Genomic DNA, 109,455 nt, shown 5'->3' with positions numbered 1-109,455 from the left:
TGCAAAATCCATCCTTTCTGAAATAATCTACAGTGTAAATCGTCATTGTACTTAAAGTACCCCACTGCTGAAGCTCACTAACACGGAGCCATCTTCATTCATTCACCGGAGTAAAACTGCGCCCTGTGGAACTGCCTGTCAGGCGCTTCCAGTGAAGAACGAGAGGACAGCCCTTTCTTCTGGAAAAGGTTTCTAAAAAGAGTCCACGTCTTCAGGGCAGAGAGTGCCTGGGCTGCTTCGGGAGCAGAGCTTTTAATTCTGCCCCCAGGCAACAGTGGCAGTGTCTGGAGACATTTTTGGTAGTCCCAGCTGGGAGGGAGGGGTGGAATCTGATACTGACACCTGAACACCCCCCACCACAAGGAGTTACCCAGTCCCAGCGTCAGCAGGGTTCAGGTTGAAGACTTGAACTAAAGTGACTTCTTCCTCTGAGTCTAAAGAGTTTGGTGTAGTGGGACCTCCAAGTCCATCTATGGTGGATACTTTCAGCTTTCTTTGGTCTTCCTTTACACACACACAAGCCACTTCTACTTGCCCGTCCTATGAAGGAGAGAGCATGCCGAGGTCACTCTTTGGGGAAGGGCTTTAAATAAAGCTCTACTTTTATTTAAAGTACTACTTATTTTAGCATTTTGAAAAGTACTATCAGCATTATACTGCATTTGTACCCTACCAACAGGCTGAAACACATTTTAGGCAAAACTTTTTCAAAGGACCAGACTGGTTCCCGGGAATTTTTGCAAACCTTTGTAAAAAATGCCTGTTGTCCAGTTTGAGAAATCTATTAAATTGTCCTCGGTTAGTCGTGTCATTTCTCAGGAGTTTTCAGCTTAGTAAATGCAACTACACGCTCGCAGCAAAAGGAAAGGAAAAAGGGTGGGGCTGCCCCAAGGATTCTGCCAAACTGATTGTAGGATTTTTTACATGCCTATTTCCAGACAAAAGCTAGCCATATTTGATGTTTAACTGAAGATTGAGTCTTTGAGGATAGTTTTACATCACAGCCAATTTTCATTTTTTCCTGAGACTCACTCTCTGCATTAAAGCTGCTATCGCCTCCTCTTCATTAACCTAATTCAGATTTGCTTCAAGAATGTCTTGATTTATGTCTAAAAAATACCCGTGTGACCTGAAGCTAATATAATATTGAATGTCAAGTGTATTTGAAAAGTTTGAAAAAGAGAGGAATAACCAGGTGTTCTAGTAAAACACGTTTGCTTAAGTGAATTTGAGCTCAAACAACAGCACACTGATTTTCTCCTCCAGAGTGCTGTGAGTCCCTGAGGAGCAGGCAAAAAACCACCACTGCCAATAGGCGCAGCCAGCGGACAGATCCTGGAAGCTGGAAGGAAGAACTCCGTGCAGAGGGTTTGTGCTAACTTTCTGCCCTTTGGGGCACAAGCAATAAGCAGGCTATTAATGCCACTTTTTAAAGAACTACCATTTGTTGATGGTTTACTGTGCTCCAGACACTAAGTGCTTTTCATTTACAGGAAGTCCTTTAAACCTGAAAACAACCCTAGGAAACTGAGGCCCAGAGAGGCCCACGGAGGCTGTGTGACTGGGTCACAGAGCTGAGACTTGGCCTCAGGCTCTGCCTTCAGAAGACCCCAGCTAGTCTGGTGGAAGGGGTGTGGAAACTGGGGGGGCGGCGGGGCATCCAGCAGGAGTGCTGGCCTGAGGAGCTTATGTTCCAGGGCTATTCGTTCAGTGGAACTGCTTAGGGCGTTGCAAACACCTGAGTTAGAAACAGTATTTACCAGATCCCTTACACTAGCCTTTGGAGGGTCATACCTTGGACCTTTTCATGATTATTTAGAAGCAGAGGAAGGAGCTGGCTACCAGAGAGAATGTAAGAGTGAACAGATGATGACGTTGGGCCAGTAAGCCCTTGTTTTCTCCTGGCCCTAGTTTTACTTCTTTCCCATCAATTCATGAACTGCCTTCACCTTTCCATTTTACTGAACAACTGAAAATTTGCCAATTTCGGACTTTTTTTAGAGTTCACACTTACTCCTGCCTGAGGGCTTTTGCCCCTCGATATTCCCCTGCCCGGAATGCTCTCTCCCTAGACTGTCCCACGGCTGGTTTCTCCTCCAGGCGTCAAGCCAAGCACGAACCCCTCAGCTGCCTTCTTTGTGCCTACTCAGAGCCCACGCCAGCTGCAGTGGGCTGTCTGAGGTCTGTCGCCCCCACTAGAACATAAGCGCACAAAGGCAGGGAACATAGCTGGTGTGTGTGCGACAATCTCACCGGCTGGAGCACAGTACCAGGCACCTAGGGAGTACCAGAAATTCTAGGATGATCACAGGACAGTGCATGCATTCAAGGGAATTAGGCCATTTCCTGTGCTTTCTTGGACTCCTGGCACTTCCACTCTCCATTTGCCACACTCAGCATGAAGACGAGGCTGCTGCCTAAAGGCCCACTTCCCCTCCATACCTGCCCTAGGCACTTACTTCCCTCAGAGAGTTCTGGAAGGTGCCCAGCCCTTGATTCCAAAGGCTGCAAGTGTCCGAAGGGCTCTAGGTTGAAGCTCTACATTCCCTGGACTTTTCTGGTCTAACTTCCCTCTATCCCTCCCCCAGAGGAGGAGAGAGGGAACTTCATTCATGCTAGGCTTCCCTGTTGATCGTTTGATATGCTCTTGCCCTGTCAACCATTGTTCAGCACTTTTTTTTTCATTTCTGTGATAGCACTGGCAGCAGAATAAATAGTAGTAATACCATGTATCGGTTTCTTAGTGTGCCAGGCATCTGCTCTGCACACATCTTTCCTTCAGTTCTCCCAACCACATCATAAGGTTAGGTACTATCATCATCACACCCCTTTTTTTTTTATAGAGCATACCTGGGGCTCAGAGAGGTCAGTGAACTTGCCTAAGGCCACACAACTAGATTCAAAGCCTGCATTCTGGCTCCAGAACATACCTCTTAAACACTGGCCACACCACCTCTCAGTGCTTGGGAGCCATTAGCGCCTGACCCATCTCCTTCATTGTATCCCTGATGCTCCCTTCCTAAGTCCCTCCCTAAGGAGGGACCTCCCACAAAGGATCTACAGACAGAGGGAGATCTGCTAGGGCAGGGCCCGGCACAGTACTGCCATCTGCCGGCTCTGGAGCAGCTAAAAATGTGGGTTCATGTGCAGTTAAGTCTAAATATTTCAAAGTTTTATATCAATCTAATACATTTTGAGTAAAACACATTGTTGAATGGTAGGCTTTATTAAAAGGAAATGGCACAAACCTTTAAATACCTAATAACTTCAAAATAGAACCCAAAAGCCCACTGAAGTACACTTGTACAAGGATAAAGCCAGAATCCTGATGGGAGATGCATATGGGTCTGAGAGAACATCAGATAAAGAACATTTTAAAAATAAGGACATAGCCCTGGCTGGTGGGGCTCAATGGTTTGTGTGCCGGTCTACGAACCCAAGGGTTGCCAGTTAGATTCCCAGTCAGGGCACGTGCCTGGGTTGCAGGCCAGGTCCCCAGTAAGGGGGCACACAAGAGGTAACCACACATTGATGTTTCTTTCCCTCTCTCCTTCCCTTCCTGTCTCTCTAAAAATAAATAAAATCTTTACCAAAAACCCCTTATGTCCGTAACCTTTTTATTCAAGAACAACTTTTTACATTTTATCCATAGGAATTGCTTTTACACGTGACAGGGTGCTGTCAAAGATAAACACAGCCAGACATTGTTAAAGCGGGGAAAACAGATTTTCTTCAGTAACTAGACAGTAGGGGAGAAAGCTGAGCTCCATTCTGACTTCTGCAGAGCTGATTGGGCATTTTAAAGGGAAAATGAGGGAGTAGGAGAGCAAGCAGGGGCTCAGCGAAAAGTTACAAAAGGCTGATCAGTAAAAAAGTAGTTTGGCCAGCCCTGGCTGGTGTGGCTCAGTAGACTGAGCACCGGCCTGGGAACGGAAAGGTCATTGGTTCAATTCCGAATCAGGGTACATGCCTGGGTGGCGGGCCAGGTCTCTGGTTGGGGGCATGCGAGAGGCAGTCAGCTGATGTTCCTCTCTCAGATCAAAGTTTCTCTCCTCTTTCTCCCTCCCTTTCCCCTCTCTCTGAAAATAAGTATTTTTAAAAATAGTGATTATGCCAGCTGTGTCTGTTAGCTGGTATTTACCAAAGTTAGGCTTCCAGAGGATCTACCTTCCTGATTAGATTTCAAAGGAATGGCTTTCAGGTTCTTAGGAAGCACACTCCTGAATTGTAAGAGAGGCGGGGCAAAGTTTACGACTGTAAGCCCTTTCGGTAAGTGCTGTAAGAAAGGGAGGTTGGGGCCTATCCTCAGGTGTTGGCTAGAAAAACAGTCAGTTTTCCTAGCGGCATCGAGCTTCCTGTGCTTCACTCGTCCTAGGGAAATGGCCTGCTGCTGCTAGAAGCCATGTTGAAGTTGGTCGCCTTTCAGTGAAGAGGTTTGGACAGTCATTCATTACGTGTTGAGAACTCTGCAGTTCTCAGTGTCTATGTAATTTTGTTTTTATATTCATTTCCTTGAATGATGACCAAATAGTGTGACTTTCAGTCACAGGAGTAGCAAGCAATAGTTCCACGGGATGCGCTCTGAGTGGACAGATAGCTGGGCCTGTTGAAGGAGGAAAAGGAGGCCAAAACTGAGGGCTGGGATTTCCACTAGTCACCCCTGGTTCCTCCTCTCTTTCCCACATGCAGGGTATCGCAGACTCCAAGGGTTCTACCTCTAAAATATATCCTGAAGCTGTTCACTTCTCTCCATGTTCATGCTACACACCCTAGTCCAGGCTATTACAGCTTCCTGGACGCCTCCTACAGCCTTCCACTGGTCTCCCTGCTTCAAGTTCTTCCCCCCATACAGCCCTTTCACCAAGCAGCAACTGGTGGGCCTCTTAAAATATCAATTTGGTAGCCTGGCCAAGTAGCTCATTTAGTTAGAGTGTCTTGCCAATACGCTAAGGTTGCATATGCCCAGTCAGGGCACACACAAGAAGCAACCAATGAATGCATAAATAAGTGGAACAACAAATCGATGTTTCTCTCCCTCTAAAATCAATAAATAAAAAAATTAGTATATTATTTTGCTGCAGTCCAGCCGCAGCAGAGTCCAGGGGGTCCTGAAGGTGCTATGAGGCGTCGGCGCATGGAGATCAGGCAACTACACAGCTCAAAGGCATGTGAAATACTGACTCGTTTATTGCAAGTACAAATGGATTTTTATGTTTTCCTTTTTGGCATAGATTAACATTTGCAAGTGTATAGCATGATCAGTTAAGCAGAAAAATCAATACAAAGGTAACCAGGAAAAGTACGAAAGTTTCCATGGATTTAATTATATTAAACAAGTACTGTTTTGACCAAAGTTTCCATAGATTCAGTTATAGTGAACAAAGACTATTTTAACTAGGAGAGTCATAAATCAGACAATTAGACATTTTCAGAAATTGTTCATAGGGCAAAAATATACGATAGATTGAGCAGAGGCAATAAGGCCTTTGTGATATCTAACTTAGCTATCTATTCTGTCTAAAATGTTTCTCTGTGTACTATAAACTTTAACTTCATAGTAACTGTTTCTATATCTTAATAGCTAACCAGCTTTTCTTATTTCTATGGCTGTCTAATTGATATATATTCTTATTTAAGGTAAAGGAGGGGCTGTTACTATAATGACTTTTAGACATTCAGGGACTTGTTGACTAGAGACACATTGGTCTGATTATATCCTGTTTGTGTCAGCTGCTGGTCAATTCTAAGAGTGGTGATCATTTCTAGGAGGTTCCAGATGATTAAGGCAGTAAAAATACAGATTCCAAGAAAGAGAAAGAACAAAATCACACACAGATCCCAAGTAATGCCACGTCCTCCAGGCCAGGATACGCTTCCTTGAAGACATATCCTCATGTCTGGACCTTGTCAAACAACATGGTTGACCATACTGGAACTGGACGTGGCATTATTTCACTTACACGTGGAATATGATGAATAAAATAAACTAACCAAGTGGAGACAGACTCATGGATACAGAGAACATACTGACACCTGCCAGAAGGGAGAGAATTGGTGGGATGGGTGAGAAGAGTGAAGGGATTAAGCAAAGAAAAAGACTCAATTCGGCGGCGGTCACTGAGCAGATCGGACTCTTCTCTGGTTCGTGCGCCTCCCTCAGCTTCCTCAGCAACCATGTCTGATAAACCCAATATGGCCGAGAATGAGAAATTCGGTAAGTTGAAATTGAGGGAGACAGAAATGCAACAGAAACACCCACTGCCTTCCAAAGAAACGACTGAACAGGAGAAGCAAGCAGGAGAATCATAATGAGGCCCACACCGCCAATATGCACTGTAATTCCACAAGCATTGCCTTCATATTTTACTTCTTTTAGCTGTGTAACTTTGTAAGCTGCAAAGAGGTTGGATCAGTTTAAATGACTGTGCTGCCCCTTTTCACAGCAGAACTACTGACAACGAAGGCCACACCTGCCTCTCCCATCTGCCTCTCTGGCTGGCAGGGCAGGGAAAGAACTTGCACGTTGATGAAGGAAGAAGCTGGGTGGGAAGACAGTGAAATCTAGAGTAAAAACCAAGCTGGTCCACGGTGTCCTGCAGGCTGTAAAATGCAGTTTAGTCAGAGTGCCTTTTTTTTGTTAAAATGATTTCAATTATTGGAATGCACAATTTTTTAAATATGCAAATACAAAGTTTTAAGACCTGAAAACAAGATTCATGGACGTAGACTACAGCATGGTGATTGCCAGAGGGAAGGGGGCGACAGAAGAGGTAAAAAGAGGGATGAACGGTTCTGGAAGGACACTTGACGTGGGGTGGTAAACACACAGTACAATATACAGATGATGTGTCGTAGAATGGTACATCTGAAACCTACATCATTTTATTAACCAATGCCACCCAAATAAATTCAATAAAAATAAGTAAATAAAAGAAAGAAAAATATACATAAATTTTTGGTGGTCACATACTTAAAGACATAGCTCAAACACTGGCTTCTGAAGCCTACATCATCTGGTCTGGGCTGGCCTAACATCACCTCCCCACAGCTCCACTTCGTTAAGGCCCAGCCTAGCTCTTTCCTGACTCGGAGCCTTCGCACTGGCATCCCCTCCTCCTGAAATGCTCTCCAGGCTGAGATGCACGCAGCTGTCTGCTGGTTACAATGCAGGTCAATTTTCGCCTGTTCAGATGGCTCCTCTGACTATCCCGTTGACCTTCCAAGTCACTGCCTGCCATTTCATCCTGCTTTTAATTTTCTTTTCATAGCACTTACCAAAATGTGAAATTATCTTACTTGTTCATTCCGTTTCTCCCTCTAAAACATAAGCTCCATGAGGGGCAAGAAGTTCTCCTCTGCCGGAGACGCTAGGGACAGGGCTTTGGGCAGTGCGTTCAAAAGTTATATAAGACCGACTACGCTCCTTCTATCAATCCCTGACATCAAAATAGCTCACAATCCAGCAGCCACTCACTCAATCTGTTCGTTTCAGGAAAACGGTGATTGTGATGCCCGTTAGAACTGTCTGAACCAAAGAGCATTGTGGCTTGTGACGTCAGCGCAAACACAGAGCAGGGTCACGCAAGCCAGAGACGGGTCATTCGAAAACTTGAGTGGTGCCTGAGCACCCTTGGCCCCGCCCCCTGCCTCTGCCCTGCTCACGCATGCGCCCCTACCGCAGCCTCGCCGCCGCGCCATTTTGCCGGGGTTTGAATGTGAGGTGGAGCGGCGGCTGGAGTGGGTAGTGGCAGGTACAGTTCGCGGCTGAGATTTTCTTCTCCATTCCCGTACTTCCACGAGGTATGGCCGGGGAGTGCACAGCTTGGCGGGGTGGCCTCTGAGAACCCCGCTGGGAGAGGGATGAGGCGCTCCCTGCATTTCCGAGCGCTGGGGAGCAAGGACCGCGCCTCCGGGCGAAAGCGGAATGTGGGCCTATGTGTCTGGCAGAGTCCTCGGGCGAAGTCTTTGCCTTCGGCCGCCGCCTTCGCCTCATCTCGCAGCGTCTCAACGATCAGCCCAGACCGGGCGGCCCCCGGGCCTGTGGGAGGCTGGAGCAGCCTCGGCGCGGCCTAATGCGGCCCATGTCCCGCCCCTTCCCCTCCAACGCCGCTCTGATTGGTGGTGCCGCAGCTACGTCCCTCGGGAAGGCCGCCTCTCATTGGTCACGGCCGCGCGTCCGTTCTCTAGGCTCCCGGCCTTCCGCAACGTGAGCGGAGGGCAGCGTCGACGCCTGTCGGGCTGCAGGGCGGAGGATGCGGGTCGTCCACTGACCGCCCGTTCCCTGGACTCCCCGTGTTAAGGAGGAAAGGGAGCGTAACCTCACTGTGCTTCAGCCTCCCCGATTGTAAAATGGGCACCATGATCTCACTTTGCTGAGTTGTTTGTGAGGCTTAAATTCCACGCTATGCGCCTGCCTATTAATACGGGGTGCTCCTCTTGGGGGAAACATGGCTTGGTACAACTACCAAGCATGGGCTTTGGCGTTAGAACGCCTGGGTTCGTTCCAGATTTAGTCTCTCCCTAGCAGTATTCACCGCACCTGTCCCAGGCTCCATTTCCTTATCTGCAAAACGGGGTTGAAAACACAGTCTGCCTGTGAAAGTGGCTGTGAGGATGCGCTGAGTTATTACCGTGGTTTACCTGCGCCACCGCCGGTGACCATTTTCCGCCTCCCCACCCGTCTCTCCTCTTTAGCCACAGAAGCCACCCTGGCCGACCTGCCCACCGTGAAGCGTTTGCATGTGCCTCACGTGTTTTTGGAAGTTACCAGTGCTAGATCTTTGCAAGGCTGGCTCCCTTCCTTCAGGTTTTATTCAGCTTAGGCCTTTTTTGACCAGCCTCTTCTACTGTTCATCATATCACCCTAGTTTTATTTACTTCGTAACATTGAACGTTAGCGATAATCACTTGATAGTTTACTTGTTTATTGCCTTTCTCGACTGCCAAGAGCAAGAATCTTGCTTTTACCCGTCTTGTTTGCTGCTGTTTCCAGGCGGCCAGTTCGTGCCATGGCAGGTGCACAGGTGTTGTTACTCTTTGGAGGTCCAGAAGGAGATTTTTTTTACTCTTGGATCTCACCCGTGCTCATTTTCTTCTCTGGGCCCCCATACTCGAATTTTTGGCCCCTTTATTGTGTGTCTGTTTTTTGCATAATTCCTGGAACTCTTGAGCTAGCCTAGTCTCTTCCCTCTTAAGACTCTGTCTTTCACTTCTTCCATCAGTGTAAGGGGATTTTGTCTCGCTTTGTGGTTACTTTGATTTCTGCTCGGTGGGGGCTGGGACGGAGGGAAACCACTTTCTCTACAGGATTAAATGGGTTTGAGGACACTAGTTTCCGAGTTAATTTGTTCCTCTTTTCATTTCATGACTTTATTAAGCTGCCCGTTAATCTTTGGGAATACAGTGAAGAAACAAAAATGGACAAGCTTCCTTCCTTTGGGTAGCTCATGTTCAGTGAGGGAGAGAAACAAGAATACAGATAAATGAATTAGGTAATTTCAGACAGTGACAAGGGACAGGGTCATGTGACAGATGAAGGCTTCTCTGAGGAGGTGACATTTGAGCTGAGGCCAGTCATGGAAAGGTAGGGAACAACATTCCTGGCACAGGGAATAGAAAATATTGCTCAAGAGCTCAAGGACAGGCGCAAGCCTGGAATAATGGAATATGTGAGGAAAATCCAGCTTGCCCGAGTAGCACATGAGAAGGGAGAGGTATCCAGGGGCCAAGTCACGTAGGGCTTGGTAGGAACGTAAAGAGTTTGAGTTTGAGTGGTGTGTTACTGTGGTTCAGGAGCAGGGGATGGGGCGGGGAGGTGTTGGGATGTGTTCTTGGTGCGCGTGTGCCGGGTGGTTGTCATACGCTGGGTCTCTTTCCCTTTCCCCAGACGCAGGGCCTTGGGAATGGTTCTCTAATGTGGAGGGAATAACTGAGGAAAAGGCATGTTTCTTGGATTAGCTCATGTCACAGATGTCTGAAAGAGCATTGCAAGGCAAGCTTTTATTCCAGAAATCTTCATCTGTAACTGAGGGCCTGTGGGAAGAGGCTAGACTTAGGTCCAGCCATCTACTCAACCGGAAGAACTTAGAAATTAGATAAGTCTGTCATTGATTTATTTTGGTGCATTTTGTGTGTGTGTGTGGTTGGTAGGGATTTCCAAAGATAGCTTTGTGGAGAAAGTATCACCCCTTATTTAAAGATAAAATAATGAATATTCCATTTTTAGTTTGAGTCTTTATTTTAAAGTCAATAACACTTCCTACATTTATATATAACTAATATTTTCAAGGGTCAAAGTACCTTCACCTGTGGTCAAATAAGATATCCTAATTAGACCTTGATCTTGCTGATATATTGGGAATTCCTGTGTGGTATTCTCTAAAATTACCTATTTGTTATACTTTCCCAAATCAGGGCTAAGCTTACAATTTTGTTTTGTGACATTATCACTAGGGAGATATAAAAAGGGTTTGTTGACAGATATTTAATGTTAATATCTAACATTAAAATTCTATGTAGTATTGTAACTTTCAGAGATTGGAGCATGCATATTTATGTAACACCATCCCTCAATACACACATACACTTTTTTTTCCCTCAACATGCTTTTTGAAAAATAATCTTAAAAGTAGTTTTATCCTAGCACCTCAGCTTTGTCATTTTAGGGGTTATTCTATCATGTGGTCTTAGAATCAGTTGTCTCCATCTCTCCCTGTTCGTCACAATTGACCAGAATAAAGGGGAAGAATGATAGTGCTTTTGGTGGAAAAATTAGTCAAGGGTATGTAGCTTTTGAAAATAGTACAACCGATATGTATAGTAGGCGCCCATCATTGTGTAAAAGCTCTAGGAAGATTGCGGTGGACAAAACACTAAGTCCCTGCTCTTGGAGCTTCCAGTCTAGTGAAGGGGAAAGCACAGTGGACAAAGCAAATGTATATGCCTGATAAAATTTACTTGGAAAAATAGGGTAAGGGAATGGAGAGCAGCAGAGATGGGTGCTTTTTCAGAGAGGACAGTCCAGGAAGGCATCTCTGAAAAGAGATGACATTGTGAAAGAGACCCGAATGAAGTGGGCAGTGCGCCGTGCAGCGCTGCAGGTCCAGAGCTGTCAGCAGTTGGGACAGTGAGTGCAAAGCCCTGAGACAGAAGTAGAAGCACTGCCATATGTGAACAGCAATACAGGACAGAGTTCAGATTCACTTCTTTCTTGAAGTTCTTTTGAATGAACAGAAATTAATTATGGCAGGCAAGTTGGGCATTTGTTTATTTGACAGCTGTAACTGAGCTCCCACATTTTGTTGGGGCTGCTAATAGCTGGTTCTCAAAAAATAATGGTCTCCAGTTCAGACTAGGACTCTGTGTTGTAGTCGACTGGCTTGTCATACTCATCCATTAGTTCACGCAACAAATGCTTACTGAGTGCCTGTGTGCCAGGCAGTGCTGAAGGTCCTGAGCACACAGACAGAAACACACAAAGTTCCTGCCATAAGGAGTTTACATAAGAGACAACAAGTCAAAGATAATACAGAGGAGGATTAATGCTACTAACAGTATAACAGGGATGAGGTAGATAATAGGTGTGGAAGGCCCCTTTGAAGAGTTGATGGCAGGCAGCCGAATGATCTTACATATCAAATTAGAAGGAAGAGTAGCGTTACAGGCAGTGAGAACTGTCTTGGCTGGTTCAAGGAACAGAAAGAGAAGGCTTTTGCGGCTGGGACCTAGTGTGAAGCAAGACAAGGAAAAGGTAGGAAGTGAGGTTGGCAGGTGCCAGATTGCATGGGACTCTTTGTCAGGCAGAAAGAGTTTGGATTTCTAACACAGATAGTTATGAGGGATCTGAGAGATTTTGGTTGGGGTATGTACAGTGCTGTAGGAGCATAATGCAGATTTATCAAGGAGTGTATTTTAAAACTCAACAACAAAATAGATAATTAACCTCTGTAATCCCCCAAACACACAGTTTCTAACATGCTGCCATGTATGAATCCCCAAAAGTAGAGTAAATTTTCATGTGGGGAAGAAAGGCCAGGTGGATTATTTTTCCTCATATACGTTGATGTAAATGATTTTGCTTAGCATTGGCAAACTTTCAAGATTTCAAAGTCAGAATTTCCATATAGGAAAAGAGAATGGGAAATGAATTGATTAAATCACTGCTTTCCAAAATGTGTTCCATTATAAAGTGGCCAAGTAATGGGGGGAACTCTGGGTTAAACAATGTTGAACTGATAATTTACTGTTGGAGTTCCTGAAACCTTTAAAGTGAATCTCCAAAAAGGGGTGAATATAATGTATATCATTTTCCAAACTTTTGACATAAAAACCAGAAAGGGTAGCCTCTTTCTTGTGTGTATGGTTGAGTGGGATTTGATACTCCTGCCCATAGAGTGGTTTATCTTGGGTCAAAGGAAGTGAATAGGTGGTGATATCTATTAAATGAGTCAGAATATTGACTTCCCTTGTGATGAGAATGTTTTCTAATTAAGGGAAAGGACCGTACTAGGGAGACTACAGATAGCTTCAAATAGATTGTTCTCCTAAGGTGTGGTCTCTGGTTGTGGAGTAGTATTCTGCACAAGCACAGCATTAGCTCATAGCCCATTTCTAGCTTTTTACTTTTTTAAGTATGAGATGAGGGTTTCAGCTTTTTTTGTTGTGGAGTCAATCTTATTCAGAATCTCGGCGTCATCTTTGACTTCTTCCTCTCCCTAATTCCCATATGGCTGCTCTTTTTCACATCATCCTTTTTTATTGCTGCTCTCAGTGAGTCCCACTCTCATGCAGTCTTCTGTGATTATTTCTACCGGAGACATTAACCTTAAGTAGTAGAAAGAGCATAGACCTATAGTCAGACTCATTTGAATCTGATCTTTATTAACTGTGTGTGACTTGGGGCAAGTTAGTTACTCTGAGTCTTCTTCCTTGTGTGTTAAATGGTTATTATGTGGAGTAAGAAGCATATAAAACATCTAGCACTGGTCCACACTTCTGACCTTTGCCCCATCTTTAAAAAGTGTCCTAACAGATCTTCTCTTGTTTTCTTCCACATCTCCATTCTGCAAACCATTACCAGCCCAAACGTTCTTTTTGTTTTAAAAGTCCACTTTAAGTTTTTACCCATTTCTTTTTAAAAAAATACCTTTAGTAGCTTCCTATTTTAATTAATAAATCATGAAACTCTTAAGCTAAGTATTGAGGAGCCCATATGAACTGATCTTAGCCTCCAAGTTCAGTCTTCCCCAAAGGAGCTATGTGCTTTTCCTGTGTCTCTTACTTTTGCTCACACTATTTCCTGCATGAGATGGATCCTTGTACTTTGCCTAAGGAAATCTATATATTTCTCAAGTTCAGCTCAAGACTTGCAGCGTCTGGGAAGTCTTGGATCACTGAATGCCCAGTGACTCTCTTTTTAACCTCCTAGTAGTTAAGCTGCTGTATGTGTGATTCTTTTGATGTTTTCTACTCCAGGGAACAAACGTGTTTCAGAGTTTTTACTTTGGCTTATACAGCGCCCGCAGTGGGGCTTGGGGTAGCACCCTGCAATCAAATACATTATTTCTTTAGTGAAAAATTTACATTCTTAGTGAGATAAAAATTAGATTTATAGCCTCAGGCCGTTCAGGCCAGGTTTAGCTGCCTGAAAGGAAAGGGATTATATAGGTCTGTAGTGGGTATTTCTTCACCTCCCTCCCTCCCTCTCTTTCTTTCTTTCTTTCTTTTTTGTAGTTAGTATTTCAGTTGTGTCTTGTCTTCCAACTAGTCTGTAAGCCCCTTTGAGCACCTGAATTTGATAACTTTCTGATAGCAAACGTGATGTATATAGTCGTAGGATGTTAGAAAAATCTAGGAGAGTATGAAGAAAATAAAAATCCCTGTATCCATCATGTAGACATTAACACCCCTTATATTTGGGATGTATTTTTAGTTTTTTCAATACATTTGGGTATATGTAAAAAAATTCTTTAAATCCTCGTGCAAGGATGAGAGGAGGGAGGAAGAAGGAATGAAACACCGATGTGAGAGAGAAACATCAATCAGTTGCCTCCTGAACACACCCTGACTGGGCATTGAACCCGCAACCTTTTGCTGTACAGGACAGTGCTCCAACCAATTGAGCCACCTGGCCAAGCCTCATTTATGTATATATAAAAAAATTTTTAGCACAGTTTGAATTGTGGTATAATTGACCTTTTTTCTGCTTAGCTTTCATACATTTTACAAAAATTATTATGTACTTAATTTTATCTTTGTCATAGAGGCCCCAGAATTATTTGGTGCATGGTTGCCCTAAAAAGGCTACGTTTATCCAAGTTCCTTAGGAGCTACATGTGGCTTTGTCCCTAAAAGCTGCTTATGGGGATCTAAGCAAAATGGGGTTTTTAAAAATAGCTTTATTGAGATATAACTTACCATGAATTCATTCATTTTAAGTGTACCATTTGGTGAGTGTTATACAGTTGTGTATCTGTCACCACAGTCCAATTTTAGAACACTTCTTTCACCCCAAAAAGTTCTCGCTTAACACTTAATGTTACCTATTTACCAACAAATTGGAGACCATAAAGTCCCATTTGTAGATTCTCAAGCATTTTGGTCTCTTGGTGATGTCGAGTGCCCTTGTGCGCACACACATACTTGTCATCTATATGTGCTGTTTTGTGTGTGTGTTTCTTAGCCTTGTGTTATCAGTTATATCTACATAAACTATTTATTTAGCTTATAATTTGTAATGTGTGAGATGTGAATTTTTTGTAAGTTATGGCATGTTCTGTGCTTCATAATTAAGCTTTGTATATTTTAATAAGAAAGTTGCTTTTTATTAAGATATAATTGACATTAGTTTCAGGTGTACAACATAATGATCTGATACATGTGTATGTTGCAAAATGGTTACCACAATGAATTTAGTGTCCTTCATCACACATAATTACAGTTTTCTTGTGATCAGAACTTTTAAGATTTACTCCCTTCGCACTTTCAAATATACAGGGTCTGGCAGATTCCACATATAAATGAGATCATACTTTGTCTTTAGTGTATTGGGTTGGCCAGAAAGTCCATTTAGTTTTTTCTGTAAAAGACACATTTTTCATTTTCACCAGTAACTTTATTGATTTGGATATTTTGTTGGCTATTAGCTTCTAGTGGGTAGAGGCCAGAGATGCTGCTAAACATCTCCCAATGTATAAGACAGACCAACAACAAAGAATTATTTGGCCAAAATGTCAGTAGCACCAAGAAACTTCACAAACCACATTTGACACGTCCAGTCAGTCACAGCACCTTCTGCATACACTGCACAAATTGTTTTTTGTGCTTCAGTTGTGCTTTTACCTTTCTTGAAATAATAAAGCATAATACGCTGAAGACGTTGTATATCTTCTTCCATCTTCAACATTTAAATGGCTGCACAAAAATTCTCCAGTCTTAAGTTATTTTAAATGCATGCAGATATGACAGCAGTCACAATACAATGTAACAAAATTGTTTCAAATGAAGTTAAAGACAACTAAACACTACTAGAGCTACTGAATGGAAAAAAACAACGGAATTTTTGGCCAACCCAGTATTTCACTTAGCATAATTCCCTCATGGTCCATACATGTCAAATGGCAGGATTTCCGTGTGTGTGTGTGTGTGTGTCTGAATAATATTCCATTGTGTATATATACCACCGTTTTGGTTTTGGTCCATTTATCTGTTGATCAGTACTTAGATTGCTTTCATGTGTTGCTATTGCTAATAATGCTGCAGTGCACAAGGGGATGCAGATACCTTTTTGAGTTAAGTCTTTTCCTTTCCTTTGGATAAATACCCTGAAGTAGAACTGGATTATATGCTAGTCCTATTTTTAATTTTTCTTGTGGAACCCTCATACTGTTCTATAGTGACTGCCCCAATTTACATTCCCACCAGCAGTACACAAGGGTTCTCTTTTGTCCACAGCCTCACCTACATTTGTTATTTCTTGTCTTTTTGGTAATAGCCATTGTAACAGGAGTTAGGTGAAATCTCGTGGTTTTGATTTGCATCTCCCTGATGAGCAGTGATGTTAAGTACCTTTTTGTGCACCTGTTGGCCATCTGTGTGTCGTCTTCGGCAAATTTCTATTCAGATCCTCTGCCCCTTTTAAAATTGGGTTGTTTTTTCCCCCCTGAGTTATATGAGTTCTTTATATATGTTTTGGATATTAACCCCTTGTCACAGGGGTCCCCAAACTCCTGGGTCATGGACTGGTACCAGAAACCAGGCCGCACAGCAGGAGGTGAGCAGTGGGTAAGCTAGCCAAGCTTTGCTTGCATTACTGCCTGAGCTCTGCCTCCTGTCTCCCCTCTACCCTGCTCCCTCCTCCCATCCGTGGGGAAAATTGTCTTCCATGAAACCAGTCCCTGCTGCCAAAAAGGTTGGGGACCTCTGCCTTATCAGACATATGGTTTGCAAATACTTCCATTTGGTAGGCTGCCTTTTCATTTTGCTGATGGTTTCCTTTCCTGTGCAGAAGCTTTTTAGTTTGATGTAGTCCCATTTGTACATTTTTGTTTTGTTGCCTTTGCTTTTGGTGTAGGAAGTTACTTTTTAATAATAATCACAGTTGTCATCTTCTGAACCCTCAAATTATCTCCCCAGGTATAAATTCTCAACAGTAGTTTATTGTCGGTACTTGCGATGGAATGGTCGGTACTTGTGATATGGATTGTCATTTATTCTAATTTCCTTAATCTCAGGACACTATGGGATCCTTACTTACTGCTTAAATTTTTAATTTCTTAAGGCAGGGCTTATAAAAATTTTCTAGTGAGTCTTTTTAACCCTTTGCTCTGTTTCATAGCATTTAAATTAGATCACATTTTTGGAGACTTTGATCAGTTATTCAGCTTTGCTTCTCTGTGCCTGTCTTTTTGAAATCATATGTTTTTTCTTCTCCTTTATCTCAAAATTATCTCACCGTAGTTAAAAAAAAAAGCCCATCTTAGTTAAGAGTCAGGCCTATAGCCCAGGCCCAAATATAACAAGTGGATGACTTTGAGAGAGGAGAAGACTGATAATATAAAAGGATTTTTTAATGCGAATCACTGAGTCCCCATGTGACCGATTACCTAAACCTCATTTCTTGTTTCAGGTTTTATTGCAATGGAGCTCAGCGATGCAAATTTGCAGACGTTAACAGAATATTTAAAGAAAACGCTTGATCCTGACCCCGCCATCAGACGTCCAGGTAAAGAGAATAAATACTGTTTTGTGGTTGATGTATTCTTAAAGGACAGGTGAAGGAAACCTTTGTGCAATCTGCTGTTTGTTAATTTTAAAAAATTACACTTGGATTCTCAGACATAGTTCATTTTTCATTCTCTAGCTGTAAAGTGTGTGGGGTTATTTTTTGGTTTTGTTTTTTGAGTAAAATAGCTTTTATTTGGCCTCTTCTAGAATAAAAAGCACTAGTATGTTTAGACTGCTTTGTCCCTTCATCTTTCTGAAATTCCCTACACCTGCCAGTCTTAAGGAGATAATAATTAGGGCATAGAGATGAGAGTTAATTGCCTAAAAAATGATTAAGTGAATGAAACCAGGCAATCAGACACTGTCTCAATCTCCATGCTGGGTTTGATTTAATTAATACATTTTAAGACCTAGGGTTTCTCTTTTCTTCCCTTCCTCCTGACTATGACCAGTTTCCATTAGAAACTTAAACTTAGAACTGCAAATTCAGGTGCCCACAGGAATCACATGTGAAGGTAAATGAGTAAGGAAGGCCAGGTGAGGACTGGGAATATTCTGTGACTATTTGCCTTGGTTAAGGGGCAGATATTATTTGGAACCCCTAACTTTGGGGGAGTCAAACCAGTTTTGCAAGATCAGATTTATAGCTTTACTTGAAAAATAAGGCTGTTTATATGAAGTGTTCATATTTTTAAATGATAGCAACTAGTAATTTCAAACAATTTTGAAACACATACAAATCAAACTGATTAGTCGGTTGATGATCCTTGATGTAAGCCATATTAACCAGAAATGCTCTCAATCTGCTTCTACACAATTTACTAATGGGCATGCTCATGAAGAGGATTTTGAAAGTGCCCCGGAAAGACACAAATGAGTGTGTGTGTACGTGTCATATTGATGTTCTATATAATAAGTAGAACTGTGAACATGTTAATGCATCCATCCTATTCTAGAAAAGCCTTTGTGGTTTCTGAGAGGGGAAATTTGTGATCTTCCCCTTAGTGCTTTTATAAATATAAATATAAAGAAGTAATGTGTTCTTGGATGAAGGGAAATTAATGGCTCTAATCTTCTTAGCCTTTCCCAGAAAGCCTCTGCCAACATTGTCTATTAAAAATGATTTTTAATTGTGTCTTTTAAGATGAAGGTGCTATTGTTGTACGAATCCAGGACAGAATGTAGGAATAAACTATTTCTCAGGGATTGGGAGTAGACTGACTCGATACATTTATAAAATTATCTGGAGGTGGCAGTGTGTAATGGATCCAAACCTACAGGTACCGCTGTGCTCTGCGGGTTATTGAGATGTGACAGTGTTACAGATGAATTGGAAGAAATTTTTGAGGCTCATCGAGTGTGTAGAAATATGTAAGTGAGAATATTCTGTGAACAAGTTGAGGGAAATGAACACAGAAGGGAATAGACTTAAACTCATGAGAAAATTGCCTCCAGGATATTAACTACAATTTAGGAAAGAGACCTGGCAGTCTGTATGGGCTTTCCTCCAAATCACGGATACGGTGTGTGGCCCCGTACAAAGTGCTGACCGCTAGGAGGAGACGACAAAAGCCCAGCAGACTCATACAACACTGTGTCTGCTACTTAAAAACATGTTTCAGTTTATTTCTCATCTTTCAAGAAAGATATGGGGAACACAAAGCAGGGAGAGTTTGAGGATAGAAATTAAACTCTTGGGACTCAATTCAGAAAGGAGAAAAGTGTTAAATCATACTATTGTAGTAAATAATAGATGTTAACAGCAGAACTTTGCAGTAAGTATTGGATCCTAGGTGAGGCTTAAGATAGGAAAAATTAGAAGTGCTATAAACCTTCGCTGTGTGATCAGTAAACCTAGGAGATTTAATATTCCTAAGTGTAATATGAGTGTAAATATGTGAGTTAAAATGTGTATAAATTTATTGCTGGTATTAGAAATGTTTATTTCAAGAAGAAAACTGAAATCTAGTATGGTCAAATAAGGACTGGACTAAAACTTTTCAGTGATGAAATAATTCTAGCTGTGTGATCTTTGACAAATTACCTCTCTGAGGAGCATATTCTCCTTCAGATGGGATGGTCATCTGATCAGACTACTTTATAGGTTTGTGAGAATCAGGTGAGTTGAGTGATTTGAAAACTGAGGTATTATGTAAATTTAATATAACACCATATATAGTCCATTCAATAGGTAAAAAAATTTGAGTTCCTTAAGAAAAAAATACCTTAATCTTTTCTGTTTTTTGATGCTTCAGTCAGATACGTATAGTTTACATATACATAATGTGGAAAGATTTGGTTATAATAACAAATCTAACATGGAAATTCTTTTATAGCTGAGAAATTTCTTGAGTCCGTAGAAGGGAGTCAGAATTACCCACTGTTGCTTTTAACGCTACTGGAGAAGTCCCAGGATAATGTTATCAAAGTGTGTGCCTCAGTAACATTCAAGAACTACATTAAAAGAAACTGGAGAATTGTAAGTATTTTGCGAATACATGGTTTAATACCCTGTATATTTGCAAGATTTATATTTGCAGTGCTCTTGCAAGATTCAGACACAGATTAAAGATAAAATTAAATAGGACCCTCCTCAACAAAATATTAGCAAATCAAATCCAAAAGAGTATAAAAATATATACTGACCAAGTGGGATTTATCCCAGGTGTACAAGGCTTGTTCAGCATTCAAAACTTAATGTCTTGCCCTGACTGGTGTGGCTCAGTTGGTTGGGCGTCATTCTGCGAAGCGAGAAGTCCCTGGTTAGATTCCTGGTCAGGGCACATGTCTGGGTTGCAGGTTTGGCCCCAGTTCGGGGCGTATACAAGAGGCAACTGGACTTGGGGTGGTGAACATACAATATAATATATGTATGCTGTATTTAGAATTGTACACCTGAAACCTGTACAGTTTTATTAACCAATGTCACTTCAGTAAATTCAATAAAAAGAATAAATAAAAATTTAATTAATGTAATTCATATCAATAAATTAAATTTTTTTAAGTCAGATGATCATATCAGTAGACGCAGGAAAATTTTTTTGACCAAATTTAACATCCACTCATGATAAAAACTACTTCAGTAAAGTAGGAGTAGAGGAGGAACGATCTTGATAAAGACTATCAAAAAAACAAAAACAAACCTACAACTGACTTCATGCTTAATGGTGAGAAACTTCAAGCTTTTCCACTGAGATGAGGTACAGAGTGAGGATGTCTCTTCTCACCGCTTTTTCCCAACCTTGTTTGCGAAGTCTTTGCTAATGCAGTAAGAAGAGGAAGTAAAAGGTGGTATCCGTTGCAAAGAAGGACATAAAACTGTTCACAGATGGCGCGGTCGTCTATGCAGAAAATCTGAAAGAACTGGCAAAAGTTAAACAGGACACTTTTCCAACGTTCTTGTGTCTCATTTGAATTTGCATGGATTATCTCAGCTTTATAACCCAGGTTGCTAGAGGGTTGTAAAACTTCATTTTAGCCTGTTATGGTTGAAATTTAACTCTAGCTCATTATCTACTGAAGAGACATGTGGGAAGGCACCATCTAAATGAAGCATTGAAGCAATTTCTATTGTAGACTGGGAAAAATTATATAAAGCTGAAAATTGCATTATATATGAAAATTTGTAGACTGCAAAATAACTTTGAAGTTTTTGATAAGGGATTGTGCCCTTTGTCTTATGGGATATGGAAATATATACTAATTTTAAAATGAATTTTACTGTCCTACAAGTTTAATGACTTATATAAAATTATTATAAATTAAGAAACTAGTATTTTCCACTCCTTAGCTCAGGACAGTGTTTTTCAGTTGGGGGTGGTTTTGCCCACCAGGGGCTATTTGGTGACATTTCAGTTGTTAATTTTAAGGTGAGGGAGTGGGTGTCAGGGCATCCAGTGGATAGGGATGTTGGTAACCATCCTACAACATACAAGAAAGGTCCCTACAGTAACGATTTATCTGCCCCGAAATGTCAGGAATTCCAAAACCATGGTTTAGGATAAAGGTGGGGAAATGAGAATTGTTTTATAGTGATAGCAAGTAATGATATTTATTTAGAAAGTATTATGGGTAACAAAAAAAAGTCAACTTTAAATCTTCTAAAATTTTTATTTAGAATCTTCTTTCTTCATTGCATAAGAGTTTAAAAATAGTAAAAAAAATACTGTTTTAAGCTCATATTTTCAATAACCACATGTGAAAAAAATAACCTGGTGAATCTTAAGATGTTTAAAACTCCCTCTCTACCTCTATCTCAATTTATAAAGCCAGTGAGACTCTCAGAACCTTCTTGGGTGTAGCCCTGGATGCATTCACACTCATAATGGTCAAGCGGTGTCACTGCAAAGACCTTTGACTTAAGGTGAGACTCAAAATTGAAGCTTTTGAAGATGAATGTGGGCTAAGTAGCATATGTAAAGATTTTAACCCCATGTTCTGATTAGTTTATATATAGAACTGAGAGTCTTAATTGGCATCAGGGAGTCAATGGCTCATTATTCTGTATGTAAAGTATTTGCATTTGGGATGGAATATACAGGTTTTGTTCAAAGGGTTCATGCTCTCATGAGATCGCTAAAGGAATCTGTAACCCATTCATGTAGAGGGAACGCCTTACCTTTCTCTATGTTTTTCTTAGAAAACCAGGACATTAGAAATGGTTCTGTTTTATTCACAAACCCTTCTGGTCATGGACATGGATTTTATGTTACTGGCTCATGAATGTTTTGCTTTTAGGTCGAGGATGAACCAAACAAAATTTGTGAAGCCGACCGAGTAGCCATTAAAGCCAACATAGTTCATTTGATGCTTAGCAGCCCAGAGCAAATTCAGAAGCAGGTAATGTAAGGCCCTGCTTTTTAAGTAGACTACTTTGTAGAGCTTTCATCTAACTAATATTTTTCCTCCCCTCAGTTAAGTGATGCCATTAGCATTATTGGTAGAGAAGATTTCCCTCAGAAATGGCCTGACTTATTGACAGAAATGGTGAATCGCTTTCAGAGTGGTGATTTTCATGTTATTAATGGAGTCCTTCGCACAGCACATTCTCTTTTTAAAAGGTATTGATGTATAAATTCATACTTTTAAAACTTTTATTCAAATGTTTTTGCTTGTGTAAACAGTTACATTTTTGTAACTGTTGTCATTCCTTTGAATATGATAACCCTGGAATAAGAGCATAAGCCTCTCCATTCATTACTGTGTGTGTTTGTTCTTAAATAGGATGTTTATTCATGTTGCCCTATCACCTGTGAAACTCCTAGTCTCCTTAAACTGCTTCACTGCTTTTGAAAGAATTTCCTTTGAATTTCAGAAAGCTGCTAGCTATAGTTTTTTCTTTAATCTATCCGTGAAGAATTAGTCAGTAAACAAAAACTTGTAAATTACTTATTTTACCTTAATTTTCTAGATACCGCCATGAATTTAAGTCAAACGAATTATGGACTGAAATTAAACTTGTTCTGGATGCCTTTGCTTTGCCTTTGACTAATCTCTTTAAGGTATGGAATAATATTTTGGTGATATTTTAAATTACTTAATATTTAAAGTTGCTTAAATATTTATATAAATTTATTTAAGAGAATGCTTTGAAAGCTTATTTCCTAGGTAATATTTAGAGCAGCGTTTCTTTTGAAAAATTTCTAACCTACACAGAAATAGAGCAGGTGGTAAGTAGTAAACTCCCATGTTTCTGTTACACAAGGTAAACAGTTACTAACATTTTGGTTTTTAAAAACTTTGTTCTCTTCCCTTCATTTTGAAAGAATATTTAACAGCAGATCCCAGGCATCGTATTATTTCACTCAAGTATTTGCGTATATGTCTCTTAAAGGAATAGGTTCACATTTTGGTTTGTCTGTTTATGCAGTTTAATATTTTGTATTAAACTACACAAGGGGGCACACAAGAGGCAGCTGATCACCTCGTGAACAGGCTACTTTCCTAAACATCTTCTTCATCTTTGTGAGAACCCTATAAGGTTGAGGGAGGTATTGTTAACCTTTTTTTTCCCCCCAGATGAGGGAAGAGGGTTCAGTATCACGCAGGCCTCAAACCTCTTCGCTGACTGTCAAAAAGGTGCTCATTTCTTAGTTCTGAAAGGGAAAGTTGTGTGATGGTCACAGCTTGCTAAAGTGGAGAGTGTACATGAGATTTCTCGTGGTTAGGGTGTCTTATTGATGGTACATTTTTATTTAAAAAACAACATTGGACAAAATGTGATCAATTTTTTCTACCTATTGAATTGGCAAAGTTTTTTTATTTCTTTTTAAGATACTAAAAGTCTTAGCCAGAGTACATTGAAATGAAAATTCTGGTGTCCTGCCCATTGGGTTATAAATGGTACCAGCTTTTTGGAGTTTGACATTTCATTAAGAAAACCTTAATATTCATTTTTCCTAACTCCAGGATATAGGAAGTAACATTTTGCTGAGTGTCTGTAACAGAGTAGTCATATGCAAACACTGGGACATTTTGTATAGTTTTTCTCATTTAATTTGCATATTCTATCTATGAGGCAGGCATTATTCTCATATTACAATTGAGGAGATCTGGTCTCAGTAAAATAACTTGCTCAAAGTAATGCTTGTTGTGAGTAACAGTTTGGGTTATATTTAGGTCTCTGGCTTCCAAAATCTGTGCTCATAGCCTACCCTTCTGCTTTGGTAACACACTTCTAGAATGTCAACCTGTGAAAATCAGAGGTGTACACAAAGTTTTCTACATAAGCCTATTTGATACAGTTAGAATAATAAACAATTGGAAACAACCTAAATGCCAAATGGCAGGGAAATTATTTAATGAGAGCATATAAAGACAGTTTTGTGTAATATATTTCTGTATATGCACAGAGAAGAATGGAAGGATCGAGTCCAAAATACTAACATTGGAGGTTTTAGTAGTACCGTGATAGGCAGTTTCAAAATATGTACTTCAGGCCTTGGCTGGTGGCTCGGTTGGGCCGTCATCCCATGCACCAAAAGGCTGTGGTTCTAATCCCTGGCCAGGTGCATATGGGAGGTGGCTGATCAATGTTTCCCTCTCACTTAATGTTTCTCTTTCTCTCTCTCCCGCCCTCTCCCTCTCTAAAATCAATAAATGTTTCTCAGGTGAGGATTAAAAGTATATATATATGTACTTTAACATATTTTTCAAGCCCTGCCTGGTGTGGCTTAGTGAATTGAATGCTGGCCTGCAAAGCAAAAGGTCACCAGTTCGATTCCTATTTAGGGCACATGCCTGGGTTGCAGGCCAAGTCCCTGGTCGGGGGCACACAAGAGGCAACTGGTCAACATATCTCTTACACATGGATGTTCCTCTCCCTCTCATTCTTTCTCCCTCCCTTCTCATCTCTCTATAAATAAATAAAATCCTAAAACAATAAAATCAAATATTTTTAAAAGTCAAGTTTTGGAGAAGAGGGTAGGTCGTCTCAGCCTAGTACAGGCTGTTTCATGAAGGTTTGCCGTACACTAAAACCGTGTCCTAAATTTCTTTCCAAGGCCACCATTGAACTCTGTAATACCCATGCGAATGATGCTTCTGCCCTGAGGATTCTTTTTTCTTCCTTGATCCTGATCTCAAAACTGTTCTACAGTTTAAACTTTCAGGTAAGCTTTGTTTTTTGTTTTTTTTCTTACTTTTGATTCTTACTCTTTGTTGTCAAATGTACAGTTTTATATTTGATAAAGACTTGTTTGCCAGCATTGATTTTTCTGGAAGAAATTAGTTTTTGTCTGACTCCTCCCATTCTTTGTCTCATCAGATAGTGTTCTACTTTATGGTAGTTTTTAGAGATCACTAGTAGCTGTTTCGTGGGGGGAAGCAGCATTCTCTTGTAGACCAGAAAGGGAGGGAAACCCCACATCCTCAGTCACTGTTTGGGAGAATCATCCTCTTCTCTTGCATTGAAGATGCTGAGAGATTGCATTCTCAGGCCTACCTCTTATTCATTTAAGTGGATCTTAACACTGGGAGAGCCCTGTTTTGATTAGAGGTCTATGGCTAGCTTACACAAAAAGGCTTTGAATGGAAACGTATCTGGGAGACAGAAGGCTGAAGAACCAGGCTTTGGATAGTAGAAGAACCAGTGTCCTTTCAGAGGAAACAAAGCCACAATTTTATAGCAGAAAATGCCTGATCATCCTGTTGCATCCAGTCAGTCACTCTGTTCTTGAATCAGTACTTTAAGATTCAGGGCTCCAGGAACCAAGAGATCTCATTGGTCCAGATTACTGTACTGAACGGCAAGAGGAAGGACCTGGCCTTATTGCTCATAGCCAGAGCCAAGTACCCTGACCTGATCCTTACAGCATGACTCACAGTGGTAGGGAGAACATTGCACAAAAGGATTAGGTAGAGTAGGAGATGAACAGCCCAAAATGGCATACCCACGTCGGTGGTCAGCTGGGTTGCAGTTTGAGAAACTCTTATTTAATTAAAGGATGCCACTGTTTCTGCTTATACTTTCTTTTGAATTCTGCTTCCTAGAAGTTAGGAAGAATGAGCCATAGTCAGGGATACCCAAGGCATACTCCTACCCTTGGGGAGCTTATCAACCTCATTAAGAAGGCAGTACCATCCCATAGGAAACCATTGATTGTATAAGACAGTTAATTGGTGGTCATCTTACACTAAATGCAATAGTTCAGAAAAGAAAAGGAATATAATGGTAAGCACCAAGTTTTGTAAGGAAAGGCTTCATACAGTCTTAGCTGACCTTGAAGGAATAAGTAGCTTTAAGTTGGGACAGGAAGTCTAGATGGCATCATTTCTGGTTGAAAACATATAAACAGAGACAGAAGTCACAGTGGTTTGTTCTGCTGCCAGACCTAGTTAGAGCAGAGGATTCTTACCAAAATAGATAATGGTTGGCTCAGGCTAAGAAGTATGGACTTGGGTCTCTAGGCATGTGGAAATGTTTGATGTGTGCGTGGGAAACTTATGTAAATAGCATACTTATTTTAATTAAAAGTCTCAGGTCAGCATTTATTCTTTAGGATCTCCCTGAATTTTTTGAAGATAATATGGAAACTTGGATGAACAATTTTCATACCCTCTTGACATTAGATAATAAGCTTCTACAAACTGATGTAAGTATTGTTTAAATTTTTTCCCAAGTAGACTTTTGTTAAAGTTAAGAATTATTTGAGATAGAATGTTGTATATTAATTATATCTCAATTTTTTTAATTACATGATTTGGGTACCCTCAAAATCTTGGAAGATATTTAATTAGACTTCAGAAAATGAAATAAAGTTATTGGAGATCAGTTAGTATTCTGGCCTTAAAAACTATTTACCTTTGCATTGTTAATAGCTAAAATTCCAAGAATGCAAGTAATATTTGATTATGTGGGATGTTTCACATTTGGTTATTTCTAGTATGCAGAATCAATTACTTATTATGCTTCTGGCTTTGGTCACAGTATATAGATTAGGCTATTTAATTACATTGAAAGTAAGGCCTTAGAGTATTCACAGTGTAAACATTTATGAAATAGAAAATCATTTGTCATTGAACGTACTAAGAAAACTTAAAACTTAGATCTCTGTAATAATAGTCTCTTTTTAAAAATTCATCCACAGCATAGGAAATAGTGGACATGATGAAAGTTTAGCCCTGGCTGCTGTGGCTCAGTGGATTGAGTATCGGCCTGCAAGGCCTGTGAACCAAAGGGTCGCTGGTTCAATTCCCAGCCAGGGCACATGCCTGGGTTGCAGGTTGGGTCCCCAGTAGGAGGCGTGTGAGAGGCAACCACACATTGATGTTTCTCTCCTTTTCTCCCTCCCTTACCCCCTCTCTAAAAATAAATAAATAAAATCTTTGAAAATAATTTTTTTTAAAGTTGTGTATTTGAGTTTTCTGTTTTCTCTTATGTGAGGATGAAGAGGAAGCAGGCTTACTGGAGCTCTTAAAATCCCAGATTTGTGATAATGCTGCACTGTATGCACAAAAGTACGATGAAGAATTTCAACGGTACCTGCCTCGTTTTGTCACAGCCATCTGGAATTTACTAGTTACAACAGGTCAAGAGGTCAAATATGACCTGGTAAGGTGATGGTGGAGACAAATAATTCAGACATTCCTTTCCCTACTTCCCCAAGAAATAAATGATTCAGTTTTGCTCTTAAAAATATGCTTATTTTTGTGTTTTATTCCAGTTGGTAAGTAATGCAATTCAATTTCTGGCTTCAGTTTGTGAGAGACCTCACTATAAGAATCTGTTTGAGGACCAGAACACGCTGACAAGTATCTGTGAAAAGGTTATTGTGCCTAACATGGAATTTAGAGGTAATTATGGCGAAGTGTAAAGCTTTTTTGGGAGATCAAAAGCTTATTTTTGTTTTGTTTTGTTTTTTAAAGGAGTGTTAGTATAAATTTAGTAAGTCTTCTCCCTGTTGGCTTTTGTAACATTCTAATTTTTTTATCGCTGAATAAAACTTTTGTTGATCATATATTGCCTACTTAGTAACCCTAGACGGGAAATGTGGTACGAAAGGCACTTGTGAAATAAGTACTGCCGTGGTGAGCTTTGCTGTGTACTGTGGAGCTTTTCCATGGAAAAATTGAGTAAGACTTGCAGTCCTGTTATATTGAGAAGAGAGTAAACTGTCCAGTGTCTCCACTTATGGAAATAACTTGGTGTCATTTGATTTAGTATTTCACCACGGCAAATAGCTATTTTCCAACAGTTGACTTGAGATTAGATGTGATTAATAACTTTTAAATAGAGTGAGAGCCCACTTAGTTTGTGCTTAAGGTTAAGATACCCCTAAGAGAGTGTATTTGTTTGTGTACAGAAAGTCACTCCTTCCAGCTGGGAAGAACAAGTAGTAAACGTGGAAGGAGTTGTGTTCTGTGTCACAGCAGTCCTCAGATCAGTGGTTCTCAAATTACCTGGAACAAAATGAGGAAATAAAGGACAATATAATGTGAGGTTTTATTTCCTTTCGTGTTTCCATAAAACTACATTTAAAGGACAGATCTTTATTCTGATGTTGTCTGTCCTACTTTTTTGACGTTGAAATGATTTTTTTGTAAAACAATGGTAATTGTAGTTGTTACCTGGTTTTTTAATGTCCTTATCTGGCAAAATAAAAAGTGGCATCCCTAGATTGGTTCCCGACACTCACTTTTTTTTTAATACTTTTTTTATTGATTGGTTTTAGAGAAAGAGAGGAAGGGGGGGAGAGTGAAAGAGAAAAGGAAACAACAGTTCGTTGTCCGACTTACTTGTGCCTTCATTGAGGTCGCTTTTTGTATCGTGTGCCCTGACTGGAGATCGAACCTGCAGCTGGGGCGCGTGGGGATGACACTAACCAGCTGAGCTGCCTGGTCAGGGCGGGCCGAGACTCACTTTGGAAAGTTGGTGGTAAAGCCCAGTTATGGGGCACTGCCACGTTAGAGCATGTGAGCTGGTGTCACACTGTGTGCAGTACCTGTTTCCTAACCTTTCAGGGTAGCCTTTGCTGCTCTAAGTAATGATTCATAATATATGGAACAGTCATGTGTTGGGAAACAACGCTTTGCTGGAAAACGTGTCAGTTCTACATACTGTTCTGCATACTCACTGTAAAGTACAGTGATTGGCATGTCTTTTGAGGAGTTATCTGAAATGTCGCCTCTCTTTGTAGCTGCTGATGAAGAAGCCTTTGAAGATAATTCTGAAGAGTACATAAGAAGAGATTTGGAAGGGTCTGGTATGGGGTGTTTTTTTTTTTTTTTTTAAGGTTTTTTAAATTTATTTTTAGAGGGAGGGAGAAGGGGGGAGAAACATCAATGCGTGATTGCCTCTCACTCGCCCTACTGGGGACCCGGCTCACAACCCAGGCATGTGCCCTGACAGGCCAGCGCTCAATCCACTGAGCCACACCAGCCAGCGCTGAATTCCAGTTTTTAACTGTTAGTCTTAGCAAGCCAGTTTTAAACTTGCTCTTTTTCTCGTAAATTTGGGGACGAAGGGGAGTTAAGATTAGTGTGTTATTTCAACTAGCTTTGTTAGAGAACTGTTTGCTTTCTTTAACTTCCACACCTTAAAAAGCAGATATAGATGGGCTATATCAGGTGAATCATTTGTCTTCACTTTTTTTTAATGTACATATTCGTGTTTTCATACTATGACCTTTTTAATTTTCACTCATTTTGTGTTTCTTGTGAGAAAAATATTTTTTCATTATTTTGCTGCTGGCTGTCAGATAGTGGTTTTCTTACAAATTTGATCAGTTGTTTGGTGCTTGTTTCTCATGATATGTTCCCCTTTGGTTTTACAGATATTGATACTAGACGCAGGGCTGCTTGTGATCTAGTACGAGGATTATGCAAGTTTTTTGAGGGACCCGTGACAGGAATCTTCTCTGGTTACGTAAACTCCATGCTGCAGGAGTATGCAAAAAATCCGTCTGTCAACTGGAAACACAAGGATGCGGCCATTTATCTAGTGACGTCTTTGGCATCAAAAGCGCAAACACAGAAGGTGAGTCTTTTCAATGTAGTTTTATTTCTAAGACAGACTTGTCGGTAACCACAGAAGTCAAACCTGTCCTGCGAGATAACCTATTAGTTCTGATTAGAATTCATAGTCTGCAAAGATGACTTCATGTTGATATATTAAGCACTTAAGTTTCTTATAGACCAAAAAGTTGACAGATGCCACACTTGTTCCCTTAGACTCGGGGTTTGCTAATTTAGCCTATTAAAACAATCTTGTTTTATATTTAAGCAGTTTGTGTTTTGAAATGTTCTTCTCAATTTTTAACCTGGTTTTCTAAAGTTACCTAAATTTCCAGTGTGGTGGATATATACAGGTGTTTCATGTTATTTTGCCCTGTAACAAATTTGTTTTTCAGCATGGAATTACACAAGCAAATGAACTTGTAAACCTGACTGAGTTCTTTGTGAATCACATTCTCCCTGACTTAAAGTCAGCCAATGGTGAGTTTTGTGTGAAAGTATTTATACAACATACAACGCTGTACCTGCAATTTTTATTTGCAATGTTGTTTTAAAATAAGTAGCATTATGGTGAAAGTCATAACAAGAGCTCCACATCGCTACAGTACTCAAACCATTGGCTCTATGCTTCTTTTAGGTATTTCTCTTATTGAATAAAATCTCTACTGGTTCCTCCAAATTTTGCCCATGTGAAATTAACTTTTTATAAAGAAAATGTTGCCTTAACGTAGAAAGGAAAATAGGAACAAGTAAGACTAAATTGTAACTCAGCTTTTTGTTATCCTGGCATAGAGTCTAGGAATTATACTTTGGTTTTCTTTTCCTTCTCGTTTGAAAAAATAAGCTGTTAAAACTGAAGTAAATTTAAAGTACTTGAAACTGATGAATAGTAAGGATAATTTCCTATTTTGATGAAACGATATTGACCAGGGTACATAGGTAGTCCCCTTTTTTTAACTTGCTTATGGAAAATTACATACAAAAGGTAGGGAGAGTATTGTAATGAACTTCCATGTTAATATTGTCCAACTGCGAGAATTTTTAACAACTGGCCAATATTCTGTCCTTTTCACTGGTTTATTTTCCCAACACTAGAGCAATGTAAAGCACATCCCAGCCAGAGAGACTTGCTCTTGATTTACAGTAGCTTCAGTTTGGAGAAGATGATGATACGGTTATTAGTCATAGTCCAAATCATTTTTATTCAATTATTTAAGTAATGTTCATTTGTAATGAAACTTAAAGGGAGGGGGAAAACCAAATTATTTGTAATCTTACCAGAATTAATAGCTACATAGGAGATTATTATATCATTAACTAAGCTTCAATTACTTGACATTTCGGTTACTAAAGGCATCTTTTAAACATCTCATAATGTTGTCACCAATTTTACAGTAATAGTCCTTAGCACAAAAGTAACTATGACTTATTTTTTTTTTAATAGTGAATGAATTTCCTGTTCTTAAAGCTGATGGTATCAAATACATTATGATTTTTAGGAATCAAGTAAGTAGCTGCTCATTTATATATTATATGCCACTTAATCCTTTGGGAGGGAGGCAAGAATTTGTTGCAGTTACACCTTGTTTCGTTTTATTAGGACATGTGCGTGTCTGGTTGTCCACTTAGTGATGGTGAGAGTGATCAGTAGATTCAAGTGAAGAGGAATTTTCCATCATTGACTTACTTTTTGAGATACTCTTCACCTAATATAAAATTCGCCATTTTAATATGTGCACTTACATGGTTTTTGATATATTCATTCTTTTGTGCAGCAACCACCACAGTCTCATGGATGTTTTAATTTTTAATTATCAATTTGTTTGGAAAATGCAGGATAAATGTTTGTCGGTTTTCCCTCTTTATAAATTTTTAGAGTTAGGAGGCGATGCTTTACCAACTTCGAAAGATGACAGTGGAGGGTATTTTTGATGCCCTAGTTCATCTTTGGCCAGTGGGGGCCCCATTATGTAGATTCTTGTGCCCACTTGACATAAACTTAGTGCTAAGCCTTTAACTGCTTTTTCCACTCACTTCCTGCTCCAGACCTCGATTAGCCACCTCTTAAAGGTGGGAATGTTATTTAAAGACCATAGTCTAGGAGCTAGGGATATTGCTAATGAATTGTCATTGGTTCTAGGCTTTTTTCACAGGAGAGAATCAGGAAATAAATAACAATGCCAACATTATTACTACTAAAGTAATACTGCTGAATTCATTTTCATCTCTTTATTGTTTTTATATCCTTACAGTATTATTCTATTAAGTATGTGTAGTAAAAAAAAAAAACACCGTGTTTAAAAGCAACTTGAAATTACTTGTGCATTTTTGCCACAAATTTGATAAACAATCAGGTTCATTTCTGTGTGTGTGTGTGTGTGTGTGTGTGTGTGTGTGTGTGTGTGTGTTTGAGGGGGCGGCTGGCCATGAGAAGGGTTGCTCTCCATGCCTCCAAAGTCAGGGTGTGCTCAGTGCAGCTTCCACCCCTGTTCCCTCTTCCTAAAGGTGACTTTTTTGTAACCGCATTTTGGAAACTGTGTTTCCATTTATTTATTTTGAAAATATAACCTAATACCTATTCTATACATGTTTGTATTTCTCCTCCTTTTATGCAGAAGAGAGTGTACTAAAAATAGTTTTCCACCTTGCTTTTTTCACTTAATAGACCCTGGATGTCATTCTATATTAGTATTTATAGATTTTCCTCATTTTTTTTAAATAGCCATAGTACTCCATTGGGTGGCCTACCCATGGTTTACTCAACCAGTCCCCTCATAAATAAATAACCTGGGTGTTTTGTACCTTTTGCTATCTTAAATAATACCAGTTATTTTAAATAATACTTTTAATAGCCTTGTGTGTGTATGTCACTTAGTGCTTTTGCCTTGTAACTTTGTGATAGAGTCCCAGAAGTAGGCCTGCTAGACTAGAGGGGGAACGCGCACTGTGATTTTGCTAGATACTGCCAAGTTTGCTTCCATAGGGATTTGACTGTATCATGTTGCATTTCTTTACAAATTTACTTTCTGTGAACTACTTAGTCATACTTTTGCCCATATTTATGATTGTTGGTCTTAATTTTTAAAAGAGATGTATTTTTCTTATTTTTTTATTTTTTTAAATAAACATTTCTTTATTTCATGCAGCTCTCAAGCGTGGTAGGGTACTTTTATCATAACTGACAAAGTATTGATCTAGTTTATATTTATATATTCTTAGACATGATTAATTTTCTTTATTACATAGGACCAATAAAAGTTAAAAGTCAGTCTAACAAGTACAGAGATGCTGGGTCACCCCCTCAAGTCACTGGCTCATTGTTTTGGTTCCTGTTGAACTTTATCAGAACAGCTCCCTGCACGAGCTCAAAGTCAACAACAGAATACTCTTTTAATATTTTTCATTGATTGTATATTTTCTGAACAGTTTGGACTCTGAATAAGAATTTGTGGATCCTGAAGTATTTAGTGATACAACCATAAATCCCCTTTGTAAAACTTTATCATTCCCCATTTTAATCAGTCATGCCCGGGCCCCAACTGGTCAGTAGCACTCTGGGTCAGAGGAAGGAAAATAGTGAAAGAGAAATCCCACCACTCAAGCCTCTCAATGAGCCCACAGCCCCGGGGAGGGGAAGACTCCCATATCTGCTGTTCCCTCTGTGGGTCTCAGCTTCTCATCTCTTTTATTTTTTAATTGAAATATAATTGAGTTATATTTTATTTGTATGTGTGTGTCTGTGTGTGTAAAAACATCACGAGGGGTTTTTTTTATTGATTTTGAGAGAAATGTCTATTTGTTGTTCCACTTATTTATGCACTCATTGGTTGCTTCTTATATGTGCCCTGCCCGGGGATCAAACCTGCAACTTTGGCGTGTTGGACTACTGTCTAACCAACTGAGCTACCCAGCCAGGGCTATATTAGTTGTAGGTATACAACATAATGATTTGATGTTTGTATATGAATAAGTTGACCCTTGAACAACACTTGTCATTACTTGTCTTTTTGATAATATCTCATCGTGGTTTTGATTAGCATTTCCCTGATCAGTGACGTTGAGCACTTTTTCATGTCCCTGTTGGCCGTCTGTATATCTCATTTGGAAAAAGTCTATTCAGATCCTCCGCCCATTTTTTAATCAGATTGTTTCGTTTTGTTTTTTGTTTTTACTATTGGGTTATATGATCCTTCTGATTGTTAACACTTTATGTTGCTTTAATTTTAGTGAGACAAAAAACATAACATGCAAAGTCATCTTTCTTGTCCAACACTTCTGCCAAATTACAATTCTACCATCTGGCAAATTATTTTAAATACACAAGCAAGAGTAGAAAATAATACAGTGTGGGGCAAAGGTAGGTTTATAGTTATTCATGTGGAAAATAGTACAGTAATTAATAAACAAGAATACAAGAATAAACTGTCTTGCGTACTCACAACTTTAAACCTACTTCTGCCCGCCCTATACGATGATGACGTAACGAGCAGGACTCCATGCCATTGTGACTTAAGTGTGTGCACTCAGTGGGGGCAGCCAGGGTGCTTCCTCCCTGTCCCCTCTCCAGTCTCTTCCCCAGAGATATAATGAGTTCAGTAGGTTTCATACCCATTCTTGCAAGTGTTTGTCTGTGGTTTTACTACATATTTGTTTCCACAAAAATTCTATAGTTCCTCATAGGTTTAAATTTTGTATTTATATAGCTGATACCATGCTACAGGTACTCGTCCATACAGCTTATTTGTATGCTTAGCATTGTTTTAGAGAGTTACTCATTTAGTAGAGGTGGTAAGAGTTCATTTTCAAGAGCCATGTACTGTTCCATCATAAGAATATGCCATAGTTTACTCCCCATGGGTGATTCTTTAATCTTTTGATTTATAATTTTTTTGTGTCTTTGGCAAGTATTTACCCAAGGTTACATGCAACCTTGTGAAGTTGTTCTATTTTAATGATTAATGGATTGTCTTAAAAATTTTAAGAGAATTTTATTGGATTAGTATTCCTATTTTTGTCCTCCTCTGCCCTTTTTATAGAAGAGAAAATGAGGCACAAAGCTTGAATAACTTTTCCAAGAAATGCCTGCTAGAGAAAAGTATAGTTCTTAAAAGTAGTGAAATCTTAGTCTGCTTCTCCGTGGTATTTTTCTATGGTATGCAAGATTTTATCCTATTCATACTGTTTATGCTCAGAGAAAGAGGATTGGAAACACGAATATGAACTGAACCATCGTGTTGGATAGAAGTTTAGGTTTTTCAACCACATCATTTTCCATTTAACAGCTGAAAGAACACTTTTTAGAATCAGCAAGCCCTTTTCTTCCAGTTGTCTTTTACTCAAAGATAGCATCACTGAGTTAATAGCATGTGTGTTATTGTGTTTTTCAGGTACCGAAAGAGCAGCTCTTAGTCTCTGTTCCTCTCCTGATAAATCATCTTCAAGCTGAAAGTGTTGTGGTTCATACGTACGCAGCACATGCTCTGGAGAGGCTGTTCACCATGAGGGGGCCCAGCCACGCCACTCTGTAAGTGTTGGGTTCTCAGGAGTTGCTAGTTTTTCATCTTGGGGTGGGTGTTCTGTACTGGTCAGGGATGTCTCTGAATGTATTCATAATTCCATTAGTAGTTAGAAAAATTAATGTGTACTTTTTACTCATTTATACTGTCTCCATCTGAAAGGATTTGAGGCAGCATGCCAGAATAGACACATTATGATAATCAAGTTAAGTAGAGGAAACTGGAGCAAAGGAAAATAACTGGGGTGCGTTTCATACGATAAACAGAAATGTGTGTCAGGACCCTGTACAGTAGTTAAAGAAACTCGAATTCTGTGTGGAGTCTCCTAGCAACCAAGGCAAAGAGAAAAACTTGGTGAGTTAGAATTTTCACAATCTCCATGAGATTAAAGTCGAAACAGTTAACTCAGGAGGCACCTCCAAAGTGGGCCTTCAGGAAGGGGGTGTGTAGCAGCTCCGTTCTCCGGCCGCATGCGCAGTTACTCTCAACCGCAAGTTACCCTGGCGGTTTTGAATCAGTGCTGAGACAGGACACACTAGGGTCCAAGATCGTTGCTTTTCTGGCCTGATGCAGGCCAGACTATAGAGGAATGGATGGTCTGCATGTCTTTCAGGCCATTCTTCAACAATGTTATTTCTTGAAACTGAGCTTTGGGTAAGAGATGGAAAACAATTCTAGGTTCTCTTCATCCAGAACTTGAAGTGCAGATATTCCCAGAGGCCAATTAAGGGTTGAAAGGACATCCTTTGAGGTGAGTCAAGCCAGTATCTGTCTTCAGGACTAGAATTTATGCAAAAACCGTTCTAAATCTGCTCCACCTCCAGGAAGATTAGGTGACTGAGCCCCCTGAGAGTTTCGAGTTTTGGTCTCAATGGTGTTATGAACCAAGAATGACCTGAAACAGCTTAGTGATGTTGGGTGTGCTCAGGTTTTGGTTTGTTTAATTATGATTGGTTTCAGATGTGTCGTCTTGGGAATTTAACATGAGCTCATAGAAAAAATTATTTTCCTAAGCTGTCTGTTGATTGTCACTGGTGGGAGATGGCTCACTTTTATGCCAAGAAGTGTGATTTAGTAGTTGCCAAGGGTAATCCAAAGTGACAAGCTCAAGGGTTGGCAGTGACTGAAAGCTGTTTTTTCATCTATAGCTTTACAGCTGCAGAAATCGCACCGTTTGTTGAGATTCTGCTAACAAACCTTTTCAAAGCTCTCACACTTCCTGGCTCTTCAGAAAATGAATATATTATGAAAGGTAGGCCGTTTCCCTGGTGTACACAGACTACAAGTATCTAATCTCTGATTATAAGGGTGAACACTGAGTTGTATACTGTTACCTAAGAATTAGGTAGGATTAGGTATTTTTAAATGAAGAATATTGTTTTCTTTACTATTAATGGTGTTTTCAGGAAAAAGTTTTACCTAATTTGATAGAGATCTCTTCTTATGAAAGAAAAAGTAGCACCCTCCTTTTTTCCTTTCCTAGGATTGAATTTCTTCAGGGCAAAGGTTAGATCAGACAGCACTCCGCGATGGCAGGCCACACTAGTTCTTGGTGGGAGACCTGGGTGCACTTGATAGACCCCACATAGGTCCTGCCTGCAGAGACGTAGTGCCAGGGCCACGGGCAGCTGTAACCACCTGCCAGGTGCTACAGTAAGAGAGTGTCTTTGCGACAGCTCCCGTTTCAGGGGCAGTCACAGTCGCCTTCACTGCTGCATTCCAGGAGATGAGCGCAGTGTTGGATTCATAGGCAGTGCACTTCAAAGAAATGGATGTTTCTGTTCTGGGTCAGGACTCCTGGGGTGTGCATGCATGTGTACATGTGTTTATGTGTGTGTAAGTGTGTTTTCACACTGTACTTCTCCCAGCAGTGATGTGCAGTGACTGTGGTTTGATGTCCATTTCTGTGAGGCAGCTAACTGGTCCTCGGTCTTTGTTGCTGTTTGTAGGGTAGGCAAGAACACCCAGGATGTAAGACCTTCTCAGTAAATACCCTTACACGAGTGAATGAAAGGCTGACTGTGTGTCAGCCCAGGGGAGGGACACTGACCACCCACTAGCCTTCTTAACCGGGCCCAGGGACAGGCTTTCTCTGGGAAGCGGTGTCTAAGCTGAGGTGAGGGGCAAGAGCAGTTAGACAGTTGAAGTGTGAGGCTTTGGCTCAGAGAGAGGGAACATCATTGCAAAGGGTAGGAGACGAGAGAGGACAGCTATTCTGTGTATAGTACGTGCTCTACTTAGTAAACATCTGTTCTGTTTGTGCAAAAATGGCTGTCGTATATTTTTAGCTTAATGTATTTATTTCCCATGCTAAATGTTTGTAGGCATTTTTCAATGAGCAATATTTTTGCAATATGGGCCCTCCATAGCTTTATACGTATTTCTGGATTCTTCTTACGCTCTTAATCTCTTTTTTTTTTTCAGGGCTGGGGGGGAGGCCCATGGCCTTCTCTTTCCGTTTCCAGTAGGCTGCAGTCACGTTGCCAGTAGGCTAGGACTGAACACTTTCTGCCACTGACTTCTCAGTGAAAAAGACTCAAAATAGTGCCTTCTCTGCCTCTTTACTCACTTCATTGTTTTTTTTGGTGTCCCTTTTTTAATTCCTTAAGCTTTATGCCCTCTGGAAATAATATTCCCCAGCTAACTTTTGTTGTCAGTCCTTGGCCTAATTTTTAAAAGAAGGGAAATTTAGATTTTAAATGTAGAGAGCTACCTGGGGGTTAAGGGTCTGAAAATTTCAGTTGACGAATCAGAGAAAAAATCAGTTTTTCCCTCAATCAGTGTTTTGTTCTGAATTTTAACTAAACTGTTTGTTTTTGCTGTTTTTGTATTTTACAGCTATCATGAGGAGTTTTTCCCTCCTACAAGAAGCCATAATCCCTTACATCCCTACTCTCATCACTCAGCTTACACAGAAGCTGTTAGCTGTTAGTAAGGTAACAGAACCCTTTTGAAAGTACAGCTGCTTTTTAACTTACGCTCTAAACTGCGCGTCAGGGTTCCCTGCAGTAGGTCAGACTTAGGAAAAAGGTCTTTGAATTCTTCTTGACCCTGCAGTTCATGTACATTTCTGAAAATGTGGGGATGACATTAGATTGGAGGCATTGGTAGCACTCGCCTTTAAAAGTATAGGCTCAGAAACACGAAAACGTCATTACCCTCAGTTTCAAGTAACGTGTTCATTGAAGGAAACTGAGAAAGCGCAAGTAATAAATGATCTTAGGAAAGTAGGCTTTGTGCCAAGTGGACACAAAAGAGGCTATTCACTTCTCCTTTGATCAGAAGTTTAACACATATTTTGATTCATATTTAAATATTCTAAGTTTTAGATAATAAAAAGTCATTTTAAGGGTGACAAAATTTCTTTTTAAATTCTTACTCCTAATAACTATGAAGAGGAGATAAATTCATAGGAAGTATTAGAGGGACTTTGGAGAGCAGTGATTATTTTTCCACTGAGGTCTAGTCAGGGTCTCAGACTGTGGGCCTCGGAGACTGAGAGAGAAGAGAAGCAGGGGACCATCCCTCCCCCCACACTCACCTCCTGAGCTCATCAGTCTGATGTAGCGGCCTTCCAGGAAAACCGCTGCCCGGGGCCGTCACTCTGTCGACATGGACATGAAGCCTGTAGAAGTTAGGGTTTACCTGAGATCCCACATGAGGCCCCTGGCAGAGCCAGGGCATGCGTCCCTGCTCCTTCCACCACTGGCAGTGACCGCACAGGAGTGCGTGGGTTCGAGACTAGGCCCTCACAGCACGGGCAGCTGAGGCTCGCGCTCTCACCTCCCAAGGACTCTCAAATACATTTTTGTAGCAAACTTTTGCTCATTAAAAGAAGAAATCCAAACAAATAAGTATTAGCAAGTATTGCTTTATTTTCTGGATTTTATAATCACTGTAAAATTTCAGTGCGTAGGCTTTTTATTGTCATCGGTAATGGTAGTCTTAATACTGACTTAAAAAGAAGGCATCTTTTTTAATGTTTTAGAAGGGTTAGGTGTTTTCTTCTAAGTGACGGTGAATACAGTCTCTTGGATTATTAGAATAATACGCCTTTTTAAAAAAATTTTCAGAACCCAAGCAAACCTCACTTTAATCACTACATGTTTGAAGCAATATGTTTATCCATAAGGATAACTTGCAAAGCCAACCCTGCTGCTGTTGTAAATTTTGAAGAGGCGCTGTTTCTGGTGTTTACTGACATCTTACAGAACGATGTACAAGGTACGTTAAAGGGGGTTGTTTTTTTCCCTGATGGAATAAAATCATTAAAGTGGTTATAAAATGCAGCCTTGGTAACAGATAGGAACCTTTGGGGGCAGAGCTATTGATTCTGCAACTGACAGCTGTTTTACTTCCTCAACAGAGTTTATTCCATATGTCTTTCAAGTAATGTCTTTGCTTCTGGAAACACACAAAAATGATATCCCGTCTTCCTACATGGCCTTATTTCCTCATCTCCTTCAGCCAGTGCTTTGGGAAAGGACAGGAAATATCCCTGCACTAGTGAGGCTTCTTCAAGCATTCCTAGAACGTGGTTCAAATACAATAGCAAGCACCGCAGCGGACAAAATTGTGAGTCGGACTGACTTTGATGTAACGATGATTTTCTAAGATGGCTGATGGAAACTAAGGATGGCAGATTTTTAAAAATTCTTTATTAAAATGTAGTAAAAAGGGAAGTAATAAAGAGGAAATGCTAATGTGTATCTTATTAGAATTAGGTATCTAACCTTAGTTATCTCCCTGAGGGAAAATTAAAAAATAAGAGCCAAACAGGTTAATTTCAAGAACTTTAAGGACTCGTGGTGGAATTATTTTTCTCTACACTTCAGAAATTGCTAATTAGATTGTTACAACATCCACTCTTTTCCAAGTTACATCACCTGTTTAACTTTTGGTATAATTAATCCTTGCCTCTTTAACTGATTACTATTTGATCTGTTTTGTTGTAGCCTGGGTTATTAGGTGTTTTCCAGAAGCTCATTGCATCCAAAGCCAATGACCACCAAGGTTTTTATCTTCTGAACAGTATAATCGAGCACATGCCTCCGTGAGTACACTCGTATACCCTCGCTGTATGGTAATCAGGGGTTCTGTTAGCTACTCAGAAGAAAATGCTGAGTTTACATTGTTGATTTTATTCAATTCTTTAGTGAATCAGTTGACCAATACAGGAAGCAAATCTTCATTCTACTATTCCAAAGACTTCAGAATTCCAAAACAACAAAGTTTATCAAGAGTAAGTAAAATCATTTTGGTGTTTCTGCAGAAATAATGAAGGAAAGTAGCTAAAACCCCTAGGCATTATGGTTACATGTAGTAATAAACCTTTTATCAGTTATAAATATTATCTATAAAATACGTTAAGATGTTTGTGTTCCTTAAACACTAAATCAGTTTCAAATATATTGTGTTCCAAAGGTTAGTTTATGTTTAGATACCAAAATGTTTAAACAGAAATATTACAAAGAAATATAAGTCAGAAATTGCATGTAGACTTTTTATGCTTGTACTGTAAAGGCAGGAGTTCTGTATGTTGATTGTGTTAAAGGCAGGTACTGATGCTTGCTGAGTCCTCTGGCAGACTCCCACTAAGTCACTCGTTCAGTGCACTGAGTCCTCTGTATTGATAATCTGCATCTTCTTTCAACAGGTTTCTTAGTCTTTATTAATTTGTATTGCATAAAATACGGGGCACTGGCACTACAAGAAATTTTTGATGGTATACAACCAAAGTAAGTTTGTTTTTATTATTTATTAGATTAAAGATTTTTTAACTTTATTTTTAGAGAGAGGGGAAGGGAGGGAGAAAGGGAGAGAAACACCAATGTGTGGGTGCCTCTCATGCGCCCCACACTGGGGGCCTGGCCCGCAACCCTTTGGTTCGCAGGCTGGCACTCAGTCCACTGAGCCACACCAGCCAGCGCTATATTTTATTTTTAAAAGTGAAAAATTGGACTTTAAAAAAGCATAAACCAATGTCTATTTTATACATGATTTCATAGTTATTGGTGTAGTGATGGCATAGTATTTGTGGTTTTCAAAATATTCTTGATGTTGTCATAAAGGAGAAAATGCCTGTAAACATTCGTCTAATTCCCAAAGTGAGCCCCTCCTCTGGCGCCCTCCACAGCCAGTGTTGTGTGCAACACTAGGTGGTCGGCGTGGTCTCCAGGGGCCTGCCTTGGTGACCAGTGTGATTCTTCAAATGGGGAAAGTTTGCGTCAGTAAGGATGCTTAGTGTGCGTGCAGAGAATGTGGTTGAGTGTCACTCCCCACTTAATAGGGAAAGGAAGGATATAAAGAAATGATAGAGGATGGAGAAAAAACTCATGTTAGATCTCTTTATAGTGTATCCAAAAAATTCCAGATTGAATAAATGTAAAACTTATCTAAGCAGCAACTTATCTAAGAAAAAGATCAAAACTATGAACAGTAAAATGACAACAAATTCACAACTATCAACACCTGAACGTGAAACAAAATAAACTAAGCAAACAACCAGAACAGAAACAATTACAGAAATGGAGACCACATGGAGGGTTATCAGCAGGGAGGGGGAAGAATGGAGATACATGGAATAAGAAGCATAAATGGCAGGTACAAAATAAACCGGGAGGTTAAGAATAGTATAGGAAATGGAGAAGCCAAAGAACTTATATGTACCACCCATGGACATGAAATAAGGTGGGGATGCTGGAGGGAGGGGAAATTCGGGCAGAGGGGAGTACAGGGAAGGGAAAAAATGGAACTGTAATGGCATAAGCAATAAAATATACTGAAAAGAAAATTAACCTGAAGAGCAGTACCGGAAAATGGGCTCTCTAAGCAGTAGAGGGTCGTGAGGAAGTCAGCAGTTGATGCAGTGCCAGTGGGTGTTTAACTGGAAGTGCCCTTTCTGTAGAGCATTAAAATGTCCATACTCTGAGATGCCCACTCTTTCCACATACACTCTAGACACTTGCATTCTAGGTGTTTGCAACGGAGTAGAATGATTGGCTAAATCATTTTTTTACTGTAGCCATTAACATTTACTGGTACAGCTATGTAGGTATAGAAGGTTGGAAAGTTTATTATCCAGAAATGTTAAAATTAATTATTGCCAGGTAGTGAGTGATTCTTTTTCTTGCTGTTTCTTATTCCTTTTTCCTAGTTTCTAACTTTTTTAAGACCTTGAAGTTATTTTTTAAAAAAAGAGCAAAACATGGCTGTAAAGATTGAACGTAGGCTTTAGCATCCACAAAAGATGATGGTGATTGTTCACAGGGTAGAGGTTTGGTGCTTTGCCATCTCCAAGTCTCTTCCATCAGTGCGGCCTTGTTCTTTGTATTTCATATTCGTAAGGACTCGATGAGTATAAAAAACATCTAGGAAGTGTTTAACTATTAATTATAGTGGTAGTCTAATTTAATATTGACTGGGTTTATTTTGTTTTAACAGAATGTTTGGAATGGTTTTGGAAAAAATCATTATTCCTGAAATTCAGAAAGTGTCTGGAAACGTAGAGAAAAAGATTTGTGCGGTTGGCATAACCAAATTACTAACAGAATGCCCCCCAATGATGGACACTGAGTATACGAAACTGTGGCAAGTACTCCATTCTAAAATTCTCGGGGATTGCAGCTGCCTTTCGCTGTGACTGCAACATCAACCAGGCTCACTCTCTCAAGGGTCAGAGAATTGGGTTCTGATTTCCGCTTCTCCACTAGCAACCATTGGGTCCAAGACATGACCTGTGGATCCTCTGGGTCTACGATGATCTTGTTTCCTAATTAACTTTTCGGGGAGTGGGAGAAGGAATTCATGAACTCCTTGAGAGTCTGGTAAAGGTCCGTGTTCTTGATGAGTTCTAAGACAGTTTTATGATAGGTGCCCAAGTGAACTGGCTTCAGTCTCAAGAGAAGGTGAAGAGGCTAAGAGAAGATCTTACGTGCTTGTGCTCAGTGTCCGGCAGGCCTAGCTTTCCCGGACCTCTTGCCGCTCCTTTTCTTCTGGTTTCACTCAAGCAGCCCTTCCGTAAAGTAATCTGACAACTTGGGGCTTACTTCTGGCTTCTAGCGCTGACTCTTCATTTGGTTTGAGTCACGTAGCCTTGTGACTAGTCGGGCCTGGCTCACACAGCCAGCTTGAGCACTCTGTGGGTGGAGCGGTTTACCAGAGAGAAATTGGGGTGCTGTAGCCAAAAGAATTGAAAATTGTTGTGGGTAGCCATACACACTGATGTCCATCTTAATTTCAGTGGTCCCTGGCTACTGTTGAGACTGTGAGTCTATAATTTGTGTTTCTAAGGAATTGCTGTTTTGTTTCCTTCTAATCCAGGACTCCTTTACTGCAGTCTCTGATTGGCCTTTTTGAGTTACCTGAAGATGATTCCATTCCTGACGAAGAACATTTTATTGACATAGAAGATACGCCAGGATACCAGACTGCCTTCTCACAGTTGGCATTTGCTGGGAAAAAAGAGCATGACCCTGTAGGTCCAATGGTGACCAACCCCAAGATTCACTTGGCACAGTCACTCCACAAATTGTCTACTGCGTGTCCGGGAAGGGTGAGTGTCTTTGTGGTCAGAGACCTTTCCAGGGAGGTGGGAGGGTGGCAGTCGTTCTGGTGCCTGTTTTCATCGGTCAGCAGAACCGAACGCACCCCACTGAGCAGTACTCAAGGCTTATTTTTCTTTAGCTGAAATGATGGGCTACGAAAATATTTTAAGTGAATGATTTCAGGAGTAAATCAGGGATATAAAGCCCTTTGACTAGAAATGTATCTTTTTTCCCAGATTGAAATAATCCTTCTAATATTAAAAGGCAGATGTTTATTTGTTTTTATTTGTTCACTGAAGCATACTCAAACAGTGGAATATAGAGTAAACCTAGTGATGGCTGTCTTCTTGTTCTGTTAGCCATCACTTTTGAGAGTCTTAAGATAAATTTATATTTTTCAATGTTTTACTGTGGAAAACTTCAAAAATACATAGAACCAGCATGCTGCACCCTCGTGTGCTAACCTTCAATAATAACCATTTTCTGCCAATCTGGTTTCATGCCTTCTTCCTTTTTTTGGAGCAAGCTTTAGGCAGCATGTCATTTTACCCCTAGTGTGTGTCATCCTGCAGCACGTACGGACTTTTTTTAAAAACATCATAGCCACATTGCCTCTGCCATGGGGAACAACAGTCATTCCTTATGGGTCCACTTTTTACACCTGCTCATTTTTGAAGGCATAAAAGCAGTTGGGTTACTTGGGGAGTTCCTGTAACAGTCACAGGTGAGGGACTGCCCGTCCCAGAGCTGGGGTTCCGGTAGAGATGGGGTGTGTGTGTTTCCTGTCTCGCAGGTTCCGTCAATGGTGAGCACCAGCCTCAATGCAGAAGCGCTCCAGTACCTCCAGGGGTACCTGCAGGCGGCCAGCGTGACGCTGCTCTGAGCTGCGGTTTGAACTGCTGAGAAAGCCCAGGATGGTTTCTGAGGAAAGTTGATAGACTTCTGAGCACAGCTGCATAAAAACAAAGCAAGTTTTCTTTTTGAATGTGTCACAAGTTCTGTCTTTTAAAAAATATTAAATGTTGCTTTATTCTAAACCTTGAGCAACTTAGGTGGTTTGTGTGATCATAAAAAGTGGTTAGCTCTTCCAGTTTGCAGCGTCACGGGACAAGTCCTAACAGTCCAGTATATGACACTGAGTTGACATTTGCACTGTTTGGATAATTTAAAATTTTGACAGACACTTAACTGTGGAGACTTTTATTCTATTACTAAATCCTTTTGTTTTGAGGCTGATGCCAATTTGTGGTTTTTCTTGTCCTTTGTATTTTCATGTGTTTCCTTAAGCTTTTGTTTGCAATGTAAGTAATCACTTGTATGACTTGCCGAGAAGTGCACATTACATAGTTTTAAATCTGTAATCAGCAATAAAAAGAGCCCTAAACTTTATGTATCTAAGAACCTCTCAAGGCCAGGTTTGTGGTGCTCCCTGATACAAGGGAACATTAATGCCCTTTGGGGTTGCTGCATGCTAGGTGGTAAAGCTAGTGCTGGGAGAAAGCAGCGTGAACTCGTTTATCTGTTCCTGGCTTTCCTCCTTGTAAAGTTAACTGGGTGATGGGAGAGGAAACTTGCTGAGGTGGAAGCACTGTCCACGTTAAAAAAAAATGTCTGTGGAAAGGTTTCTCAGCCCTGATGCAAAAGGAAGTGGGAAACAAGATAGGAGAGGTTTGTATTTACCTCATACCGGGAAAATGTCCATCTTGCAGTTTGAGTCAACCCTTCTGCGTCCGGAGGGGACATGATTACTTCCCCCGGGAACCGGGGTTTCTGCAGCAAATGTCAGCTGAGAAGACATTCTGGCCTGTGTGAAGTGAGTCCGCAGGGGGAGAGGAGAGCCGGCACCTCCCAGGCCTGCCCCTCCCAGGCACAGCTGGCGGTGAAGTAGGTAAATGCTGCTCACCTCCCGTGTTACAGCTGAATTACAGAACCACCACCCGAAAACTTGGGAACTAAATGAACAAAACTGCTCTTTCTATGGGTATAAAGAACCCAGGATGGGAGTGGTAGGAGGGGCAGAGACTTGGAATGGGAAGGTCCCACGCCCACGTGAGGAATGTCAGTTGTGGAAGGGTCCCCCCACAGAGAGTGAGGGATACCAGCCCCACACTGGACTCCCCAGCTCAGGGCATCAGCTCAAAATGCCCCAGGGTCCTAGAGGGAGGGGCTGGACTGACCAGCTTCAGGGCGAGGGCTGGGGGGGTCCGAGGGCAGCACTGCTTTCCTCCGCTGTGGCAAGCTTGAGCTGGCGTCACTCTGAGCTCTCCGTTGACCTAACACTAATCTCCACTCTGGCCCGGGGGCCCCTCTGTTTCCAAGACCCCACCAAACTGGCGCAACCAAGCAGCTTTTCCACACAGGCAGCCTTCCTCCGTGGGTGCCGAGGACTTTATCCACAAATTCCGAACAAGGAGCGGCTGTCTGTCCTCCGTGTATCCCGGACCCCAAGCCTGGCACAAAAGGCGACCCATCCGACTAGTGTGGTAACTCCCATCAGGTGGGCCCAAGTCCTTCAGTAGTGGCAGCTGACCTCGGTTTGCAGCATAGCCTCGCCCAGGAGCCTCCGAGCCCAGCACCAGTGGAACCAACTGCAGATGCCTTTGTGCCCTATTAACAACAGCTGACCGTGGCCTGCACTGGCGCCCCTCCTAAGACGCTACAGACCACATCTGAACATCACCTAAACAGCTGCTCAAACGACACACCTGGAGGCTGGACTTGGCTAGAACCAGAGCCCCACTAAAGCAACGTCTGCTTCCCGGGATCAACTGCCACGAAACAACTGGTTAAGGCCATCTAACCGCTTGTCAGCTGGAGGGTGGGCCCCACCCACCAACATGCCAACAGCAGTAGGGGCTCACCTGCAGCAGGGGGTGCACAAGCTACACACAGCGGTGGAGTGCTCTGGAGCGCCAGGCTCCGCCGACCAGGGAGACTAACCCACTGGGCCTCACGGACACTCTACGTAAGGCTGCTCTGTGGGGACTGGCAGGTGTAGCAGATCGACCTAACAAAAACAAGCGTGGTAGTCGGCCAAAATGAGAAAACAAGGAATCCTGTCCCAAAGGACAGAACAGAGAAACAAAGTCAAAACATGGCTACAAGGGTTCTCTGAGCTGGGGGCAAACAGGTAAACTTGGTGAGAACAAACAACAGGAAACCTGGTTGGAAATGAAGAATACATTAGAGGGAATCAACCACAGATTGGAGGAAGCAGAGGGTCCAGTCAGCGATCTAGAAGACAAGGTAGCAGAAAACCACCCGAAACAGCAAAAAAGTTTAAGTGACCTGGCACAAGAAGAAGACAGTACTTTATAAAGTCTGATGAAGTTACACAGGGTTCTGTTAGATCTTACTCCACACTGGAAGCAACTGCCCGCTGATCCCTCAGCAACGTCGAAGGTCCTAGAGAGACACCCCCACTGCGGCTACAGCAGGCAGAGCGGGGCTGGCACGCCCGATCCCGACAAGTCCAGGCGCTCAGTGCGTGCCTCACCCCCCAGCTTTAGAATGGGCACTGCAAGTGTGCGCTGCACACTTTCAAACTCTTCGCGACTCACTCTGAGCTTAAATTTTCATTTTAAAAAACTGCCTCTGCACCAATACTGCTGTGTCCTGTTGTCATTGCAAGACTAGTGGGTATTTCCAAAGATTTTGATGAATATTTGTAAAAGAATGTACAAAGGAAATATTGTTAGAATATTAAACTTGGATTAAGCAAGTATTAAGCAAAGCAGTACAAATTTCCTAAATTACATATAATTTTTGCTGATAAAATTGGGAATGCTGTTCAAAGTACAAAGTCTGATTAGAATATGAATTAGTTTCACATGTATATTCTATACACAAAGTGACACATTCCAAGAAAATAACTGCTGATTTCAGGAGCTGAAACCCCACCACCTCCCATCTTTGAGTTAGCCCCTGGTTCTTAGAACGTACATTTCTCTAAAAGCCTATTGGCTAACTTCTCCCTGCCCATCCAGAAATACTTAAGTACTTGACAAATCATCGTTAATGGATTTAGGAAATTTTTTTTAAAGATTTTATTTATTTATAGAAAGGGAAAGAGAGGGAGAGAAGCAGCAGTGTGTGGTTGCCTCTCTAGCGACCCCCACTGGGGACCTGGCTGGCAACCCAGGCATGTGCCCTGACTGGGAATCGAACCAGTGACCCTCTGGTTCATAGCCCACGTTCAATTCACTGAGCCACAACCAGCCAGGGCGGATTTAGGAATTTCAAGCAAGGTGGTTTTTGGTTTTGTTTTGTATTATTAAGGGCGCACAGACTTTTAGGCACTAAAACCAAAGATGGTAGCTATGGAAGTTCTAAAGGTACATGCAAACAAACAGCCATACACCTGCATCCTTGGGTTTCTTCCCTGGAGGTCACGTTCTGAGCTCACCGTAGCGCCTGCACCGCAGCAGCTGCATGCTGCTCAGGAACAGCTGGGTTCCTTTCCTGTAGATCACCCCGGCCCAGACTCCTTCCCACCCCAAGACCTTGGAATCCAGGCCAAAGTGGCTGTCACTGGGCATTTGCCATGCAAAACCACGCCCACTAGCTCAGTGCGCTGTGGAAAGAAACCTAGATTCAGAAATGACACTTTGTAAGACTTTAAAAAACAAGCCCAGGTATGTGGGGGAGGGGCCCTATAGGGAGCAGTAGCGCTTACTCCGCTCTCCGCAGCTTTTCAGTCACTCCCTCCGCCACCCACAATCAAATTGAGCCCTCCTGTGCTGCTTCCCAGGTGGGTGGGTTTGTGTGCGAGGCTGGGAATTTCTCCTGCTGCCGCCTCAACCCCCACAGGTGTTTTCAATCAGAGGTTTAAGGCTTTTATTTCCCTGCGCTGGAGCCCTGGGTTGTGCAGTCTACTTCGCTCCCCCGCCATTCCTCACGGTTTATCTATGTGCAAATGTTGGGCCGCGGGGTCTGCCAGCCACCACCTTGTGGGGTCTGCTAGCTGCAGCACTGCCTGTCCCATTCGTTCCACAATCTCTGGGTTCGCCAGCCACATTGCTGGGAGTCCTCTCCACCCTGGCTGCCTGGCTCCGCCCCTCCTACCACTCTGGATGAATGTTTCTTCTTTATCTCCTTGGTGGTCAGACTTCCACACGGTTCGATTTTCTGTCAGTTCTGGTTGTTTTTTGTTTTTAAATTGTCCTTTTGGTTGTGCGAGGAGTCTGTGTGTCTACCTATGCCTCCATCTTGGCCGGAAGTCCAGAATGTCTTTTTTCATGGAATCTCGGGGTTAGAAGGAGACAGGAGGAGGTCATTTAGCCCACATTTTCCGAATTCCCAGTAACAGTCACCTGGGGATCTTTCTAGGATGCGGATTCTGACACCGCAGGTCCAGGACGGGGCCTGAGAGCATGCATTTCCCCCTGGCAGGTGCAAGGACCACTCTCAGCAGCCAGGGCTAGCCCAGTGTAGTGGTTCTCCAAGTGGGCTCCCTAGACCCACAGCATCAGCTTCACTCCAGAGCCTGTTAGAAATGCACATCCTGGGCCCCCCTCAGACTCACAGAATCAGAAGCTCTGTGGGGCGGGGCACAGCCACCTGTGTTTCAACACGCCCTCCAATCCTGATGCCGGCCCCAGTTTGAGAGCCACCAGCATAGAGGCACTAGGCCTCCCACCAACTGCGGTGACTTGGCCCTGGCTGATGATAATGGTGACAGTAACTCCCATTTACTGAGCACTGGCTGGGCCACGCCTGAGTAGGGGCTTTAGGTTTACTTACTCACGGAAAGTTATTTTGCCCTCTGCCTCCCACTGCCCCTCAGACTAGGCCATTTGAAGACAGAGCCACTGTCTCTTCATCTTTCTCTCTTACGTTGTGTGTCTGGCTCTGAAAGAGACACAGGTGACACTCAGTGTGGAGCACCCCAACTGGGTTCGGGAGGCCTGCATCCTTGTCCCAGCCCCTCCCCCATCAGCCAAGGGGTCTCAGGAAAACAACTTCTCCAGGGACTTTTCCTCCTCTTTTATAAGCAAGGGTTAGGACTACGGGAACTTGCGGGATATCAACCAGGCTGGACATTCTGTGACTCCATTAGTCTACGGAGCAAAGGCTCTTTAAGTAGACTCCTGTCAAAGAGAGGTTGCAAGCTACAGCCAAATATTTCTGAATTGTCTTGCCTTAGACTATGCTAGAACATGCACTGTGACAGGGAGACCTGAGGCTCGGTGAAGTTGGCTCCCCACGCTCATGAGTTTAGAGCTGGGATTTGGACCCAGGGAGCCCCAATTCCAAAGCCATGCTCTATCCATGGCACCACATTAGTCTACGCTCACCCTTACTGCAAAGGGCTGAGGACAGTGCTAAAAATAAATAAATAAAAGCAGTACGATCATAGCTTATCCTTATGTTATTATATGGCATTACTTAAGTGCCTCAGACCTTTCTAAGCACCTGACACATCTAATTTAGCAACCTCAGAAAGTAGGTACTATTACGTGCACCTGTCTTACACTGTGGAAACAGAGGCATGGTGAGGAAACAGAAGATTTGCAACTCAAGCCCAGGCTGTCTGGCTGCCCTACTGAGAGGGCTCCGTTTAACAGAGTAAGACGCAGCCTCGTGTCAGTCCACAGCCAAGTGGCACTCTCATTCAGGAGGCCGAGGTAGAGAAAACGGATTTTTCTGAAGCATGAAATGAAAACTTAGACTGGGCCTGCTGGAGAGAGCCAGCACCCGCTCCAGAAGATCAACTCCAGCACCTCCAGGTACATTCAAGAGCTCGGTGCAAGCTGGCATCCTGGTGTAAGAAACAAAACTGAGCAGCTGGACCTGTGTGACCCAGGCTGCCAGTCTCAAATGCCACTTGATCTCTGAAGCTAGAGGTGCGGGATACAGAAAGTGAGCAAAGCCACCAGTCACCAAGGACCAGCACATCTGGGCTGGCTTTTCCCAGTTATTTGCACACCGTGTTTATAGAGCTAAGTCTAGAAGGTTTAAGACAAATAGGAGCTTGGGCCCCAGCCCTCCTGGCAAATCCCCTTCCCCAGAGAACTACTCTCGGATTTTGCTGGTGTTTAACTCCCGAGGGCTTCATCATGCCACCTGGAGAGAAAAGGTGGAGAAGCTGACCAAGGACCACAGGAGTCCAGAAAGTTCCACCACAATTGAAAGGATAAAGTCAGCTCCATTTGCTATGTGGCACCATTTGCTGAGCAGGCCTGTGACCTTGTTAAACATGACTGCCGTCTTACTCTTCTGAGCTTGTCCCCAAGACTGGAAATTACTGGGAAGCAAGAACAGAAATAACTGTTCCCTACAGCCACGGACAGAAGATAACATTGGAACAAACTGCAGCCTCGTGTTGCAGCCCAGGGGCTAAGCTCCCACCCCTTGTGCGTCTCTCCACACCAGGCCCCTCTCCGTTCTTGCAGAGTAAATAAAAACTTTACTCTCTACAAAAAAATAAAGAAAAACAAGCCCAGCAATAGGGAAATCATCTTCACTCATTAACATCTTGTGGCAAGAGGAACTTAACAATGTCAGCACAGCACTGTGGGGTCAGGGGCTCCCAAGCCTGTCATAAGGATCACAAGGAGCCTCTGCCTGGGAGACCAACGCTCTACAAATCATAAAGACTGCACCTGCTGTCCCAAGGGCAGAAGTAGAGTTTGGGCTCAAAGGTTCTCGCCACTCTTGAGAGATCATGTTGGGATAAAACGTAGTGCAGACTGGATTCCCAGGCAGAGCTCTGGGGAGACAGAGGTGCTGCAGAGTGAGCGAGCCCTCTGCAGCGGCAGCTGCAGGGCCTGTGCAGAGGCAAGGCTGGTTTGAGTTTACAGTCGGAATGTCCAAGCGTGTCCCATCTGGACATCTCTCCAAAGCAGCCAAAGATGTATCACCTTCAGAAAACCTCTTACCAAAGGAACCCAGGAACCCTTCCTAACATCCCTGATGTTAAGTGGAAATTGTCACTTCTGGAGTGCTGTGAGGGCCAACTGAGAAGAGCCACCGGAAGTTCTCGAGTGCTTCTGAAACTGTCGCCAGTGTGCCCTCCACAGATCGCTGAGAACAAAGAGCAGGCACAGTAGGCGGCAAATGGAGGACATGGTTGGCAGTGCCGGGAGATTGGCTACCACCTCTGTGTTGCAGGAAAGTTCCAAAAACAGAAAAGGAAAGTTGTGAAGAACTCAGGGTTGCTGGAGGTATCAGTATAAATGCATGGCTTTTAAGTATATGTACAAACAGATGTGTATATGTACAGATATATACAGGGGTGGACAAAAGTAGGCTTATGGTTTGAGTATGCAAAAGCTTATTCTTGTATTAATAGTGGGTTTTTAAAATATTTTTAGAGAAAGTGAGGGAGGCAAATTATCAATGTGTGGTGGCCTCTCATGCGCCCCAACTGGGGACCTGGTCCCCAACCCAGGCATGTGCTCTGACTGGGAATCAAACCAGCGACCCTTTGGTTCCCAGGCCCGCGCTCAGTCCGCTGAGCCACACCAGCCAGGGCTAATACTGTATTATTTCCCATATGAACTATAAACCTATCTCTGCCCACCCCTGCACGTACACACACGTATGCACATAATACATGGACCTATTTCCCAGCTGCCTGCTCGGAGGGCCAGGAAACCACGGCCGGGTAGCAGTGAGCACTCCAAGCACCCAGATCCCGCTTTCTGAATGCCATGTGTCCCTAACAGGGTCCTTGGAGAAATGACTCAATCTGGGACTGGGCAAGGGACAATGTCTTCTTTCCACTGCTTTTATGTCTGTAGTGTTGAATCCCCTCTACTCCTCAGCATTTTCCCATAACTTTCGGATCCCTTCTGGTTATTCCAGCAGTCCAATCCACAGGCTGGTTTTATAGTGAAGCACCTTTTCGAGAATCTTCTAAAATTAAGAGAAAAACACCAGCCCCTTCCTCAGCCAGGCTAGAAAGCAACGCGTCACCGTTACTCCTGAGTGAGAACGCGCCTGAGGAAGGGAAGAGACTCGCGGTGTCGGGAGTCTCCTCCAGGTCACCCTTTGGGTGACAGTGTCAGGTTCAGACGACGGGCACCTCCCTTCACCCGGTGCCCACATGCCTCTGGCAGCAATGCCCCCCCATTGTGCTTCTGCGCCCTCACACCGTCCCTTTAGTTACTGCTCAACAGGACCAAAAAATGCATTAGATGTTTATTGATCAACAGATACAAAGTTTTTTCAGATCTTCAGAATTTTGCCCAAATGGAATCACAAGCATTACAAATTTTCTTTTCTTAAAAAAAGGATAGGGGGCAGGTTGGGAGGGGACCCAACCTAGCAGTAGTGGCATCTGAGAATAAATTAACAAAAAAAATTTAGTATACCATTTATTGGTGACAAACACTACATTTTACTTACATTCCATGGGGAGAGAAAATTCCAGCGTAAACAATGAATCGAAGCAGTACTTAACTCGCAAGGCTACGTGCTTTCCAGCTGGACCACGGGCAGGACCTTACCGCACACACCTCTGTGCACAGTGACACAACACCAAAAGCAAGTTTCAGAGACACACACAGGTAGGTCGTCCTTTTCAGCCCTGCATGGGGACGCAGTCAACAGTACGGGCACTCGGGAGCACGACCGCAGTCCCGCACTCGCTATGTGGGGCCACGCCCCGTAGTGCAGCGTAGCTGTGTGTCCTCGAGCCATGTGTGCACACGATTTTAATAGTCTTTAAAACAGGTCAGAGTTCATTCAGGTTGTGTCGCATTAACAAAATGAAATAGAAAAGGAGCCAAATGATCGTTTGAAGTTTAAAATCCCTAAACTGTCCAATTTATACAACTGTGAGTGACTTCATCAAGGGTTCTGAGAAGTCCAGGACTGTTCCAGCTAAACCGAGGGCACACAATTTGCATCGCTGAAATGGTCCTGGGTTAGTCCAATGGAATAATCTTTGCCGGTTAAATTACTGATAAAGTCAGTCTCTTAAGTTTCTAAACTGTGCTATATAACTAGATACAATTGAGAAACTCAAATGAAAATTTATATAGTGTTATTTCAATCAAAAGAAAATAATAAAACTAAGAATAAGTATCTCTTTTGGGAGAGAAAGCAGTGGTGACAGGTGAGTACCACGGGAGGCGGGGAGCCAGAGCGCGCTGGGAGGGTTAGCTTGCGCCGAGTAGGAAGCATTTGATTTTCCTCTGGTGCTTGCAGCTCTGGGCCGGCTGGTCTAAGGCCTCTCTCCGGCGTGGGTGTCCAGGATTTGTCCCAAAGTGTGTGAGTGAGCCGGTGTGAGAAGGGGTCCAGCTTTCTGCTTGCTTCTTTCACACAGCAAAAAAAAAAAAAAAAAAAAAAAAAACCCAAAACCCCAAAACCAAGCACTGAGGTGAGGGGGGCATGGACCTGCTGGTTTTGCAATTGAGCCAGGGCTGCTTGGCAGGCCCCACCTCCCCCCACAGCAGCTGCCGCCGAGTGGGGGCAAACCACAGCACACGCGAGCAGCCTCGGCCTCCCGCCTCTGTCACCACTGCTGTCTCCAGGTCTTTACTCATCGCGTCTCTCGGCCCACTCGAGGTATCAGAAATTCCAAATTTTCAAAAGCAGTCTCAGAATTTTCAGTATCTGTTGGGAAGTTTATAATGGTTCATGGCCAGAAGGGGTTCAGCACCTCCCACACCTTTAAGGAAGAAGAAAAAGAAAATGAGCTAGTTTGAAATGTAAGAGAATTAAAGCCATGTCAAAAAGAAATTCGTAGACACCGAGAGAAGCCCAACAGCACAGGCCCAGCTGATGGTAACTGGATTATAGCCACGCCCACGCCCCCCACCCCACCCCCAGTGTGCTGTCAAGAGGAAAAAGCAAGGAGAGAATGTGTGCACAGCATGCTATCTCGGGGGCGGGGTGGGGGCACAGAGAAGAATGAGATTATATTTGCATGAAGAAAGAAGTATCCACACACAAGAAACTAATAAAAATGCGACCTCCGGATAGGGGCGGGGAGAACGAGGTGATGGGAGACTGCGTAAGGGCAGGATTCATTTCTCACGGCATACCTTTTAAAATGACTTTGATTTTGGAATCATGAATATATTAACTACCATTTTTGCTGTGTATAATGTACACTTTTTTGCCCAAATTTATTTTTTAAAACATTTTATTTATTTTTAGGGAGAGGGGAAGGGAGGGAGAAAGAGAGGGAGAGAAACATCAATGTGTGGTTGCCTCTCACACACCCCAAACTGCAGACCTGACCCGCCACCCAGGCATGTGCCCTGACTGGGAATTGAACCAGCAACCCTTTGGTTCACAGGCCGGTACTCAGCCACTGAGCCACAGCAGCCAGAGCTTTTGCCTGAATTTTTGAAGGAAAAATAAGGATGCACATTATACACGGGTAGTATTCTGTATCTATGTAAGTGTTAATTCTTTTATTTATGCTTATGCATTAAAAGTGTAACTCTAGCCCTGGCTGGTGTGGCTCAGTGGATTGAGCACCATCCTGCGAACCAAAGGGTCACCGGTTCAATTCCCAGGCAGGACATATGCCTGGGTGGCGGGTCAGGTCTGCAGTTTGGGGTGTGCAAGAGGCAACCACACATTGATATTTCTCTCCTTCTCTTTCTCCCTCCCTTCCTGTCTAAAAATAAACAAAAAATCTTAAGGAAAAAAAGTGTAACTCTATAGAGTAATAATGATATCCATATGCAAAATAATACCATGGAACACAATAATTGGTTTTGTTCCTAAATACAGGTACATAATAAATAACTGAATTAAAAAATTAAAATGAAAGATTTTTTCCTCAAAGTCTGGGCCAAAAATGTGGAGGTGCATTATACATGGCAAAATACGGTACTCAGAATTTTTTTTAAAAGTGGAGCTCTCTGCCCCAAACTTGGAAAGCTATCCGGGAACGGGACAGGAAGTGACTGAGGCCAAGTCACTTTCACCACTGCGTTGAACAGACAGTTTGAATTTAATGCCAACAAGGAACAGAACTGCCTTTCCATGCAGATCAGCTCACTCACACAGACATTGGTCCATTTCCTGTTCTTGGCATCTCTGTACTTTGTTGGTCCAATTCAGACAGCAACTTTAAAATGTTCAGTGCAGCCTAGCAGGGGACAAAAAGAGAGGTGAGACCACAGCCACTGCTCGGGGCCACAGCACAGGACACTGGTGAGAGAGAGGCAGAGAGTCTCCTGCTGCCCAGCAAAGCAGGTGGTCCCACTAAACAACCTCCTTTATTTTTTTAATTGAAAATTCAAAGATTATCTTGGTTACATCATTAAATCAACTGTTAATTTCCTTATATGTTTCCTGCTAGTGTTTTTAACCTTACAGTAACCGGACTGTACAAATTTTATATCCTGCTTTAAAACAAAATCCAATCATGTTTCGTTGTTAGAATACATTATCTTTGGAAACATTAATGTGACGGACGCATCAGTCCCCTCAGGCGAATGTGCCCGAGTTTCTGTACACTAAGCAATCCTTCTCGGCTCCGTTCTCACAACGGAAATGTCATCTGAGCGGAACACCAAAGGAAGGGCCTTTCTACAGCCGCCTGAACCCGGGCCTCTGGAGGCGTTCCTCAACCCAGGGTCCGCAGGGGAACGACTATGTGAAGCTGCTAAGTTCTCATACACAGGATGTGACATCAGCCCAGGAAACTAAGAAACAATTTCTTCAGAAAAACCCAATCTGTGGGAAACCCCTTCGGCCATCTCCCTGGGGCCAGCCCCAGGCCGGCAGCAGGCCCGCCGTGCGTGCGGGAGAACGTACCATGTCATGGCAGGACTCCAAATCCTTCCCGATACCGTGGCTGATGAGAGGTGGCTGAGAGGAGCAATTGATAAGAGATACAAATTCGTTCTTGTTGTTTTTGGGGAAGTCTTTGTACTCAACCTAAGGGGGAAAAGAAAACTGAGCCAAGGGTCGGGCAGAGGTGACTATGAACAGGCATGGGGCTCAGTGAAAAGGGAATGACACCTCTCCCCGGGTCTCAGCCTGACACGGGACACCAACTTCTGCTCCCTCAGTACAAGACTGTCAGAGGGGCTTGCTGCTGAGGGGCACCAGGGGCTGCAGGCGGATCATGGCCACAGCTTCCAGAACCTTCCAGGAACCGAAATGTCTGCTCAAAAGCCCCAGTCTGAAAGAAGCCATGTCCTTTCCTACCAGGCAGAAAGGGCCAGCACAAGGAATCTGTTCTCACCGAAATCTAAATTTGTGGCTACCACCAGATCAGAGGATTTGTTATTACTGCTGTCGGCTTGGACATTTAAACTTTTATCATCAAAGGTCAAGGATTTTCTCTTACCACGCAGGCTTGTAATACCTTCCATACCTCTCCACCCTTCCGTAGAAGGGCCCTTTCCCCTGGCTTGTCCCACCCACCCCCTAGACAAAGAGCTCAGTTCTTCAGAACAAGGTAGGAAGTTCATTTTCTGAGAGAAACTCAAAGACAACTGTGCAGAGGCACAGACCCCACGGCTCGGTCCAGCAGTTACCTGGAATCCCTGGACTCTGGAAAGATAGTCCAGCTGCTCAGAGGGTCTTGTGAGAGGTCCATGGGGTACGTGGCCTGAAGAGATGTTATTCTTTAAAATGGTCTCGGCTGTGGGCGACGTGCCCCCATACAACAATTCACGGGCTATCATGGCAGTTACTGTGGCCTTGGCAGGATTCGGAGCTGCCCTAGTAAAATCTTTGGTGTGATGTCCTTGACTGACTCCTACGGCCTGGGCAACCTCGGGCACCATGGGAAGAATTCCAGCAGGCAGCTGCTGATGACTAAGATAAGGCATCCTAAACTCATCCTCCTTATTGCCTAGGGAGGAACACGCAGACAAATCAACACAAGTCCACACGCACTGCCAGCCTGGAAAGGTATTACAACTCCCCCCGACCTGCCCACCCTGAGCACACACATCGACACAAGCATGATGTTGAGCTGCAAGTACTGAAACTCGTTCCTGGGCACCTGCTATTAACAGGAACCAAGCAAATCCCAAAATCACATTCAGATCAAGATAATATTAACACCACACTTACTAGTCCCATTTTCATCCCCAGAGCCTGGTTCAAAAAAGGTTACTTTTCTTCCATCCCCTGGTTTCTTTATGGGTGTCTTAAAAAAAAAAAAAAAAAAAAAAAAAAGGGTTATAAGAATAAGCCAAACTTGAAAATTAGTTCCTGCTCTCTAAAGACTATAAACTCCAATTAGCATTAGTCTTTGGTTTGGACACTTTTGAAAGATCAGAAGGCAATCCGCAGAAAGCCCTCCTCCCAGAGCCTGACCACTGGTTTGCCTCTGCCACGCAGCAAGTCCAGAAGCAAAGCCTCCGCTCCCTCCCAGTGCACAGCACCCTGAGCCCCAACCCCAGCCTGTCCAAGAGACAGGTGGACCAGACTGAACGCTGGGCCTCTGTATGCAGGCACAGGAAGAGACCAGAACATTAAACCAGAAGTAGCCAGAAGATACTAGATTGGTAGAGCCCAAGGTGGGGAAAAATGCTTTTCCACTGACTCTAAATAATATTTCCTGGACCTAACAAAGTGACATTTCCAGAGATGACAAACTTAGGGAGAAATGTTACTAGATAAAAATTTTATCAAACACGGTCTTCTTTCTGAGAAGGTAAGGATGCCTATGAATGCTCTGCAAGGTTTTAGAATAAAACCCCAAATCCAAGTCCAGGATCTAGGTCGATTCTCTGCTAAGTGTCTGGGGTCCTACTTATTAACTGAATGGCCACAGCGGATGCTCTTTCTCACGGCTGACACGACTGACTGAGGTAAACGATCGGTCCTTGGTTTTGCAAGTGTATCCCGACAGAAGCATTCAGTGACTGGAGATAAGGTCAGGCAAGGCTTGGTGGGAGCACAGCTTAACAGTCTTGGGAGAAGTAAAATGTTCAATATGGGATTATTTTTATCTAGTGTTAAATTTATAAAGAAAAAAAACCCTCAAGTCTAAACTATAGATTTGGCCCTGACTCTCAAATCATACTATTTCAGCCCCCCAGAAAAACCACAGCCTGCCCCACAGAGGATGAAAGCCCACAATGACGAACCTTTTATGCAGGTTTTGGCCTCATTCTAAGAGCGCAAATGATGGAATCACACATTCATTCATTTCAAGCCCAATTACCCAGCATCTTACTAACAGAGAGGAGCAAGCTAAGCTACCCTCCAGCAAAGCATCCTAGACCAAAAAGATACTGAAACAGTAACAACTTGACTCAGAGCCATTCTAGTGGCCATAGACAGGAGACTCCCCTTCTGAGCACCTTACAATAGTATGAATGGAGAAGACGCTGCTCAGCAGGGCTGGGTCACAGCCAGAAGGGCCAAGCCTTGCCCTGAAGCTTTGCCCTGGAGATGTCAGAGTCCCCGGGATGAGAGGAGGTCCTCTTGCAAATAGAGAACAAGGACACAGAGACCCGTAGAGTCACCTTATCCTCTGATTTGAGGGCTGGTTTGGTGGGCTGAGCTTGTGGGACTTTGAAGCCAAGAATCTCCAGCATGTTCTCGGCAGCGTTGCGCTTGGCTACCTTCTTATTGGTGCCCATTCCCTCTGCGGTATGCTTTCCCACTTTCACCTGCACACAGAAGACAGGACTCATATCAGTGCTTAAACTTTCAGAGTAAAGACCGATCAGCAAGTGATGTGCAAGCCAAAGAACCCAGCACTGGTCAGAAGCCAGACAGCTCACCAGTGGCGCCCAGGAGCTGGCCTGCACCAGACTGCAAGGGCAGACTGGTAAACATGTGGGAACTGGGAGAATGTGTCATTAAAGGCAACTATTATCAAACAGTCTCGTATTATATAAGCTTATAATGAAATACATTATTTTAACAAACAGGTACTGAATATTTAAGACTAATCACTTCCTAATTTGACTACATGTCAGAGTATCTATGCTTCTCAAGTCCTTTACATCGGCTGCAGTTGTACGGTGGAAACACTGTGTAATCGCGTGCCGCTGCTCCCCTCCTCCCGACTCTGTGACCAGGAGCGGGGACAGCCACGGTGGGGTTCCACACCACCGAAATCTGCAAACGCTACAGAGCAAGACTTGAGTCATTCTGGTGAATGTCTATTCTAGACTTCAGTGACAGAGAAATGGTTAACAATGCAGACTATGCTTAAAAGCATATTAAGAAAACAAAGTCACCAAGACATTGTAACCAGTACAAAAAACTGAAAATTCTTCTAGTCTGCAAAAATTATGTGATTGAGCAGAGAAGTCACTCATACTGTTTACAAGTAAGAGACATTCTAATATGTCTTTGTTGCTTTACTTTCCTCTCACTGTTAACGTGAACAAAAATACCAACCAATATTCATGCTAGAACTACACTCATCTGTCAGCGACACGAGCAGCCCCGAGAGTACAACACTGATCGATAGTCTGATTTTATAACACTGTTGTGATGGACAGTCACAATGAAGTGACAGATATATGAAATCTACAATAAACAGTATTATACAGCCCTGGCTGGTGTGGCTCAATGGATTGAGTGCAGGCTGCAAACCAAAGGGTCGCCAGTTCAATTCCTAGTCAGGGCACACGCCTGGGTTGCGGGCCAGGTCCCCAGTACGGGGGCACTCGAGAGGCAACCACACATTGATGTTTCTCTCTCTCTCTTTCTCCATCTCTTCCCCTCTGTCTAAAAATGAATAAATCTTTTTATTTTTAAAGAGTATTATACAAAAAAAAAGTATTATACATATGTAATATGTTATTTGTAAACTGAGCTGTAAGAGCTAGTCTTTTCTTTCAGTAAAATTTATAAAACATCTGTGTGTGTACACACAGAGTGGGGCAAAAGTAGGTTTACAGTTGTGAGTATGTGAAACAGTTTACTCTTGTTATCATTTACTAATTATTATATTACTTCCTATATGAGCAAATGGAAACCTACCTTTGCCCGACCCTGTGTGGAAACCACACACACGCACTCCCCCAGCACACACCTCTCCGAAGCGCTGGCTGTTAAACATATCTGGGACACCCACAGCCTACAATCCCCTTGCAAGCTGGTATGACCCAAACCAAAAGCCCCCCGTCACAAAACTGAGAGAACCCGGGAAACCTTCCCTGGCCTGTGAGGAGGGCCTGGGGTTGAATCCTGACTATCTACCAGTCACTGAGCTCGGGCAGGTTCATTACGGATTCTCTCAGCAGCTGGTCTCCTCTTGCCTGCTGACTGGGCATGTGGAAATGCACCAGGCTAAGTGACATGCTTTAATAAGTAAACTGATTACAGAGTTAAATAACCTGGTTTTCAGCAGAAAACACTACTAGATTCAAATCACGAATTCAGCAGCCCACGTGGATATCTGTTTAATAAGCTACGTACAAGGAGAAGCCCTCTGCACTAACCTGAAGTGTCAGTGCAATCTCAGAAAAGCCGACCTGGACTCCAGATTCTACAGAAGGATTAGGAGGAGCAGGAAGAGATTGTCTGACGTAGCTATTATAAAGTTTATCTTCTGAAAAGAATATAAATCTTCAAGTAGATGTAATGAAAGAAAAAATTCAAGCCCTGGCTGGTGTGCCTCAGTGGACTGAGCGCCAGACTACGAACTGAAGGTCGCAGGTTCGGTTCCTGATTAGGGCACACGCCTGGGTTACAGGCCAGGTCCCCAGTTGGGGGCAAGCGAGGGGCAACCACACAATGATGTTTCTCTCCCTTTCTCCTTCCCTTCCCCTCTCTCTAAAATATAAATAAAATCTTAAAAAAAAAAATCTACCCACAATCCCACCACTCCAGCGCTCTTCTAAATTGACACATTGTGTCCAAGCTGCTACCTACTGAAAACACCTGCGGTGCATGTAGAAATAAGGTTTTAAGGCACCGAGTTACTGCAGCCCACACAGTCTTAACCCCAACACTGTGGACGGCAGAGAGCGGCCCACTGGACCGATGCACTGCACCCGGCCTCCTCAGGAAGGCATCCAGCCCTGGATCCCGTCAGGCTCTGAGAGGGGACAAGGTCAGAGAAGGGACGTCTACAAGCCGCACCGACCCACCTGCATCACAAACTCCCTGCGGCGTGGGAGGCCTCGCTCTGTGAGGAGCATGTACTCCGGCTCCTTGTCCTTTTTCGCCTGCTGGATCTGGGCGAGTCTGCTGATGGGGTTCATCACCTGGCCGTGTTCTGGGCCGCTCTGTACCTGAGGAACAGTTATCGCAGAGACCGTGTGCCTGTTAGTCATAGAAAGGACCTTGCCAATTCAGAGGTCAGGACGTAACAAGAGTTACTTTACATTGTTCTAATGGCTCAGAATTAATCTGCTCTTTTTAAAACTTTTTTTTAACTGAAAGATGGTAAATGATTTACTATGATTGTTCTAAAGTGATTTTAAGGTGGTCTTAGCAAACCAATATCAACATTTCACTACGAGTGGGCAAGCACCATTGCAATGTCTTTTTAACACTGTCAACATATTACACTGAATGAGAAGGTAGAAAAAATAAGAACTCTATTGCTAAAATTTCCCAAAACTCTGTACTATAAGATGGGTTCCCAGTTTTCTTAACAATGACTCAAAATCCAGAAACCATTAAAAATATACAAAAAAATAAAATAAAATTCAAACACAGAAAGAACCTAAGAATCCTATAGTGGGCACCTTCAGCACCAAGGAATCCTCACCTGCTCTGACAAGGATTTCCTGGATATATTAGGCAAAACAAAGAAACTGCAAAAACAGACTAACTTTTCTATGTGCAGTATGCCCACTGGGGTGTATGAAAAATATGGATCTTGATACCGCATGAAACCGCACTGACAACCCTGACATTCACCAATGTCCCCACATGGACCCCTGTCCCTCACTGGGGGTGGGGGTGGAGGAGTAGTACAATTTTTGATAGGTCCATTAGGATGACCCAAAACTCCAAAACAAGGTGTACGAGGAAGACTCAAAACCAAACCTGGAATTATTTATAAAAATTTCTGTATTTATTCTTACATGTTTAAACTTCTGTCCCTTTCAAAGTATTCTCCCTTCAATATACCTATCAAGACATCTTTTCCGCCCTGGTTGGTGTGGCTCAGTGGACTGAGTGCCAGCCTGTGCACCAAAGGGTTGCCAGTTCAATTGCCAGTCAGGGCACACGCCTGGGTTGTGGGCCAGGTCTGCCGTTGGGGGCAACGCAAGAGGCAACCACACACTGATGTTTCTCTCCCTCTTTCTCCTCCCTTCCCCTCTCTCTAAAAATAAATAAATAAAATCTTTAAAAAAAAAAAAAAAAGGCATCTTTTCCATTGCTCAGAAACAGTTGTTGAACTCCTGGACTTTGATGCCTTTTAGTGCTTCTTTTTTGTTTCACCTCTTCCACATCAGCAAACTATCTCCATTTGAGGGCTTTTCTCATCCAGGGAAACAAACAAACAAAAAGTTACTAGGGGCAAGATTGGGTGAGTAGGGAGGGTGGGGTACAGGGGTCTTGCCATTTTTGGTCAAAACCGGCTGAACACTCAGCGTGGTGTAGGCAGGTGTGCTCCTAAATCACCCATCGTGAAATCAGCAAATGCACTGAAAGAGTCTTCAAAAAAACCTAATTCACTGAAACCAAATGCAGCCTTTCATGACAATGCCAGCTGCTACACTGATACAGCTGGGTTCCTAGAACACTCACCTAGTGGGGAAACCCTGTACTACAAGGGGCCACCCTCATATAGTGAGATATCTTGCTCCTACACCTGCCCCTGGCCAGCTTTCCTTCCACGAATCTCCTTCACGATGTATGAGCCCAGCAGCCCATGAGACGGAGGAAGCTCGGTTCACTGCTCTCCCTGCAGGTGGGCGCTGACTGCCCATGTGATCACAGGGCTGCGAACACCCACATCCACAGACGTGTGTGCGTGGCTGCAGGTGCCTCCACTGAACCTGGCTCAGTGTCCTTACCTGGCTGATCTGGGGCTCACAAGAGAACCACACAAGGTGGCCCCTGTACAGGGTCTCCCATGCCTGGCATGTGCACATTAGCTCCCTCCACCTCCACTAGAGTCGACAGCTAATCTCTCAGCTCCCCGACCGTCACAAGGAATGAAAACACCCTCTTCATTCAGAAAGGGGCTTACCCTGACTATGGGTTTGGTTTTCTTTTTGATTCGGGGCTTCACTCGCTCCACTGCAGGAAGGGGTGGTAACTTCTTCAGCTCCTCGAGAACAGCTATAGCAGCATTTTTCTTTGAAATCTTCTTGCTCTTCCCTTCACCTTCCCCCACAAACTCCCCAACCGACACCTTGGTCACAAAGCTCTTCATGTGGGGTGGGCCACTCTCCCGGGCGACCTGTTTTAGAGGGAAAGACTGAGTGAAAGCGTGACAGACACCCACTACAACCTGCAGGGCACACTGGTGAGCGCACTACTTCACGTGAGACACAGGTAAAGGGGAATTCGGGACGAAACCCACTAGTGAAGGGAACATAAATGTCAGCAAAAGGACCGTGATCATGCTGAATGCTTTTCCTTCCCCCTTTTCTTATTTTTCAAACATTTTAGTGTTCTGGGGCTGATGAGCCCAGAACAGCGAGGCATGGAAGAAGAAAACATTTTCTACTGCCACCCTTCTGGAACAATGGCTCACATCTCCCCAGGGTCACAGACTGTCCTGAGTCTAGGGCCATCCACTGCAAACGGCAGAAAGGAAGCTGGCCCAGCAAAGCCCAGAAATAACTGCAACAGAAAGAGTTCAAGTTTAATATTTGCTCTAACCCTTCAGCCAAAACTGACCTTATTAAATACTGGTTGCTATGCAGCTGTAAAAAAGAATGAGAAAATCTCTAAGCCCTGAGTGTGATTTACTTACAACACACAGTAAGTAGAAAAAAGCAAACTGCAGAAGAGTACATATGGTACACTAACTTCTGTGTTTTACATATATGTATACATATACACACGTATATAAATAGATACATGTGTTTATATGGTGATTATTGCAAAAAGAAACAGGAAGGAGAAAGGAGGAAAGCAATAGAATTAGTTCCCTACAGCAGGTGGAAGAGATTGGGGTAGAGAGGGGACAAGGTGACACTTCCGAATATGTCTTTTTGTCTATTACTGAATTTTAGAACCCTTTAGTATTTTAAGTATTAAAAGCATAAAAATAGTCAACAAAGACAGGGGAAAACAATGAAATGGAATATGAACAGAAACTTAATTGCATATCGAAGTGATTACATGCTCACACCGAAGGAAAATAAAAATTGAATCCTACCTACATCAGCCAAGACGCCATTGGAAAAAACTAAGAGTACATTATACTACCAGGTTTCAGGACTTCCTATAAAGTTCCAGCAACTGCAGCATCATGGTATCGTTGAAGGACAATCCGATCAATAAAACAGACAATGCAGAAGCAGACCTATACATATATACATATAGTTGCTTGATTTGGGGCCAACACACCGAAGCAAGTCCAAAGCCATCTTTAAAAACATGGTATTGGAGGCCCTAGCCAGGTAGCTTGGGTAGCTGGAGAGTCATCCTGATACACCAAGGTTGTGGGTTTGATTCCCAGTCAGGGTACAAAAGAATCAACCAATGAATGGGAAAATTAGTGGAACAACAAACTGATGTTCCTCTCTCTCTCCCCCTCCCCCTCTCTCATCTCTCTCTCTGTCCTCCCCCTAAAATCAGTAATATTTTTAAGAAATTAAATAAAAACATGGTATCGGAGAAACTAGATATCCACACGAGGAAAAACTGAACCATCATATCAAACTCAACCATCAACAAAAATTAACTTGTATTAGAACACAGACCTAAATGTGAAAGTTAGCACTCTACAGCTTTCAGAAAACAGGAGAGTCCATGACCATGAAGTTAGCAAAGAGTCTGGAATACAAAAAACACCAATCATAAAGAAAATAAAAATTTCTCAAAATTAAAAACTGCTCATTAAAAAATATTTAAAAAGTGAAAAGGGTAACCTACAGAATGACCATGAGTATTTGTAGTACCTGTATCTGACAAAGGATTTATATCCAGAATATTTAAAGAACTCCTACAAGGCAATCACAGAAACACAAACTACTCAAAGAAACGCTTTAACAGGTACTTTACAAAACAAGATCTCTTAATGGCCAATGAGCATGTGAAAGAGTGTGCGTCTGCGCTCCCCAGGTGGGAACAGGGAGGCATCCTCTCCACAGGGGCCTTGACTGCCCCACAGGAAGAGGTTTGAGGGAAGGGCCCAGTTTGCGCACTCCCTGCACACTGATTTTATTTTATTTCTTTATCCTCACCTAATGTTTTAAATTATTACTTTAGCCCTGGCAGGGTGGCTCAGTTGGTTGGTATGTTGACCCATACACCGAAAGGTTGCAGGTTCGATCCCCTGTCAGGGTGTGTACAGAAGGCAACTGATCGATGCTTCTCTCTCACACTGACGTTTCTTTCTCTCTCTCCTCCCCTTCCTTCCTTCCTTCCTTCCTCCCTCCCTCCCTCCCTCCCTCTCTCTTCCTCTCTCTCAAAGAAAAAAAAGCAATAAACATATTCTTGAGTGAGGATTTAAAAACATCTTTTTACTTTAAAAGATACTTGTCACCAGAAGGCACTCCCACAATTTCTTCTGTGACCACCTGACAACTCTGGGCCGTATGTTACATGTTCCCGAGCACACGTCTGAAAGTCGAAGCTGAAACTTAAACAGAAGAGCGAGTGGGATGGAAGCAGCCTGGTCCCCAAACCCCACAGAGCCGAACCTTAAGTGGCAACCCCTCACTTAGGTTCCAGGAAGCTCTGTGACTCTCAGGCAGGGCAGTGACTAGTGTGAGCAGGTGACAAGCTTCCCAGGGATCCAGGGCCCTGGCCCCAGCAGGCATCTCTGAAAGCCAGAGGTGACCCAGGAAGCCAGACATCTCTGACTCCAACAATCTGGGTACCACTCCCTCCAATTTTTGCAAATCCATTCTGGTGCCCTAGTCATCATCCCTCAGGAGGTGGAGAGAAGGACCATTTCTTCCCTTTCCTGCAGAAGGCACCCATGGAGACCTTGTGGCTTCCTGGGGTGAAGCTCCCACCTAGTTCCCACCCCAAAATCAGTGCTGTCATTCTGTACCACCTCTGTCTCCTCGCCTCCCCTATCCCAACCTCCCACCCCCAACACAGGGAGAAAAGCTGGAAGGGATGAAGGGCAGGGTAAGAAGATGCCAGCCCTTCATGCTCTGCACTCCAGAAGGGGAGCGATAGAAACCTGGTCTTGCCTGTCAGGGCAGGGCAGGGATGGGTGTGGGGGGATGTGGGGTGGCCCTGTGCCCCATGGCAGGAAGGTAAGCACTGCCAAGCTGTAGGACAGAAATCATCATCAATCAGCTGACAGATTAAGGACTGAAATCAGGATCCAGTTTAGGGTGCTAGCACATAATATATGTAAGAAGATACATCTGTATTTTATGACAGTGAGGCATAAAATTTGGGATCACCTGTAACTGCAAAAATGCTACAAAAGTTTATGAACCACTTAAACTTGTTTTAAGCAGATGTGCCACTGTAAATTATATTTGCCTGAAGTAACAGTGTCTAAGTTTAAAGCCCTTAGGAAGACTAAGTATACGAGTATACTCTTCGTAACTCTGAAAGACCAACAACTGATAAAAAATCTGTGCTGTATGGTAAAACACAGCCTTGCACAACCAAGCATGGAAATCAGAAGAAAACAGTTTGACACATGGCAAATTCTAAGGAAAACATTTAAAAATTCTCCCTCCCCTGCCTAGTTTTGGACTCACTGTGTCTTTGAAGGACATGCACACTAAAGGTAACTCGCTCTCCATTTTCAACTAACAGCCATTAATTACCGTTTGTAGACCACAAAGTCTCCAGCACCTGGGGGACCAACAACTGGGGGAGCAGATGCTGGACGGTGACAAAGCCTATATCCTGATATGATTTTCAGGGACTACTTAAGATTCAACATTGGGGGTAAGAGATGCTTTTGACAGTCTTATGAAAATAGCAGACCCTCCCTAGAAGAATACCCATGTGCGCATAAACACAATGTTCAGCCCACTGTGGGACGCTCACAGACCCACCGCACCGTCCATGGACCATCTAGAGGTCCAAGGCTGCCTCTAACGACTCCTAGGAGAAGATAATAGTGCTTTGCTAAATATACAGTTTGAATCTTAAATTTTAAGGTTGACATATATGTGATTATGATTCTAATATGTTATTTAGGAAAAATACAATTCCAACAATGAATGTCAACAGAATTTTATAATAAAGAGTCCTAACATGTAAAATAAACTTACCTCAAAATTCACAGGCAAGTTCCGTTTAAGTGCAATCTCAAACACTTGACTTATTTCAGATTTATTGAGATTTTCTTCTTCTGATTCTCTCCCATTCACCTAAAACAAGAATAATCGTTTAGTAGTTAACTCGTATGAAAACCATCAACATCCCAGCTGTGATGATAAACCTTAAAAGCACTGAACCTTAGCTTTCTGGATCAAGTGTCAAACCAGTGAACAAGGCCACATATGCACCATGTGTCAGTGAATTTAAGAGGCTAAAAAAAAATAGTGTTTCCATGACTGGTGTGGCTCAGTGGATTGAGCACCGGCCTGCCAAACCAAAGGGTCACCGGTTTGATTCCCAGTCAGGGCACATGCCTGGGTTGCAGGCAAGGTCCCCAGTAGGGGGGGTCATGAGAGGCAACCACACATTGATGTTTCTCTCCCTCTCTTTCTCTTCCCTTCCCCTCCATCTAAACATTAATAAATAAACAAATCTTTTTAAAAAATAGTGTTCTATCAAACTTGGGTCAGGTTGTACCTCATAAACCCACCATGGACAACGCATATGTAACAGACCTCAGAGTATGTATGAGTCACCCTAATCACGGTACAGTGGACGCCACAGCTGCTTCAGAAGAGGGCCCGCCAAAGCCCTCCTCGAGGACTGACAAGTCACATTTTGGAAAAAGTCAAAATAGATCTGTGTGGGATATGGCAAGTTCAAATATAAGTCTCTCCATTTAAACATGCAGGTTTCTTATCTGGACATGAAGTCCCTGGAAACCGCTAAAAAAAAAAAAAAAAATTTGCAGTGGAACTATTATAAAAGTGCCAAGTATCTCATACTTACTGTTGCTGGCAAAATGCAAGGTGCAAACTAATCAAGTCTCCTGAACAAAGGCTGATCTCACCTTTGTAACGAGGTTCCCGTACAGACCCCGGCCAGGACTGAGACTAAAGAGGGCTGGAGCCCTTCTCCGTGCGTGCCAACAACACTCTGTGCTGTGCTGCCGTGGTATGAGCAAGAACTGGAGAAGCTTGGTAGCAGCAAAGTGCCCCCAAAACATGGCAGGCATGCAACCTGTGCTCTTCCTCACATTATTGGGACTCTTTAGTCAACAAATTATAAAACCCTATTTCCAAGATTAAAAGTGTCTGACAAGAACCCGTGGCTGAAATGGCTGAATGAGCAAGGTGTACAGGACCATCCATATTTCCTTATGTTTTATCAGGCAGATCCTATACCTACATTGGACCATCATTTTAAACTGTAATTAAAAGAAATAAAACCTGAAGTTTAAAAAAAATGAATACAATCAAGAATATAGTCCTGTACAAACATGTTTATCCCAGACACTATTTATAGTTCCTTCCCTCCCTTCCGTGACCCTAACTGTTTTCTTTCCAACCTGGCTTCCCTTCACTCTCTGCCTGGTCAACATCATTTGCATAGCATTTCCAGTGGTTTATTAAGCTAAACACACTTTTATTCTTGTTAAATCCTAAGGAGAAAGAAGGCCTGACTTTTCATGAGGAAATCCTTAAAGCCGTAAATCTTCAAGCAAGGTACCTTATAGGGCATGGGTTCCATGGAGGTTTGGTTTGACATTTATTTGTTAAATTTTAAAGTATCTTCAACAAATGGTGCTGGGAAAACCAAATATTCACACACACACACACACACACACACGAAACCTGAACCCTTACCTTACACCATATACAAAAATTAACTCAAGACCTAAACATAAAGGCAAAAATGACACAAGTCCTAGGAAACATATCAAGGAAAAGCTTCATAACACTGAATTTGGCAATGATTTACTGGATGTAACACCAAAAGCCCAGGCAACAAAATAAAAAATAAATTGGACTTCATCAAAATTAAAAACTTTTGTGCATCAAAGAACACTATCAACAGAATAAAGACAACCTACGGAATGTGAGAAAATATACGCAAATCATGTATCTGATAAAGAACTAACACCCAGAACATAAAAAGAACTCCTACAAAACTCAACAACAATAACCCAACTCAAAAATAGGGGAAGGATTTGAATGAACATGTCTCCAAAGAAGATATGCAAGTAGACAAAAAGCATGTGACATGAGGCTCAACATCACTTGGGAAATGCAAATCAAAACCACAGTGAGATACCATTTCACCCCCATAAGAATGGCCACAAAAAATAGCAAGTGTTGGCAAAGATGTAGAGAAATTGGAACCCTTGTATGTTGCTGCTGAGAATGTAAAATGGTACAAACTCTGTGGAAAAGTTTGATGGTTTGTCGAAAAGTTAAACATAGATTTACAATATGATCCAGCAATGGGACTCAGACACTGTACACCCATGCTCACAGCATTATTCACAGTAGCCAAAAGGTGAAAACCCAAACATCCATCAACAGATGAGTGGGTAAGCAACATGTAGAATATTCATACAATGGAATACCGTTCAGCCTTAAAAAGGAATGAAATTCTGCAATGTGCTACAACATGGATAAATCTTGAAAAATGATGATAATGAAATAAGCCCAACACAAAGACAAACACCCACTTAGATGAGGTGTCTAGAATAGGCAAGTGCACGGAGACAGAAGTGGAACAGAGGTTACTCGGGGACTCGGATGAGACAGGGGGAGTTACTGTTTAACAGGTACGGGAGTTTCTATGTGAAGTGATGATAAAGTTCTGAAAACGAATGATGGTGATAGTTGCACAACATTGAGAATATATTTAATGCCACAGAACAGTACACTTAAAAATGGTTAAAATGATAACCTTCTTTATGTATGTTTTATTGTAATGGTTTTTAAAGCCACAGAAAAGTATGTGTTTCACATCAAATATAACACACAGAGGACTGACAAGTTTTTGACAGCTATTTATATGAAGACTCTCCAGAGATTTTTTTAAATAAATGAACTTTAAAAAAAATGGTCCACTCTCACGCTCAGGAATTGTCAGTGAGAATGTTCTCCTTATGTGCAACCAAAACCAAAGTTGGAAATAAACTAGGTGATGAGGCTGATATACGACATCAATTGCCATGCATGTACCCAAATTTTTAATTTTTTTGTTCATCATACCAGCCCAATTAGTTTTAACTTTTATTTTTAATTATGACCTATTTTAAACATGCAGAAAAGTATAAATAATGTAACAGGCGACTGGACTTAACAAATGTCAACATTAAGTACTACTGACATTAAATTTTTTTGCTTTTTTAAGGAACACAACGATGCGCTTCTCACTTTCCTTTCCATGGCAGAGTTAACTGCTACTCTAAAATGAGACTGTGCCTTTCCCAGCCATGTTTCCTTTTTAATGGATGAAAACAGTATATAGTATAATTATGTTATGAAAATTCACATGAATTATTTTAACTGTTTGCCTTAATATTATAAAATTCAAACTTTTAAGTTTGCACTAATGAAATGCTACTTTTTTATTTTATATATTGAGGTTCCACATAAGTCTGATAGAAAACAATGGTCTACTGCTAAATCTAACAAACCCCAGGCCAGTGGCTCTCAACCACAGCAGCATTAGAATCACTTGGGAGCTTTACAAAGATAGCTGTCGGAGCCCGGCACTAGACAGGTGATTTCCAATTTTTGCAGGCAGGGCTTAGACATCCGTTTTATGTACCGTATGTTTTTTAAGTCCCCAGGTGATTTTACTAGCAACCAAAGTTGAGATTCACTGCTCTAAGCCATTGCTTCCAAAGGAATTTCAATAGGGACAAAGCAGCCAGTAAAATAAAAATGCAAAAGAGGAAACAAAGATATACATTTATTTGGAAGTGAGATTATGTTGCTCTTTTACATAAATAATTTTGATATTATCTGAATTGGACAAAATGTTGCAATGGGAGAAGCAGCAAATGACTCAAAACAAATCCACAAATACCATTCCCAGTAAGATGGGGAAAGTGTAGTAGGCCCTTAAGTCTTACCTTCATGAAGTGGGAATTACTGTTAACATCAATCCCATAGTGTATGGTTCAGCAATAAAATCTAGGCAACATTAAGAAAAGAAAAAAACACTCTGAACCATGCTTAACCCTCAGTATGCCAGGAAAAAATAGTCATCACCATTTACCATCTGGCTCCAAAAGACCCTTTTTATTTTTCTATATTTCAAGTCATTTTACAAATAACATACAGAATAAAGGATAGCAAAAACCATTTCAATAAGAATTTAAAAGAGCAAACCCAAGTTTTTATCCCAGGTTTGTAGTTTGGAAGGCATATGTACCTGAAATGGGCAAGGTCTTCATCAGCTGGCACACCTGAACCTAGAGCACAGCCCACCTGCAACGACTCCAGATTTCAAACCCATCTCCAGTGAGTTCTAGCTTATCATGACTCTGATTCTTCTTGTACCGGTATTATCAAAAGAAACTACTTTTGAAACTCATAATTTTGACTTTCTCAAATTACAGGAGAACAACCATCTTCTTTGTCCCATAACTAAAAAAATGTTTTGACTTTTACATTCATAAACTCCAAGGAAGGATCAATCTAATAATCTTTTTTTATTATTGTATCATCTATTTCTTTCCTATCATCTTTGTACATAACACTTCCTTTCGCATTTGTCCACTTATTTTGTGGACCGTGATAAGAAATTCTGGTGGCCAAACATCACAAAGAATGGAAAAATGTGGTCACACATATTTTTCTAAAAAATCAGAACAGGACAGGGTCCAGGTTCATGTTGCAAAATATTGTGTGATGAAGTTCTTTCTGTTGAATGACGAGAAGAGAATACCACAGAACTGTATTATTCACTCGCTGATTCTTGAGTATGGGAAAATTTATCTAAGGTATCATCTAAGACTCACAGTCTGAGATTCTCCTTAAACACTCAATCTCACCATCGCAATGAAGAGTGTAGAGTGCTATCTGTGTCTTTGCATTCATCTTTTGATTTCTCTAGTAACGGAAATGTCTTCCACTGTCAGTTTTCTTCTCATTGCCAGTAAGGATGGAAAAAGAAAAATTCTGAATTCTCACCTGGGTTCAATGAAAGCTAAAAGTAGAGTAAAAAGATGGTGTCTCTATGGTATCTTCTTGAAAGACAACGCAGTACACATTAGGCAATGTGATAAGAACATTGAAGGATGATGCAATAATGACAATTATTTTATTACTATATCATCTACCTAGGGATTTCATCATTCTTCTATTTTCTTATAATTTTAGTCTTGCTTATTAGCGTATTTGGGAATATATGATGAACAATACTGAAGTGGTGTGGAGGGTGACAAACAGCAAAAATGTTTCACAACTAAAAAAATTAAGATTACATAATGTAAAGATTTGTAAAAGGGTCTATGAACCCACATAATCAGTGTAAGACAGAATAAATTTTATTCTAGTTTAAAAAAAATTTTTTTTTTCTTTTCTTTGTAAGACCTCTAAAAAATAGAAGTCATGCAATGTAAAGACTTACAGAGACTGGGAAAAAAGCTCAAAAATGAAAATTGAGTTCAATGGACCCTGATCACATAACGAGGATTAAAGTCTTTGGTTTTAGTGTTAGTTCTAACAAAGTATGTCCCTGGTCCAAGTGAAGACAGGGACTTGAGACCAGGAAAAAAAACTTCAAACAGTACAATTTTTCTTTTTTAAGTCTGTGGTACTGCAAGAAAACTTTTAAGTTTGTGCCGTGGCCGATGTGGCTCAGTTGGTTCGAGCATCATCCCATGCACCAAAAGTTTGGGGGTCCGATTCCCAGTCAGGGTGTGTATGGGAGGCAACCGGTCAATGTTTCTCTGTCACATCAATGTCTCTCTCTGTCCTTTCATCTCTCTCTAAAATCAATGAAGATATTTTTAAAAATTTTTAAAGTTTGATATAATCACCACACATGCGCACAAGTGACTTTTTTGTTTAAACACGAACAGGATCACACTGTATACATAACAACAGGTCTGGATCTTGATTCCCCCCACTCAATAGATCACGGCCCTCCTTTCATGCCCATGTATACAGATTTAACACCCTCAGATACTCCCGTCAATAAATGTATCCATTTAACCATTTCCCTACTAATGGACATTTAGGTTAGCTCCTGTTTTTCTCTATTACAGATACTGTAACTATGATCATTTTACTCCAAACAGCTCAGGATGACTAAGTCAGTCACCCTTTATTAGCAAAAGGCTTAGATTTAAAATAAAATAAAGGACCTCTGCACGAGCCGCTCCCCTTGACTGCGACACTACTTCCCTCCCCCTGCTCTTTTGCTCGTCTTAGTAGTCTCAGCTGAAACGACTTCCTCAGAGAGAACTTCCCTGAGTACACCATCATGACTCCACTTGAAACAAGGCATTTTAAGTTCTCATAATACTTGCTTTTCCATCCTAGCACTCACTGCACTCTCGATGATATTACTGTTAAGGTCTGTGAGCTCCATTCAACTAAGCTCCACAGGGGAAGGGACCCAGCGCAATGCCTGTCCTCAAGGGACCAGACTATACCTGCCTTGGAGACAGAAACTGCTGCCTTGCCCCTATGTTCTAGAGCAGATCAAACGATCCACCACACAATCACATACTCCAAAATTTTCAATAACAGACAATCTCCAACGCTGGCAGGCCGTGGGCAAAAAAGTATGCTCACGCCCTGTTGGTAGAGTCCAAAATGGTACCATCTTCCTGATGGGGAACTTGACCACATACATGACCGTGCAAGTCCACTTCTAGGACTGTGGTTCACAAAAACAGCCACAGACATACACAAAGATTTAATTACAAGTGTTCTTCATGACCTATAACAGAAAAAAATGCAAACAAACTATACAACCAAGCCTCTGCTGAAAAAATAAACTGGTATGTGCGCACAATGCAACCCTTCACAGCCATTAAAAAAAGCTTAGATACATGCTGAATCTGAGTCCTCCATGGAATTAAGGCAGCATGATAATACATTCATGCTAAGCACATCAGTGAAAAAAGGTCGTTACTGTACAGTATCATCCCATTTGTGTATTTACTTATATACGCACTGATATCTACTGGAATGTTTATGATTATCTACAAGTGGTAAATTTATAAACCACTTGTTTTTCATTTTGTGAATTTAAAAAAATTATCTCTCAAATGCAGTACTTGTAAAAAAAAATTTTTTTTCAAGTTATCTCTTGAAAATGTCTCTCTTTACCCCCTACTACCCACCTACCAGGGGGCAGCTCGTTTAGGTGGGAGGCCAAGTGTTTCATTTACTATTTCAAAGAAAATGTTTTATCTGTGTTAATGATTCTTATTGCTGAAGCACTGGCTAAGGCCAGTCCCTGAACCATTTCTGAAGGGCACTGTCTCTGCCTCCAACTACACAAAACTAAGAGAAGGGGCAAAGGGGAGGAGACAAAGGGCACGAGCAGATCGGAACCTTGCTCTCCGCAGAGCCCCTTGCAGATGTGAGGTGAGTGCAGTAGGGCACGTCTACTACAGCCTCTGCCCGCAGGCCTGAGCTAAGCACTGCTGCTCTTGGGAGTGATGGGCAGGCTCAGAGACCCCAACAGACACCTTCCCTGTCTGACAATAAACTGAGTACTTCCAAGGAGGACTCAAAGTGGGGAACTACCTGGAAAGCACCGATAATACTCAGGACCTATGGTTCCCAAACTCTGACCATGCTTTAGAATTACTCCAAGGGCACATTAAAAAAGAAAAAAGGCAAAAGACACACTCCTGGGTCTCACCCTAGACCTACTGTATTAGAATCATGTGAGTTGGGCCAAAAGATTTTTTTTAAAAAACTTCTCAAATGATTCTGAAGCAAACAACCCACACACCAGTGATCAACAATCTTTTAACAACTACTGGCTAGAAGGAACCAAGAATTACCTACTCCACCTGACTCCAATTAGACTAGCATCAAAGTCAAGTCAAAAAATGAGAAGCCTCCAAAATGCCCCAAATTACACTAACTTTTGATGTTTTACCAAATCTCACCATTGAAAAGCTCATCTTATTAACTTCACTAACTCCCCCTCTTCTGTTCTAAGTTACACCCCATTCTCTTTTCCTGGGTCTGCAGAGACGCTGGAAACAGATCTTGTCTGTAAAAATGTGTGATTACAGAGGATGGAAATGCACTGTAACAAATCAACCCCTGCCCCCACTGCCAACGTGTGGCCAGCCCTGAAGCCACAGAGCACCATCCTGAGCTGGGGCACCCTGGAGGACAGCCTCAGGATGATGGAGCGCAGCAGGCACCCTGCTAAGGGTCCACTTGGGCTCATACCAATCATCAAACATTTAGACCAATATTCCGTGCAAGACCTTATTTGTGAACTTGTTCCTTGAACAGGAAAAATCAAATGCTTCCCAGAGATACTTTCAGATGGCACTCCATGCTGTGACTCAACAGAACCATGAAGTCTCCATGTTTTCTGCTCAATGAGTTTCTTTTGCACCTATGGCAGTTGGACTCTGCCTTTTCAGAGGTATTCACGAGGCTCTGCCCTCTCGGTGGCATGGAGGCACTGATTTCCTAAGACCCAGATTCCTATTTAGTCACAAAGAGTTAAAAATCCTTTTCCTATTGTGGTAGTTTTAAAACATGGCCCAAGTTCTCCTCCTATACTCCTCTCATCTAGAAGTAGTATCCTCAACACTATGAATGTACTAAAAACCACTGAATTATGGGCTTAAAAATGGTTAAAATTGTGAATTTTTATGATGTAAATTTTACCTGATTTTTTTAAAAATGAGGCTCTTTATCTCCTCCTTTTGAATCTGGGCTCTGTGCCTGCCTGACCTGTAGAATAAGCCAGAAGTGATGCTATGCTGATTTCTGGGTCCAGGCCTCAAGAAATGCTGGCAGCTGCTTCCCTTTTCCTGTCTTCTAGGATGCTCCCTCTCAGTACCCAGCCACCATACCATGAGGATGTGTAGGCAGCCTTTACACAGGTTAACTAAAAGGGGAACTGAGGTCTCTGAGCCAGAGCCCCCACTTAGTTCCCAGCAGACAGCCAGAAGATAGCCAGCAATACCTTCCCACCCATGTGAAGGAGCCAACTTGACAGTGGCCTCTCCAGCTCCTACAGAGCTGCCTCAGCCACAGCTTTGTGGCGCAGACAAGGTCTCCCTGCCAAGCCTCAACCTAAAGTCGGAGTCGTGAGCAAAGTACCTGTAGGTGTTTAAGCCACTAAGTTTTGTGATGCTTTGTTATGCAGCAACAGATAACTAGCACTTGAATATAATAAAGAGTGGCTACTCAAAAATGACTTCAGAAAATTCTCTAACCTGGCACCATAAATCACAGTAGGTTCTGACAAGCATAATCTTTAGCACCAAAGAATTCTTCCATGCGTGTTCTTCACAATTCAACTGAGTCACAATCTTTCTAACATTCTTTCTAACATGTTCACTCAAAACTATGCCACAGACTGAAAAGGGCAGCATCTTTCTTGCTAAGGAATTTTTTAAAGGAGAGAAAAAAGGCAAGAAAGCTACCAGAATACAAAATCTTGTAAGCTATCAAACAACAAAAATCACGGACAGCTCTCAATGCACCTCCTTAGAAAAGGCAACTTGAGGCGACGTCTTCCACGCCACCCTGCTCGGCCCTGCAGTGCCAAGGAGCTCGGATTCTGCTCTCTCCTTACCTCCAGCCTCTCAGGCGGGGGCTCGTTCTGCAGGATCCTCAAAGCTTTCGCAGCAGCATCGTGTTTCGCAGCCTGTCTCGTCTTTCCTTTCCCGTTAAATTGCTGTCCTCCCACAGAAAGTTCAACTTGATAAAGTAAGGGTGGTACTGGAAATGGGTAAAAGTACCTAAAAATAAAAGAAGGTGAAGAAAATTACAGTCTCAGATTGATGAGTCACACATACATTCTCTGGGAAATTCCAGGTATTTCCTTCATCATGGGTCTTAATTGTATTAATGTTTGCTGGCCAATGAAGTCCTCGCCATACATGCAGAGCAAATTTACTCTGGATTAGAAATGTCACACCGTATTTACAAAATCTAAAATGGATTAGGCTTTGGCTGAGTCAGAAAACTTAACTTGCTCTGCTTTCTTATATTTGAGAGTGACACTTGTATTGTCTCCACAAAAGGATAGGAATTTTTAAACAGAAGTCTTTTCCAAAGGACCCTTATTTCTGCAAGTCCCAACAGCCTACAGCCTGACAGAGGCTGGGCTACAAACTTCAGAGTTTATATTTTTAAAATGGCTTTGGTTGTCCCCACCCCCACATAGGGTAGGGAAATAAAGACTTCCAATTTCAATCATCACTCTGTCCATTAATGTCCTATGACTGAGAGCAGAAGGTTTTTAGCACATGGCATTTTCAGGTTTCAATGAGTATTGTTATTACATCAGTACGCCAAGGCTATTTACAAAGCACATAAGTTCAAACATCAAAAAGTACTCAGTAAATAATCTGGAAATAGTAAAATAGTCAGCAAATAGTCAGGAAGTCAGGAAATCAGTAAATGCTGAGAATCACAGTATTGTAGGACTCATGTTCATATTCAAATAGGACTCAGTTACACAAAGCACTTCCCAGAGCAATCTTTAACCAGACCACTTGGGGGCACAAGCCACACTGCTTGCAAGGAACACGCTCAGGCCCTTTCCAACAACAGGAGATAAAAGAGCATCAAAATATTTTCCAGAGATACCAACACAATGAAAACTGACTTCAACGTGTGGCAAGCCAAAATGACCAAATCATCATGTGCTCCACAATCTTTAGATTTCACTATTCTTTGTAAAAGATCAGATGGCCCTGGCTGGGTAGCTCAGTGGGTTAGGGCATTGTCCCAATACACCAAGGTTGCAGGTTTGATCCCCAGTCAAGGCACATAAAAGAGTCAAGCAATGAATGCATCAATAACTAGAACAACAAATCAATGTTTCTCTTCCTCTCTACTCCCCCTACCCCTGCTCTCTCTCAAAAATTAATTAAAAGAAAAAGATCAGATAAATTCTTGCCTGTATTTAAAACACATACATACCTTGGGGGATAAGCACCTCCTCTCATGTTGTAGTTATAGGTGGACTGCATCCGAGAGTAAGGATCAACAGGTTTATACATTGGTTTTTTTCCAAGTTTCATGCACAGTGCATTTAGCTCTACAGTAGGGGTTATGCTGTCTGCAACACAGAATTAACACAAGAACTGTTTTTTCTTTTTCTGACATGAGAATGATGGTCAAAAAATTTTTTTTAAATAGCATGCTTTTTACTAATTGGATTCATGATACACTTCATGAAAGGGTCTAAATACTGTACTGCTAGGCATTGGGTCAGGAAATCCAAGAATCTGCTATGATCTCTAGATATTAATACACAGTCAATAGCACGAAATGTATTACGGGGCTATTAAAGGGAGCAGCAATTTAACACGATATGTTATCAGTGAAAACCACACATTCCAGTTGTCAGAAATAAGTTCCAATATATATCTAACAACTTCCATGATTAAAAAATCCCAGGTGACTGGTCCAAGTCATGTTATTGTTTGGGAACACTTAAACCAATATGACTCGGGTTGTACTGACTTACTGGGTAATTGGCTTACACTTACAAGTATGTTTGTACACACTATTCCATAGAACAATGCATTTATTAAGTAATAACTGGATGCAAAGCACTGTGCTAATAAGCTTGGGGGACAATTCTTGCCCCAGAGGAGCTCAAAGAACACAAAATACACTCAAAGAACTACAGTGCAACAGGAGGTGTAATAAAGGCAGGTATAGAATCACTGAGGAGGCAGCAAGTAAATTCTATCTAAATAAGTCAAATGAGACCCACAAAATATTCAGATACTTCCATTCTCACTATATACACTGGGATTTGACCAATCAATCATATATTAATACTTGTTAGGAAAATGAGTTGTTTTTACATAAAGCAAGAGCAAGTATATCTTGGGTTACCCCAGAATTACAAGCTTTAGAAAACATATACTATTCATTTTCCAATTTTTTCTAAGTTCATCCAATTCATAAACCTTTAAAGAGAAAACCAATCTGGAAAGATTAGTGTCAGTGTAAAACCACATTTAAAAGCAACACTTTCACATCAAACACAGAACAACACTAGCAATGGCAAAGTTCAATTTAAATGCACACACAAATCCACTTTAAAATGCCTCTTTGGGAAATTAGATACAGGACAATAAAAATGACTTGATTCTGTACTGTCACATGTCTAACTAAATTTAGTGCATAAATCAAATGTATAATACTTTTGGGTTTGCAAAATTAGAGGGTCACACGAATAACCAACTCTTCTCCATCTAACATCAGAATTATATTTTTGTATAATTCATATAGTTACATTTAAATATAATCTGAATCATTAAAGAGCAGTGCTGACGCATCAAATTTATCTGCAGTAGAGAATGACTTTAAAGACATACCACCACAAAGAAATCAAAAGCAATGAGAATGGAGTGACCAAGGTCTCCCTGGATCATTCCTGCACACAAAGGGCCTGGGGTGACTTCAGGTACTGGAGGGGTGACTGCTAGAGCACCACTCCTCCCACAGCCGCCAGGCCAGTGGTTCCCAGCTTCCCAGCAGACACTCTTCTTTATGAGTATTCTTCTCGCTTGGTTTCCTTGTTGGAAGAGATATTATCTACTGATTTGTACTTGTTATTTTCTCATTCTTTTTAAAAGTAGGAGGCACGTTGACTGACAATGAGAATTTCTGGTCAGCATGTTATAATCACTATTAGCACACTGAGTTGAAGTGATTCCAGCCAAAACCTGCATTCTTGGCACTCTGTGCAACCCTAACAAGGGAAAACACGTATTTTCACTAAGCTTTTCTGAAATTTTAGGAATTGTCTGGTGACACCCCCGCCTTCCATGACTGCCTCTCCAGATGGTCAGGAATCAAGGGATCATAGATTGGGAACCACTGCTTTAGAGTCAGGATAAGCATTTGCCACTGGTAGTGTGGAATCTGTGCTTTCAAAATCAACAAGTTAGTGAGAAAGAATTCACATACATACTAAATGGGTACCTCTCAACACACTTTTGAAAGGAACCTGTCTTGGCCCACGCATAATACCTGGATTCCTTCCTTCGCTACGAAAAGGGCGGACTATGGGCTTAGGAAATTTTGTTCCTTCCAAAGCTTTGGCAGCAGCTGTGTGTTGGGCTTTTTTAATACTACTTCCTTCAGCTTCCCAGTGCTGATCTCCAAGTGTTAGCTGTACTGTAAACACCTACAAATGAAAATTGTGATCTCTCAATTCATGAAACCTGATGTTAATTGTAATAGGTCACTTGGACCTTGAATATTTCTTATGGTCATGGTTTAAAAAGCCTGGTCATTATATTGGTAATTTATCCTATCACCACCTTCTTTGTTTTTACAAACACAAAAAGATAGATATCTATAGAAAGATACATATGTATAGATATATATAAAACTAGTAATGGATAATACTCCATGAAAAAACTATGTTTTAAGGATGGAAGTACAGAGGTTTTAAAATGTTTTGTTATTAAAACATTGGACACATTTGGAAGTCATCCAAATAACAATTGTCTTCCAATTACTTCTCATGGAGGAAATTTAGCAAACTTGACTCAGACACACAACATCTCATACGAGACAGTATTTGTTTCAATGTTGTAATGTATTTGTGGACTCCTGTCTGAAAACACAACCCCAGTGGGACAAAAACCTGAATAAATTTGGGAATGTCAGTCAGGTTGTAAAATGTTGCCTTTCACTTTCCTAAGACTGCACTGTTCAGACGCTGCCTCCACTTGCAAAAGAAAATCAGATCTACAGCAAGCAAAGAGCTAAAAAAAAATCGTTTTTGAATTCAATTCTAAGGACGCATCCAAAACAGCTAATTTCATTCCCAACAAATGGCAAGCCTCTTTTCCCCTTTTAAGTATAAAGGTAACTCCATTCTACTCTTAAAATTAAGTTATATTAATGTTATTAGTATTGAAGTAATACTGTCAGAAAACGATCACCCATCGGAGCACTGTGATTCATTAACTTTGGTGTGCATCTGAGTAACAACCTACAAAGCTTGGTAAAATACACAAGCCCAGAGATTTCAAGTAAATAACATGAGGGACAACTGAGTATGTCTACTTTTAATCATCTCCCAAAATGATCCCGATGCACTCCAAAGTTTGACACCCCCTACTTTGGAGCTTTTATTTTCCTGATTTTATCACTGAATATCACTTTATTTCATTTAAAACAATTTACACGAGAAATGTTGATTTAAGTAGGTCTAGGTCATTTCAGTGAGGTGCCTGAAGGGACAGATAGGGGAAACTTGCCTTCACAGCTGATTTTTCTTGTAGGTCTTAACTTCAGGATTCCCTCAGTGCACAGCTTCCACTAAAGGGGAAAAATGAAAGATTCCTTCACCCACCCCCCCCACCCCCGAAACACTAGGGGCCCCCTGTATTTATGCTGCAGGTCACAAGGTTAGACATTTTAAGAACCAATAGCATGAACACAAACCCCTGGCTGGCCTGTGAAGTCTGAGCAGAAGCCTGCACTGCTGTGCAAGCCCTGGGGCATGTTCGTGATCCTTTCATGAAAGACATTGAAGGGGAAAATGCTAAAAAAACAAAATTAAGAGTTAATTCCATTAACAGTCTTGCCTTTCTCCAGGACCTTACTCATCCGGCGGCTGTTGTCACTCTGTTGCCTCTGTGTGGACGATTGGTAACAAGTTAGAATCTTGGTTTTGATAGAATTAAGAGTACACCAGACCTCTGACTTTTTAAATAGTCTAACAGTCATCTAGAGGGAATAACTTTTGCCCTTCGAATGATTTGTAGGTTTTAAGAAAACGCAGCTATAGGTTAAATACACAGCCAAATTACCTAAAGTTCTGAAGTTCAAGAGAGAAAGTACATATTTTAAAAATACCAAAACAGTTTATAAAGGGAATCCCAAAGTTAAGGTCTGCAAAAAAAATCCTGTAGAAGAAAGAGAATAATGATAAAAAATGAGTAATTGCCTGCTGAAAGTAAAAAAAAATTCAAATTATGCTTTAGAATAATGTTAAACTAGCTTGAGTGGAAAATTTGTTTTTTCTTAAATGCATATTGCTTGATGATAATAGCTACCATTTCTCAAGCATTTACTAAACGCCAAGCATTGCGTTCTACACTTTGATATGTATCTTCTCATTTAGTTTTCACACTAGGCCTACTTGATAGGTATTATTAACCCCATTTTACAGATGAGGAAACAGATTCAAAAAAAGTAGTAACTTCCTAAAGGTCACACAGCTAGAAAGAAGCTAGGGTTCAAACCCAGATCTGTCCTCAAAGGCCACTTACCTAACTGCCCTATTTATGATAGCGATTGGTGTTACTCTTAGTCACATGAAAAAAGAAACTTGGTATCATTTAAGGCTTGAGGTTTGCATGTCAAGAAAAATGAGGCATAGACGGATAACTCACCCTTAATTATATATATACTACAGGGCTAGGATCCGAAACAGGAGGCTGAATTCCTTACCTCTCACACTGTAACTTCTCAAACTACATCCTCTCATACTACAGCAGCAAAAGATAAAGCCAGATATGCAAACATTTAAGTTCCAAGATCTGCATTAGCATGAATATCAAACAAGCTTAAAGGACTGAATTCCTGATAAACAAATAGTAAACATTCAAATTATAATCAGCCTTTCAATTTCTAAGGGGAATGACAAGGAAAACTGACACCAGAGACAATCTAAAATTTCTACCTCTCATCTTCAAACCTTTATCTGATGGCTAACAAATGGCAAAACTGATTTCCGGTTCACCCCCTCCCTGCCCAGTCTAAGGTACACGTGCAAACAAGCAGGAAAGGAGCCAGAGGGGGGCTGCAGCCAGGAGGGCCAGGGCCTGGCAAACTCATAGGAATTCATTCAAAGGTGCTTGAGAATTGTCTTTATTCAGAATCCTAAACTACCATACACTAAATGGAGCTTTAAAAGCCAAATATCCTAAACAGAAGTATATCTTTTATTTAACCCATTCTACAAGGATAAAAAAAGGAAATAACTTGCCAAAAATCTATACTTTTACATCCCTTTAAAATAACCTCAGCAGTCTGAAAATACGTATTCTGAATCACAGCACCACTTGCATCAGTATAAAAAAAAGACAGAAAACATTCCTGGTGGGTTATAAATGCACAAGCAGTATGACAATATTTACCTTACAGTGAGCCGGACCTTGCTCACGCAAAAGCTTATACTCAGGCTGAATCTTGTTGAAACGGGCTAACTCATTCACAAGACACATTGGGGTTTTCTCTTTGGGGTGTGCCATGCTAGAAGGAACTGAAAAATAACGTAAGAGCATTGAAGTCAAGTATACAGACTGCTGCTCTCCTATGGATATGAAAAAGGAGGGAAAGCAAACTGAAGGTCTAAGGATTTAGAGCAGCAGTGATGCAAATCTGCAAACCACACTGGGGCACATCCCTGAAGACAGCTGGGATCTTTTCTGAACCAGTTAAGGCCAGGACACCTAGGAGAGGGTGTCTTTAAAGAGAGAGAATAGAAGTCAAGGGAATAACTAGACCATGGCAGGCAAGCAAGACCTGAAATCAGATGAAACACTGCTATTACAACCAAGGGAGTATCAAGGGCTTTTGAGCAGACACCACAACAGCTGTCAGCTGTATTCTGTTCGTTATTTCACAAAACACAACATGCCGACACCATCTCTCAAACAATAAATGTCGATTTCCACACACTGAACTTCTCATTACTGGGTGTCCCTAGTCTGATCTCCAGAGGATGCCATCCTCAGTCCTTACCTATTTCTGAAAATCATAAAAGGAAAATCATAAAATGGCCTTGTTGGGCAGGAGTTTTACGAAGTCAACAGGATGTAACTGTAAGACACATTAGAAGTAAAAGCAATAAATCCCAGAGGACTGAAATAGTCGGTGCCAATGCCTATTAAGACTGTCTCAAATGGCAAATGTGGGGAAAATTGAATCTCTAGGGACTATGACAAGTCAAGAATGCTGTATGCTATCTGGCAAGCTGGTCCAATGAAGTCTAGAACCCTGCAGCTCAGAGTGGGGCAAGCTAACACTCTAATAATAGGTTTACAAAGTAAAGGAAGTGAGAGAATGAAATGCAAAGGAAACTGTCAGGTATAAGGGATTGAAAGGCATTTGTTACAAGGTGACTCTGGCATGGAGACACCCATGCGGACACTCCATTGAACTGGATTTGCCACGTTAGGGAGGTGGGAGGGAAAATACTGTTTTTAGGGTTTTTTTCTTAAGTATTTCAAGTCTTTCCTAATCAATAAGCACAATTAGTTCATTTTTAGTTTCCCATTGAGATTTGAATGCTTCTAAACTTATTTCCTTTTTTAAAAATCTGCTTCTTTGTTCAATCTCTAATTGGTCTTCACTATGATTTCTGAACTACCCCTGGAATCTCTTCAACTTAAACTTATTCAAAATAAACATTAACAAATGCCAATGCACTCTTCTGCTTGCCCGCAAAGCTGACTGCCCCCTTGCTTGGGATAAAATCTTACAGACATACAAAAAGGGGGCTTATACTTACAAAAGTTCTTTGTCAGTTCTGGGAAATCATTTTAAAAGCAAAATTTTCCCATACAACAATGACTATCCAAAGTGGAACTTACTGTTCAATTCTCCCTGCCAGCCATCACTTTATAACAGACTAGGCTTTATAGTTTAGTTTTCAATTCTCTTTTTTTACACTTTGAAATGGTCTGTAAACTGATGCCTCCATCAACCCAATACACAACCAAGTGTTTTACATCTGGGATAAAGAAGCTTGGGCAGTAATATTTTCTTCTGCTTCCTGAAGGTAAATGTGAGAGCTCCCTACATCTGCAATCTACTTATCAGATCAAAAACCAGGCTGAGAACACATTTGAAACAGAAGACACTTGGATTCATACGCTTACCTGCAGCTGCACTGGTGGATGTAATAGATGCAGAGGGTAAAGCAGAGTTTTGAATAGGTCTACCTGCATTTTCAGAGGGCAGAGAGCTAGTAGTAGAAGGAATACTCATCAAAGGCTGTGAGAGAAGAGACTGGTTCTTGTTCAGTATTTGGCTCCCTGAGAGAGCAGCAGATGGGTTCTGAACTTGCACTTGAACTTGAGACATGGTCACTTTCAACAAAAGTGAGTAACTGCAGGTAAACAGCTTTCAGTGCAGGTTAATTCAGTGCTATGAAGTCTAAAGTTCTACCTAAAAGTTGTAAGGAAAAGAAAATAAAAAGGTAAATTATAGAGGAGATATGTAATTGCCGATATTTAGTCAAAATTGGTGTCACCTTCTCAAGCATGAAAAACAGCCCCATTTAGCATGTAGCTATGTTGATGTATTATAAATGTTTCTCCTTGGTATACAATAAGGTTCCTTGCCTTGTGATTTTCTCAGTGTCTTTAAATTACTCACAATACCCACATGCTCTGTATGTTCATTTTATGAAGAACATCAGGCCCTGGCTGGTGTGGCTCAGTGGACTGAGAGGCAGCCTGCAAACTGAAAGGTCACTGGTTCAAGTCCCAGTCAGGTCACATGCCTGGGTTGCGGGTCAAGTCCCCAGTTGGGGGCATTTGAGAGGCAACTGATGGATGTATCTCTCACACATCAATGTTTCTCTTTCCCTCTCTTTCTCCCTCTCTTTCCCTCTAAAAAGAAAGGAAGGAAGGAAGGAAGAAAATCACTAGGGTGTAATAATATTTAGTGGTGAATATTAAGAATTACAAATTGCAGCTATATTCGAAAATACAACTTTAAAACATGCAGAAGTTTTTCCATAGTATACGGGATATGGTAAACGTTTCTGGCCTCAAAATTCTAAGAAGCTGAAAGCAAACTGGGTTACACCGCCATTAGTGGGTAAATGTAAACACCGCTTCCATTTAAGGGCCTCCTTAAGTGTTCAGACTGGCACCTTCAGAGATTTCCTTTAAGTTGACTGAAGAGAAGTATTTCTCACTTTCGCTGTTTCTTTGTATAATGATGAAAGAGCAATTTGTTTTCCTAAGAGGCTTGTTTTGAGATGGTCCCATTTAACTACAGATCCCAAGGAAGAAAACTATTGCATCCACATCAACACCTGATCCTGAGAAATCATCTAAATAGCAAAGAACATTCTATAGTATATATACAATTAAAAGCAAATTTGGAGAAGATGAAGAAGAAAGGAACAGACTTCAGATTGGCAATTCTACTGCTGTGGTTGGTGGGGGTAGAGCCTAGGGAAGCAGAGAAGAATGTTTTACTACAACTTGTAAGCCCCAAAGGCATTCATTCTTTCTAAATAAATTTTGACTTCTCCCAAGTCAAAAACAGGGATAGTTTTGCTCATTTTTATGACCATCCATCAAAAAGCTGAAAATCCTAAAGGCAAAAGTACTCAAAAGTAACTAGTAGCAACAAAGAACAGAAAAAGCCAAACAAAGCAGAAACCAGCAAACAAATGAAGTTTTATTACAGAGCAACTGTTTGTCACTTTACTTTTTAAAAAGTCTCAAAATGATTTTTAGTGAAAGCTGGACCTCTGGAAAGAGATGAATGACCAGAATAATTCAGTTACTTGAGGAGTCCTGGCACATTCTCTCTTGCTTAGGGCAAAAAAAGGCTGCAAAACTCAACCAAACCAAGACCAAAACCAAACTCAAAACCTCAGATGAAATATGACTTTGGATATGACAGAAGCATAAACATTACCCTCTTCAAAAAAAAATGCCCAATATTGCAGTTGTTCCTTTGTTTACTTTTGGAATCAGAACAAAATAACAATTCCACTGAAGATCTAGATGATGGTCTTAGCAGACAAGCTGCCAGTGTCAGAAACAAGCCCCAAACCATTAAAAGCAGGGGTGTCCGACCTTTTGGCACCTCAGGGCCACGTTGGAAGAATTGTCTTGAGCCACACATTAAATATATTACGACACATAATCACAAAAAAATCTCATAATGTTTTAAGTCTCATAATGTAATAATTTACGATTTTGTGTTGGCTGCATTCATAGTCATCCTGGGCTGCAGGCTGGACACCTCTGAAGCCAGATATGACCTTGTTTTATTGTCTTTATTTCCTTCAGCTGCCAAAATATAAATACTTCTCTCTTGCTTTCCCCCCTTCTCCCTGACTTTCTAACCTCTGCCTTGAGGGCATTTTTCTACCCTCCCTGCAAAGTCATTTATAGCATACTCACAATTTCAGGACACCAACCAGGTCACAGGTCAAAAAGTAGCCAAAGCAAGAGTCTGTTTCAGGGTCTACCCATACCCCGCAAGGAGCAACCCAACTCTCCTCTGGGTAGCTCTGAGAGTCTGAGACTGAATGAATGAACTCAGTTTAGAAAGGGAGGGACCCAAAGGGATCTTTTCTGGCTAATGCTGTCTATAGCAGGCCCACTGCCAGAATTCCCATCACAGACAAAAATACACAGGTTTTCTAGAAGTTGAGAAAGGGAACAAACACGCTTTTAAATAACTGTCCCAAAAATGTTAACCTCAAGTTCATCTGGAGAAGTTATGTCTTTATAACAATTGGTTGAAACAAATAGTTCAAAACTGCAAATAAAAAAAATTTTAAACCCTCTTAATAAGGCTGTGTACTTTACAAATTTTTAATTTCTACAACATGACCAATACTAAAACCCAAAGAACAGTACTCATTTGCTAACAAATGTTGACATTTGCTAATTTAACACTTTCATGTCTTTAGGCCTGAAAAGAGAATCTAAAGCAGTGGTTCTAAATAGGAGGTAATTTTGTTCCCCAAAGACGTGTGACAACATCTGGAGATATTATTTGATTGTCACACTAGGGGTCCAGGGGACCTACTGGTATCTAGGGGATAGAGAGGTCAAGGATGCTGTTTCAAGTACGCATACACTAACTCACAAAATAAAATCTTACTAATGTAACAAGCAGCTTATATATTCTTAAACAGAAAAAGAAAATCCCCTTTTCACCTCAAAGGCTCTAAAAAACTGATGCTAATGTTTTACCCAAACAGATGCTCCTCTCCCAGAGAGAGGCCATCACAGTTATAAATGGGGGGAAATATTGTTTACCCACATAACTCAGAAAACAAAAGCAGCTTTTGACTACTGCTGTTTATATAGTTCACAGCAGCCTTCAGAGGAATCAGGGAATTTTGGGTGTATTACTTCAATATAAATTTAGAACCTGCTGCTCAACAGTATTCAGTCCTGAAGATTAAATCCTTAAATGAAAAGTTGTTTTTTCCTTTTAACCTATCTTTAAGGATTGTTTTCCACCAGATAAATTAGGGATTCAAGAAAGATTAAAATACTCTGTTGGAGTCTCCTTATAGAAAACAGTATTTTACACACAGTAAAATTAGGCTGTAAAGTTTGAAACACACAGACTCCTCAGTGTTCCCTGCGCTGGAAACACCTTTGACTGGTAAGCCTCTGCTGTGCTGTTCTTTCCCTGCCTCCTGCCTCCAGCACAGATGAGGTCCTCGGTTTTTTTCCTGTTTCAAGAGCTTTAGACATCTTATTCTCAAATCCTAAATTTACGAAGCATGTATCAGCACTTTAACACAAAGAGGAGTGATAAAACAGCATTATGGGTTCCTCTTTTGAAAAGACTCCTAATTCCAAGCCCTCACACTCCAATTTTGGCTTGGTGACAAAAAAATCTCACCTTGGCTGGCTGCTTCCATTTTACAAGTGCCAAGTACTCTTTAATGGGTTGTGGGGAAGAGGAATATGGGCACACCAATCCCATAGAAGCATTTAAAAAAAATTATACATGATGTGCTACAAAGTGATCAGGCACAATATGCATATTCTTCACTACGCAGTGAATCATCAAGAGTAGACCACACTGAATACAGTCTGAATGACGTGTTTAATACACAACGAGGCAAACTCTTCTAGAAATAGTTAACAGAACTATCCACAATAATGCGTAGTCTTATTCACTCTCAACTAACAGATTGTTAAATCACTGTAGTACATGACGTAACTATTTCAAAAATTATGGGAAAACATCATTTTTTAATATTTTTTACTGGATTAACTCATGATTTATAATGAAGTAGCTGTACTTTTGTGTACTCAGTACATCATTTGCCATTGTAATAACTGTTGTCTCCAAACAAGGTATGTTTAAAAAAAGAAAGAAGTCCTCCCTTAAATTCTAAGATTTAGAATCTTTAGACAAGATTTTAAGACAGCCACAGACATTTCACTAAATATTTCCCCACAGACCTTTATTAAATCTTATGTAGTATGAGGTCATAGGAATACTCCAGTTCCTTGCCACGATAAAGTACTAATAGTATCAATAGCAATTTTAGGATATATTCATTCAATGTTCAACACAAATTTACTAAGCATCTACTACATATGAATCCTTATATGTCAAATTATACATTCTCCAGAGAGACAAAGAGTCAATCTGTTCAACTTTTCCTCAAAAATACAGAAGAGATCTTTAAGCAACGAACTATAAATCTACTCATCTGTTCTAATTTTTGAGATGCTCCATTCTCAGAGAAACTTTGTCAACACCACCAAAAAAGTTAAGGAATAAAGCACTTTTCCTACAATAGCCTTGAAATACACCTAAAATATCTTTACATCCAACAGTTATTTTCAAGATACTTTTCTGACATATCTTTCTAGTTGCAATGTGGTTGTATGTTTTCTGCAAGTCAACCCACTTCCCAGCTTCACCCCTCACCAGCACCTGCCATCCCCTGTACTCTGGAAATAGCAATTCATTGACTCCAATAATTACCCAAACACCTGTAGATAGGGCACCCACCAGTATAGAAACATGGCAATCACTATTATCATACATAACCATTTCCAAAAAGACAATGTCAATATCAAGTAAATAATGTCCAACTGTAGGCCCACATGTCAAATCACAATAATAAATGGTTCTTTAAAAGAAATATGACCAAACTACTTATGGGGGGGGGGGGGGGACATTATGTACTTGGTGCTCAAGAGAAAGACATAGGAAAAGCAGCCCTGAGGAGGCACAATCACTTACAAGACAATAAAATCAGCCAAAAATAATGCCTGGAAACAATCCAGGCTGTTCAAGACCTTTGCATCCAGTATAAGTGACTGAAGTGGCCCCTGTCTCACAATTGGTCCAATGCCAACTAGGCAAGGGAGGATTTTCTTTCCACACAAATGTAACCACTGGGTGGTCCATTTAAAGAACCACTCCTTGGAAGAAAATTCATTATTAATTGTTTATCCTGGAAAAACCATCACAGCATATTGTATATTAAAATGAAAAAAAAATTACCTCTGCAGCCTAACAAGCTGCAAACTCTAATTTCTAGCTTTTAAATCTTATCAAGTTCCCCTCTTCCCTTCCCTAGAGAAATTCTTAAAAATAACTAAACTCAAACACATTGTTTTTGTAAACTGGAAGTGTTTTTAAGATCTAAACTTATAAAAACATAGAAAAATGTTTTAAACCGTCCAAAATAAATATCTATTTATAATATGGTAGAGATTTTTAAGAGTATCACCCTGTGACATATTCTTAAATAAGATGCTTGGTTCAATGTAACAGTTAACTGGCTTTTCCTTTCATAAAACGAAAAACTGTAGTCTGTAAGCATATGCCATCTACCTAGAAACAGGACTGCATTTACCATCGTCTTCATGCAAAATAGCCAGTGCCGAGACCCAGTTCCTAAGAAACCAGCCTTGCTGCTAAGTAGCAACCAACAATGTTAAATCAGACCAAGTTTCTGAGTTGTGGCTTTCAGATATACCCCCAAATCAGAAAGCAATTATATGTACAGTTCCTGGCAATCCACTGCCCAGTGCCTCAGTTTCCCCAAATCACTTTGTAACAAGATGTCTGACAAAGCTTCAGTCCTACCAATCTGAGAGCTAAGACCCTCAAAGAATCCTAAGGCTTGGTAAGTTATTCAGTTCTTTCAAAGAAAAAGCATTATACAAATTCAATGTGATGAGTGTAAATCCATTCACTGGGCTTTGTACAACTTGTCTAATTTCCTTTATGCTTCAATTTCCTCCTTCCAAAGAAAGCTGGGTTAACTTGTCTACTAATTACCACCTCAGAGATATGATAATGTGCTCTCAGCTCTTAGAGGGAAAGTGCTAAAAAGGACTGTAAAATCTTAGGAAGACTCTTACAAAGCTTTTTGGTCTAGATGATCACAAGCAGCCACTCGTAAGTGGACCTTGATTCCTAACCCTATCTCACAACAGTACACAACGCTGAATTAGTTCTACAGGTTTGAAAACCAAGTTTAATGTAAACAATCTGAGAAATCAAAGAAAAACTACAGAAGTTTCTATAACCATGACGCTTACTGACGTAGTGACATTAACGACAACTTCAGTGGTCAATTTTCACATCTCTACACTCAAAGTACATGGCAGTGCTGGCCAGCAGGTTTTACATTCTTGCCGACAATTTTCCCTGCACGTAATTACTTTCTAATTAAACCTCAGGAGTAAAAAGAAATTCAACTGCATAAAATCTCTTCTGTTTCTCTAATATTACAGCCAGAAGTAAGTCATTTTCCACACTAGTCACTGAAGAATTTAAAAATATTATGGACTATCAACAGGCCTGAAATTATAGAGCCAAATTATGTGTACCTTAAAAAGAGGTGCTCCAGGAACAATGCTGTTTTGGTTCAGATCTGAGTGGTTATGTGGTTAGAAAACTCCTGGAAAATAAGAAATAATAATTTACTAGAGGAGATCTTTTTCTGAAAATGAAGATATATATTGTTAAAGTTTGAGGGAAACCTAAAATTTACAAGCAGAGAACCTTCCGAAAATACGATGTCATGGCTCGAAGCAGCACACTGGAGAGCCTACAAAAGGCGCAACTGCAGAGACAGGAACAGAAGAGACAGCAGACACTTCCTTTTCAGTTACTTCCCGGTGAGAGAGCTGGGAACCTAAGATTTATTTTTTAAAAAAGGAACTGGACATCATGTACTGACCAATCACACAAACCTGATTTTTAAACTTTTAACTACTGGCTAAATGTTTTATTTATAAATGTCCTTACCATGCGCTTGCTGATGCAAATACAATTATACAGGATTTTACAAAATGGCGCTTTGCACATAAATATTCTTACATCAAATTGCAAAATACGAAAAAGCACATTACCTCTCGTAAATCCAAATCATAAGCCTTCTTTAGAAATGGATTTCAAGTGATATGAGAGTTTAATTCTCAAGTTCTCAGGTCTACTTGAGGTTCCCCCCTTTTTAAATAGTAGTCAGTAGCAAATAGAATAATTCCTTATCTTGGGACACTTTTTGCATTTTTACAACATAATTGTACTCATTTCAATTTTTCACTGCCACTGCAACTTAATAAACAATAAAAAGCAGCTGTTTGCTGTCCAAATGATTTTAGAAATAAAGTTAGGTGCTCTAATCTGCTTTGCAGTATTTTACCAGCTCAAGCTCTTTTTGTAAACAGTGTACAATACTAACAATTTTCCAATCTAGAACCCTTTGTTCCATGATCTGACCCACTCAAAAGACCAGCATGAGTGAAAACTGAAAAGGCCTCCGAGCAGCCCACACAGATGTCTAGACCACCCACCTAACAGACCCCATGCCTTTTACCAATGGGGCTTTCCTCAATTCAAACCCATCTATGCTGAACAATTATGGTACATTTTGGGGGTCTAGGTTTCTAGCCCAAAACGAAAACTAGATTGGAAACAAATGGAGTGCTAAAGTTGGACATAATGAAAATGTTAAGAAACAAGCACCAACAATTCAAATCAAAGTATAAAAGAGGAGTGGGGAGAAGTATTGGTCTGCAAACATTTGGATTTCAAACATCTATGCACAAGTGATAGCTGAGATTCATATGCACATTTACACTTCCTTCAGTAAACATTTTTTGAAATTCTCCAGCCATTTTTAAATGATAATCCAAAGCCATGATTACTTATATATACACACACACACATACACGTGTGTATGTGTGTGCGTACAGCACTGCCTCCAAACCACAGCAGAGAGGACAGACTGTGAATTAAGCCCAATTCCCTTTCTTTCCCACTCAAGAAAGCATACCCTAATCCAAGAGAGTGGATTAAATTCATTGCTTTATTCCTTCAATAAATAATTACTGAACACCTACTATTTGCAGGCACTGTTCTAGACACTGGGGAGAGAGGAGCACACAAATAAGATGTAATCTCTGTCCCCACGGACTTCACATTTGTAGAGAAATAACCTTGAACCAACACAAATTTAAATAAATAATTCACGGTGGCATTTTAATTAGCAGTAACAAATCATTTATAATACACATCACTTCCTAACTACAAAAGACGCAAGGGACCATAAAAGAGCTCTTGGCTGCAAAATGATGATTTAGAATAAGGGCAAACCAGTTAGCACATAGTTGTTTGGGTAGATGGCCAAAGCTGTTGACTGGAGATTTGAGTTTGGGTCCCAAACTCAAAGCATCAGCTCAGGTGAGTAACCCTGACCAAGTTACTCTTGTGGACCTCAACCTTTTAATGTTATTAATTGGGGTTACCACCACCAATTTCATGATTAATAAAACAATAGCCATATGGTTCTTGAGTGAACTGACTGGTAATGTAAATAAAATACTTGTAAACTATGACAGGCCATACACCGAAGTTAACTTTTAAACATCACTTTCTTAGGATATACGGTAACTGATATTATAAAATGACATTAATAAATCACATTCAAAACATACTATTTAAGAAAGAAGAAATGTAGCAAATTTTAAAGAACCTCATAACCCTCAAAAGAATTTTTTTTACTTTATTCTTTTTTATGTTTGGGCTTAAATTGATACATTCTCATTTAACAGGGAAATTACCTAGAAGTAGTACCTAGAAGGAGTCTCACTCTAACTGTTCCAAACTGTAAAGGTTCACTCTTTTACAAACCAGAAGGAAACTTATTTACCTAACTACATTTGACTGTCATCTAGGTAAAAGGGTCATGGAGCCTTATTAAGCAGGTTGGTTAAATTGTGCAACAAAGAACATAATCAGACTTATCATTAAATATAAGTTATCTTCTTTCTGACAGAGGAAAGGATGGCCTAGTATTTTGTACAAAATCACAACAGCATCAGCAGACAACGGCCCTATTTGTATCAGGGTAGAATCTGCAAGAGTAGAAAATTCATGCCTCAGTTAATTTTAACCTATAAAAAGCATGAACTTCAAAAAGGATAAATGTGAGAGAATCAGACAAAATCTAGTTAGATCATAAAGCTCATGCCTGAGTGGAGCCAATATAGTAACAATTTAAGAAGCATTATCTGCTCACTTCAACCCCAGAAAAGACATTTCCAACACCGCTTCATAATTAACGAGAACATGTATGTCATTACAGACTACACAGTTGCCTCAGTTAACATTAAACACAGAATGGAAACTCATACACCATCTCACTAAAACCCAAAATCCAAAGGCAGATTTAATTTCATTGACCTAGCGGCCTCTAAAGGCTAGCCGTAAGAGACGAGTACTGCCTGGGTGGACAAGCACAGAGGCTTCCTATTCAGAAGACCATTGATTCAAAGAAATTTAAAAAAATTATTCAGGAGGCAGTTCAACACCAAACAGAATGTTATACTAAATATACCTAATACCATTAGCCAGGAAATGGATGTTAGCAATGGCTGGGAAGCAAAGGGCAACAACTACCTAACCCTAAAATTAACCTAGAAGCTCAATTAACTCACTTTTAATTGAGCAGAGTATCACAATTCTAAAGAGACTAATTTTCTTAGCAACAACCTTGGGTATAGCTAATAAATAATTTTTACAAACTTCATGAAGGATTATAGCAATAATTTAGGAGAGAGCCTCCTTCAACATAGAAGTTACTGAAATATCCTCCTCTCCATTTACTTCCAAGTATTCCCCCAAACCTTTGCATCAACTTACAAGTTTTAGTTTCACTTGACTGCAGCAATCTATCTCAACAAACAAAAATAAACTGTAAATCTCCAAACTATTTCAAGGAAATGACAAATAGGTTTCATTTTAAAAACTGAGTATTACTAAACCAGACTCTCCCCGACCTCTAAATCGGCCTAAAGTCCTCGTGAATAAAATCCACCCTATCTGCAGTGGGCGGGAGAGTGGGGGAGTAAGTCATCCTAAACAAACAGCACCTGGGCCTATTTGGAGACTAAAGTGTGGCCCAGTGGAAAGAGTTTAGGAGCCTACTCCACTTACTTGGCCTCCCAGACAGACCTCAGGATCCTCAGCAATCATGGCCCTTCCTTTGCAACGACCTTTGCAAGTATCGGAACACAACAGAACCTACATAATTTTATTAACCAATGTCATCCCAATAAATTCTATTTAGAAAAAGAAATACAACATAGAGTGTCTCCTTAAACTCTTGACTCAATGAAGAGCAGCTTTTATATTATAAAATTTAATCTGACCTTTCAGATTCCTTTCCTGCATCAAATAACCCTCACCCAGTAATCCTAACCTGGCACATGGTAAGAAAGAGCTCGACAAATAGTAGCAAATATTATTATCCAGCAAATTCACTAATCCTGTGCACAGTCACATAAACATCTATAAATATAAACTTATAACTACACACCACTCGTTAAAAAAGTACTTCAAACGGGAAGAGAGAACATGCTGACTAAAATCAACCTACTCACTGAGCAACCAGTTCCAAAGCTACATCGGAGAGACAATCCAATTTAGGGAAAAGACACTAGGGCACTTAAAGAGATTTTCCTAGATTCTGTAGTCCGGTTAGCCACCAAAACAACAACACAAAACCCTTTAGAACAGTCATGACCTCTGTATCATGTTACAATAAAAATGATCTGTTTTGCTTCCATTATTGCTACAAACTCACAAAATCATTACACTTCTCTCCCAAATCAGACTCCAGGTTAAACAGAGTCAGATGAGAGACAGATGTAATATTTAGAATGTAATATTCCTACTTTTGCTTTCAGTGAGTATATTTTGAGGGAGCACCCTGAATATACTCCTTTAACAAATAAATGAAAGTGTGTAATTCCAGAAAACATAAATAAGTGTGCAGAGAATTTGCTTCTACCTCCACTTTTCCGGTGATATAAATCACTTTTATTGTACATCAACCTTATTCACTACCACGGGAATGTAACTATTTTAAAATATGTAATTTGCAATAACTTTACAATTTTACTATTTTTAAAATAACAATTTTCTCTGGTAAATTTTTTTAGTTCAGAGCATTAATTTGTGGGCAAAACAGAACATCCAAGCCATCATCTGGTGGCATTTAAAATCACCATAGCTATGTATTTTAACACTAATTTCTCCTTAGTAGGTGAGAACACAGGATTTAGCCAACATTATTCAAGCTTTGTAATACTTGATTTATCGATAAACACACCTTGGTGCAAAAATTTATTAGACAATTTCCTTTAAAAAGCAAAGAGTTCCAGAGTCAAAGCAAAATTGAAAGTATCAACAAAGCTTTTAAAGATCTAGGAATACCTTATAGAGCTGTCTCAATTTAAAATTAACTGTGTTAGATATGCATGCGGAAGTATTTAATGACCTAATGTTGCAATTTAGCTTGAAACGTATCAAAAAATGAAAGAGATGAACAGATGGAATAGACGTGATAAAGCTCGTGTAGTAAAATGTTAATGGCAGAGTGTAGGTGATACAGAGGTGACATTAAAATCCTTTAAATTGTTATACATTTGAAAATTTTTATAATAAAACGTTTGGTAAAAATAACCAAAGCAACCGTGTCTTCTCATAGTTCAATTTCTAACTTGTAAATTGTATTTTCGGGACTAGCATACATGCTATAGTCTTGACTTTGATAAAGTTTTATTTAAGGAAGAGCTCAGGTAGGAAATTACACCAGAAGCATATTAACCCTAAAGGTCTCCATCACCAGAAGTTAATTTAAAACAACCAGTCATAGGTATAGTAAAAACCAAAATGTCATTAAATTTTCTAAAAACTTCTGAAGGCTCCAAAATCCCATGAGAGAAAGAAAGCAATGCTAAAAGTTCTCATTTGAGGGGAAGAGTTTACATTTCCCCAAATTGAGCAGTTCTGTGTCAGTAAGTTGGACAACAAATAAGATGATCCAGTTTGGAAGTTCACAAAAGCAAGGTCCCGGCCCTGGCCAAGTAGCGCAGTTGTAGTGCATCAAACCCAATGCGCCAAGGTTGTGGGTTCAATCCCCGGTCAGGGCACACACAGAAATCAACAAATGAATGCACAAATAATAAGTGAAACAACAAATCAATGTTTCTCTCCTTTCTCCTCTCTCTCTAAAATCAATAAATAAAAAACAGTAAAAATAAAAACAAGGTCCCGTGACATCCCACAAAAAAAAAAACCTTTTTCATGAAAGTTTCATCTTTATACAGGTAAATGTCACTCTCACTCCATTCTGTAAAAGGGCATCAAAGGAAGTTGCCGTGCAAGCTGAGCCCCACTCTGTGCCTCCTATCTTAAGTTCTTCTTCATTGTTTTATGGGGAGAGCCTCTGGATGCAGCAGCACACGACAGTGCCATGTTTAATGATTACACCCAGAATAATGTTGACGACTGGACTTCAGAATTGGAGGAGGGGAGGGGATTCTATGAGTCATGCACATTTCTGAACTTAAGATAACCTGTATGTATGAGTTTTCTGGATGAATTTCAAAAGAGAACAATTTAGCCTGAACAAATTGTACGGTCTTTAGGGTTACAATTCCAAAAACGTAAAAGTTTTACTTGAAGCCTACTGGGAAGCACTAAGCATTTTTTTATTGTTCAATTACAGTTGTCCCCATTTTAGCACAACCTCATTTTAATAAAAGATTTATTTACTTATTTTTAGAGAGAGGGGAACACAGGGAGAACGAGATGGAGAGAAACATCAATGTGCAAGAGATACATCAATCAGTTGCCTCTCACACACCCCCAAATGGGGAACTGGCCCGAAATCTAGGCATGTGCCCTGACAGGGAATCAAACCAGTGACCTTCCAGTTCACAGGTCGACACTCAATCCACTGAGCCACACCAGGCAGGGCTAGCTCTAAGCATTTTTTTTAAATAAAATACATTTTGTGTCCTTTCTTAGACACCAAATTGGTTTTCTTTCCCTAAGTTAATTTTAAGATATATGGATAACCTTCCCCATCTCTTAGGTGGCAATAACTGAAACGTAACACACGTTTTCACTATACCCGATCAAGCGCAAAATAAACCTACACAACTGAAACAACAATGTGACAGGTCTAAAGGCTGGAAACTGTTCGTGACCAGAAATGTGAAAATTAAGTAATAACGACAAACAATATTCCTGTCAACTTCCATTCGAGGAGAGAGAAGAAAACATGAACATCTATGCTATGAATTCATACTTACTAAATTTGTTTGTGAATACAGCAGACAGGGAGATGGCGGTCTTTGGAAAATAATTCTACAAGAGTTTTGAAATCAAATGTCCTTTGTTTAATTCTTTTTAAGAAAAGATTTTATTTATTTATTTTTAGAGAGAGGGGAAGGGAGAGAAAAAGACAGAGAGACATCAATTGGTTGCCTCTCAAACGCCCCCAACCAAGAACCTGGCCTGCAACCCAGGCATGTGCTCTGACCAGGAGGAGAACCAGTGACCTTACTGTTTATGGACGTCGCACAACCAACTGAGCCATGCTGGTCAGGGCTCCTTTGCTTAATTCTTAACCTAAGGTGATAGCGGCATATTTACATGGGAACTATACAGAAACTTTGAAAGTTATTATGAATATTAACTGCTGTTTAACTCTGACACAGTTATTCTCCATTAAAAGTGGTTTAATAGCTAGGTCTCTCCACCAAAATAGGATTAGGGATGTCTGTATTTCTGAATGCTTTTCAACTATAGTCACTAATAGCTGAAGAATTGTTGCCTTTGTACACAAAGAAGCAAGCGAGTATTTTTTTATATGACTTTGAAGGGGGTAAGCACTGAATCAAGAGCTAATTTGGCTGCACATTTTCCCTGCTGTATAGTGATCATGTATAAGGATGAGAAGCCCAACAATCAAAATGAGAACTGTGACTCTACTAAAAAGTAAATTTGGTGGCAAATTAAGAGTCTGGGGCAATCTGGTAAAATTGTGTGTTTAGGATTTGTTTCAAAATAACCCAGTCTGGGGGAGGGGTACTACATGAAACAAGACTGACCCTGGCTATAAGATGACAATTGTCAAAGCTGAGTGACCAATAAATACATGGGGATTCTCTATACTACTCAGCTTTTGCATGATTTCCATAATAGTTTTTTTCTTTAAATTAGGTTACCTACTGCAATATTAAAACATTTCCCAAAGATTACAATTTTTTATTATGCCTTCTGTTGCTTGTAAAGTTGTTTGCTTGGGTGTTTTTAAAGAGTCATCCAAACAAAGACTTTAAACTAGAAATGATGGCAAGATCGTGTGTCAGAAAATTCTAACTAAACGTCAAAAACAGGGAGGCCACTTTGCATTATGTGTGTTATTGAGATGGGTGTATATCAAAACAGTTTGGGAAAATTTACCTAAAATAATCCAAAATACAGGAGACTCATTCAACAGAACACATACTTCTCAATCTTTTGTAAATTTGAACCTCCGTGAGTTGCACGTCCCTAATGAAGGGTCCACCTAAACAACTAAGTACAGAATTGAAAGAAACGCAGTATCCTTCAAGTTGCTGCTTTATAAATCCCACCTGTCACCAGGATGACTGAAACTGCTCCCTCAACAACCCGACTGTATTTTTAGTTTTTACTTCAACAAGCAGCAATGTAATTTACACTGGGTAAGCACACCGATTCTTGAAAGCCCAAAATCAACCAAAAAAAATCTAGTTTAACTCTCTTTCCACCATCCATCACCCTCTAAACAATTACAGCTACAAGCAGAAGGGAAGAGTGACCTCAAAAACGTCCCCACAACTAGAGAACAGGGGCAGAACAGACTGAAGCACACGTCTTCACCGGAACAGAAGAAAACTTCCACATAAGCAATACTGCGACACGGAGGTGGGGCAAAGGCTTAAAAGGAAAGTCGGCCAACAAGGAGGAGGGAATAAAAGAACAGCTGCAGTGAAAAAAAAAAAAAAGTTAGAAGTTAAAGATGTAGCGCAAGAAAGGACAGACATTTTCCAGCTTCGTACACCCCCCTCCAGAGCCCGACAAACAGCAAGCGCTCCAAAAAGGTTTGCTGAACGCAAGCAAAGCTTCTGCCAGTAACTTTCCCAGGAATGGACTGACAACAAGAAGCCGGATGACGGCAGGAAAAGAGTGAGCTGGTGAAAATCTTGCGGTTGGCTCAGCAGAGGTGGAAATAACAGCATCTTTTACAGACAGCCTACTTACAGTGTCCCAATTAAACGTACACCCCTTTCAGATATTAACCACCCAAAACAATAAACCGGATCTGGAAGCGAGAACGCTGAACATTTCGGCCGCCAAGGAAACGCAACGGGGAGGTTAAGTCAACTTCTGTCCACTCTACCCACTAAGTTATAGCTTAATATCACGCTAATAAATTATGCAGACGGTTTAATGGGACACGCTGTGGGTCTGGCACTTTGATAAGCGCTTTGCACGCCCCAATTCACCGAACCTTAACAGCCTTAAGAGGCAGGGAAGGCATTAGCCCGTTTTCCCAAACAAGACACAAAGAGTTTAAGTGACTTGCCCAAAGAGGCACAGCTGGGATTTGTACCCGCCTTGGGCACCTGGGCGTACACCGAACTACTATGCTACAGACACCGCAGGGGACATTTAGGTGCTGCGGACCTCAAGAACTTGGAGCGCAGACCCTCTGGCCCCGCCACGGGAACTGCTTCGGCACCCCCGCGCGCAAGCAGGAATGAGTAAAGGCGGCGTGGCACCTGTTTCTGGCCCCAACAAGGAGCGGAGGAACTGGAAGCGACCAGGGTCCAGGCCGCGGGGCGCCCCGACGCGGGGGGCGCGGGAGAACCCACCTCCTCCGGGGAGGCCCCGCGGGCGGAGAGAAGGCCCGCGGAAGGAGGCCGGGTGCGCGGTCCCGCCGAGGCCTAGTCCCTCACTCACCGCCCACCTCCCCGCGGCCGCGGCGCCCGCCGCGCGGGCTCCGTCAGGCCCGGCCCGGTCGCCTCACCTGGCTGCTGCCCGGAACTCGTCCCTTGACCGGCGGTCCTGGGCGGCGGCGGCGAGGAGGAGAAGAAGGAAGGAAGAAGGGAAAGAAGGAAGGGACGGCTGGAGGGAAGAGGCGGAGTGGCCGCGAAAGAGGCGGGCGCCGCCCGGCTGGGGGTCAGAGGAAGGGGTAGGTGAACCAGACACCGCCGCCGCGGGCGCAAACGCTGAAGAGCCGCTCCGGCGCCCGCAGCCCGGCAGGAAGTGACGGGGGAGGGGCCTGTGCCCGCCCGAGGGGCCTGTGCCCGCCCCCAGTCCCCCCCCGCCTCCCTTCTCGGCCCCACCCCCCGCCTGCAAGCCGGACCACAAGTTCCGGCGGGCGCTGCGGCGGCAAATATGCTCGCAAGGCACGCCGGGAGCCTAGCGGGCTGGGGCCTGGTCCCGCTTGAGCCGCCTAGTCCCGCCCTGGGGCCTGCTGGGAGTTGTAGTTCAGCCAGGAGACGTGGGCAGCCCTGGAGGAGCGGGGCAGGGCTTTCCTTCTTTCCTCACCCCTGTTTGTTCTTCCGGTTTTCCTCTCCGTGCTTTTTCTTCCCTACCTCGGTTCCACCTTTTTCTCTTTCCCTCAATTCCTGTTTTCGTAAATGTTTATTAAACACCTCCCGTGTGTGCACAGAGCTGAGAATGTGGTGGTAAAGAGACAGACAAAAATCCCTGCCCTCATGGAGCTTCCGTTCTAGCGGGGGTAAAACACAAAAATAAAATCAGTAACGTTTATAGTGAGTTAAAAAGGCAAGAAGCGCCAGATTACTATTCCTTTCACACAGCTCTTGATAAACTAAGTGTATTTTAGCAGCCATCTTCTATGGCATGTTGGAGTTTGGGGACCGGGAGTCTGTGACCTCTAGAATCACACCCCGAAGAATAACGCAGCTTTGCGAGAGGCCCAGGAAACTAAGTGAAGGAACCGCCGACTTCCAGACCTCCTCTCGCTTGCTTCCCCACTTTTTTTTTTTTTTTAGATTTTATTTATTTTTATTTTTAGAGAGCGGGGAAGGGAGGAAGAAAGAGAGGGAGAGAAACATGTGTGACCAGCTGTGTCTCACACGCCCCCAACCGGGTACCTGGCCCACAACCCAGACATGTGCCCCTCGGGGAACCGAACCAGTGAACCTTCAGCTTGCAAGAGAACGCCCAACCCACTGAGCCACACCAGCTGACCCACTATTGGAAATGTTTATTTTCTCTCTTTCTGCCTCTCTCTGAATCCAACTGTTGCTCTTTCTTTCCAAGGCAATATAGTTTAATTTGTACAAGTTCGTAATATGAGGTGCTGTGACTGGAGGGGCCTCTCCAAACAATGCTTTGGGACCTTGTCTCAGCCACAGAGGACTCTCTTCATTTCCGGGGACTCCTTAATTTGCTTCTTGTAAATTCATTGCAACTGAATCTTGGGACACCTAAAACGGTCGCAGGACTTTCACTGTCCTTCAGCGCCCACCCAAGACAGTACTAAACAACATTTAGGTATCATCCAGCCTTCTGCTGAAGGCAAATTTCTTTTCTTTCTAACTTCCAAGCTGGCTGATCCCACAGCTCACCTTAGTGAAGAAACAAACACGGAGGTGTTCCCCTAAACTCAAAGCTGGGGTCCCTGCACAATCGTACTCTTTCTTCAAAGGTGTAAAGATAGAAGGTGGTGTTCTGACCCATTTTACTATCGTCCATGAGGACTCAGGTGATGAGCCTTTGACTTCCAGTCTTAACTTCCTTCCCTTATTCCATACATTGAGGGGGAGAGCACTCTATTTATTTTTTTCAAGTCCAGACTTTGGATTTCATTCTATGACTTGGCCTTCGGTACAGTTGGGCCTGTGTTTCCCCCTTAGTTAAATGGGAACAATGATTTCCTATCTTACCCAGAAATCGTAAGAATTAGTAGAGCTTGATACCCTGTCTCATCTTCCCCTTCTGAAAAATGGTAGGACTCTCCTTGGTGTTGGGATGCCCTAAGTGGGATGCTCTGGGCGGCCCAGGCTACTATCTGCTACTGTTAGTGACCGATCACCTGTCGTTCCAGGGCCAGGCATCCTCCCGGCACTCTGTTCCCCTCCTTACCCCCACCACTGGTCTTCTTAACGGTCCCCATAGTTTCGCCTTTTCCAAGACGTCATATACATAGTTGGACGGAGGCAGGATAGTCTTTTAAGATTGGCTTCTCCCACTTAGTAATATGCATTGAGGCTTCCTCCATGTCTTTCCATGGCTCTATAGCTCATTTCTTTTCCTATTTTTAATAGATACATTAATTTTTAGATAAAAATCAACTTCTCGCAGGGCTTTTATGAGATTTGCATGTTCCCATTCCTTGTTACAAATACATATAATTTTTCCTCTGGGAAGGAATACACAGGATAACTATAACTTACTTAATAGTCACAGTGTCTTACTTTTGTCTTCTTCCTAAAGAAAAATAAATACTTCTTTTATTATTTGGCAAGAGTCAAGAAATCTTTATGCCCACGGAAAAGAATATGACTGGTAGTCTGTATGTACAATAGAGAAAAACAAATCTCAGTGACCCACTTCTGAGCCCCAGCCAGACCCACGGCTAAACTATGCCTCTAACTACTATTCCTTAGTTATACAAAGTGAGAGTTCAGAGCCATTTTAAAAAACAAGAAGTATTAAATCTTCAGATTGTTGTTTTTCTTTCCTCTCTTTTTCTTCTGTGTTTTTAGTTTTAATTAGTTGCTACCACTCTAACAGTTACCTAATAATCTGAGTTTGTAACATCTCTTTAAAAATGAGGCAGCCCTGACTGGTGTGGCTCAGTGGGCTGGGCACCACGAATAAAAAGGTCGCCTGTTCAATTCCTGGTCAGGGCACGTGCCTGGGTTGCAGGCCAGGTCCCTGGTTGGGGGCGTGTGAGGGGCAGCCCATCGATGCTTCTCTTGCCCATCGATGCTTCTCTCCCTCTCTTTCTCCCTCCCTTCCCCTCTCTCTAAAAATAAACAAATAAAGTCTTTGAAAAAATAAATAAAAGTGAGGCAGATTTAGCTGCACAGAGCCTGTGAGTGGTAGTTGCTCCCTGGAGATGGACATTCTTTTCGTTTCACCACAGTCCCCACTCTGCCCACATCTCTCATTTACGTTACTTTCCTGTTTGTTGACAGGCAAGTTTGCAATGCCTGGTCTACTGCATAACTGCGTGGGCCGAAGGCTGGTCTATGGAGTTGAAAACTTGTCAGAAAGACAGAGAGCTTCCAAATGCAGTTGTGATAAATGCAGGAAGAAAAGGTACATGGTATCATGGGGGGCTTTAATAACATTCTGAAGCATGTAGCTGTAGCAAAGATGTAAAGGCTATGAAGGTGGCCCTGGCTGGTGTGGCTCAGTGGATTGAGTACCAGCCTACAAACCAAAGAGTTGCTGGTTTGATTCCCAGTCAGAGCACATACCTGGGTTGCAGGCCAGGTCCCCAGTAGGTAGGGGGCACATGAGAGGCAATCACACATTGATATTTCTCTCCCTCTCTTTCTCCTTCCCTTCCCCTCTCTCTAAAAATAAGTACATAAAACCTTTTAAAAAATAAGAAGAAAAAGATTTTGAGAGGGGCTTGGCAGTGATGTCAGTGGTGACTACTATGAAGTTGTCTCCTGTGGAGATAAGCAGAGAACTACCATCCTTAAATTCATTTATTCATTCACCATCGTTTTTGAAACATCTACTGTATGCCAGGCACTGTACTAGGCAGAGGGACCAAAAGATGAATAACAAAGTGTCCCTGCACTCGAGGGCCTGACTAACTAGAGAGGGAGGTTAGGAGGCAGAGGCATAATGTGGTGAGAGCAATGATAGAGGTTTACGGAATTCTGGGGATACTTCAAGAAAGGGCATCTCATCCTTTCCTGGGTGGGGAGAGGATGGTGGTCAGAAAACCCTTTCTGAAAGATGTAAAATGTAAAGATCTACCTGAGAAGAATTCAAATTAGAGGAGACTGACATAAGAGGACATTATTCTGGCCTGAGGTAGAAGGGAATTTAGCTTCTCTCTACTTTTTCTGGTGAGGCAGAGATGGGCCATCCAGCAAGGCCCCTTGACCATAAGCCACAAACCGATCAAAACCCAAACCGCATTGCCTCAGAGCTATTGCTAACTAGAAGTTCTGCTTTCAATTACTAAAAATAAATAAATAAATAAATAAAATATATTTTTTAAAAAAACGCTACGAAGGTGGTAACTGGGCAAAAGCGGGAAGTGTCCTAAGTAGTCCAGGCTGGACTGTGCAAACCCCTCTGGCAGGACGGCATGTGGCCCGGGCTCCAGTTACTTTTGCTATAAAACATCACTCCCAAATTTAGTGGCTTAAAGAACAGCAATCATTTTATTATCTCATATAGATGGGGGTCAGGAATTCAGAAAGAGTTTGGCTAGGTTCTTCTAACTTGAGGTCTGTAACGTAGGGCTGGACCCCTGGACAATAGAGCCCCTAGGCGCTGACTGGGTGCCTTTGAGTCTGTCCCTGTGGCCTCTGCATGGGCTACTTTGAGCTTCCTCCCAGCATGGCAGCCTCAGGGCCCTCCAGTTGTCAATCAGAATAGTTACACGAGAAGTAGCCGCAGTGGAATGGCAGCTGAAGACTTCAAGAGTGAGTATCCCAAAGAGTAAGGCAGAGCCACATTGCATTGCCTTATGTGACACAGTGTTGGACGTCACACAGAGCCCTGTCCCCTGTGATTTATTGGCTACAAATAAGACACAAGCCTGTCCAGATCCAAGGGCAGGGGAATTAGACTCTACTTTCTGATGGGGGAGCGGAAGTGGTAGGTCTGGAGCTCAGAGGAAAGGCACGGCTGGAGGCACAACATGTGAATATCATTTGGGAGGCAATTGAAGCTTTGGGTATAGCTTTTAGTGGCTATTAACACCTCACAAATGGTTTCTTTTCCACTCACAGCTCTTCGCACAACTTTGCACCCTTATACAATAATTATTCAACTGTCTGTTGCATTGGCTCTGTTTGACTGGGCGTATGTGATCAATTTCCACGGGGGCGGGCACTCACGCTATCTTAGTCACCCTGGTGTCTCTGGCCCCTATACAGGGCCTAGTACACATGAATGTCCATTAACTGCTGATGAACCGCAGCCTCTCCTATCTTTGCTGGAGCCCCTAAAAAACAAGGAACACCTGTCGGATTGATTGGTGTATGTCAAGTTCACCAATACTATGCATTGCAAGGGGAAACAAGGTTGAGAACTACTTGCTAGTCTAGATGAGTGATCCTCAAGATTATTTGAGGTAGACTGCTTCCGTAAGGCTGTTCCAGCATCTTAGGGTGACAGCAGTTACAAGATATAATGGGGAAAAAAAAAGATATAGTAAAAGATCCCACTTAAAAAGCAATTAAAAAATTCCTAGGAATAAACTTTACAGTAATGATGCACAATAACTGTGTGAAGAAAAAAATTTAAGTCTACAAAAGATGCAGAAAAAGACTTGAAGAAATAGAAACATAAGCTATGTTCTTGCCTAGCAGGACTCTGCCTCATTAAGATAGACATTTGATGAGATCACAATAAAAACACAAACAGGATTTTGTTTTGGAATTAGATGAACCATGTCTAAAATTCTTTTTTTTAATTTTATTTATCCATATAGCTTTTTATCTGTCTCTTTAGTTTACAAGTGGAAATGCAACCAGATTTATTCTAGGACATGCTTATTGATTTTAGCCCACAGGTGACAAACACCAGGCCCATGGGCCGAATCCAGCCCTCCACCTTGTTTTATCCAGCCTGGCACCTTGTTTCTACCCCGCAGCAGTGCCGAGCTCCTGGCTCCTAGTTAAGGAGTAGTTACATTTATACAGTCCTAAAATTACATTTGGCCCTTTAAAGGCAACAGTGAGGCTGATGTGGCCCCTGGTGAAAATGAGTTTGACACCCCAGTTTTGGAGAACGAGGGGAAGGGAGAGAGAAAGAGAAACATTGATGAGAGAGAAATATCACCTCTCACACACACTGGACCAGGACCAACCCTCAGCCTAGGCATGTACCCTGACTGGCAATCGGACCCATGACCTTTTAGTTTATGGGACAACACTCTAATCAACTGAGCCACATGGGCCAGGGCCATGTCTAAAATTCTTATGGAAAAGTTAACAAGAAAATATTTCTAAAAATGCCTGACCAAGTAGTAAACATACTATAAAGGCTTACTAATTAAAACTCTTAGATACAAGTGCCTAATTCCACAAATTAGTGGAAGACAAGAGAAATTCCCAGATAGACCTAAACACATGTAAGCATTTATTATTCAATAAAGCATTTCAAATTGGTGAAAATAAATGGATTTCATTCAATAAATGGTTTGAGACAACTATATAGCCTTTGTGGAATAAAAAATAAAGTTAAATCCTTACTTCATATCTTATACTTGGAAAATGCCAAATGGATCAAGGATTTAAATGGAAAGAAGGAAACTGTAAAAAGATGGAAAGAATCCCTAATTCCTTATAGTCCTGATGGCAAAGACTCTTTCAAGTCTACGCAGATTGCAACGAGTGCCCATTTGTAAGCTGGTTATTACCTGTGCAGGACAATGTAAGTACAGAAATTGAGAATAAGCTTTTGGGAAATTTTCTAGCAAAATGACATTGCCACATTTTTACTGCATTCTAACAAAAGTACCAGTCTGCAACGGATTGGAAATTTCACACCCTGGTCCTTCACTACAGGAAGTGCACTTGCAGTACTGCTCCAAGTACAGGATGAGTTGGACGTGGTCCTTGCCCTCGAGATCTCAGGTAAGGCTAGAGGGAGCCAGAGTTGACATAGGTCTATTTGAGTGAGCAAACACTGACATACAGACTTGACATACACCTGAAAATGATTCAAAAACACAGAAAGACATTCATTCCCCTGTTCATTCATCTAGTATTTACTGAACGCCTACTATGTGCCAAGCACTGTATTAAGTAAGCACTGGGGATATAGCAGTGAACAAGACAGACGAGGCCCTCACCACTTTGGAGCGCACATCCAGTACCACAGACTATAAAAAAAGTTCACCAAATAAGTAAATATAATGATCTCAAAGAGTGCTAAATGCCACGAGGAAATAAATAGGAATGAGATCGAGAGTGACTGCGAGATGGGCACTGCTGGTTTATAGGCTGCTCAGAGAAGGACTCTCCAAAGAGATGCCATCTGAGCCGAAACCTGGGGATGGGAGAGAGCCAGACATGAACTGAATGTCTGGCTCTTTTCAGCCGGTGTGCTGCAAAAATTCTCAAAACATGCAATACCTGACTAGTCAGGGGCACTGACCTCTTTTCCTTTAGATTGTCAAATTAAAAAATGACAACAGCCAACACACCA

The 109,455-nt window shown here is 41.6% G+C and overlaps 3 protein-coding genes across 10 annotated transcripts; 2 read left to right on the top strand and 1 right to left on the bottom strand.

The window, feature by feature from the left end:
• Nucleotides 1-6,174: 6,174 nt before the first annotated feature.
• Nucleotides 6,175-6,309, top strand: LOC112304207 (thymosin beta-4-like). Its single transcript, XM_053927099.1, has one exon. It carries the CDS (start codon nucleotides 6,175-6,177, stop codon nucleotides 6,307-6,309), a length of 135 nt encoding a protein of 44 aa, XP_053783074.1.
• Nucleotides 6,310-7,657: 1,348 nt separating this feature from the next.
• On the top strand, nucleotides 7,658-44,775 carry CSE1L (chromosome segregation 1 like). Of its 2 annotated transcripts, none has more exons than XM_024559443.4 (25): nucleotides 7,658-7,800; nucleotides 17,126-17,221; nucleotides 19,560-19,702; nucleotides 21,961-22,062; nucleotides 22,138-22,283; nucleotides 22,634-22,724; nucleotides 24,726-24,833; nucleotides 26,223-26,315; nucleotides 27,107-27,274; nucleotides 27,387-27,516; nucleotides 28,860-28,925; nucleotides 29,496-29,698; nucleotides 30,072-30,156; nucleotides 31,121-31,182; nucleotides 35,064-35,200; nucleotides 36,341-36,444; nucleotides 38,031-38,128; nucleotides 39,266-39,416; nucleotides 39,559-39,767; nucleotides 40,148-40,245; nucleotides 40,349-40,434; nucleotides 40,849-40,930; nucleotides 42,636-42,782; nucleotides 43,515-43,746; nucleotides 44,532-44,775. In XM_024559443.4, the coding sequence occupies exons 2-25, from the start codon at nucleotides 17,137-17,139 to the stop codon at nucleotides 44,619-44,621; spliced, it is 2,916 nt and encodes a 971-aa protein (XP_024415211.1). In that variant the 5' UTR covers nucleotides 7,658-7,800; nucleotides 17,126-17,136; the 3' UTR covers nucleotides 44,622-44,775. The 2 variants fall into 2 exon arrangements, with proteins under 2 accessions (XP_024415211.1, XP_045050779.1); XM_045194844.3 differs by having other exon boundaries at nucleotides 7,671-7,751.
• Nucleotides 44,776-52,870: 8,095 nt separating this feature from the next.
• Nucleotides 52,871-102,338, bottom strand: STAU1 (staufen double-stranded RNA binding protein 1). Of its 7 annotated transcripts, XM_053926323.2 has the most exons (16): nucleotides 102,098-102,235; nucleotides 92,571-92,641; nucleotides 85,872-86,160; nucleotides 84,126-84,250; nucleotides 80,998-81,154; nucleotides 78,928-79,066; nucleotides 77,573-77,738; nucleotides 67,963-68,061; nucleotides 63,786-63,998; nucleotides 61,726-61,869; nucleotides 59,140-59,286; nucleotides 57,737-57,812; nucleotides 57,193-57,512; nucleotides 56,465-56,587; nucleotides 55,708-55,793; nucleotides 52,871-54,356 (listed from the first exon to the last, which is right to left on the bottom strand). In XM_053926323.2, the coding sequence occupies exons 3-16, from the start codon at nucleotides 86,074-86,076 to the stop codon at nucleotides 54,341-54,343; spliced, it is 2,016 nt and encodes a 671-aa protein (XP_053782298.1). In that variant the 5' UTR covers nucleotides 86,077-86,160; nucleotides 92,571-92,641; nucleotides 102,098-102,235; the 3' UTR covers nucleotides 52,871-54,340. The 7 variants fall into 7 exon arrangements, with proteins under 7 accessions (XP_053782298.1, XP_024414961.2, XP_053782299.1 ...); XM_024559193.4 differs by lacking the exons at nucleotides 92,571-92,641; nucleotides 102,098-102,235 and having other exon boundaries at nucleotides 52,871-54,000; nucleotides 54,348-54,356; nucleotides 85,872-86,107; XM_053926324.2 differs by lacking the exons at nucleotides 80,998-81,154; nucleotides 84,126-84,250.
• Nucleotides 102,339-109,455: the final 7,117 nt, after the last annotated feature.

Source organism: Desmodus rotundus, chromosome 6, assembly GCF_022682495.2.
Source record: "Desmodus rotundus isolate HL8 chromosome 6, HLdesRot8A.1, whole genome shotgun sequence".
Taxonomy (NCBI): domain Eukaryota; kingdom Metazoa; phylum Chordata; class Mammalia; order Chiroptera; family Phyllostomidae; genus Desmodus; species Desmodus rotundus.
Note: the sequence above shows the minus strand (reverse complement) of the source record. Positions and strands in the feature narration are given on the sequence as shown.

Bases quoted from the DNA above. Each gene is read 5' to 3' on its own strand.
- LOC112304207 (XM_053927099.1), top strand. From the start codon at position 6,175: ATGTCTGATAAACCCAATATGGCCGAGAATGAGAAATTCGGTAAGTTG.
- CSE1L (XM_024559443.4), top strand. From the start codon at position 17,137: ATGGAGCTCAGCGATGCAAATTTGCAGACGTTAACAGAATATTTAAAG. The intron at 24,834-26,222 runs GTAAGCTTTGTT...TTTATTCTTTAG, and splicing joins TCTACAGTTTAAACTTTCAG to GATCTCCCTGAATTTTTTGA. The intron at 40,435-40,848 runs GTAAGTAAAATC...TTCTTTCAACAG, and splicing joins AACAACAAAGTTTATCAAGA to GTTTCTTAGTCTTTATTAAT.
- STAU1 (XM_024559193.4), bottom strand. From the start codon at position 86,076: ATGTCTCAAGTTCAAGTGCAAGTTCAGAACCCATCTGCTGCTCTCTCA. The intron at 84,251-85,871 runs GTAAGCGTATGA...GTTATTTTTCAG, and splicing joins ATCCACCAGTGCAGCTGCAG to TTCCTTCTAGCATGGCACAC. The intron at 57,813-59,139 runs GTGACTCTACGG...TTTTTTTTTAAG, and splicing joins CCCTCAAATCAGAGGATAAG to ACACCCATAAAGAAACCAGG.